The sequence below is a fragment of the Camelus dromedarius genome, chromosome 14 (genome assembly GCF_036321535.1).
Source record: "Camelus dromedarius isolate mCamDro1 chromosome 14, mCamDro1.pat, whole genome shotgun sequence".
Lineage (NCBI taxonomy): Eukaryota > Metazoa > Chordata > Mammalia > Artiodactyla > Camelidae > Camelus > Camelus dromedarius.
The window spans coordinates 57,032,644-57,161,935 of NC_087449.1; the positions used below are offsets into that span (position 1 = coordinate 57,032,644).

The 129,292-nt window shown below is 50.9% G+C and overlaps 5 protein-coding genes and 1 long non-coding RNA gene across 12 annotated transcripts; 4 read left to right on the forward strand and 2 right to left on the reverse strand.

The window, feature by feature from the left end:
* Positions 1-307: 307 nt before the first annotated feature.
* Positions 308-12,720, forward strand: SH2D5 (SH2 domain containing 5). The gene is made up of 10 exons (XM_031464254.2): positions 308-363; positions 4,064-4,195; positions 4,535-4,615; positions 5,100-5,174; positions 6,215-6,361; positions 8,125-8,373; positions 8,536-8,710; positions 9,111-9,219; positions 9,662-9,821; positions 10,481-12,720. The coding sequence occupies exons 2-10, from the start codon at positions 4,109-4,111 to the stop codon at positions 10,682-10,684; spliced, it is 1,287 nt and encodes a 428-aa protein (XP_031320114.1). The 5' UTR covers positions 308-363; positions 4,064-4,108; the 3' UTR covers positions 10,685-12,720.
* A 1,497-nt stretch (positions 12,721-14,217) lies between these two features.
* KIF17 (kinesin family member 17) lies at positions 14,218-54,780 on the forward strand. 7 transcript variants are annotated; one of them, XM_031464253.2, is made up of 16 exons: positions 14,218-14,494; positions 19,852-19,998; positions 20,913-21,014; positions 26,293-26,482; positions 29,312-29,764; positions 31,845-31,954; positions 36,040-36,187; positions 37,748-38,295; positions 39,267-39,347; positions 39,785-39,883; positions 40,196-40,407; positions 42,570-42,801; positions 49,654-49,912; positions 50,994-51,064; positions 52,823-52,943; positions 54,102-54,780. In XM_031464253.2, exons 1-16 carry the CDS (start codon positions 14,264-14,266, stop codon positions 54,278-54,280), a joined length of 3,183 nt encoding a protein of 1,060 aa, XP_031320113.2. In that variant the 5' UTR covers positions 14,218-14,263; the 3' UTR covers positions 54,281-54,780. The 7 variants fall into 7 exon arrangements, with proteins under 7 accessions (XP_031320113.2, XP_031320107.2, XP_031320108.2 ...); XM_031464247.2 differs by lacking the exon at positions 19,852-19,998 and having other exon boundaries at positions 14,248-14,494; XM_031464248.2 differs by lacking the exon at positions 19,852-19,998 and having other exon boundaries at positions 14,248-14,494; positions 50,997-51,064.
* A 2,170-nt stretch (positions 54,781-56,950) lies between these two features.
* On the forward strand, positions 56,951-66,148 carry DDOST (dolichyl-diphosphooligosaccharide--protein glycosyltransferase non-catalytic subunit). The gene is made up of 11 exons (XM_010979804.3): positions 56,951-57,251; positions 57,462-57,572; positions 61,902-61,988; positions 62,852-62,955; positions 63,090-63,184; positions 63,464-63,557; positions 63,836-63,984; positions 64,388-64,535; positions 65,284-65,404; positions 65,523-65,629; positions 65,710-66,148. The coding sequence occupies exons 1-11, from the start codon at positions 57,008-57,010 to the stop codon at positions 65,857-65,859; spliced, it is 1,410 nt and encodes a 469-aa protein (XP_010978106.1). The 5' UTR covers positions 56,951-57,007; the 3' UTR covers positions 65,860-66,148.
* A 208-nt stretch (positions 66,149-66,356) lies between these two features.
* PINK1 (PTEN induced kinase 1) lies at positions 66,357-83,213 on the reverse strand. The gene is made up of 8 exons (XM_031464246.2): positions 82,754-83,213; positions 75,595-75,882; positions 74,142-74,242; positions 71,217-71,399; positions 70,535-70,698; positions 69,504-69,631; positions 68,921-69,157; positions 66,357-68,097 (listed from the first exon to the last, which is right to left on the reverse strand). The coding sequence occupies exons 1-8, from the start codon at positions 83,147-83,149 to the stop codon at positions 67,840-67,842; spliced, it is 1,755 nt and encodes a 584-aa protein (XP_031320106.2). The 5' UTR covers positions 83,150-83,213; the 3' UTR covers positions 66,357-67,839.
* A 7,067-nt stretch (positions 83,214-90,280) lies between these two features.
* On the reverse strand, positions 90,281-110,998 carry CDA (cytidine deaminase). Its single transcript, XM_010979802.3, has 4 exons — positions 110,798-110,998; positions 99,422-99,533; positions 94,453-94,510; positions 90,281-90,794 (listed from the first exon to the last, which is right to left on the reverse strand). The coding sequence occupies exons 1-4, from the start codon at positions 110,949-110,951 to the stop codon at positions 90,678-90,680; spliced, it is 441 nt and encodes a 146-aa protein (XP_010978104.1). The 5' UTR covers positions 110,952-110,998; the 3' UTR covers positions 90,281-90,677.
* On the forward strand, positions 99,532-102,579 carry LOC116156778 (uncharacterized). Its single transcript, XR_004140611.2, has 3 exons — positions 99,532-100,341; positions 101,981-102,096; positions 102,368-102,579. It is a non-coding gene; the product is annotated as an uncharacterized LOC116156778 (long non-coding RNA).
* Positions 110,999-129,292: the final 18,294 nt, after the last annotated feature.

The window sequence follows — 129,292 nt, forward strand, 5'->3', positions numbered from 1 at the left end:
CCCCGGCCCCGAGACAGTCAGTTCACCCAAGCCGGGAAGAGGCGTCCTCGGCGACCAGGAGCAGCCCCTTTAAGGAGGAGCCGGCGGGGGCGGCACCAGGACCCTTCGCCGGCGCGGATTGGACGTCGCGGCCGAGGGGAGCCGCTCCGCGGGCGCCGATTGGTGGGCGAGGGTCGAGCGCCACCGCCTGGTGATGGGGGCGCGGGTTCCCGCGGCCACGTGGGGGGCGAACGGGGAGGGGGACGAGGGGAGCGGGGCGGTGGGGGCGGGGCCGGCACCGCGGCGGGCGGTGGAGGCGCGTGGGGCAGCTCAAGGGTAGCGGCACCGAGCCGCAGCGGCGGGACTCGAGAGGCGGCGGCTTTGGTGAGTGAGCGCCTGGGAACCAGGCGGGTACTGGGACCGGCGGATCTGGGGGAGCGGGGCTCGGTCCTTAGGCACAAAGATGGGGGAGGGTCTCGGATGGGGAAAAGCACCTCTGTCCCTCCCCTCATCACCGTCATCATCCGTCACCTCCACCATCATTACCTACACCGCCCCTCCGTCGGTCTGGGGAGTTTATCTGCCCCGGGGCCGGCTAGGGACTGTCAGGCAGCGCTCCCCAGGAAATCACAGTAATAGCAGGAATGATTTATTACCCCCGCTGTGGAGCTCTCTGGACCGCCTGGGCGATATCCCAGTACGTGACTTCGGCCCCCACTTAACCCTGAAAACGGCACTTTCCGCTTATGTCGTCTGTGTGGAGAGACCACCCTGTATTTGATAGCACCCCCCTCACCACTACCACACGCACATCTCATATCCTCTTCACCTTGCTGTATTTTACTTCAAGTCACTTAAGCCCCCTGAAATGTTAATTTCCAGTACTGTCCCCTCAACCCAGCTTGGGTGCTCCGTGAGGGCTGGGACTTGGTTTTGTTCACCTGGCACATGGCGCTTGGAAATATTCTCAGAAGGAACAGATAGATGAACAGGTCCAGGAGGCAGCTGCTATTTTAGCCTGACTTTATGGCTGAGGAAATGGAGGCTGGTAGGCTGTGACTTGTTGGTTACATCAGCCAACCTTGCGGGACCCCCACCATCTGGGATCTTGACCCCAGGCTGTGTGGTGCAGTCTCTCCCACCCTGTAGCCTAGGGCAGGTAGTGGGGGCACCAGGGGTTGTAATGGAGTGATGTGGGGTGGAGGGGCTTCTCTGTGCTGCTGAGCCAAAGGCAGTGGGGGTGAGGCAGGTGACTGGAGTGGCTCAGGCAGTCCCAGACCGCCTGGCCTGGGAGGCAGTCAGGGAAAGCAGCTGTTTTGCCAATCAGATCCGCCCCTGGCACTTGAGGTGTCCAGACTGCTGCCGCTGCTTCCTCGCCTCGCCGGCCTCTGGATAGGCTGGGACCCACGAAACTGCAAAGGTGGACACTCTGCTTACTTGGGGGAGGGCACCGCCATGGCCTGGGAGAAGGGCCCCAGAGACCCGAGTTTGCTTCCCAGCTCCCCCCCTATGTGTGTGTGACCTTGGGCAAGTGACTTCACCCCCTGAGCCTCCATTTGCTAACGCCCAGAATCTGCAGGCTGAGTGGTCTCCCACGATGCTGGAAGGTGCAGTGCAGCAGAGGGCTTCTGTCCCTGACCCTTGAGGTAGTCAACCCATCCAGTTCCCTGTCTCTAAGCAGGGCCACCTAGAAAACCTCAGAGGAGCAAGAGCAGAGCCCCAGCCTCATTCTAAATGTGTCCCCTTAGGAAAGTTCTGGCCCAGGCAGGGTCCTGTGCAAAAGCTCAGAAAAACAGGTCTGCACCAAAGGGGTAAGTGGGTTTTTGTGCGTGGAACAAGCAAGCAGGTCTGTTTCCAGGGATAGGGTGAGCCTGTCCCCTCCCTGGTTCCCTAGGTTGCCCCCAACTTGAGGCCTGGGGCTGAAATACACTGTGCCCCTCAAGCTTGCAGGGAGAAACTTCCAGTTTCCAGGGGAGAGGGGAAGGATCAGGTGATGGAGAGTGAGGTGGGACCCATAAGAGGGCCAGTAGCCTGGGCTCCCCACCTGCATCCCCACAGCCTGGACCCTGGGGTGTCCCCAAGAAAGCTGGGCTCTGAATCTGGAAGGAGGTGGCTTTCTCAGCCTCAGACACAGCTGTCCCAGCCTGTGTGAGTGTGTGATAATCCATGTGGCTCCTTTCCATCTTACACTCTTAGCATCTGTGGGGCTATGTCAGCAGCGCAGGCAGGATGTGAAATGTGTTCCCTACCTCTCCCTCCCCCACCTCTCCTGTATCTCTTCTTCTGCTGTCTTTCTTCCCACTCTTCTGTTTCCACTTCCGTTGGCTGCCTTTTCATCCTCTATTCCTTCCCTCTCTCCCATTTGCCTCGTTTATTGTTTTGGTTTTTTTGCCTCCTCTGTCCCCACCGCCTGTGGGTACAGGGCATCCCAGCTCATGATGTGATTATAAAGTCAAAAAGTGAGTTCCCTGGAAGCTCGATCTCCATACCTGGAACTGGGGCCATGTAGCTTTTGTGCCAGTTACACACCTAACTTTGCTGTATTTAAACATCAAACGAATAATAGGCAATGGACACGATGTGAAAAATAATTAGGATCGAAAAGTGGAGAGGTGGGAGGACCCAGAAAAGCAGGAGGGTGGAGCCAGGAAGGCTTCAGGGGGACCATGCGATCTTTATTTGCTGGCTCCGCCCTTATCCGGCCCTCACGGGGAGTGGTAGAGCTGCCGGTGCCCCCGCGTGGCCTGAGCCTGGGGCTGAAGGTCATGGGTAAGCTGAGGTAGGGGCCGGCCGTTCCTGGGCTCTTGGCGCTGAGTCAGTTCCAAAGCACCCTCCTTTTCCAGGACTCCTACAGGTGCGAGAGCACACCCAGGACTCACCCATTTCCTGCCCAGCGCCCTGTCGGGTCCCTGCTTTCTCGCGGCAGGAATCACGGCTCCCAGGCAGGCCTCCCCTCCTGCCCTGCCCTCCTGGACTGGGTGGTCCCCTCTCAGGTGTGGCCTGGCACAAGGAAGGTGCTGAAAGTGGTCAGACCTCGCTGTCCTTTCAAGCTCCCTCCTGAACAGTGGGTTTTGGGGCCCCATCCCCTGTGAGACAGGACTTGAGCATCATCTCCAAGTCTGGCCGGCATCATGCTGGGTTCTGCACCTCCATTCAGTTCTCATTGACTCCTCATGTTATCCCAGGTTTGGGGAGGAGGAAGTGGAGGCTCAGTGAGGTGAGACAGCTTGCCCAAAGTCACACAGCATTTGGACCCAGGTCTCTCTGAGGGGCCACAGGAAAGACCACAGCTTGGGCTGGGGGCAGGATTCCTCACCCCTCCTCCCTGGGGCAATTGTCTATCCTCCCTACCTCCCGACTCAGCATCTGTGCTTGGTCTAGTTGGGGTTGGGGGCTTCAGGCAGTGGGTGGCATCAGGCTGGGCCCAGGGAGCCAGGGTCCTGTGATGCAGCCTTGGTCATACAGTTCATGGGCCGCCCCCGCCCCCAGTAGACTCAAGAGCTCCTGCCCTAGAACCTGCTGTGGCTCCCCACTGCTCATGGGGCAGAGCCTCCATTCCTCAGTGTGACATTCACAGCTGATTCCAACCTGGCTGCTGCTCTGGTAAGTTCCACCTTAGGACCCCAGTTGCCCCAGCTCCTCTGTGCCTTTACAGACTCTCTTCCCGCCGCTGTCACACCCCTTTTGGGTGGTGCCTTCCCAGGCTGTCCCCTCTCCCTGGCACTTTGCACAAGATGGTTATGTGTCCATTCCCCCTTCCTCCAGCTCTTTCCCGAACCTCACTGCTCAGTGAGGCCTTCCCGACTATAGTCAACCCCCAGCCTGCACCTCGCAGCCTCTTCTCTGCTTTATCACCGCCTAGCATATTCCATATCTTACTTAGTGTTTAATTTAATGTCTTTCTCCCCCATGAGAATGTCAGCTCTATGAGGGCAGGCAGGGAGTTTGTCATTTTGTTCAGGGCTGTGTGTCCCCTCTGTCCCCCGTGCCCGGGACACTGCCTGGCATACAGTGAGTGCTCTGTCAGGGTTTGTCGGATGCAAGAGCTCAGCGGCCTAACAGATCCTCCCCCTGCTTTTTGCAGCCTTCTGCCCCGTGGAGCAGCGTGAAGCCGCGCACCCTGGGGGCCATGCAGAAGGTGGGGGCGGGGGGCCGGAGGGCCTCCGACTGCGGCCCTGCCCCTCACCGGCCCAGGTGCATCACCAAGTTTGCCCAGGTGGGTGGGGCCGCCCCTGTGGGGTGGGCGCTGGTGGGCGCTGGTGGACCTGGACAGGGCGGCAGGCTCTGGGGGTGGGGCCGTGGGTCGAGAATCTGTTTTGAACCCAGGCTGCGGAGGGTGTGTGCACAGACAAGGCAATAGGGCCTCGACAGGGCTGAGTGGCTTTACAGGAGATAATAGCCAAGCCTGGACTGCGAGTACAGTGCTCTGTCACAGTGCACAGCTCCCTCGACAGGGCAGAGTGTGTGTTTGGAGGGTAGTTTGGAGGACAGGGATCAGGAGCCCTGGGCCTGACTCCCTGGACACCCTCTCACTGCCCACCCTGCCCCCAAGCAGTACGTGGGCTCCTTTCCCGTGGACGACCTGGACACCCAGGAGAGCGTGTGGCTGGTGCAGCAACAGCTGTGGGCACTGAAGGTAGGGCGGCTGGGGGCTGGGGAGGGCACTGTCCTGGCAGGGATCATAGCCTTGGAATGGCCGGCTGGAAATGGCCCCAGAGACCATCTGATTTGCCCCATCCCCCATTCAGAGAGAGGGAGTAAGTGAGGCCCAGGGAGGGGCAGGACCAAAGGTGCAGTGAGAGGTGGGCCCAGGCAGGACCACACCCCGGCTCCTGGAGCCACGTCCCTTATGCCCAGGGACCCCCTTCCCTTGGGCGGTCGTGACCTGTGCCCCACAGCTGGGAGATGTAGGGGCTGGTCATAACGTGGCCCAGGGGCCAGTCTGCCAGGAGCGGTTCACACTTCCCTGGCTCCTGGGGGTCCACTGTCCAGGACTCAGTCCCTGTGCAGGTGGGGTGGAGTTGGCTGTTACGGAGAGGTCCTGAGGCTGGGCTGGGCTGGGCTGGGCAGGGGATGGCCTGGGAGGTAATGTCACCCTCCACCAACTCTCTCCCACCCAGGACTGTCCCCGACGCCGGGCTGTCGTTCTGAAATTCAGCCTTCAGGGCCTCAAGATCTACAGCGGGGAGGGTGAGGTAGGAGCCTGTGTGGGTGTAGGTGAGGACTGGACGGGATGCACTCGCCCCCTCCCGGGCCCCGTGCCGCCCCTTGAGCCTCCCCAGCTTCCCAGCCTGCTCTGGGCCTGTGGACATCCTCTCTCCAAGGGCCCTCCCACCAAGGCAACCTTGGGCAAAAGTTTTTCCTCCATCTCAGCCCTCACCCCCAGCCCTCCAAAATCTCTGGGGGCCACCTCCTGGCCTGAGCATCAGGACCAGCCCCATGAGGTTCTTGCAGGTCCCAGTGGGCTGTGTCCAGCCTCTCATGACTGTGGAACGGGGCCAGGTAGGCAGGAGGCCAGTTGGGCACCCTTGCCCGTCCTCCTCCTGGTGCAAGCCAACATCTGATGACCACTGACTGCGTGCCAGACTGCGCACCCCGTGACTCTGGGCACCACTCACCTGACTGGTGCAGACGGCGTCCAGAGCTGTGCTTTGCCAGGGCCCTGGGGTCAGGGCCTGTGCCACTTGCCTGAGGTCTCACTGACCCCAACTAACAGCCCCATTAGAAGGGACTATCCTTCCTTAACACTTGTCACAACAAGGACTCAGAGGGCTGTACTCACCTGCCCAAGTCACCCAGAGAGTGAGTGGCAGAGCCAGGATTTGAACCCTTGGTCATCTGACTCGAGAGACCAGGTGTGCACGCCCAGGGCCAGCCACCACTGCCTTTCTCTGTGACCCCGCAGGCCGTGGATGCTCTGCCCTTCAGTCCTGTAACTTGGGCTCGACCATCGCAACCAGCAGGTCGGCAGCAGGTCGACATCAGGGAGCAAGGGATCCAAGCTCATGGCCCATGTGAAGGATGAGGGTTCTGATGTGAAGCATGGTTTGGGACAGCCTGGAAAGAGGGCAGAGTTCTTCACCCCAGGAGTTGGGTGGGGCCTAAGCTGGGAGAGCAGGCTGGGGCCTGGGAGGCCTGCCAGCGGGAGTGTGAGGCCTGGGGGGCTGGCACACGCCTGGCTGGCAGCTGCAGGCCACGTGGTGGGTCTGATGGAGAGCGGCTGCTGCCTCTCCAGGTGCTCCTGATGGCTCACGCCCTGCGGCGCATCCTCTACTCCACTTGGTGCCCAGCTGACTGCCAGTTTGCCTTCATGGCCCGAAACCCCCGGAGCCCGGCCAGCAAGCTCTTCTGCCACCTCTTTGTGGGCAGCCAGCCTGGAGAGGTACCAGGGGCCCAGGGCAGAGAACTCAGCACTGAGGCTGGGGTCAGGGGAGAAGGGGATGTGCTGTGTATCAGCGTGGGTTCCAGGGACAGAGACCTTAGATGGCTTAGCCAAGCTGGCCTGAGCCCCCTCCGAGCATGGATCCCTTGTCACTGAACCAAACTCGGGTCCGCTCGCCCATGCACAGTAAAGCCAGTCCACTGACACTGGGTCGTGGGGAGGAAGATGCACTGTTTATTGTAGGCGCTGTACAAGAGCGGGCGGCTTGTGCTCAAAAACCCCAAACTGTCCGAAGGGCTTCAGCCAAGCATTTTTAAAAGCAAGGTGGGGGAGAGGCGTCCCAGGGCATGTGATCAACTCGGGCACAGCCCTCTGGCTGATGATGAGGTAACAGGGTGGCATCACAGGGGTTAATAGTATCAATCCTCAGGCTCCATTAGGTCTGGGGGCTACGGGGCGGGGCGGGGCGGGCGCACGATTAGCAAGTGGTTAGTTTCTTCTGTTTGATGGTGGTTTTAGCATCTGTAAAACAAGTCAGGACATGTGCCCCAGGTACTGCTATCTCGGTACTTTAGAGAGGAGCTACAGCAGAGGATATGGGGCAGGGGTCTGTCCTGCTCAGTTATACCCTCACCACCCTGGCTCCTTCTAGACTCCCCCAGAGCAAGTCAGTGGCCTCAGTATTCCCTGGATTCGAAGGTGAGGACTAGGCTGTGCCCTTAGAGATCAGAGAGTCACACTGCCAGGCCTTTGCCCCTGTTATTCTTTCTGCTGAATCTCCTTCCCCTTCTCATCCTGGCAAATTCCAACCTGCCCTTCAAGGCTCAGCCCACGCGTCTGTGAAGCCCACCTTGAATCCTCTGGACTGCCCCTCTCTTCAGCAGTCCTGTGACATGAACTGCCCATCGGTCTGTCCCTAACTACAATCACTGAAATTCTTTGAGAGCAGAGGCTATGGCTGGGTCTTGAACTCTTCTGGTTCTTGGCCCGGGGATAGTGGGTAGGCAGGTAGATCCCGACAGTTAAAGCCAGTGTGACCACGGGGAACAACAGATCCTTGGCAGCCAATCTTTTGGCAACTGGAGGCTGGGTTTGGTTCCATGCAGCAAGCATTTTGTCATCAATCCTGTATGTTGAGCCCTGTGCCAGCTACTGCAATGACAGGTGGCTGAGACATGGCCCTTGATCTGAAGCTCATGGTTCTAATGTGCTGGGCTGGATGATGAGTGTGATGGGTAGAATGTGCTGGCCCCAGAGTGCAGGGCCTCTCCTGGGGGTTTTCTGTAGTCCATTTCATTTAAGGGGCACAGGGAAGTGGGGATGAGGAGACTGTGGCACAGAGATGCCATGCTCTGCCCAGGGTCACACAGCAGCTCCTAAGCGGCAGAGCCAGGATTGGATCCCAGGTTCTGTGACTTCAGGGCCTGGGCCTTTAGCCACTCCTCTAAAAGGGGACTCACAATGCACAGGGTGGGGGTAGTCAGTCCAGGGGTAGGAGTGCATTTAGCCCATGTATTGCCAGCTTCAAGCATGATGCCTAGAACAAAGTAAATGCTTGCTGTTGGTTAAATGAATAAAGGAAGCTAACATAGAAGGCTTCATGGTGGTGAGGTTTTGAGGGATCAGTAGGAGTTTTCTCAGGAAGACTAGGGAACAGCATCCCCAGCCAAGAGGCTGCATGCCCCACTGGTGAGTGGGTTGATGCCTAAGGAATCCCCCAGGAAGCCTTCCCCAGCTGAGCCTGCCTCCCTCTCCCTCCCTAGGTCCAGATCCTGCACCTGCTGCTCTGCCGCTCCTTCCAGCTTGCTTACCTCTTGCAGCACCCAGAGGAGCAGGCGCAGCCTGAGTCCTGCCCGGGTCCTGCGGAGGACGTGCCCCTGAAGCCCCTGTCCGGCCCTGGGGGCCCCCCTGGCCTAGTACGGGAACCCTTTGGCCGTGATCAGCTGTCACAGAACGTTAATGCGCTGGTCTCTCTACGGCGGCTGCCAGCAGAGGGGCCCGGGGGCAGTGGGGTATGCAGCACCCCAGCCGGGGAGTGGGCAGTGGACACGGAAACTGGGCGGGGGCTTGAGGGTCAAGGGGGGATCCTGGACTTCCATGGGAGGGGCTTTGCCTGACCAGACACAACCGGGCCTGAGTCTGGCTGCCCCTGCGGGCCCCTCTTGGTGCCCTAGAAGGAGCTGCCGGAACCGGAAGGCCGTGGGGGTGCGCGCCATGCCCGCCTGGGGAACCCCTACTGCTCGCCCACACTGGTGCGCAAGAAGGCCATTCGCAGCAAGGTGATCCGCTCGGGGGCCTACCGCGCCTGCACCTACGAGACGCAGCTGCAGCTGTCGGCCCGGGAGGCCTGTGAGTTGCAGGGACTAGTGCGCGTCTGTGTGTCAGCCAGGGTGGGCCTGAGCGTCAGTTTCTGCGAGGCTGTGACTGCAGGTGCCTGTCCCTGTGCGCCTTGAGGCCCCGTGTCCCCTGGGGGGTGTGCCTCCCGGGCTGCATGCCCAGGTGCTTGCAGAGGTGATCCGGTGATCTCCATGCTGTAGATATGGTCTAACTGGTGAGTGGGTGTGAGTGTGTGTGGGGGTGTCCGGGTGTGGCTGTGTTTTTCCTGGAGCTGGATGTGTGCCTGTTGGGCCTGGAGAGAGAGGCTTGGTGAAGACACAGGCGTGGGGGTGATGGGGCCTGTGAGGGTGGGGTGGACTGGGCATCGGTGGGGACAGCCTCTCTCCTTCTGACCCCTGGGTGGTCTCCACAGTTCCTGATGCGTGGGAGGCCTGGCCCCGGGGCCCTGGGGGCCCCTCTTGCCTGGTGGAGAGCGAGGGCAGCCTGACGGAGAACATCTGGGCCTTCGTTGGCATCTCCAGGTAGGAGGGGGTGGACGGAGAAGTAGGCTGTGGCTCCCCCACGTCCCTGTTATGTGCGCATTCCTGCGCATGGGCAGAGGGCTCCTGACCACGGGGCCTCAGGCCAGGGACGGCATCACCTTGGGCCTCAGTTTGCTGAAATGTAAGGACCTTCATCACAGGGCTGTGGAGAGGATCAGATGTCATTATTCTGCAAAGCCTTCAGCGCCCGGCCTGTCACTGGGACAGTTCCCTAAATGCCAGCTTTTTCAAAGTCTCTCCTGATTAGGTTTGAAGTTGTCAACAAGTACGGTCCTCTTGGAAACCTTTTAGATAGTCTGAAAGCTTTCGTCTGCTGAGCACCTGCTCTGGAGCAGGCACTATGTTTCCGATGCTGTGCGGCGAGCTGAGCCTGGGTCCAGATTAGGGGCCTGCCTTCAGCCTCTCCCCTCTGCCCTCCCAGGCCCAGTGCCGTCGCCCTGCTGCGGAGAGACGTGCTTGGGGCTTTCCTGCTGTGGCCTGAGCCTGGAGCCAGTGGCCTGTGGTGCCTGTCGGTGAGGACACAATGCGGTGTGGTGCCCCACCAAGTCTTCCGGAACCACCTGGGCCGCTACTGTGTGGAGGTAAGAATGTCCCTGACCCCATCCCTCGCTCTCAAGCCCCGTCCTTTTGTACCACTGAGGTTCTGAGCCCACCTCACCCTCATTCTGGTTCCCCATGGCTCTCTCTGGCCCCACCCCTCATTTAATTCTCCACCCAGCTCCTTAGTCACTGGCCCTTGGGGCCCCACCCCTACTAGCTTATTGGCCCCACCTCTACTCTGTGGGAGGAGGGTATCTCTAGTAGACTCTTGGACCAGAGTCATGCCTCACATTCTATAGGAATACTGCCTTTAAAAGTCTTGCTTTCCCACACCCTAACTCATCTTTAAGCAGAGGAGGAAATTGAATATGAGAGGGTAGAGGCTTGCATAAGCTCACACGGCCTCAGGGTCTCCAGGTCTGGAGTCTTGATCTGATCACAGGTTTCCAGGGACTGGGGTGGACAGTGAGGCTTTTTAAATGTGCAGCCTTACTTCCATGCTGAGTGCCTCAGTCCTGTCCAAGCTGGGAGGAGAGAAAGAGAGGGAATGGGGTCTGGTTCTGCTGTAAGCAGGACAGTGTCCTCTCTGGCTTGAAATGCCTCCTCTAAAGTGGGGCAGGATCCTGGGTGAGGGGATAGATGACGCCTGCGGGAGCCATGGGGAAAGGGCAGCTGGAGCTGAAGCCCTTCCCTCCCTCAGCACCTGCCCGCCGAGTTCCCCAGCCTGGAGGCCCTGGTGGAGCATCATGCTGGGACTGAGCGCAGCCTCTTCTGCTCCCTCGACATGGGCCGCCTGAACCCTGGCTACGAGGAGCAGGACTGCGGGCCTGAGGGCAGGCCTCCCCGGACGCTCTGGCCCCTAGGCCACGCCAAGTCCGAGGCAGAACTGCAGGGCCTGGGCTAGGAGGCCAGGCCTCACGCCAGCAGGCCCTGCCCCGCTCTGGCTTCTGGGTCTCAGCAGGCCGCTCTGCCCTTCTTCCACCCCGCTGGGCACCAGTTCCATCCAGTCACTCTGCCCCTTGGACCAGTCTTCCATCACTTCCCTGCTTGTGGGGGGAGCCCTGAGAGCGGGGACTGCCCGTGGCTTCTCACAGGACGGGGCCCTGTTGGGACTGCAGGAGGGGCAGGCGGAGCTCCAGGCATCCATGAACCTGTGGGGTGACTGTGCAGGCTTGTCTTCCCTGCGCTTAACCTCACTCCGAGGAGGGGGAGCTTTCCAAGGTGGGCAGGAAGGGTTGTTCACGATGAAGGTGTAGCCCTCTCCTACGGAGGCCAGGCCCGGTCTTGGGGCCCTGACTGCGACAGCGAGACACATGAGGGAGAGGTGTTCAGGGAGGCAGGAGTGAGTTCTCGCTTAGGGCAAAGGCGAGAGGACAAGCCACCTTTCCCATGAGAGAAACAGGGATGACGCGCCGGAGCTCGTGGGCTGCATCCGGGCTGACAGAGTGTGCGGCCTGTTTTCCACATCCGTTGAGGTTAAAGGAGTCTTCCCTTGAGTTCTGAGGAGTGAGGGTTAGGAGGGTGCAGAACAGGTGGATGGACCCATACGCAGGTGGACACCCGTGTGCAGAAAGGGACGTGAACGGGCCAACAGGGCAGACTCTCAAAGAACCTTCAGATTAGGAAGGCTGGCTTGTCTCCACTCAGAACTGCAGGGTTGTGATTCCTGCTTTACTCGGAAGGGATGGCCTAGTCTCTTCCCCTCCCCCACAACCCCCTCAGGACCACCAAGACACACATACACACATCCCCAGGCTCATTTCCTTTGGTCATCTGACTGGGAGGGGCCAACAGCGAGCCGCAGGCTTAGAGAGTGAACAGGGCCCTGCTCCACTTACCTTGCAGGCCAGACTGGGTTTGGTGGCTGCCTGGGAAGCCTCCCAGTGGTGGTATTTTCCTTAACGTGGCATTGACCATGGCTGTCAGGGGCCACTTCACTAGGCCAGCCCCACTGGGGATGAGGGTCAAAGAGGAACCACCTAAAGGTGGAAGTGATGTGGGCCCTGCCAGAGGTGACTTGGCCTCAGCGGGCAGTGGGGGTCCATCCAGGGAAATGATTCTAGTCTAAGGCAATGGCCCTGCGATGAGGGACAGATCTGGGTGTCCCCCTTTATAAGTAAACTTGACAGACAGATGTGAATCTACCAGATTAAGTTAGGGAGCAGGTTCACTTTGGATGAACTTCTCTTCCTCAGGCAGCGGCCTACTCAGGAGTCTGGGGGCTGCCCTCTACCCCATCTGGGAATGGGGTACGACTGCTCTGTGCCTTGAAAGTAGCAGACTTATGACTCCTGGAAGAGGGCAGTGCCAATGGAATAAAAAGGAGGAGCCTCAGAAGTTGAGGCCTGATGTTCCCAGCTTCCAACGTCTAGCTGGGGAGATGGTCTTGGCTGGGGCCTTGTCACTCTGTCACACCGGATAGGAGGAAGCTGTCCTTTGAGGGCTCTTTTCACTGGAACCACAGCACTGATTTTTTACTGAATGTGAGTGGGAACCTGGGACTTATTTTATAGCCATTCCTACCAGAACCCATCTCCTCCCTGAGCAAAGCCCTGGTCCCTCGTGGGAGGCAACGGCCTCACATTTCTCTGGCAAGGAAAGGGGTTTGGTGATAGGGTGCCCAGGATTACAGCACCGGAGTCGCACCCATTTAAGAAGACCTGATAACTGGTCTTACCCCTACAAAGGATGGGTTTTGTTGCACAAGTTATCTGTGTGGACAGTGTATCAGGAGTGTTCCCAAAGTACTTTAACATTCCTTCACACAGCATTTATTGATCACTTGGTACAAATAGGGCAAGGTTTTTGACCCAAGTGTGCAGACGCCTCAGTGTCTTAATTGCAGACCACAGTTTTCTCTTTGTTCCAACCAGTGCCACCTGGGTAGCCCAGCTTTCCTTACTGTGTGGACTTGAAACAAATAAAATGCATTTCTTTGGATTGTCTAGTACAGACTTTTCCTTTGAAGAGTGAGGTCTTTGTCCAGTTTGCCTGCTTTGCTTTTGTTTGCCAACCATGCTTCCAGCTGGTGCTAAATGATGAACCAAAGATCCTGTCCTCAGGGGCTCAAGATGTCATGAAGGAATTGGGTAGGAAGAATTAAATAATGGCTCTCCTGCTAAAAACCTTCAGTGGGTATTTCTTGGGAAAAAGACTCAAGCCCTTATGTTCTAGCCATTCGGGTATTCCTTCTCCTGTAATATGCCACAGGGCCTTTGCACAGCCTGGACCGGCCCCCTTGTCCTCCTCTCCTCCCTTTACCTGGTTAACTCCTCAACCTTGCCATTTCAGCTCCTCTCACTCAGGAAGCCTGCCCTGACCGCTCCCCACCCGCACCCCCTCCCCAGGCTGGGTGAGCTTTCCTGGCTAGATAGTGAATAGAACTGATCCTTTAGTTTGTAATTATTCTCTTATTTATGAGATTTTTGTTTGTGGGAAATTTATTTCCAATGTCAGCCTCCCCGCCTAGACTATGGGCACCAAGAGGGCAGGGATTGGACTGTCTCTCAGTGCCTATCACCACGCCTGGTACGTAGATGACAGTTTCTGTGCAAAGGGGACGGTAGAGGGAGTGTGAGGGCCACCATTCTGGCTGGAGGGACTTGTGCCGAGCAGAGGGAGATAGGCCAGGCAGCCTCCCCAGCCAAAAGACTCTCAAAGTGTTTTGTTTCCTAAGCTCGAGACTTAATGAAAACGAGGGGCAGCATTAGAACGAAGCTTTGCTCTGTCCCAGGAGTGGGGCAACCTCCCCTGAGGCAATACAGGGATGTGGAAAAAGGGCCGCAAGGTTCCTGTTGCCTTTCTCAGTAGGTCTCTAATCCCTGCGTCAGGCCCCTCCTCTAATATCTCTCTCCGAGGTGGATTCAAGGCTGGCCTCCCTGTCCTAGCTAGGCCTCCTCGAGCAAACTGCTTAACCTCTCTGAACTGGGGCGGTGAGAACTGCTGTGCAGCGCCTGGCACGCAGCAGGCAGACGCTCGGGCAAAGCCACTGCGGGTCCTCCTCGACGGCTGCCCCGGCGCACTGGCCTCCAGTCGGGGGACGCTCCCCCGGGCCCAGCCCGGCAGGGAGAACGCGCGGAACCGCCAGCTGTGACGCCGCGGGCGTCGCCGAGCAACCGAGAACGCCGCGGCGGCGTGCGTGCGAGCTAGCGGGCGGCTGGGGCGGCTCGGGGGGCTCGGGCCCTGCGGCGGCGCCTGCAGCGCGGATCCCCTGCTGCCCCCGCCCGGGCCGGGCCTCGGGGACGGGCGAGCCCGGGCGCGGGAGGAGGCGGCGAGCCCGGCTCGGGTCCTGCGACTCCCCCGTCGCCCCCTTCCTCCTCTCGGGGAGCCCCCCAAAGAGTCCTGTCCCCGCGCCACGGCCCTGCCCCCGCCGCGAGGCCCCGCTCCCTGGCCCCGGGGGCCTGGATTCCCCCGCCCCGCGGTCGTGTGTCCCGGCTGCGGCGTCCACGTCCGTCCGCAAGCCGGGGACCCCCGGCGCGGCGCCATGGCCTCGGAGTCGGTGAAGGTGGTGGTGCGTTGCCGCCCCATGAACCAGCGGGAGCGGGAGCTCAACTGCCAGCAGGTGGTGACGGTGGACTCCGCGCGCGGCCAGTGCTTCATCCAGAACCCGGCCGCCGTCGACCAGCCCCCCAAGCAATTCACCTTCGACGGCGCATACTACATGGACCACTTTACTGAGCAGATCTACAACGAGATCGCCTACCCGCTGGTAGAGGTGAGGGCGCCCGCGAAGCCATCTCCGAGGACTTGCTGGGCAGAACTTGGGGCCACTCGGAGGGGTCCAGAGGGACAGCCCTCCCCCTAAGCCGGGCGGGAAGCGCTCTTCTGCACGTGGACAGCAATAGGTTAGGCTGAAGACTTGTCCAGGCAAGAGACAGCTGGAACAAGCCCACAATCTGTCCCGGTCTACACTGGCCGACATTCTTACAGCCCCTTTCCTACAGGAACTCCTGCCTCCTAGACTGCTTGCCCTCCACCCTCACCTGAGAGCTTCAGGACTTCTCTAAAAGCTCTAGCCACTTCCCCCAGCCTCCCCCTCTTCTCCAGAGAGCCCTAGGTCTCCTCCTCCCCACATTCCCAGGCCATGGCCTCTACTTTCTCCCCTCAGCATCCAGAATCCTCTCCCTCATCCTCCCTCCAGCTTCCCAAGAGGCCTGGCAGGTACAAGCCTATGTAGGGGTGGGGGGGAATCTCACTGGTTCCCTGCTTCTGCAGAGAGAAGGCTGCTGACCTGGCCTTGGTCTTGGAGGAATGGAAACCCTTTACCTTTGGTCATCTTCCTCCCTGGCAGTTGAAGAAGAGGGAGGCACCAAAAGTTTCTGGCCCTTTATATGGCTTTCACTCTTCTCTGCACTCTCACACTAGGTGGCTGGTTGGACTTTTCATGACGGGGAGGCTCACATTTCACAGATGGGGAGACTGAGGTTTCTGGCAGAGGCAGGGCTGATATCTCCTGGCCAAGGGTTCTTTCCATTCTGCCAAAATCTCCCTAGCTGTCCAGCAAGTCACCGGTTAAGTGAGATAGCACAGGTTGTTCCAGGAAAAAAGGAGAAGTTCACGAAGTACCCTCTCTCACCTGTGAAGCTGTACATTAGGAGACTCTGGGAAATCTTGCAGCAAAGAAACTTTGACTTAATTTAACCTGGTGTTTCCAAAATGTGTTTGCCCAGGGAACCTTTTTTTGTGTTGGCTGGCAAGTCAGTTGACACCCCCCCAGAACACCTCCTTTGGCCACCTCATGTCTTCTCCCAAGACTTAATCAAAACCCTTGTGAAAGTGGAGGTGTCCTCGGGCCCAAAGCTCCCCAGTGGCCAGGGCGTGACTGGAAGTGATGCAACCCTCCCCAGGAGGTGGTCCCAGGCTCTGGGAAAGGCCAGGCTATCCTACCATCCTAGACTTCTAGGCTGGAAGGGACCAGAATGGGTCATCTGGTCCAGCCTCCCTCCCCCATGGGATCCTTGAATGTCCACCCAGTGATGAGAGCTCACTCTTTCCAGGGCAGCCCATTCCACCTTTGCTTCTCAGCTCCTAGATGACCGTTCTGCACAGTGAGAGTCAGCCTCCTTGATGCTCTCAACTGCCTGCCCTGGCTCTGTCCCTGGGGACCCACTGAATACCTCTGCTTCTTCATCTAGGGGTGGTCCCTCAGAGATCTGAGGATTCCAAGATTCAGTTCTCCTTGGCCTTGCCTTCTCCAGGGCCGAGATTTGCTCATGGGTCACCTCCTCATCCTGGGAATAATTCCCCTGAGCAGGCCTCCCTTGTCAGGGTCCCCAGGAAGCCCCAGCCCAGAGGGGGAGACACTAAGGAGGCAGTGGCCACATCAGATCTCTCCTTCAGCTCTCACTTCTGTCCCGTGTTCACTGCTCTATGGGATCCTCTGTCAGACCCCTGCCTCTGGACATCCCACAGAGCCTCAGACTCCAGTGACATTCATTCATTTTCATTCATTCAGGTAACAAATAGTATCTCCATAACAGATGCTGTCCTAGGCATGGAGAGCGTTGCTTTCAAAGAGGCGTGGCCTCTGCCCTCAGTGAGCTCGTGGTCAGGTGGAGGAGCAGCTAAGCTAGTAGCTACAATCCAGGGTGATGAGTGGGAGGAGAAGGCTGGGTGACTTTGGCAGCAGAGAAAATGCTAGCAAACCTGGGCTTGGAGGGGATGGGAAGGCAGGGAGGACTTCCTGGAAGGATGAGGCCAGAAGGCTGAGAGGAGATGGCCAGGCAAGAAGGTAGAGGAAAGGGCCTTCCAGATGGAGACCAGCTTATAGCATTTGCTCTTCACCAGACTCCGTGGATGTATGTAGAGCTGGAGCCATCATTCCTGATGAGGAAACTGAGGCCTGGAGTGTCACAGAATAAGTTAGGGGCGGCTTTGATTCCTAGCACAGTGCCAGGTCCCCATGTTCCATCCTACCACCTCCCATTAAGTGAGCAGCATGCAAACCATTTTCAAAGCACAGCTCAGTGACTTGGAGCCAGGAGTAGCTGCACCCTTAGGCCAGGTGGCTGTGTGTCTGTCCTGCTGGGCTCTGACCCCGTCCAGGAGGCCTCCTGCCCAGGCCCTGGTGCAGGAAGCCCCCAGCACTTAGACTGCCCCTTCCTGCTTGCCTCCCTCCCCCCCCACCCCTCTCCCCTTCCCTTCTTCTCCACCCCTTAAATCCAGGCTCTGTTTCTGATCTTCTCTGTTACTGGGTGACCTCTTCAACTCTCCTGTGTTGTTTCAGCCAACTTTACATGAGCTCCTCACCTCCACACCTGGCCCGCTGCCTGGTCTATGGGCTCTTTCCCAGACAGTGGCTTTGCCATCTCCATCCTTTCCCTTCACACCCGTGGCTTTAGAGTCACCTCTGATGACCCACCGCCCAACCCACCCACCCAGGAGCCAGATACCCTGGTTTCTACCACGACCAGACCAAGGACAGTGGGCCTGGTTTCCAGAGACATTGATGTGGTACAAGCCATAGAATTAGGACCCTGGGTGGGACAAAGAGCTGCTCTTTTGGGAGAGGGCAGAAAGGGGACATACATTAGGCAATTTAGCATGGATACAGTTTATTTCAGCTTCAATGGCTATGCATTTATTTAATGTGAAGTAGAAAAGATGTCGAGCACATCTAACCTGCAATGCAGTTTCGGGGGAATTATTGCTGTGAAATGACACCAGTTAAAAAGAGAGTCAATGAACAGTTTGACTTCATGCAAATCATTTAGTAAATAATAGTAAAGGGGACGTGGCAGAACCTGGGGTGAACAGTGTCTGACGTCCAGGACCAGCTCCAAGTGTGCACGTCCCTGGGTCTGGAGGTATCAATTGATGGGTGAAGCATTTTTGGAATCTTATGTTTTGCCTTAAAATGCACGTAAAGTTGTCTTCTGCTTCACTGCACGGCAGCGCTGTTCTGCAGAACTTTCTACAGTGGTGGAAATGTTCTGTAGCTGGGCTGTCCAATTAGGTACCACTAGCCACATGTGGCAGGTGAGCCCCTGAAAAGAGGCTAGTGCTATTGAGGAGCTGACTTTTAGTTGTATTTAATTTTAAGTTAAATTTAAGTAACCCCGTGTGGCTAGTGGCTACCACGTGGAATGTCACAGCCTAAGAGCAGTGTTTTCCAATACGGATGTCACATGAGCCACATACCTACTTGAAACTTTTCTAGTAGCCATTTTTTAAAAAGTGAAAGGAGACAGGTGAAATTAATTTTAATAACACATTTTATTTAACCCTATAATATCAAAAATATTATCATTCCAATAAAACATGATAATAGATACTATTATGGCTTAATGACTATTAGTGAAATATTTTACATCCCTTCGTCATACTAAGTCTTTGAAATCTGGTGTGTTTTACGCTTATAGCACATCTCAATTCAGGTGTCAAAAGTTCAAATGAAACACGAAAAACAAAGTTGCGTTTAATGAGAAAATATGTTACACTGCTCCAGGTTTTAAATGTAAATCACTTAAAATAAATTCAGTTCCTCAGGCGCACCAAGCACACTGGTAGTGTGGCTGGTGGCTACCTTACTGGACAGGGCATATAAAATATTTGTTTTTATATCGAATCCCTTCTCCATGTTGGGGTGACAGTGATACTCCAGGCACTGCCCGTGTTGTCCCTGGGGCTTCGGGTGACCCCAGCTCTGAGGCTCCTGGTTGGTGACTGGTCTGCCACCACCTCTCCCCCACCTCAGGGGCTCATCCCTGTGTGCAGCTCCGGCCCTTGGGGGAGCTGCACCGCATGGCTGTCAGTGTTTCCTCATCAAGGGAGGGGGTGCTTGTCCAGTTCTGCCCGTAAAAGTGAGGCCTGTCTCTCAAAGGAGTGACTTCGGGTCTTCCTTCCCCAGCAGTCCCTGGGAATAACAAGCCCCATGTTGATCTCCAGAATGGGCCTTTTTTTTGGGGGGGGGGTTAATTTTTTTTTTGAAGTGTAGCTGATTTACAATGTTAGTTTCAGATATACAACAGTGATTCAGTTATCCTTATACATACATACATATTTTCTTTTCAGATTCTTTTCCCTTATATGTTATTACAAGAAATTGAGTATAGTTCCCTGTGCTGTACAGTAGGTCCTTCCAGGATGGGTCTTTGCCGTGGAACCAGGTGCAGATGCTGGGCCCTCGGGGGCCTGGGAGCAGCTCTCTGGGCCCACGTTCTGACACAGGATCCCCCCTCCCCCATGCTAAGGTCTGGAATCTGTGACCTCAGAAGCTGCATGAGGGCAGGGACTGGGGTGTCTGCCTGGTTCATGGCTCTGTCCCCAGCCAGAGCACAATGCCCGGCACAGAGAAGGCAGCCAGTACCTGTGGAATGAATAATCGCATCAGTGAATGGAGAACGCCTTGGGGATGCCACCCGGTTTGCCTCTGACTTCTGCCCTGCTTCATCTCCATCCTCCTTGCCCCAGCTCTCAGCCTCTCACCTCTCTGCGTCTGTCTCCTCAGCCTGGAATGCCTTCCTCTCCCAGCCACCCTTTGAGCTCCCCTGTCTTCCCCTGACCTGCCCGGGAGCTTTGCCTGGCTCTTCCCGCACCTTCTGTTCCCCTTCTTTGCTCTCTCTCTCTACTTGCCTGCCTGAGCTTCTGTCTCACATACACCCTCACCTCGTAGGAGAATCCCATGTATACATCCATCTCCCCCATGTTCCAGGCAGGCAGTTAGGGAGCACCCACCTCTGTGTGCCAGCATTTCACATGCCGGTGCGTGTACACCTCGCAGCAGGTTCAGAGGAGGTGCTGTTCTTGCCCTTTGTTTCAGGTGAGGAACCCGAGGCTCGATGTGCCCAGGTAAACACAGGCCAAGGGCACACGGTCGGTAAAGGACGGTGGCCAGGCTCTGAACCATACACAGGACAGTCTCCTACCCCACCAGGCAGTGACCTCCTGGAGGACAGGGCTGTGCCTTATTCATCTTGACACGGCCCCCACACCCACCCTAGCCCAGTGCCATCGCGGTCGGAGCCCCAGGGAGGGGCCCTGAGTCTGTGAGTTAGGAGGCAGCCCTGGCCTGGCCCTGAGCCCAGCCTCTCTGGGCCAGCTGAGCAGCGGGGTTGTGGTCCATCCATGCAGGGCGTCACCGAGGGCTACAATGGCACCATCTTTGCCTACGGCCAGACCGGTAGTGGAAAGTCCTTTACCATGCAGGGCCTGCCGGACCCGCCCTGCCAGAGAGGCATCATCCCCAGGGCCTTCGAGCACATTTTTGAAAGCGTCCAGGTATGGGCCTTGTGGACGGAAGGGCCAGGGCGGGTGCGTAGGGCTGGTGGACTTCCCAGAGCGTTACCATGAGTGGTCCCAGAGCAGTTCTGGCCTGGACATCCATTGTGGGATGTAGTCACCAGACAGGTGAGCAGAGGCAGGCTCTGGTTTCTGAAAATGTGATGGGAAAAGAACTTAAAATTGAGAAAATTCTACCTTCTGGTTCCATGTTTTTCTCCTGCCATTTTTGGATTGTAACATTTCATTTAACATTTCACATGGAAATGATGACCCAGAGCGCTGGCCTGAGAAATGATTGTACCAAGCATAGCTTCCCTTTTAAGTGGGCAGTTGCTACAGACCAAACCTTGTGCAAAAGGCCTTTGCAAAATCACCTCACTACCACCTTGGCCCAGGAGGTAGCTATAATCCTCATTTTCAAGCCAAGACTTGGAGTCCTTATGGGCTGGGCCTGGACCAGTTATCCAAGTGTCTAGGCTGCAGGTGAGACTTGCCCTGGTGACCATTCATGACAACACGTAGAAATTGCTGCATCTGGGAAATGGCAAAGCAGGGACTGGTCAGCTGCAGCCCATGGTACTGAGCCTGGGACTCACTGTGATGACCCATAGTCAGTGCTTGGTCCAGGCCTCGGTTTCTCTATCTGAACAATGGGGAGGCCTCTCCCATTTCCGGTCCCATGAGGCTTGTAGAGAGAGTGTGAGTCCATAGTAATATGAAAATGACGCCACTCTAAGAAGCTTGAGGGCCCAGCGAGCCGGAGAGGAGGGGAGAGCCTGCCACGCAGGCCGGGCCAGGTATGGTTAGAGATTTCTCTCCCCGTGACGGCCCACCTCCTGCTATGATGTCCTCCCATGATGTCCAGGCAGCAGGTGCTCAGGTGTCTTTGCTTTCCCCGTCCACCCCTGCAGTGTGCAGAGAATACCAAGTTCCTGGTCCGGGCCTCCTACCTGGAGATTTACAATGAAGATGTCCGGGACCTGCTGGGGGCTGACACCAAGCAGAAGCTGGAGGTAGGTGCAGACCTGACACGGGCAGGTGGGGGCTGGCGGAGGGGAGGTTGGCACCAGGTGGTGCTCCCTGAGAAATGTGGGGACGGTATCCTGAGGGCACAGGCCCTGGTTCGGACTAGAGCAAGAAGTTTTGAACTTGAATTTTGGGGTGTTCCCAGAGTCCGTGATGCTGCGGAGGGGTTAATGGGCCTACCCCCAATGCACAAAGGGAGGTGGGCCTTCCCTGGAGTAATGCCACCTCTATCTGTTGAAACAGTTGGAGTTTGGTGATAGATTTCATTTTCATTCCACTTCTAAAACACCATTTTGAAAAAGTCCAAGGGTCTTTCAAAGCTGAAAAGGTATTAGTGATGATCATTTATTGAGCACTTACTGTTTACAGACGGCTTTAGACGCATTATCCCGTTTAATACTCCCAGTCACCTTTTAGGTAGATACAGGTTTCCCTCACTTTCGGAAGGTAGAGTGAACCTTTTGTAAGCAAAATGGTGTAAAGGGAAGGGTATCCCCTGCTTTCCGAAATCCTGTTTCCGCTTTGCTTTCAGAAAGACTGACATTAGTACAGTAATGGCTTTTTTTGTAAAAGTGAAAAATCCACTTTGATTTCTTTCTAACTTGAACTTTCGGAAAGTAAAGGACACCTGTATTATTATCGCCAGTTTACCGATGTGGGAAGGGAGGCTCACATGGGTTAATTAACTTGCCCAGGCTTCACACGGCAGTAAGTTGGCCGAACCTTCTATTGAACCCAGGTCTTTCCGACATCAAGGTCCTGCATCGCAAACATCCCATTTTCCTGCTGCAGATGGGCTCAGATTCTGGGACCTGGTCCCCCTCTGAAAGGGCTCTGGTGTGGGGGTGCCCACAGACCGATGATGTGACCTCGTGAGGTTGTTGTGAGGACTGAGAAGAGTAACGTGTGAGCAGCTTAGCAGAGTGCCAGTGCACGGTAGGTGCTCGAGGAGCTGTTTCATAGGTGCGCTATTTCATGCCATTGGGATTCTGAGACAGGATGGTGAATATGACCAGGGGGTTGCAAAGTGAATAGATGGATAGCTCATGACAGAAAAAACTAGGGCCGGCCCAGCTGATGACTGAGCATCGCACACGTTTCGTAAATTGTCCTCAGTCTCCTGAAAGTCTGGAATCAGAATGAAAGAGCATCATTTCCCAGCTGGGAGAAGCAGAATTAGATGCTTTGAGGGTTCTATCAAGTTAGGCAGAACTTGGTGGGGGAGGGTCTAGCTCATTGGTAGAGCATATGCTTAGCATGCACAAGATGCTGAGTTCAATCCCCAGTACCTCCTCTAAAAATAAATAAATAAACCTAATTACCTCCTCCCCCCAAAGAATTAAAAAAAAAAAAGATAAGCGGAACTTGGCTGACCCTTTGGGAAGCCCAGTGAGGTCAAGTGACCTTCCAGGACTGGACTACCAGCTGGTGGCAAGGCTGGACCAGGTCTGGGACCCTTAGGCCTTTACCTTAGTGTAAGGTTTGGCTACATCTCCTATCTGAGACTCTTTAAATGCTAGGTGGACCAGGTCAAGTCCAAAGAGGAGCCCAGTGAGGGGAGGATCACCCAGATCTGTGGCCAGAAGGCTGGTGGCTGCCCCCAAACTCTGGTGCTTCTTATCTGACCAAGCAACCAGTGGACCCCCCAAGGGGCCGACAACCAGCGGTGGAGGTCAACCTACCTCCTTCAGAGTCAGAATGCGTGAGCTGGGGGAATATCAATCATCAGTGAGCATCCCCAGAGGTTGCTATGGAGACTCCTATGAGGAAAGAAGGCTGGGGAAGAGGAGGTACTTACCTGAGGCCACTGGGTTAGGAAGCCACAGAGTCAGTGTTGGACATTTTCCGTGGCCCAAACTGCCTAAACCTCCCCAGGGCACAGGCCTTGACAGCCATGGGGAGTGGGGCAAAACCAGATAAAGGGACTGCTGTTGAAGCCTCCCAGTCCTCTGGAATCTCACTGACCTCTGGATTGGACCGGATGTTGGGATCGCCTGGTTCTTACCCCACCCTGATCCATGTAGGGCAGTGCTGTTTCCCTGCTCAGCTCCAGAGCCCTTCACTTGCCCCCAGGCCCCTCACTTGTTCTGGTTTCATGTGGAGGGGCTGTGAGTTCCTCTCTGACCAACAACCATTGTAAGGCCCAACTGAATAAATCAGACCCCATGCAGCAGCTGTTTTGAAAAAGCTTGTTCGGTTTGGTCATATGGTGGAAAAAAGTACTTAAAATTTTGAGCCAGAAAGACCCTTAGAGGGCTTCTAAGTCCAGTCCTTTTGTGGTACAGAAACCGAGTCTCAGGGAAGGGAAGGGACTTGGCCAAAGTCACACAGTGAATTACCAGTAATGGTGTTGGTACCAGAAAGTTTGGGATCTGAGTGGTCAGAACTTTTCTGGGTGGGCAATACAGGAAACTTGGGGGGCAGTGAGAAGCCAGTAATGGGGTTCCATTCGAGGGAGGGACATCCAAGAATTGATTCATCCATTCAACAGAGACTTACTGGGAAGACCTTGGGGTGCCAGGTTGTTGCAGGCCCACATGTTGTGGACTCCTTCCCAGTCCCCATCTGGACCAGGACCGGCCCCCAGCCCCCTCCTCAGCTGCTCACAAACACAGCGGGACTTTGCCCTTTCTGCGCAGGAGCCTCCAGCCGCCCACCTGGAGTCTTTCCACTGTTTTCTCTATCCTGGAGCTGGAGCAGCTGAGTCATAGCTCAGCCCCCAGACAGGGAAGTGGGGAGAGGAGGCAGGCACATGGAGCTGCTCCCACATGTCAGCCCTGAAAGGCCAGCCTGCAGCATCAGGGGCCCTGCCAGCGGGCACGGGGGCAGCAGGGGCCCTCCTCCACTTCCTCCTCTAGAATGGGCTCTGTTACCCAGACCCTGAGGCCAAGGGCTGGCAGCTGCAAGCACTTGTCCCAGCTGAGCCTCAGGCTCGGTGAGCCAGGCTGCCTGGGGTTGGGGACACTCCCCATGGATGCTCGGGGCTGTCTTGGAGGAGGTGCTACTGGGTTCTCATTAAACCTCACAACAGCCTTAGGAGGCACTGCGGTTCTTATCCTTCATTCTGGAGGAAACTGAGGCTCAAAGTGCCTAGGTAAGATCCAGCCCGAGGGCAGTCAGTAAAGGGCAGAGATGGGATTTGCATCCAGGTGGCCAGGCTCCGCAGCACAACACAGGGCCTGGTAATGCTGGTAATTAGAGGTGGTTAGGTCAGCCAGGGCCAGCAAGGGATTTAGGAAGCAGATTACACCTTCTCCCCCCATCCACCTCGAACCACTATCATAGAACCCAGGTCAGTACTGGGCAGTGGTGGTGGGGCCCTCAGGGGCCTCTCCAGTTGGTTCCTGCAGCAGCTGTGTGGGGCCAAGATGCAGAGCCCCCTCCTCCATGGGGCCGTTTTCTGTCTCTGGACCAGCCAGCCGCGGTCATGTCCTGCACATGCGCCAGCTGCATCCCAGCTGGTTGCCATGGCGACTGTGCATGGCCTTTCATCCGGGAGGAGCAGTTACGAAGGAAAGCTGCGGGGCACAGCTGGCTGCTGTCAATCTGAGTGTGGGTGGGGGCGGGAACAGCCAGGGAGGGGCGGAGGAATCTAGCAGATCGTGAGGTGAGGGGAGCAAGCCCTCCTGGGCTTAAAAATAGGGTGGGTGGGAGACCCCTACCTGAGGGGTTGCCTCCCTGCTCTGCTTTCCTGCTGGAAACATATATCCTTCTCCTCTTGGTATCTGTGCTCACTGAACCTCCTCCCCTCCAAGTACCCACAGAACTTCTTTTAGATCCATTCTCTTAATCTTTACAATGATCTTGTGGGAATAGGATCTATTATCTTCATTTTAGAATGAGGAAACCGAGGCCGAAGGAGGCAAAATGACTTCCCCAACTCAGAAGTCACAGAACCAGGTTTCTAACCCTGGTCCTGTCTGACATATAGTGATATTCCTCTATAAGGAAGCTGCATTCTCCCTGAAGCCATGAGCAACCGTCCACTCACCTTCATGTGCCAGGCAGGCTTCTAGGTTCTGGGAGTGAAGCAGTGACCAAAACAGTCCACTCTCCAGGCTTACAGCACCCCAAGCTGCCTTCAAGCCCTGCTGAGTTTGCAGGGTCTCCTGCTTCTGTCCTTTGTGCTCCGTCCTCACAGCCACCTCTGAGGTCAAGGTCGGCCCTTTGTCGTATCAAACTTCAACTACTCCAGGAGGCTGCAGCCTCTCTCCAAGCCCTGCCTCTGGAGTCTTCCACTGCCTGTGACCACTGTGCTGCCCTGCCGCGAATAGCTGTGTGACTTTCAGTGGGTTCCTTAACCTTTCTGTGCCTCAGTTGCTTATCTGTTCCATGAAACCCAAACCTCAGTCTGAGTCTGGCTCCTTCTCCAGACTTGGGCAGATAGGGCAAACCTGAGCTTGCCACCCCTGCCCCCCAACCCTCCCTACTCTGCAGCAGGGCCCCGACCCCACCTAGGACCCTGAAGCTGCCCGGGGCAAAGCATCTGAGCCTTCTGTGGCTCTGACCAGCAGACAGGTGACTTTTGTCCTAATTCATTCTGCTTTTGCCAGAGTGGCTTTATTTCCTCTCACACTTGAAAAATATTGCATTTCACAGCTCTGTGTCAGCAGTAAAACAGCTTGGCTGCCTGGAGAGCAAGCAAGGAGCAGTCAGAGAAATTAATTTGCTTGCTGCCATCACGCTGAGGGCTGGACAGTGGGAGTTATGGGCAGCAAATGACCCTTCACCCGCTGTGATCCAGGGATCTGGGAATGGGCCCGTTGCCTTGGAGCCGCAGCAGAGAGGGGAGCAGAAGCCACATTGACAGGGCAGGGGAGATGCACTCAGAGCCCTTAGGTGAATGACTACAGGGCCAGTCCCTGGGGCACTGAAGTGCCCAGACTGGAAACCATCTTCACAGCCACAGCACAGCAACACTGAGGACAGGGGCTGGTACTTGTGCAGCACCTACAACATACCAGCCACCGCGCCGAGCACTGTATGGGCTCCGGCATCCTCGCCACCTCCCTAGGAGATAGGTATCTCATACCCATTTTACAGATGTGGAAACTGAGGCTCAGAGAGGTTAAGTTACTGGCCCAAGGCCCCACAGCAAGGAAGAGACCGGGGTGGGTTTGAGGCTGGTTCTCCCTAGAACAAACTCCAGGCCTGTCACAGGGAATTTGAGGTGCCAATCCACCCGGCAGGGGGGCCGAGTTGGTCAGAATTGGGCCCTTCCCTCAGGTTCCTTGGGGATCCCTGACCCGCCCCTCATGCCCGCAGATGAAGGAGCACCCGGAGAAGGGGGTGTACGTGAAGGGGCTCTCCATGCACACGGTGCACAGCGTGGCCCAGTGTGAGCACATCATGGAGACAGGCTGGAAGAACCGCTCGGTTGGCTACACCCTCATGAACAAGGACTCCTCCCGCTCCCACTCCATCTTCACCATCAGCATCGAGATCTACGCGGTGGGTAAGTGGGGCCAGGCGGGGGGCAGAGAGGGCCGGACCACCTGCACCAAGCTGGGTGCCCACTCCTGGTAGCCTAGACCCTTTACCTCTCAGAACCTCAGGGGCCCCGTCTGAAACTGGGAAGAAATGCTGGGATTGCCGAGAAGAAACACAAGAAGATCCTCCCTGCGCCAGGACCCATGTTTCCGGGATTAACAGCATTAACAACAACAGTGATAACACTGGTGGCTGCCATGAGTACTTACCATGTGCCATGAAGTTTATATGCGTTAGCCCACGTGCTCCTTCCAACAACCCCATGAGATGGACACTAACATCATCCTCATTTCACAGATGAGGAAATTGAGGGCGCACAACTAGAAAGTCTCCGGGTGGGACCTCTATCACAGGGGTCTGTCTGCAGAGTGTGTGCCACCCAGAACCCTTGGATTCTCCTCTTCCTCTGTAAAGCACTCTACTCCTGAGTCCTGAGTCCTGAGAAAGGAAATCATTTATAGATGCTGTGCAAGGACTTCTAAGTGCTTCATTCCGCTTAAACCCCACAAAGGTCCTAGATGCAGGCATTATAATTCCTACTAACAGATGAGGAAACGGAGGCTCTGAGAGGTCAAGTGACCTGCTTGTTCAAGGTCGCACTTAACAAGTGCTTCAGGGTACCGCTTGGCAGTTAGAGCTGGGATTTGAACCCAGGTTTCTCTGACATCTGGGGGGTTTTTTGCCAACACTGCAGCTGCCTCCAAGTTGGTGGTTCACCATGAACAGAACCAAGAGCAGTGGAGCAGGAAGCAGCCTCAGCCCAACAATGAATATAATTCTGGAGAGATCCCAGCCCAAGGTCAAGGCCTGGGTTGATGGGACCTCCAGCAGCACACTTACCCACCTGTGTGGTGACCTGGCGCCAGGCCAACCCCCTGGTGCTGGCTGGGTCAGGGTCTCGCCCAGGGGTGCTGATGTGGGGTGGTCACTTCCTCATACAATGACGCTGTGGGACGGGGGCAGGGACTGGGGCAGGTGAGGACAGATGAGGAGGGAGGAGGAGAGAGTGGCCCTGTGCAGTGCCTCTTGGTCTCTGCAGAAGGGTTTGAAGGCTGAGGCAGGCTGCCTGGAAACAGACTTTTAAACAATTTTAAAGATGTTTATTATTTTTATTATAAAATAAGTTCAACAAAGACATTTAGGAATTAGAGAAAGGTAGGGGAAATTACTCATAAACACAACTAACTGTTAACATTTAAGCATATGTTCTTTTGGTCCTTTATTTCCCTGTGAAAATTTTAGACACAACTGAAGTCTTATGCTCTATATAGTTTCTTCCCCAAGTTTCATTTCTCATGCTACCTCTAAGCATTTCCCCACATCATTCCTGCCTTGTCTTCCTGATTGTGGGAGGTGACTGAAGGCCGGTGTATCACTCATGGCACCCCTCCAGCCAGCCCTCTACAAGGTCTTAACACTGTTTCCGGTTTCCTCAGTGTTGTAAATAATGCCACGATGAACATCTTTGTGCACCAAGTCTTTTTCTGCTTTTAGAGTCATCTCTTCAGATTAGATTCCCTGGAGCAGGCCTTCTGGAACAAGGGTACAAACCTGTTTAAGGCTCCTGGTACATTCTGGAAAGAGCTTTCCAAAAGGGCCTTTCCAAGTCCCTTCTGCCTGCTGCTGCTTTAAAAAAAAAGCCCAAAGAATTAAGCCCCTTACGTGTCCAAACCTCTGCTGGGTGCCAGCCAGACTTTTAATTTCTTTACTTCAGGTAGCGGTGCTCATGGGTAAAACTAGGGCCGATTCCGGTTTCAACCACTGAGGAAGCCCCGCCCCGCCCCCCACCTCATTTGGAACTGTTTACCGTGTTGTCTAGTGACAGTAAGAATTACTAATAGTACTGAGTGCAGCAAGCTATCATTTGAGGCGCACTTGCTGTGTGCCAGGCAGACCCCTGAGCTCCGTGATATCCTCACAACAGCCCTTCAGGGTGGGTCTTAGATTCCCACGTTACTGCGAGACCAAGGCTCAGAGTCAAGGGAAATTAGTCCCCTGAGTTTCACAGCTGCTGAGGGATAGAATCAGGATTGCCCCCCCTCCCAGGTCTGGACCTTCAGAACCTGTGCTCTGAGCCCCCAAGTCCCTGCCGGTGCCGGGCTCCCATCACCCGCAACACCTGGTGCCTGGCCAGCACGGCCTCGGTCACCACAGAGCTAGGCTCATCCTCGGGGGAGATGACACCTGCTGTGTGCTGGGCCCTCTGTGGACTCTGTTAAGACATGCTGTCCGTCTGTTTACTCCTTCCAACAACTAACCCTAGTGGGAAGCTGTCATTGGTCTCACTTTTTGAGGTGAGAATTGAGGGTCAGAGAGGTGCATGGTTCTGCCAAGGTCACACAGCAAGTAGGAGGTAGGACTTGGGTGGGAACCAAGCCCAAGGGTCTTCAAAGCCAGTGTGTTTTGCATTGAAGGCTAGAGCTCTTTGGTGACCCAATCACGTCCCCTCACCCCTGCCACCTTCACCTTTGGTCTCATGAAACTGTGGTGGCAGCCATAGGAAATCCTGCTGCGCTCAGAGAACAGTCTGCACCTGCCGGCCCCTGGAGTCAGGTAGCCTTGGGTTCTGATCTTGGATCCGCCACTTAGCAGCTGTGTGACCTTGGGCAAGTTAAGTACCCTCTCTGAGCTTTCTCATCTCTGACGTGGGCACAATCACAGCACCTCATTCATGGAACTCCTCTGCAGCTGAAATGAGACCCTCGGTGGGTGGTGAGCACCCAGAGCCTGGTGGCTAACTGCCCTCCATACCACAGGGGCCTCACCCTCACCCCTCTGCCTGGTCTGTCTGCAGATGAGCGGGGCAAGGACCACCTCCGGGCGGGCAAGCTGAACCTGGTGGACCTGGCGGGCAGCGAGCGGCAGTCCAAGACGGGCGCCACAGGGGAGCGGCTCAAGGAGGCCACGAAGATCAACCTGTCGCTGTCGGCGCTGGGCAACGTCATCTCGGCCCTGGTGGATGGACGCTGCAAACACATCCCTTACCGGGACTCGAAACTGACGCGGCTGCTGCAGGACTCGCTGGGCGGCAACACCAAGACGCTGATGGTGGCCTGCCTGTCGCCCGCCAACAACAACTACGATGAGACGCTCAGCACCCTGCGGTACGCCAACCGAGCCAAGAACATCAAGAACAAGCCGCGCATCAACGAGGACCCCAAGGATGCCCTCCTGCGCGAGTACCAGGAGGAGATCAAGAGGCTCAAGGCGATTCTGGCCCAGCAGCTGAGCCCCAGCAACCTGTCAGGTGGGCAGCTGCGGGGGGCGCCGGCAGAGAGGGCCAGGACCAACAGACGAGAAAGCCTCTCTCCCTTTGTTTTCTTGCTTCCGGTTTCCCATCTGAGAGGCATGGAAGCAGTGTCCCACCTCCTCTCAACTTCACATGAGCGTAGCTTTTGAACAGTCAGGGAAGCCCTGGTGGGTGATGGCCCAGGTGCTGGCTGATGCCCCAGGAGGAGGCCTGTCTGCCTGGCCTGGCCCATCAGCTGGAGGCTCTGTCATCGGTTCCCTGCCTCCGGGCTGCACATCCGCCATCCCACCTGTCTGCCTGTTGTCTCAGTGGCAGGGTCGTGATGCTGTGCTGCTGAGCAGTTGGGTGACTCACCCCCCATGTCCTGTCCCCACTCCCAGTTAGGCACCATGAGATGGCAGCACTCACACCCAGGCGTTTGGCTGTCATCTGGCAGGTGGAAACCTGTACCTGGGGACAGGCCTGCAGGTCCTGCAACTGAGGGGTTCCAGGGTTTTCTTGATCTGAGAATCCCTTGGGGAAGGGAGCCTGAGTCCATCTGTCTATTCATCCACCTCCCCACCCACTTCCCTCTCTATCCATCCATTCTGCTCACCCATTGATCTACTCCTCCACCCATCCGTCCACCATCCATCCACCTGTCTATCCATCCATCCATCCATCCATCCATCCATCCATCCATCCATCCACCTACCCTTCCATCTACCCAGCCACCCTGCCATCCATTCCATTATTTGTCCATCTACTCACCCATCCATCCATTTAATCCACTCTCCCATTCAACCATTCTGCCCACCCACCCCATCCATCCTGCCCTCCACATGCTCACCTGTTCATTCACTCCATCCTGTCATCCATCCCTTTAGCTGTCCTTCCGCTCACCCACCCATCCATTCACCCAGAGTTCACTGAGCACCCTCTCTGTGTGTGGACCCTGGGGAGGCAGAGATGAATCAGATCCAGGCTCTGCCTTATGGTGCCCTAGTCTCCTGGGGAAGAAGGACCCTCCAGCAGAACATCGTGTACCTCTGGGGCAGAGAGCTGTACAGGGCACTGCAGGGAGAAAGGGAACGAGTGGCCAAGTCTATCTGCGGGTAGGGTGTGGTTGGTCGGGGAAAGCTTCACAGAGGAAAAGGGGTGAGGGAGTAGAGTCTTGGGGTATGAGAAGTCTCCCTGTTAGACAGGGTGGAAGTGGTCAGTTTGCGCAAAGATGCACAGAACTATAAGGGGACCTACAAGTAGTTCTGCCGGCTACCCGGGGAGTCGGGTGGTGGGAGGTGGCCAGATAGGGGTTGGCAAGGGCTGGAATGGAGGGAGCCTTGAACACCATGATGAGGGATTCCACTCAGACAATCTGCTTTCCCCCTCTTTCCCTCCTTCCCCCTCTTTCCCTCCTTCCCCCCTCTTTCCCTCCTTCCCCACCCCTGACCCTGCTCACCTCCAAGATCAGTGAGGTGCCTGGGACTTTTCCTCTCTGACCTCCTCTTTGCTCTTGCTCTCCCTTGCTCACTCTGCTCCAGCCTCGTGGCCTCCCAGCTGTTCCTGGAACAGTCACAGCCCCCTTCCTGCCACAGGACCTTTGCACACACTGCTCCCTTCTGTCATCCACAGGATCTCTGCCTGCCCCTCTTCCTCACTTCCTTTGGATCACCGCTTTCCTCATACCTTGTCCAAGAGGTCTCCCCTGTCCACTCATTTAAATTGCCACCTTTCTCCCTGAATCTTAACTTCTGAGCATCCTCCTTGCTTTCTTTCTCTTTTTAGAAAGTATCACCTTGTAACATGTTATGCATTTTGCTTGCTTTTCTTCCCCAGTTGAAAACAATTCTGAGTGTGGAGTCTTGGCTGTTTTGTTCAATGCCAAATCCCACCCCCCAGGGCCTGGAACATGTAGGTGCTCAAGAAGTATTCGTTGGATGAGTGTATTAGAATTTTATACAGAGACATGCTTGACGTAAGTTCAGTGCCTTGAAGTTTGTTTGAATGAGGACATAGTTGTCTTTTTATGGATTTCTGCTCAGTTCCTGCAAACCACATGCACCTTGGTCACAGCCCCTCGTTTCTGTTTTTCTCCCAGCCCTGCTGAACAATCAGGCACCCCTAAACCCTGTCCAGATTGAGGAGAAGCCTCTGTCCCCACCTGTGATCCAGCATGACACAGAGGCGGAGAAGCAGCTGATCCGGGAGGTGAGACCCTGAGCATGTGGGAGAATAGGCAAGCAGCCAGGGCCCAGGCGGTGACCACCTCCAGGACGATGTCATTTCCCCTCCGCCATCACCTTGGGGTTGGTACTCCAGTCTCCCTTTTGGAGCGCAGCCAGCTGGGGCTCAGAGAGGTGCTGTGATTTGCCCAAGGTCACACAGCTAAAGAGAATCTGACCTGGGATTCAAATTTGGTTTTTTGACTCCAGAGTGCAGTCCATCCCACACCAGTGCCTGTGTGTGTAGTGGGGGGAACAAAGAGGGGTGTGGGGTGTCTGCAGGAGCGTGGTCTCTCCTCAGTACTGCTGCAATGAGTGGCTGTGGATTGATGGCAGTGGCGAGGGCATCCCTGGCTGGGCGCATGGCCTGTACCTTGGTGAGGAGGTCAGAGTGCAGCGGTTGGGGCTGGGAGCAGGGCAGCCTGGGTAGGCTGTGGGGAGTCCCCAGGCACCCATTTGACCAGTGGATAAGTGGGGTGTTAGCTCCCCAGAAAAAGCTGTCACCTCGGGGGACCTGGGTCCTCCCACATATGTGCCTCCTAGCATCACTGGGAACCAGCAGGGCAGGTAACACCGCAGTTTACTGATGTGGAGCTGATTCCAGAAGTACTTACACCGCCAGACACGCAGAGCCTCCTAACTCCTGGCTTAGGCTCTGTCCCAACTCCAGGCTCTGTTGGTTTCTGGGGGTTTCTGCCATGTGGGAGCTGCATTCTGAGACCTGAGCACGTGGTGGGGTTTGACATTTGATGGTCCCTTTAGGGCACTGGCTTTTTCCTAGTGGAAAACCTAATGCCAAGTGGGGACAGCTCTGCAGGGCCTGGAGCCTGGACGTGTCTGCAGCTGGGCCTCTGCCACTCAACTATGACCTCAGGCGGGATCAGCCCTGGGGCCCCCAGAAGCCCTGGTCAGGCTGGGAGGGCCTGGGGCCCAGCCTCTGGGAGGCAGGCCGGGTAAGGCCTGGGGGAGTCTCAGTCCTGTGGGCTGGAGGGCTGGGAGGAATGGATCAAAAGTTCTGAGTGCTGCTCATGACAGGTGGAGGCTTTTATGGTTTGGGGAGAGGCTCAGTTGTGGCCCCCAGATGGACCCCCTGGGAGGCCCCAGTGAAAGTTCTGGGAGATCAGCCGCTCTCTCTGCCTTTCCCCTGCTGCTCTGGGAGCCCCTGAGGCCAGGTGGGGTGTCAGGCCTGTCTCTGGAGCCCAGGGCCCACCTCCTGAGGGGGTATTGGGAGAAGGGGCCTTTAGGGGTGGCTGAGCACAAGCCCACAGGATAATAGAAATCATGGTTTGAGAGTTCAGGGTGGGTTTTGGAATCACACAGGGACAGGTGGACGGATGTTGCTCACAAAACTAGCAGGAAGGTTGGCCTGGGGCTGGGCTGGGAGCTTCCTCCCTGAGATTGGGTGGGCAGGTAGCCTAGGTATTTAGAAAGCAGGGCGCTGCCGCCCCCTAGTGGTCATCCTGGAGAAGAGACGCTGCTCTGGGCTGGCGGCTATGGGGATGGGGGTCACCTGCCTCCTCCTCAGGGCGCTGCCCCCCGAGACCACCACCACCAAGTGTGTTTTCTGGCTCTGGACTTTCTTCTGTGAGCCACACTTGGAGGAAGAGCTGAGGTGGGGGGAGATCTGTCCTTCTTCCCTCCCTCCTGTTCTTTCACTTATGATTCTTATTTATTATGCACCTACTGTGTGCCTGGACTGTGGTTTCCTCCCCACTCCGGAGCCAGTACGGATGCTCAGGATGAGGGAGTGGCCCCGTGTGTGGTAGAGAGGGCGCCGGGCCAGGAGTCGGCTCAGCCACGGGCTGGAGGTGCGAGTCCACGGGCTTCTGTCTCCTGCCTGTACCCCGAGGAATTCGGACTAGAAGATTCCTTGGGTCCACCCAGCTTTTTCATTCTGCGAGTCCAGTCCTTACAGGCTCTGTGCCCGGGCAGGTTGTTTAAGCTCTCCAAGCCTGTTTCCTTATCTCTAGGGTGTGCATGGAGCAGCTCTGCTACTGCTGGACGAGGGTGAAATGAAGGCATCTTCTCCCCGCTGGGCTGTGTAGCAAGCACCAGGCGGGGCTCGGGGGTCTGGATTTGCACTCTATCCCCCCGTGCAGTCATCAACAAGCGTTTTCTGAGCACCTACTAGGCGCAGGGCGTGCTAGGTGCACGTGGAGCCGAGGAAGAGTGTTACTGTTTTTAATATTAGAAGTGACAGCCCGTTTTGTAGACTGTGGGGGGTGATCTGGTATAGGGGGAGAAGTCTGTGGTATAGGAGGGTGGGGGGATTGAAAGAGCAGGGTCCTCCAGTGGGGTGGTTTGGCTCCTGGTGGTTCGTCCTCTCTCTACAGGTGGACGGGAAGCTGTGGGACTGGTGGGGAGGGGTTCATCACTGACCTCTTCAGTGCTCTCTGTGGAGGACGAGACAGGGAATGGGGGAGCAGAGGGCTGCGGAGAGACGGAGGGCGGAAGGACCGGAAAGGGGTGCTCCTCACTTAGAGGTCTTCCTGAGGTTTGGGGGTCACACATTTGCAGGTGAGAACAGAAGCCGGTGCTGCGTGCATGGGGGCTGCTGTGTGTTTACACACGTGTGTGTATCTCCAGGCAGGTCTTTCTGGGGTGTAGGTGCCACTGGGCTTTGGCCTGGGTTTCACTGAGGTCAGGGGTGTGCTGGGAGGGGGTAGTGGGGGGCGCTGGGGTGAGGGATGGGTATGGTGCTGGCCCTGGGACCCCAGCTGGGTAAGGAAGGTGGAGCCGGGGCGGAGGCAGGAGAAAGGGTGGACTGGAGGTCTCCATGAGGCCGTCGGAGAGCTTGTGGTCCTGGCAAGTCTGGAGCCTCTCCGGGCCTCAGTAACTTTGCATGTATTGCCCTGAGGCTGAAATGCATCTCAAAAGTGTCACAGAAACCGTTACATTTTAATGATTCTCTGTCTCCTTTGCTCCGGCCAGACAGCCAGATCATGCCGTCCGTGCCGTTGTAGGATTCTGTGCTGGCTCTGTACTTCCTGAGGATCTGGAGAGGTGGGCGTGTGCAGGGCTTCTCCCACCCCAACCCTGTCCCGCCCCTCCGGCTTACTGCCTCTGCGGGCCCCTCTGTCAGGAGTGGCTCCAAAAGACAGCAGGTCAGAGACAAACATTAGTTCACAAATGCCCGGCCCTCCCCATGGGAGACGCCCCTCTAGTCTGGGTTCCCCTTCAGCCTAGCAGTTCTGTTTCATCTCTTGCTGATTCAGTGGCTGTCCTCTGATTCCCTTGCACTGAGGCTGCGAGACGGGATGGTGCTTGCTCTCTGGCAGGGAAGCTGGATGATAAACCCATAATCAAATAAATGTAGAGAATGATGGAACTTAGAATCCGTGCTAAGAAGCAGTATGCAATGTGACAGAGTGGTGAGCGGGCGTCTTCTGAGAGGGTGATCAGGGAGGGTGGGGTTACTAAGCTGAGGCCTGAAGGGAAGAGCTGGTGAGGGAGCAAGAGCGAAGGCCCTGAGGTTGGGGGAGGGAGTGGGTGTGTCTCAGAGTGGAAAGCGGCTGGCGTGGCAAACATGGGGTGGACAGGCCAGATCACTGGGGATTTGAGGTCAAGTTGAAGAGGTTAGATTTTATCCTTGAATCTGGGACGCCATTGAAACATGATCCAATGGATACGCATCTGCTGTGTGGAGAAGGGTTTGGAGTGAGAGTGGAGGTTGGGGACCAGGTCTGGACCAGAGCTAGTGGTGATGGCCAAGATGGAGAGAGAGGCAGGTGCATAAAAATATATTTCATCTTTGATGGATTGAGGGCCATTTGGTTAAAAGGCATTAGTTGATGTGGAAAGACGTTCGTGGTCTATTGCTTTCTGAAAAAAGCAGATTACAAATATGTATATATATGCATATTATAAGCCCATGATAAATGCATAGAAATAAGTTCAGAGGGGTCTTCACCAGCCAGTAATTACCCCAGGTAGTGGAGGTAGTTTGAATTTTGTTCTTTTGGCTTATTTGTATTTTCTGAATTGTTTGAATGACAAAAAAGGAATACTGAGAGCTGGGTTTTGCAGTGGTGATAAAATGCTGCCCCTTGCGTGTCCCCCCACCACTCCCAGGAGTACGAAGAGCGCCTGGCCCGGCTGCGGGCCGACTATGAGGCAGAGCAGGAGTCCAGGGCCCGGCTGGAGGAGGACATCACTGCCATGCGCAACTCGTATGATGTGAGGCTGTCCACGCTGGAGGAGAACCTGCGAAAGGAGACAGGTGGGCGCCCCCCTCGCCCCGCAGCTCTCAGGAGGGAGGCCAGCCTGCTCTCCTCCTCACCCGAATAACTGTTAGAGTGCATTCCACGCACCAGGCTCAGCTCTATTTACTCCTCACAGCAGCCCAGCAAGGCAGGCACTACAGTTACTCTCATTTTATAGATGAGGAAGCTGAGCACAGAGAGGGTAAGTAACTTGCCAATGGTCACACAGCTAGTAAAGTGGAGCCAGGATTTGAACCCAGGCAGTCTGACCCCAGAGCCAGCATTCTTACCCACAGCACTGTACCTGAGGCCTTGGCCACTGGCTGGGCCCCCGCCCAAGGCTGCCTTAGAGTTAGGATGTATCACTCATGTAAGTCCCTTCTCCCAGTTTCTGCATTTTCTACCGTCTCCTTTCACTTTTGAGCCCATTTGTTACCAAAGCAACCACACCCCAAAGTAAGCATTCAGTCATTAGCAAAAACTTTTACCTTCCTGAAAATCTTTGTCTTCTGTTTGACATTCTAGAATGTTCCACCTCGTCACTATTTTTTAAACCCCTGTGCTGCCAGGCAGCCCAGACTTCCTAGTACTCACTCAAATATTATAAAATCCATCGTGTAATGAGGACCATGTTGGTCCCCTCACTGGTACCGTTTATTGGGCATTGCTGTTCGCCAGGGACTGGCTGGGGGCTTCCCCCGAACTCCCTGAGTGACTCAGGATTCACTGCACTCTCACGTTGCAGGTGTGCAGACTGAGGGCAGAGAAATTCAGGCCGCGAGCTAGGGAGTGGTTGTCCTCTTTCAGCAAAGGGGACTGCAGGGCTCTCTCAGGGAAGCCCAGGACACGCGACAAAGAAGGGGGTGGGATGTAAAGGAGGCGGTCGAATGACCGTGAGCTGGGAGCAGGAGGCCTGCACAGCCATCATCCCATCCCAGCTGGCAGAGAGATGCCCCTCTTGGTGTAGACCCAGAGGAAGAGGGAAGGGGAAATTCTAGCACTTTCTATCCTTCAGAACGTTCCCTGCAGCCCAGTTTGAATAGCAGGCCTCTGAGGGGTTTTATTTGATCGTGCTAAAATTCATCCACGGCATTCATTTAACTTCCAGGCTCATGCATATCCTGTGGACAAGAGCCCTGAGCTGGTCACCCCAGCGTGGGCCTCTCAGGGTCTTAGGTGTGAAATCTGATGATGGGGAGCTCTTGCCTTGGGCGCAGAAATATATTTTTATGCACCTGCCTCTCTTGTGCGAATCCAGCTGTCCTGCAGGGCAGTCAGTTTATGTATTAAGAGCAGTCCCAAGGCAGGGTGGTAAGAGCCCAACATCTAATGGGTGGGAGGTCAGAGAATGGAGAAATCATGGAGCTGATCAGGGAAGACTTCCTGGGAGAGGTGGAAGGAGGCAGGGCTTGAGTTCTGATGGGCAGAGGGGCAGAGATGGGAAGCCAGTACTGGGGGGCTTGGGAGACTCTGTTCTTAGGCTAGTCTCTTGGAGATGGTGGGCTTGGGGCCAGCTTGCAGGGAAGGGTCCCCCCATTCTAACCTGTGAAAAGCTAAAGGCAGGTCTCCATTGACAGAGGCTGTCCTGAAGGCAGAAGTCCTCTACAAGGCCGAGGTCATGTCCAGGGCTGAGTTTGCCAGCAGCTCTGAGTACTCACCTGCTTTCCAGTATGAGACAGCTGTGAAACCCGAGATCTACTCCATGCCTGACACTCTGCCCAGTGAGGATGTCTTCAAGGTGGAGGTTTCTCCCAGGTTTGAGGAACTGCCCAAGGTGGAGACCCAAGTTTCTTTTGGGTCTGAAGAGTCTTCCATGCTCAATGAAACCTCCATCTCTGTGGCCTTCCCTGGGCCCGGGGAGCCCTCCAGCCTGGGGTTCTCCGTGGCCGAGGTGGAGGCCCAGAGCGGATACTTCCTGGATGAGGATGTCAGCCAGGAGGCCACGGAGCCCCTGTTGGAAGAGGAGCCCTTCCTCCAGGAAGAGGAGCCCCAGCTGCTGGCCCTGGAGCTGTTACCAGGCCTGCACGACCCGTTTGCTGAAGTGGAAGCCAAGCTGGCCAGGCTCTCCTCCACGGTGGCTGGGGTGGATGTGCCCCACGCGGACGTACCCAAGGTCAGCACGCAGGTAGCTGATGTCGTGCAGGATCCATGCAGGAATTCAGGGGGCAGAGCTCGGCTGGGGCACAGAGGTCACTGGGCATGCGCAGACACCTAACCTCTGCTGCTCCGGCGTTGCCGGCACCATCTCTGCGGTGGCTCTGGCGTGGTGGTGGCTCAGGTATTCAGGGGTCTGGGGAAGAGAAGCTCTGTCTAATGCTCTGTAAATCAGTAGGAAGGTTAGGATCGAGATCCCAGGTGATGCCAGGTGGGCACCTGTTTTGCTGAGGGAGGAACATCTGCTCGGGAAGTTTGCTGGTTGCCATGGTTACACTGCACCCCAGGCCTGAAAGAGCCAGAGGCAGCCTTGGTCAACCCTCCTGCTCTCAAAGGGGGGGTCTGTGCGAATCCAGCTACCTCTCGGGGACCACCCAGGGGTCCTGAGATGCTGCTCTTCCTCCATCCAGGCCCTTTGCCCAATGCCTTCTCTCTTTTCACCTCTTCTTTTATGTTTAAAATTCTTTTTTCTCTTTTCTCCCTTTTGTTCCTTTCCTTTCCTGTGTGTGAGGTTGTGTGGGTATAAAGATCACAGGCCTTTGAATCAGACAGACCTGGGCTCAGATCCCAGCTGTCCCACTCACTCGGTGGTGTGACCTTGGCCAGTCACCTTTATTGGCCTCCGTCTCCTTGTCTATAAAATGGGGATGCTGATGCGGGTTACACATGAACTCACGCGGGTAACACCTCTGGGGAACATAGCAGGTGCTCAGAACGTGTGGGTCTCTCCTCTCTCCCCCATTTCCTCTCTCTTCTGTCCAACCCCCCCTTATCTCCTCTCCCCTTCTTCCAGCCCCTCTCTCCCCAGTGACTGGCAGGGGGAGGAGGTGGGGTGGGTGAGCAGTGTGGGGAGTTGAAGGAGAGGGCGGGGCGGGGCAGCAGATGATGATTCTGGCTCAATCATCCCTCTTCCCCACTTCCTGCTTCCTGTTCTCCTGCCAGCGCCCCTCTCTGACAGATCTGCTGGAGCCCCATGACCTCAGGCCTGAAGCTGAGGCAGCTGACGACCCTCTGCCCAGGACTGTGAGTCCACTCCCCCACCCTCCGCTGGGCCCTCCATGTGGTGGGGATAGTTCCAGGGGTGTGGTTCTTCCTGTGACACTCCCACTAGCCTCCTCCCTCTATGGCCTCAGTTTTCTCCCCCAGAAAACAAGGACAATGACCCCAGTTCTCCCCCTGGCTTATCAGAGACTGCAAAGCAGCGTCCAAATCAAAGGAGCTGTCACACTTCTTTTTATTGATGTGTTAATGAGAGGCCACTGTTCTACAGTGATTTTCAAGCTTGCCTCTGCCACGGAACCCTTGTCCAAAGCAGAGTCCTGGAGTGTGTGGTGGACAAGGGCTGTGGGGCAGGGGCTGGGGGCCCCTGAGGCACTGTCAGGGAACTCTCGCCACAGTGGGGGACCCATTTTGGGCCCTGCTGCTCTCAGACCCCGCCTTTTTCTTCTCTTCTGTTTCAGAAAGTACAACCAGTCAAGGGGAGTGGAAGGAAACCTTTAAATCTACCCACGTTCATGGAGAGAGAAAGCGATCTGCCGGCCTCTGTACCTGATTACTGGGTAGGAGCCGGCAGGCACTGAAGGTTCTCAGGAGATGGTAGATGGAGAGGTCTGGGGCACCCTGGCTAGCAGGGGGCATGGAGCTGGGTCCCAAGCAGGAAGGAAGGGACCATTTGGGGGGGGTTGCTGGTGGAAATGGTGGCAGCAGGAGCTTGATTGGGCACATTTTTGTGGAAATGGTGTCCCCGAGCCAGAAGTGAGCTGTCCCAGACAGCCAGGGGCCAGGATGCCCCGTCTAGGATTGAGGCTGCTGTGAGCTCCCGTCCAGGACTTGGCCTCCTGCCTCCACCTTGGTTTCTCTTTGTGCTCAAGGAGGTTGACCTGGGCCCGGAAGTGACCGAGGAGGTGGTGTTGGCAGCAGAGCCTGGTGCAGGGGCCGAGGCTGAGGCTCAGGTGGCCTTGGAGGCTCAGCCTCAGTCCCTGCTGGCCATGACAAGTGCAAGAAGGGACAGTGTGGGCGTGGAGGTGGCAGTGCTGACAGATGACCTCCTGCCCATCGTGGACCAGCAGCAGGTGCTTGCCCGGTAAGCTCCTGAGCCTGGGGCCAGTGGGTGTTGGGACCCAGTGTTGGGGCTGGAGGGAGCTATGCCCTGGGCTCAGGGGTGGAGGTGTCCATAGATTCTTTCTGAGCCCTACCCAGATCTCCTGATGTGGCTGAGGTGGCCCTGATCCTCTCCAGAGGTGGGGATGGTGCTCAAGTCCTCCAGGCAGGCAGGGTTTTGCTCACGAAGCTGCCTGGGTGCCCCCAGATCCCATCCCCGCCTGGAGGTGCCAACTAGGGAGCAGCTGCTCCAGGAGGAAGGGAAGGGACTGTCCCCACCTGGTCTTTGTGGGGCCTGGCCTGCAGGTTTCAGGATCCCAGGGCAGGTGATGCAGGCTTTCCCTAGGTCCCAGCTGAGCCTTGGGTGCCCTCCTGATGGATGACATGTTCCCCCTAAGGCTAAGCCACCCCAAACACCGCCTGTGGCTGCCTGGGGAGCTGAGCTTTCCTCACTTGCTGTGCAGTTTTGTGCAAGTCACTTAACATCTCTGAGCCTTGGTTCTCACCTCTGTAGATGAGATTAGTGTCAGGCCCACTTCCATGACAGAGTTAGCCCCATGGCCTAGGGTTCAGCTCCTTTCTGGTCCCACAGTCCATGGTTCAGACATTAACTGAGCAAATGCTACATGCTGGACACCAGGATGCAAGCATGCATGGATGTCGCCTTGGCCTCCAAGGGGCTCTCGGTCCAGGGGGAGCCAGGTACGCGAGACCTGGGGAGGCAGGTTCTGGAGCAGTTAGACGTGAACTAGCTGTGCAGTTGACTCCCCGGATTCTCGTCCGCCTCCCCCACTTCCCAGCTCCACCACCTGGACCAAGGTTAACCTCTCTGTGCCTTAGCTTCCCAGCCAAACAGTGGGTGATAGAGTTCCAGCTCGAGAAGCTTGTTGTGAGGGTCAAATGAGACGATGCCTGCAGAGGTGGCAGCTCGGCGTCTGGCGCACAGAAAACACCCAGCACATGTGACAGTTTTCAGGGTGTGGTCTGGAGTGTGGTCAGGGAAGGCTTCTCAGAAGAGGGGACACCTAAATAAGGTTTACACCACAGATGCCTCAGGGGTGGCATTTGAGGTACAAGGCACACACAGCCAAGGTGGCCCAAAGGTGCAAAGGGCAGAAACAGTCTGGGTGTCTGGAGAAGCAGCAGCCCCGAGTTAAAGCTGGAATGAGTTAGGGGTGGTGGGGTACAGGGGGAGATTCCAGGGAAGCACTGTGTGCCCCTGGGGCTGGGGCTTCATTCTGATGGGGACCCTAGAAGGGTATTTTTGTACTGAAGTCTAGTTAATTTACAGAGTTGTATTAGTTTCTGGTGTACAGCATAGTGATTCAGTTATAACCCAGGAAGGATTTTAAGTAGAGGAGTGACTTGGACACGGCTCCCCTGTTACCTGGGTGCTGTCGAGCTCAGAGCCAAGCCTGAAGCAAGTCTAGGCTGGACTGATGGGTTTGCATGGCCCCGTCTTTCCCTCGAGCGTGATCTATCCTGTTACGAGCCCCTGTAACGCCTGTGGTTATACGCCCCTTACATCCCTCTGGGAAGAGGCAGAATCTAAAACACTTTTGTGGTGCTTTATTGGACAGTGGGGAGCTCCACGTGAGCCTTTCTTTGTCGTTATTTAAAACGTGTACCTTCAGAAGGTTCAACTCTAAACATTTGGGAGCATTTTAGGCATAAATATTTAAAAAACACACTGTGCATGTCCCTGACTGAGCATTATGCACTGACTGTACTGAGCATGCTCCACAACCCAGGGTTACTCTGATCCCTCAGGCTGTCCGGAACACAGCTGCGAGCCTGCTCCGCTTCGCAGCCATCAGCACGGGGAGGCGGGTGGACCAGGAGCCGGTGGACCGGGAGGCGGGTGGCGAGTCGCAGGTGGCTCAGCTCTTGGTCCAGAGGGAGACTCCCGCCCTCCCCTTCCTGGGGGCAGAACCACCGGGGCAGCTGGGTGTACAGGCCTGGGGTCAGGTAGATCTGGTAGGAACCCTGGGTCTGACCCGGAGCCGGTGGCTTCGCCTGTCTGGGCCTCAGTTTACGTCTCTGTGAAGTGTGGTTGTTGGAAGGAGTGGGTGACATTAGGCTGGACAGCCTGTGCTCAGTGATCGGCAGGCTTTGTTACGTTTGCTTTCTCCTCCGTTTCCGCAGCTTGCAGCTGTTGGAGCAGCAGGTGGTCGGGGGGGAGCAGGCCAAGAACAAGGACCTGAAGGAGAAGCACAGGCGGCGGAAGCGGTATGCGGACGAGCGCAAGAAGCAGCTGGTGGCAGCCCTGCAGAACTCCGACGAGGATAGCGGGGACTGGATGCTGCTCAACGTCTATGACTCCATCCAGGAGGAAGTGAGGGCCAAGAGCAAGCTGCTGGAGAAGATGCAGAGGAAGGTGAGGCCCCGGACTTAGGCCCCGCCCCGCCGGCCCCGCCCCTCCGGCCCCGCCCCGCCGGCCCCGCTCCGGCACGCAGGCAGCGCTGGGCAGGGATTCATCCCTGATCTAGACACCTTGTGTATTTAGCGCCTACTGTGGGCCCTGACCTGTGCTGGAAGCAGTCCCGGTGACAGGTGCTTCTCTGCTGTCGTGGAGCTCACGGTCCAGGGGGAGTGTGCGTATGTCTAAGTAATAACACAGCAGTGAAACAAGCAGGAGACTGTCACGGAGGGATGGCTCAATGAAGAGAATAGGGATGGAGGCTGCTTTGTTTCCATTTTTTCACTTTTACTGAAGTACAAATGCACAGATCACAAATGCACAACTGAATTTATTTTCACAAAGTGAGTGCCTTGTGCCGCCAGCACCCAGATGTGCCTGGGCCACCTTAGATAGGGGGACAGGGCCATTCTCGTGGAGGCGGTTACTTCTCAGGCGGGACCTGAAGGTTAAGAAAGAGCAGGCGTGTGATGACCTGAGGGAGGAGCGTTCTCGGCTGAGAGACCGGCCAATGCCTGGAACGCGGTTCATAGTTCCAGGAACAGAAAGGCGACTATGTGGCTGAGCATGGAGAGTGAGGACAAGAGGAATGAGGTTCTGCCACCTGTGACAGTCACTTAGATGTCCTTCGGAACGTCCTCTAGGTGATCTGGGCCTCATAATGTCTCCCTTGACCACCTGCAGGGTTCCCCCCTCCTCATCCCCACCCAACACTGGTTACCAAGGGATCTTGTGAAAGCATAAAGCGGATACTTTTTCCTCTTTAAACCTCTTTAGTTTTAATTTTTTGGGGGCTATTTTCATGCCTTCCCTTAATACCGTTTGTTATATTTTTAATTGAATTAATTCTTTTTTGGATTTCTTGTAATTTGGTCTACGTACCTGTTAAAAAAATTCCTTCCTGATTTTCTGCTAATGTTCCATTTCTCGTCTTCATTTTTGCCCATTTCCATTTTGAGATTTTTAGATTTCTGATTTGAAATTTTCATATCAGTGAATACTTGTTTAAGGAAATTTTATTCATGGTGGGGTGTTGGTTACATTTTAAATCTAGTTCTGTGTGCTTGTGTTTTACGGGGAATTTTCTTCTGCTGAAATGCTTTGGTTTTCATTTTATGTTTCTTAGAGTAGCTTTGATCAGATACATCTGCTTTCTTCTGTTTATTTCATAATCTCCTGTTTTTTCTGCACTCTCAGTAACAATTGAATGCAGAGATTATTGAAGATGGAGGGAACAAAAAGTGCCCACCAAACTCAGGTAGCTTGAGACTAAAAAACGGGTCAGGCATCTCCATGTAACCAATGGATCAGTTTATTACAGGGTAACCTACTCACAGGGTAGGATCGGGCAGACAGGAATCCCTGAGCATTAGCAGCTGCACTCTGCAGCACTGAGGGGCCATTGGGACAGTTCTGTGGTTAACCTAGGGGTCGGAGTACATGCTTGGAAACAAGAAGTACATTCCTAAGTCAAGATTTATGAAAGAGTAACTAGTCTTGTGGGTCCTGGGACTACGTCAGCAAAGGTCTTTGTCATTGTTTGGAGACTAATGTAGCATAGAGGCCACCTGGACCTAACGATCATTAAACAGTGTTCATTAACTACAGAGCCCTTGACGACAGAGTAGAGATTTGCTACACAGTACAGCCCTAGGTAGGGTCAGTGGAAGGACAGGAGGAACTGAATGGGCCCAAGATGGCGTCAGTTATGCTAACAGCCAGACAGAGGTAAAGGTTTGGGGTGGCTTACTAGATTTTTTACTCAATAGCACACTCTTCTGACCATACAGCTTTAAATAGAGCTCTTCATACATTTCTTATCACAGCTATAGCAAATTACCACACATTTAGTTGCTTAAAACAGCACCAGTTACACAGTTCTGTAGGTCAAATTCTAGGTATAGTGAGGCTGGTTCCTCTGCTTAGGATTCCACGAGACTGAAATGAAGGTGTTGGCAGGGCTGCATTTCTTTCTGGAGGTCCTAGGGGAGAATCCATTACCAGGTTGTTGATAGAATTTAATCCTCTGTGGTTGTAGGACTGACATTCCTATGTTCCTACTGGCCGGTAGGCTGGGCTGAGGATGGTTTTATTTTTTCTCCTTGTCGTTCTATGTGACTTTCTGAGGATCTCTCTGGAGAGATTCAGATTTAGGTAGCTACCATTATCTTCAGGTACCCAGAACTCTGTGTGTATTTTTAAATATAAGTTAATGTGTGGGTGTGTGTACACATCCCCCTCACCTACACATACATATCCTCCCCCTTCTTGGATAAATGTAGTTACTATACAAACTTTCCTCCACATAGCTTTTTTTCACATAACGATATATCCCGAGAATCACTCCATAGCAGTATCTGAAAATAGTTCTAATTCCTTTTTACTGCTACATGGTCCTCACTGTTTATTCAGTCAGTCCTCTCCTGATGGACATTTGGGTTGTTTCCAATCTTCTGCTACAATAGAGATCTCTAGTGAATAGTCTGTATACTACTTTTTATTTTGGTAGGTTTCTTTGGAATCAGTTCCTCCAACTGGGATTGCTGGGACAAAGAGTAAATACATATGTGATTTTGCTGGATATTGCCAACTTCCCTGCATGGGGACTGTATCTCTGCATTTCTGCTAGCATGCATGTGTGTTTTCTCACAGCCTCACCAACAGAGTAGACTGAAAAATTGGGTTTTTTTGCTATTCTGATAGATGAGAAGTAGTATCCCAGTGTAGTTTAAAAAATTTTTTTTTAAATTGAGATATAATTGATGTATAGCATGATGTTGATTTCAGTATACAATGTAATGATTCGGTATTTATACTTATTGCCAAATGATCGCCACAGTGAGTCTAGTTAACATGCATCACCTCGCGTAGTTAATGGTTTTTTCCTTGTGATGAGAACTTTTAAGATCTACTCTCTTAGCAGTTTTCAAATATACAACACAGTGTTATTAACTATAGTCCCCATGCTGTATATTACATTCCCAGAACTTATTTATTATATAGTTCAGTGTAGTTTCAATTTATGTGTTTCATATTGTGGGCAAGATTGAGTATTTTTTCTTATGTTTTAGGGACATTTGCAGGTTTTATTCTCTAAACTGTGTTCACATATTTTGTCCACTTTTTGATGAGGGTGGTAGTTCTTTTTCTTCTCTGCTTATAGTTCATTATAGGAGAAGTATTATAATTTATATTAGAAATATTAACTCTTGGTCTGTGATATAAGTTGGAAATTTTTTTTTCTAGTTTGTCTTTTTTATGATGCTTTATGGCATCTTTCCCATACAAAAATCCAAAAAAATTATTTTGTCCAACTGATCAACTTTATTATTGCATATAGATCTTGAATCGTAGTTGGACATGTTCACTTGTGTTTTCTTCTAGAATGTGTGTGGGTTTGTTTCTACATTTAAATCTCTGATCCACTTGGAATTTATCCTGGTGCATGTGTGAGGAGCTGATTCAGTGTTATCTTTTGTACCATTTTTTGAAAAGTCCATTTATACTGACTTCAGTGTTGCTTTTATTGTATGCTAAATTTCTGTATGCACTTAGATATAACTCTGGATTTTCTATTCATTTCTCTTACTCTGTCTATTCAAGTACGAGTGCCAGCCACTTTGTTTAAAATTCAGAGGATTTATAACTTGTTTTATAATCTCAAAGGGGTAATCCTCTCTCTGTGATTTTCTTTTTCAGGTTTTTCCTAGATATTCTTTCTTGTTTGTTTTTTTTCCAAATTAACTTGATAGACAATTGGACAAGCTCAAAAGAAAAAGAAAAAAATGGATGGAATTTGGGGGGGAACTATATTATATTTATAAGTTAGCTCGGGAGTACTGATTATCTTTACGAAGTTGAATTATCTGGTCCAGGAACATCCATTGTATATCTTTATATTAGCTCAAATTAATTTTTGTGTCACTTAGAGGAGTATTTTATAAATTTCCTTATAGAGGTTTTGGACATATCTTAATTAATTTAAAAATATTTTAAAATACTTTTTAAAAAATAGGTAAAAAATTTTTAAAAAAATCATTATGAAGTAGAAGAGAATACTTCTCAACTCTTTCTATGGGGCAGTAACACCTGATACCAAAATCAGATAAAGACGTAAGAAAACTATAGACCAATATTAATTATGAATATAGACACAAAATGCTCTACAAAATACCAGCAAACCAAATCTAACAATATATAAAAAAGATTATACAGCATGCTGAAGTGGGATTTATCCCAGGAATGCAAGGTTGGTATAGCATCCCAAAATATCAATTAGTGTATTACATAATATAAAGGACAAAACCCACATGATCATCTTAATTGATGCAAAAAAAGCATCCGATGAAGTTCAAAACCTGTCATGATAAAAACACTCAACAAACTAAATGGAAGGGAACTTCTTCAGTCTGATAAAGGGCATGAAAAACTCACAGCTAACGTCATACTTAATAGTGAAAGACTGAATGCTTTTCCCTTAAGATCAGAAACAATAAAAGGATGTTTACTCTCACCACTTCTAGTCAACATTGGACTGGTGGTTGTAGCAAGAGCGGTTAGGCAAAAAAATGAAATAAAAGGCATCTAGATTGGCAAAGAATAGGTAAAACTGTCTCTAGTTGCAGGTGACATGATCTTTATATATGGAAAGTCCTAAGGAATCCACTAAAAAAACCCCTACTGGAATCAATGAACAAGTTCAGCAGTGTTGCAGGGTATGAGATCAACAAGCAAACAGTAATTGTATTTCTATACACTTGCAATGAACAATCTGCAAATAAAATTAAGAAAACAATTTATAACACATCAAAAAGAATAAAATATTTAGGGATAAATTTAACAAAAGGAATATAAAACTTATATTCAAAATGAAGAATACCTAAGTAAATGGAAAGACATCCTATATTCATGGATTGGAAGACTTAATATTGGTAAGATGGCAGTACTCCTCAAATTGATCTACAGATTTCAAGGTAATCACTATCAAAGTCCCAGCTGGTGTCTTTGAAGAACTTGACAAGCTGATCCTAAAGTTCACATGGAAATTCAAGGGACTCAAAATAGCCAAAATAATCTTGAAAAGAACATAATTGGAGGACTCATAGTTCCTGATTTCAGAATTTACTACAAAGTCACAGTAATCAAGACTGTGGTTCTGGTGTAAAGACAGACATGTAGATCAACGGGATGGGACTGGGGATCCAGAAATAAACCCTCACATTTACAGTCAGTTGATTTTCAACAAGGTGCCAAGATGATTCAATGGAGACAGGACAGTCTTGTCTTTTTTTCTTTTTTTCTTTTTTTTCTTAGGACAGTCTTTTCAACAAATGGTGCTGGGACAACTCTAGATACCCACATGCCAAAAAATGATGTTGCACTACAACCTCACGTTGTATACAAAAATTAACTCAAAGTGGGTCAAAATCCTAAATTAAGAGCTAAAACTATAAAACTTTTAGAGGAAAACACAAGTTTAAATATTTATTACCTTGAACTAGGCGATGCTTTCTTAGGCATGACACCAAAAACATAAACAACAAAGAAATAAAAGAAATTGGATTTAATCAAAATTAAAACTTTCGTGCTTCAAATACTATAAAAAATTAAAAGACAAGGTGGGGCAGATATAGCTCAAGTGATAGAATGCATGCCTAGCATGCATGAGACCCTGGGTTCAATCCATAGTGCCTCCATCAAAAAAATAATTAAATATATAAATCTAATTACCTCCACCCCCCAAAAAACAAAAACAAAACCAAAATGAAACGATAGCCCACAGAATGAGAGAAAATATTTTCAAATCATATAAAATGATAAGGTGCTTATATCTAGAAAATATAAAGAAAACTTACAACTCAAGAATAAAGACAATCCAGTTTTAAAATGGGTAAAGGATCTGAGCAGCCATTTCTCCAAAGAAGATATATACAAATCACCAGTAAACTCATGAAAAGAAGCTCAACATCACTAGCCCTTAGGGAAATGCAAATCAAAACCACAGTGAGGTATCATCTCCCACCCACCGGGACAGCTGTAATAGGAGAGACAGAGAATAACAAATGTTGGTGAGGCTGTGGAGAAATTGGAGCCCTCATATACTGCTTGTGGGTCTGTAAAATGGTGTGGTAGCTTTGGAAAATAGTCCAGTTAAACATAGTATGACTCAGCAGTTACACTGAAGAGAAATGAAAACATGCACACACAAAAACTGTACACTGATGGTCATAGTAGCGTTATTCATTATAGCCACAAGTGGAAACAATCATGAATGAAAAAACGATATACTGATATATCCACATAATGGGATATTATTTGGCAAGAAAAGGAAAGAAGTGCTGATACGTTCTGCAACATGAATGGACCTTGAAAACTCCATGTTAAGTGAAAGAAGCCAGACACAAAAGACCACATATTGTATGATTACATTTATATGAAATGTCCAGAGTAAGCAAATCTGTAAGAACAGAAAGTAGATTGGTGATTCACAACTCTGAATATGCGAAAAGCCACTGGACTGTAGACTTTAAGTGGAAGAATTAGATGACGTGAATTATATCCCACTAAAGCTGTTACAAAGATCATTGTGAATGATTACAAGTGTACAGAGCTATATAGCTTGTTACCATGACTGTGTCTACTCTCCAGCTCCACACATGGAGCAGAATTAACTTAGGTGAAGCTCCTGTGTACCCTCTCCTCCCTGATGGCTACCTGCCCACCTGTGTCCTGCCAAGTATCCTCTTTTCTCAGTTGGTTACACATGATTATCATTCCCACGAATTTAAAATATCCTTCTTTTGTTTTCAGCTTCGGGCAGCAGAAGTGGAGATCAAAGATCTGCAGTCGGAGTTTGAGCTAGAGAAGATCGATTACTTGGCCACCATCCGTCGGCAGGAACGTGACTTTATGCTCTTGCAGCAGCTCTTGGAGCAGGTGCAGCCCCTGATTCGCCGGGACTGTAACTATAGCAACCTGGAGAAGATAAGGCGCGAGTCCTGCTGGGATGAGGATAATGGCTTCTGGAAGATCCCCGAGCCCATCGTCATCAAAACCAGCCTCCCAGTAGGTCAGGAGCTTTGGTGTCCCCTTGGCTGTCCCTGCCCTTCTCCACAGTGTGCCCTCCTGCTTTCTGATGGAGCCATGGGCCTCTCCCAGCTGGCTGTGGGTGCAGCAGACATGTGACCTTGGGTACCCAAACTGTTGGGGACCTAAGGGTCAAACAGATGTGGGTTGGAATTCTGGCTGCACCATTCCCTGTGCGAGCTCTTTGCGACTCAGTGTCCTCATCTGTGAAATGGAGATTAATAACAGCACCTTCCTTAAAAATTGCTGGGTGGCTTACATGTAAAACCCTTAGAGCCATGCCTGGCACATTTTAAGTGCCAGGCACATTTTATTTCAAGATCACCATTGTCATTATTTCATCCTACAATAAGCCAGTGAAGGAAAAAGATTAGTGCACCCATTTTACATATGAGGACTCTCAGAGAGTGTAAGTGACTTATCTAAAGTCACAGTCATAGCAGTGTGTTGTGGGCCAGGGTAGAAATGAGCTGTTATTTCAGGCCTTCTGCTTTTGCCACTGACCTCCTGTATGACTTTATGATGGTCACTGTCCCTCTCTGGGCTTTGGTCCCCTGATCCTCATGAAGAAGGGGTTGGATAAGATGATCTTGAAGGCCCTCCACCTGCACTGAGCCTCAGAATAGGTCAGACTCGCAGTGGGTCTTCACCAGCCACACGCTGGCTCTGCCCATTCAGGGAGAAGCAGGCGCCCACATCCCACAGTGGCCCCCACCAGCCCTCCCCCTGGCCAGAGACTCCCTGAGCACCTACATCTCTGACGACTGTGGATGGCACTGGCACCATCCCTGCTGAAACTCCAGCCGCTCCAGTTCCTGCAAAGTGCAGGCAGCAGCCTTTCTGCCGACGGGAAGCAGGGAAATGGCTTCTTTCGTCTGAGTGCTTCTGCTGTTTGTTTCCCAAAGCCATCGCTTTGCTTGGGTTGGGAGGTGTTCTCCCCTGGCTCTGAGTCTGAGCCTGGCCTGACCCCCTGCTCTGGGGGGGAGCACCCCCCCACACCCCCGGCCCTGTCCCTCTGGCCCTCGTTCCTGGCAGCAGTGACCTTAGCTTCTGTTTTCTCATAGCAGTTTCAACAGGGCCACAGAACAGACCAGCCTGCAAAACCTCTGCAGTGAACACGGGTGAACCAGGCATGGTAAGGTTTCTGGGCGAGCGGGCAGAGAGTGGGGAGCCATGGTGGGGTGGGCTTGGCCCCCAAGTGCAGTGGGTCAGCGCTGTTGTAGGGGCTGGACTCTACCTCCATCCACCCAAGGATTAAAGCCGAGGGCGGAGCCTGGATCCTTTCTGTGTAACTCCGTTAGCACCCAGACCCTCCACCGACTCTGCCCCTCATTCAGAGGCACTTACAGTCGGTCATAGGGACCAGAGGGAAAGCAGAGTTTCCATAAACAGGCATTGGGATTCTAAAGTCACTTTATTTCATATTTCCTTTATTTTGTATTACAACAAATATATACCCTTAAAGCAGAGGTCAGCAAACTTTTCTCTAAAGGACCAAACGGTAAATATTTTAGGGTTTGGGGGCCCTCTGGTTTCTGACACAACTTCTCAACTCTGCCATCATAGCACAGACCAGCCAGACACAATACGTAAATGAATGAGCACAGCTGTGTTCCGATAAAACTTTATAAGAACAGTCTGTGGGCTGGATTTGGCCCGTAGGCTGTAATTTGCTGATCCCTGCCTTAAACCATTATAGATATTTTGGAAAACCTACATAGAACATACCTTGCAGTCATGATAAGGCCACTCACAGGTTCATGAATTCCAGCCAAGCATTTCTGCCTGAGCAACTCAGGCTGGTCTTAAGCTGACTGGCTGCTTTTGATAGCGTTATTTAAAAAAAAAAAAAAAGAAAGTTGTTCCTAAAAAAAAGACACTTTTAACCTGGAACCACAAATGGGTTATATTAGAATGCTTTTAGCTCTAAATGATGGATACTTACCCATAAGCAAAATAGGGAATTCACTGGTTCATGTTAAGTGCAACAGTTTCATGCATGACTGGATCTAGGGGGTCAAACAGTCAGGGTTCTGTGTGTTTTTTCACTTCTTGGTTCTGCTTCCCTTGGAATCCTAGCTTTGGAGTCAAGCAGGTTTTCGCCATGTGGCAGGAAAGATGGCTGCTAGCAATTGGAGATCCAATAGGAAGAGAGACCTGGTCTCTTAGAGCATCCTTAAACCAACGCTTGTAGAAAGATTCTGATTGGCTCTGCCTGGATCATGGGCCTACTCTTGGACCAATGACTATATCCAAAAGATGTAGTTTTGTGACTGATCCAGTCTGGGTCACATGTCCAGCTGTGTAGCAAGGAGACGGGCTGGTGGGAGTGGTGGTATTAGGGCGCTATGAGTGATCACCCCCACCAGGAGCATGTCAAGCAGGAAAAGGGTAGTTTCCTGAAAGAAGAGATTCAGGTTGAAGAAGACAGTCCACTAAAGCAGTGAAAAATAATAGTCCTTGGTGATAAAAAGGTTGGAACTCCAGTTCTAATGATCATAAATGGGCCCGTGAGCCACGTACTGTATTATTACCTAATCCTATGAATATACTGTGATGGGTTTGGGGTGTTTAGTATTGTCCCTGCCTCTGATGGAGCTGGCAGGATACCTTGTTTTGAGCTTTTCAGGAGGAACAAGGCACTTCCCATCCCAAGGAAGGTGGAGGTAGGGGTCAGGGGGAGTGTGTGTAGGCTTGGCTGGAGACTGACTCTCCTACCCTGAACTGCCTGGATCCCACCCAGGAGTCTGGGCTCTAAAGTCAGGTACACCAATGTGGGCAGTGAGGCTCAGGGCAGCCCCATCACTCAGGCCTGCAGAGGCTGCTGAGCCCTGCGTAAGGCCCAGAAACTGCACAAACAAGGGGTGTGACCCATGAGGATTTGGAATCCCAGCAGGAAGAAGACCGTTACAAGCTGATGCTCAGTCGGAGTGACAGTGAAAATATTGCCAGTAACTACTTCCGGTCCAAGCGGGCCAGTCAGATCCTCAGCACGGATCCCATGAAGAGCCTCAGTGAGTGCCCCGCCCACCTCCTGTCCTCTAGCCCTCTGGCAACTGGGATGGATTTGGAGTCACACAGGCCTGGGTCAGAAACCCCTTTTCCTCTCTGAGCCTCAGTTTCCTCAGCTGTAAACTGAGGGGTATAGACCTCCGTCTCAGGACCAGGTGAGATGAGCTGGAGAAATGGCCCAGCCCAGGGCCTGGCGCACAGGACGCTGTGGAGCAGGTGCTCAGTACACAGCCTCCCCTTTCCTCTACCCCTCTGTCTCCTGGGGGAGAGGTGCTGAGTCGGATTCCTCTGTCTCCCCTGACACACAGTAGGCCCTCAGCACACAGCTCAGGCCCCGGCACGGGGTACTCACCAGCTTCCTCAGATGCCAGTATTATAACGTTCTCCCACTGAGCCAAGGGTGGGCTGGGGTGGAGGGCAAAAAGGACAACAAAAGCAAAACATGCTTTTACAAGCGAGAATCAAAAAAAATCACTTTGGTGGAGGGAGGGTATAGCTCAGTGGTAGATGTGTGCCTAGCAGGTCCTGGGTTCAATCTGAAGTATCTCCATTTAAATAAACAAACAAACAAACAAACAAACCTAATCACCACCCCTGCAAAAAAAAATCACTTTGTTATTCTGCTTTTAAAACTAAAATCAAAGACCACAGAGTTTTCAATAAAATATCAATAAAAAGCAAATCTCAGTTCTCTATTGATGTTATTTGAGAGACAGAGTGGGTGGAGTTGAGGAATAAGGAGCGAAAAGCTGGGCAGGAAAGAAACTAACATCAGCTGAGTACTTGGTGTTGTGCCCAGTGTTGCAGATGAGGAAACCGAGGCTCAGAGATGAGGAGCAGCTCCCCAGGGTTACACTTCCAGGAAGTGGCGGAGCTGGACTTTGAACCCAGGCTTGTCTGGTTTGAGATCCCAGACTGCCTCAGCCTGAGACTCTCAAACTCCATGCTCCCAGCCCAGACCCTTTGGACACAGATGGAGCGCTGGGTCTGAGGCCTCAACCAGAGCGGCTTCTCAGAGCGTGGGGTCCCCGCTGCAGGACCAGGGCCCCTGGCTGGGTGAGGGGTGGGCCAGACTCTCCACCCCTCCACCCCTCATGGAGTCTCTTCTCTCCATCACCTGCACTCCTGGCTCACCGGCGCTCCGCTCCTCTTCTCCACAGCACATCACAGCTCGCCGCCAGGCCTCAGCTCCCCGCTCAGCAACCACTCTGCCATCCCGCCCACCCAGGCCCCTGAAATGCCCCAGCCTCGGCCCTTCCGCCTCGAGTCTCTTGACATCCCCTTCACCAAGGCCAAGCGTAAGAAAAGCAAAAGCAGCTTTGGCAGCGAGCCTCTGTGAACACACTGCCTGCTGCCACCCTGCCTTCAGGCTTCCGTGAGATGGCCAGGCCCTCGCAGCCCCAGCCAGGCCTCCTCCCACCTGCCCCCTATGGTGATCAGTGTGCCCCCAAGGGTTCCCTTCCCTGCTTCCCAGAAAGCCTACTCTGCCTGGTGCTTGAGCCCCCTTGGAGGCTGGACCATCCTTGGAGAGACCTGCTCAGGCTCTCCGCCCACATCAGTGTCTCCGTCTGCTCACCTGCTACAGAGCCGTATGTGCCCACCAGTGTTGTTTTGTGCCCCGCCGGGCTCAGAAACCTTAGCTCTGCCTCAGGGCCTCCACCAGCAGCCCGACAGCTTGGGCAGCAACTTCCACATGGATCAAGCTCAACGTCTTGGCGATTGAAAATCGTGCCTCCGTCCAGTTGGCCCCACTTGGTGGGGAAGCGCGGTGGGACAGGCACAGGAGGAATCCTAGAGCAGTTGGTCTGCGGCCCAGAGGAGGCCACTCCACATTAAGCTGCCCCAATAAACTGCCTTTTACTAATGAAGTACTCTGGTCCTCTGACTGCGTCACTGGGGCCCCTCACTGCCATGGCCGAGCCTTCATGTGGAAGCTCTTTCCGGAGCAGGGGTTCTTACCTGCGTGCAGGCTCCCGGGTTCCTGCAACTCCCTGCAATTGTGAGTACAAGTGCATTTTTTTCTGGAGAGAGCACGTGAACTGTCGCTGGATTCTTGAAGGATCTGTGACCCAGGAAAGCAGAGTCCTTATTTTGGAAAAGAGAGGCCACATCTTGCTGAGGTCCAGAGAAGACCCAGGTCTTGACAGTCCACAGGGGCTGTCCCGGAACCGGGTGTCCTAACATGGCCAGAAATTAATCCGGGCCTCCCCAGCTGCCTAAGACACACTCATCCCTTTGTCCATTGTACCCCAAGCCTGCCCTGTGGAGGGAACCATGATCTGAGGGAAAAGACTTGGCCTTTGGTGCTGTCCTGAGCCTTTCACTCTGAGCCTCATCTGTGAAATGGGAATGACACCAACACAGGGCTATTGTGAAGGATAAATGAGATAGTGTGTCAAGTGCCTGGTGCATAGCAGGTTGGTCCCCCTCAGTAATTTTGTATTAATTACTGTGGTACCTGCCACAAGCCACGTACCTGGGCCAAGGAACTCACGGTCTGTAGAAGCTGAGGTGGAGGGTGCTTAGGTAACTTCAGGGATCATCTAAGGGAGGCAGGCTGTAGTGCATACTTTTGAGTGAGAGGACACAAGATCAGGTCTTTGTGAGGAACAAAGTACCCCTGTGAAGGGAGTGGCATCAGATGGGGCTACCATAAAGGATGAAGATCCTAGGGGCTTAAGATGGGAGTGTGGGCAGAGGGAGGATTCCTGGTGGAGGGAGCTGTGTGAACAAAGGCTCAGGGTATGTTAAAGGTAGGAGACTGTTCCATGGAAACTCTGAGCAGGGACTAAGAGGAGGATGAGGCTGTCAAGATGAATTTAGGTGGCGACCTGAGTGAAAAGCCTTTGCGTGCCTCTGAGCTGTGGCAGACTGCTAAGCTACTGGTTGGCAGCATTAGGTCTGAGCTAGAGGTGGACTGATGTGGTATTGTATGCAGGAGGGCAAGAGGCTGGGCTTCCGGTTGGGAGTTAGGGGTGAGAGATGTGCAGCCAGTGGGGATGGAGATAGAATCAGTTAAGGAGATGCATAGAAGGAGGTTCTGACTTTTGCCCCCACGTTCTTGGCTTGGTAGGCAAGTATAAAAGGTCAGAAGAGAACGGCCACCTTCTCTCTCCAGTTACCCCCACCATTTGCCCCAGGATTGTGGTTGGGACCAGAGAAGAGTTAAAGTCTTGGAGGGTAGCTTTTACTTAGACCCGTGGTGTGACTGAGGCAGGTCTGAGGTGAGCTGGTGGCCCCTGTGTCAGTTTAGAAGGGGTGGGGCCAGCAGTAGAGTGGAGGCTCAGCCTGGCTCTGCACTATGCGCTTCAAAACCCGCCCTAGTCTTCCCAAGAGCCCAGGCTGTTCCAAAGGCACACAGGTAAGTAGGAAAGCTGGGCTTAGCTATTTTTATTGCCAGCCTAGGAGAATGGCCTGGAGACAAGTGAAATGCCAAGGTAACAGGGCTAATGGGAGACGGACCTTGGAAATGAACCCAGCTAGAGTTTCTGACTGGTAGGTCAGTCCGCCACCCATCCACACTGCTTCCAGAGTGGGCCACCAGGCTGCGCAGGACAAGTCCGTGCCAAGACCCTGGGCAGGACAAAGTGCCCGCTCGTCTCTGAACTTTTTCCAACCACTTCTTCCCTGGAGATCGTTGAGGTGGGGCCTGGTTTCTAGTCCCGACTCTGTCCTGGGTCAGTAAAGACCGAGAAGCTGCCCCCGGGTGGCTCCACCGCCGCCCCAGACCCTGTGCTGAGCACGACGGCCCACAACAGGACCAACTGGATGAAGAGCCGGGATCTCGCTCAAGCTCCGGCGGGAAGCAGGCTTCGGCTCCGGGCGGGAGCCCGGGATGGGCGGAGCCAAAAGGCGCTCGACCCTGTTGATTGGCCGCGGCAGCAGAGCTGTCTCTCTAGGATTGAGCCTTTTCATTTCGGGAGGCGGAGCCGCACGCCCCTTCCGCCAATAGCGTTCAGAGAATCCGCCTCCTACCAGGACACTTCCGGTGGTGCTCCTGGATCCTCACCGTTGGAGAAGCGGCTACGGACTGCCAGCCCTGGCTTACTGGAATCACTTCCGGGTGATGCTCCACGACCGCGAGCTGCGATTGGGCGACCATAGAAGAGGCACTTCCGGTGTCCAGGAGCTTGGGTTCTTTGGCAGGAGCAGGAAGATGGAGCTCGGCGCCGCGGCCCGTGCTTGGTCCCTCTTGTGGCTGCTGCTGCCTTTACTTGGCCTGGTCGGCGCTAGCGGTCCCCGCACCTTAGTGCTGCTGGACAACCTCAACTTGCGGGAGACGCATTCGCTTTTCTTCCGGAGCCTGAAGGGTGAGACTGGGGTGCGAGGGGGCGGCGGGTGAAAGTCTGGGGTTGGAAGCCCGAGAACATCGGCCACCCTCTCTCCAACTCGTTTTCCACGAGGTCTGGCCTGCTGCTAGTGAGGCGGGAGGATTTCGGGGGAGAACAGTCATGATCTCTGCATTGGTGATTTCCCTTTGCGTCCCGTCTGCCTCAGCTCCCTGTTTTCTTCTCGTCCAGATCGGGGCTTTGAACTCACATTCAAGACCGCAGATGACCCCAGCCTGTCCCTTATTAAGTACGGGGAGTTCCTCTATGACAATCTCATCATCTTCTCCCCTTCGGTAGAAGGTAAGGACTGTGAGTCGCTCCTAGAACTGGGATTTGAGGCCCAGGACTGATTTATCACTTCCTTCAGGATCTTGGGCATGCTCTGGGTTATGGTATGGGTCGCCAGCCCTGGGCATTGCTGCTACCAGAGAAAAGGAAACTGTTAACTTCTAACCTGGGCTTAGGTAGGGACGTCGTCTTTGCAAAAGACACAGCTGAGGATTGTGGGATCAAGTGTTGTTGCAGACTGTAGCGGTCCCACCCGCTGTTCTGTGAAGGGAGTTTTCTCTGGAGAGGACCTGATAGGAAAGATGGACAGCCCTCTGGTTGGGTTTGCCTCTGTGGAAAGAGGATATGCATGCTGTTAATACGGTTTGCTGTAAAGGGGCATTGGTGGTAGTTGGTTCTAAGAATTCAGAGGGAGTCAGTTAGGCTGAAAAGAACCTTTAGTGATTATTTAATCCAACTCCCTATTTGAGGCTGGATGGATATGCCCAGGGCTTAGCAGAGGGCTAGTTATTGAACAGAATGAATATCTTTGCTAGATTTTTCCAGTTGACGTTCCTATGACAGAGAGCTTATTGTCTTATGAGGCAACCCACTCTGCCACTAGACAACTCTGTTAAGAAGTTCTTATATTAAACTTGGAGGAGGGTATAGCTCAGTGGTAGAGCATATGCTTAGCATGCACAAGGTTATGGGTTCAATCCCCAGTACCTCTGTTAAAAAAATAAAATATTTAAAAATTTAAAAAAAATTCTTATATTAAACTGATCTTTGTCTCCTACTTCCTGCTTTGTTTATTTAGGGAAGGGGAGGGAAATGGTTTCTTATACTCCCCAGGGCCTTAGAGAATAGGTCTAATGCTTATTTTGTTTATAGACATAGCCTTCACATAAGCATGGCTTATTCAGTTGTTTCTTCTCCAAACTAAATATCCCCAGTTCCTTTGGTGTTTCTCTTCTGCTGTGCTGTTTTGGTGAGCACCCTGGCCATTCTCTTCTTCAGTGGCTTGTTTATCTTTTTCTTCAGAGGACACCAGTTGTTCCTGTTTGGAGTAAGACAGGACTGCTCTCTCTTCCTTCAATTGATGAAACTTAGGAAGTCTTTCATGTCATTGGCATCTACTTTATTCTCTGTAGTTCATGTGGGATTTGGTTCTACCAAATCCCCTGGAGTATTTTTCCCAGATTCCCACTACTTATCAAGGTACCTCCAGCTCCTCTGCATAGTGTGCCTTTGGAATTGGTTTTTTGGAGAGAAGTGTAGTTGGAAGGATGTGACCCCAGATTGTACCAGTTCAAATCTTCCAGTCACTAGGCAGGTGAATGGAGCTCTTAGCTGGTTAATTGGCATTTGTCAAGTTGCTGCTGTGTTGCAACTCCGAAATAGGTGCTGAATAGTGACAGAGAGCCTGTCCTTGAGGAGTCTTTCAGTCTGTCTTTGAGGAAATAAAAATAAGGGCTTGAGATAAGTTACCAAACCATGTGTTGGGATGTACAAGATGGAGTGGAGGGACTGTCCATGTGCTCAGGAGGAGGATGGGGCGTGTCACTGGGAGGGAGGGCAGTGGTGGGAGGTGGACCAGGAGGAGGCTGAAATAGGCTGTTGGTGGTGGGAGAAATAGCAGCGAGCCTAAAACAGTGTTTCACAAATCTTAGTCATTTCCCTACCTCCTTCATGATTTTTATCATATTCCCTATTGTTTGTGCCAATAATTAATATTTTTCTTCCAATTGACCTGCTTTAAAAAAAAAAAACCTAAAATAACAGTTTAAAAGAAAATGGTAATGAACCCATTATCACTGACAATGGAAAGCCAGTACCGTCGCTTGCTTTCAGCAGGTGGTAACTGTGAACAGGATGAATGCAGGGCTGTCAAGTTCTAGCCGATTCCTTGCCTGCTGAAGGCCTTGGGCCCGGGGCTTCCTCTTAAGAGAGGAGACGAGTGAGTTTAGAGAAGCATTAAGATGAGTACGGAGCTGTGACCATACTCTGTGATGGGGAAAGCTGGACAAATGGGAGTAACTCGCTCTCTCTGAGAGTCAGTGTTACTTGAAACCCTGCCCCACATCACTGCTGCCACCTTTTCTGCCCCCAGCGGGGTGAGAAAGCCTCTCAGGCACCCCAGGGGAGAAGGTGGTATGTGCTGGGGGAGTTCAGGGTAAGGGTTTAGCCCCTGCTCTGAGGACCCTTCTGTGTTACTGTGACCACTGTCGCCCTCCTAGGTGTGAGGACCCTGGACTGGCTGCCTTCTCCACGCGTCAGTGGGTTCCTTGCTCTCTCTGGGGCACTGAAAGCTCCCAAGTCACATGCAGCAATGGCCACAGGAGGAGGATTCTTAGCACATCCTCTGTCCCCGGGAAAACTGGGTCCTTGTTTGATAGACGGGGTGATGGGCTCAGAGAGGTGAAGGGATTGCCTGGATTTAAGCCTGGGGATCTCAGTTTCATAGCCTGTGTCACTGTCCAGGAGTTCCAACAACAGCACTCTTTACGCTTCGGGCTGGATAATTCTGGGCAGGGGGGCTGTCCTGGGCAGGGTAGGATGTTTAGCAGCATCCTGAGCTTCTGCCCACTAGATACCCCTCGTCACCTCCCACCTGAGACAGCGAGAAACGTCTCCAGACATTGTTACGAGTGGCAGAATCGCCTCAGTTGGGAACCACTGTACCGTAGCAGGAAGCTGTCTTTGAATTGTCTGCCTGGCCTCTCTGTAGGAAGGTGGGTAGATGGTGAAGGGTTGGTGGTGTGAGAGGTTGAGTCCCCACGTACAGGATGTTCTGTCTGTGCCTGAAGTTCAGGTCAGGTGCTTTTATTTGTTTCCTGAAAATGACTCCTCAGAAAAGAGGGCTGTTCTCATGTTCAGATCTTTACAAAGTCATATTATGGACTCATTTCTCACTGCCCTGTGGATGTGGTGGACAGACTTCTGTGTCCGTTCTCAGTCAGTGGCACATCTGTCCTTCTGGTGGCTCGGGACAGCTCTTGGGGCTGTCCTCAGTGCCCCCTCAGACACCCCACATCTGGTTGGTCAGCAGGCCTTGCAGGCTCTGCTGTCAGGTGAGGTGGGCCCACCTCTCCTCCCCTCCTCCTCCTGCTTCCGCGGTCTGGTCACCACCCCTCACTCCTGGATGGTCGCTGTGGCTCTCTAACCTGTCACTTTGCTGCCACCCACAGTCCCGGTATCCCGTTCTCCACCTCGCCACTGGAGTCATCCTTTAAAAATAAAGATAGATCATGTTGGCCTCCTGCTCAAAACCCTCCAGTGGCCTGTCCCCCCGGCCATGGTCATCACAGGGCCAGTGGAGCCCTGCAGGATCTGCCCTCCTCGCCCCCACACTCTCTCCAGCTGTGCCACACTGAGCTCCTTGCTGGTGACGTGCCCACCGCCTCGGGGACCTTGCAGCTGTCCTCTCAACACCTGGAATGCTCTTCCCCATCTGCCCGGCTCACTCTCACACCTTCCCAAATGCCACTTGCCTGGGGGCTTCCCTGACCAGCATATATAACAGCCCTCTCTCCCCACTTTAGTTTTCTCCTCATCACACAGGAAGTAATCTTCCTGTCACGAATACATGAATTACCGAGCCCTCCCTCCATTACTTTAGGGCACAGTTTTGGGAAGACCCCAGTCAGTGCTAGATCTGAAAGCTTGTGGCCGTCACCTGATCCAGCTGATAGCCCAAAAAAGGGTATGACCTCAGAGTTACAGATGTTGGAAATTAATGCGCCTTTTTGGTGATCACTTGAAAACAGTGTATGAAGTGAGTGTGTTAGGGCTCTCCCGGGTGGAAGTCTGCAGGGTTCATAGGGGAAGAGCCTCTCACGTCCGGCAGGTGAGTACTGGTGTCAAGTGACACCTTCCTCAGATCAAAAGTGCTCTTTCTCAGGCAGCTTGGACAGAAGGGAAGCTGGTGGGCTCTGGGAGACTGGTAGGTGACCCCAGAAGTGGCTCAAGTGGTGACAAAGATACTGATGTGAAAGGTGCAGTTGAAAAGTTTGAAGTTGTTTCATGAAATTAGTTGAAAAATATACCATTTCTAGATAAAAATTGTATGTGTGACTTCAAATACGTATGACTGACTTGGCAATTATCATTGATAGGTGTCTGAGAATTTCATTTGTACCTCTAAAAATTTATACATTTGCCCATTATTTTTGGATCGCCACACGAGGAAAAATGGGAGACTTGCCCTGTGTCACAGCATGTACTGTAAAGGTCCCTCTCGTCTTGGGCCTCCAGAAGGCGCTATTCTGTGATGGCTTGTGGCTGGTCCCCTTCCCCACCCAAATGTCAGGGCAGCAGGGAGAGGAACCTTCTGGGTTGTGAGCCTGGTGCTTCTTTCAGATTTTGGTGGAAATATCAACGTGGAGACCATCAGTACTTTCATTGACGGCGGAGGCAGTGTCCTGGTGGCTGCCAGCTCAGACATTGGTGAGTCTGACCTGGGAACGTCTGGGGTTTTCCCCCATTTCTCTGGGGAGCTTACTGAGCTTTACAAATGGAAGCTGCTGAACTGGCATCCGTTGCAGGGGCCTTAGCCGGCAAGAGAGGGAGGGAACCCCAGAGCTGGTCCGCCCCTCCTGTGCTTTCACTGTGACCAGAGCCAGTGAGATGAGAAGCAGGCCTTTTAAAGGGCTGGGATCCCTGTTAGTTTTTCCTTTTTCTGTTTTTTTTTTTTTCCTTTGTTTGCTTTGTTTTGTTTTTTGGTGGCTCTTCTCTTCCAAAAAGAAGGCAAGAGAGGAGGTTTGACAGATTTTTTTGTTTCCTGTTTTGGACATTTTCACAGATACTTAGAAACAGGGAGAGGAGTCTCCTGGACCCCACCTACTTACCGCCCGGCTGCCCCAGTTAGTACCACGTGGCCAGTCTTGTTTCATTGTTTTCAGTGTTGACGGTTTTAAAACCACATTGGGTGGGATTCTTGGTGAGGTGATGATAGGGAAGAGAGAAGCCTTCTAAGCCCAGGCTCATCCAGGTCAAGTTTGCCTGAGATCATTACTTTGTTCAAGGGAGGTTTTTGTGCAGAACCAAGGTCACTGTATTCGTGGAGGGAGAGGGACAGGTGGTGGTGTTCTGTCAGTTCAGACTGCTAATCCCGCAGGCACAACACCTTGCTGAGGTCTGGGGTGCATCTGGGGCTGAGCCCGGCCTGGTAAAGCTGCAGGGCCCTTGGAACGACTGGTAGAGAGGATGTTCCTGGTAGAGAGCGGGTCATGGGGATGCTAGGATGGGGACACTGCTTGGCCCAGGGCCCACCTTAGAGGCTCAGACAGGCATCTCTTGGGGCCGTGCAGGTGACCCTCTTCGAGAACTGGGCAGTGAGTGTGGGATCGAGTTTGACGAGGAGAAAACGGCTGTCATTGACCATCACAACTATGACATCTCAGACCTTGGCCAGGTAATCAGGACTGTCACCTCCCAGGTTTCATGCCCTAACAGCAGAGCTCAGCCTAGAAACCGGGGGGGGAGTTGGACAGACTCCCCGGCTTGGGGCACCTTTTCCTGACCACCGTCTTCCCTCTGCTCCTGCAGCACACGCTCATTGTGGCTGACACCGAGAACCTGCTGAAGGCCCCAACCATCGTTGGGAAATCGGCTCTGAATCCCATCCTGTTTCGAGGTGTTGGGTGAGTGAGCAGGGAGAGGCCAGCAGAAACCTGGAGGGGGAGGAAGGGGTTGCTTTGTCAGGAAACTATCCCAAACTTGTGGTTATTTGGGTGTATTCTTCCCCCAGAGGACGTGGATGAGATTAATATGTGACATTGAGTCAGAATTCATTGTTAGAGCAAGGAGAGAGCTAGGTGTCTGGCTGTTAGAAAGCAGGATTAATTCCTGTGAAGAAATGGCCCCAGTCCTTTGCGCTGTTCTTGGGGTTAGAGTTGGGCGGGTCTCTTTTCCTGCTGCAGGATGGTGGCTGACCCTGACAATCCTTTGGTACTGGACATCCTAACGGGCTCTTCCACCTCCTACTCCTTCTTCCCGGATAAACCCATCACCCAGGTGAGTGGCCTTTGCAGACTCGAGGCCTCCAGCTTGTCGACCTGGTAGCAGAGCACTCTATTTGAAAACGAGAAGTCAGCAGGCGAGCACACTTCACCGAGGCAGTGAAATGAGCAGCTGGTGGGAGGGGGTGGGGGTGGAGGCCAGGGGGTCTGAGGTTCTGCCCTCACGTGGGGCCTAGGTGGTTCAGGTCCAGCCTGCTGGCCTACTGCCCCAGTGGCCCAGCTGCTGGTCCTTTACCCTGGCTCTCCTGGATGATGGCCTCGTGTCGCCCCCAGTATCCCCACGCGGTAGGGAAGAACACCCTCCTCATCGCTGGGCTGCAGGCCAGGAACAACGCCCGGGTCATCTTCAGTGGTTCCCTCGACTTTTTCAGCGACGCCTTCTTCAACTCAGCGGTGCAAAAGGCCGCGCCTGGCTCCCAGAGGTAGTTGCCAGGGCCTGGGGGTGGGGTCTGGGCGTGGGTCTGTGCAGGTGGGGAGGAAGGAGCCTTTTAGCTGAAAGCATCAGAGGCTAATTAAGTACCTTCAGGTGCTTTAAAATTATTTGAGGACTTGACTGTATTGCTGTATTGTTGGCGTTAGCAATCCAGGCTTTTCAGGGGGTAGTAATGGCTTATCTGCAGACGTTTTGATAATTGGGTATTTATTGTGTAGGTGACACCCAAAGCAACACCTTTTATTTTTCATTTTTTTTGTGTGTTCCCATTAACCAGGAGACCTAGACATGTGGGGCCTCTAGGCAGAGGCTCGCTGAGTGTGGTTTGCCTTGGCGGGTAGTGGTAGGTCTTGTTTACCAGGCACAAAAGAAGCCCGTTTCCACTCCTGCAGGTATTCCCAGACGGGCAACTACGAGCTAGCCGTGGCCCTCTCCCGCTGGGTGTTCAAGGAGGAGGGCGTCCTCCGTGTGGGGCCTGTGTCCCATCATCGGGTGGGCGAGAAAGCCCCGCCCAACGCCTACACTGTCACTGACCTAGTGGTAAGAGCTTCTTGGAGCTGGAGGGCCCCAGGGTTTTGGCCAGGTTGATTCTGCTCTCAACACTTGTGTTGGGCTTGAAAGGCCTAAACAAAGCTAAGTTCATCTTCACCCTAAGAAAGTCAGCTGAGGTGCAGAGAGCCTGTCTGTAAACCCATATCCTAACTACCAGGAGTCCTATTTTTCGGTAGGGGAGGTAATTAGGTTTATTTAATGAAGACAGTGGGGATTGCACCCAGGACCTCATGCATACTAAGCACACGCACACGCTTAACCACTGAGCTCTACCCTCCCCACCCCCAGGGGGCCTTCTTTGGAGGAGGGTGGCTTTGCTGTGGGAATGCTGTGGGAGGGGCTGTGCTGATTCATTCTGCTGGGAGTGGAGTTCACAAGAGATAACACATTTAATTCGGGTCTTGGGGATGAATCTGTCAGGAAGTGGGGAAAGGCCAGAACGGCGTGTATGGACGCAGGGGGGCCCGAGAGTGCCCGGTGCGTTCGGGGAGTGGAGCGTGGTTCGGATGCAGACTTCCACAAGCTCGTAAAGGGGCGTAGCTGCGAGTCAGAGGGGTCAGCCTGCTGGGTGGTGTCCTCTTCGATCACTGTCCAGGGTGGGCGGGTGAGGCTTGCCCGGGTTTTCGGAACTCCTGGGGGTTCCCGCCCGACTCAGGAGCGGGCACTAAGCGCAGCTCTGGTGGCGGCGTCCCTCCAGGCACTGGCCATACCCTGGCTAACCCGCCTCTTGTCTCAGGAGTACAGCATCGTGATTGAGCAGCTCTCAAATGGCAGATGGGTCCCCTTTGATGGTGACGACATTCAGCTGGAGTTTGTCCGCATCGATCCTTTTGTGAGGACCTTCTTGAAGAGGAAAGGTAAATGCAGTTCTTGCGAGAAAGCCCTGGGAGGTTGGTCCTCAACTCTGGCTCGCTCCCGTGCGGCTGACAGATGCCGTGGGAAGCCGCCCTGGTTATGCGTCTTGGCTCTTCTCAGGTGGCAAATACAGCGTCCAGTTCAAGTTGCCCGACGTGTACGGCGTGTTCCAGTTCAAGGTGGATTACAACCGGCTGGGCTACACGCACCTGTACTCCTCCACTCAGGTAAGTGGGCCGCGGCCCCCCACCCTCATCCGGCCTGCACCCCTCTGAGCGCCGGGGCTGCCACCTCTGTTGTGTCGTAGGTGTCAGTGAGGCCGCTGCAGCACACGCAGTACGAGCGATTCATCCCGTCGGCCTACCCCTACTACGCCAGCGCCTTCTCCATGATGGTGGGGCTCTTCATCTTCAGCGTCGTCTTCTTACACATGAAGGAGAAGGAGAAGTCTGACTGAGGGGCCGGGGCCCTGGGACTCCTTACAACGGAGATGGAGGGTTTTTAGAGGATTGTTTTTTTCCCCTTTATGGTGGGTTTGTTTTGGTTTTTGTTTTGTGTTGTTTTTTTTTTTTTGAAGCCGTGGACAATGGCACAGCTTACCTCAGTGGCAGATGCAACATTGAACACCAAGGAGGGCAGATTAGAGAATAATTTCTATGTAAGTTTTTCCACCTTGAATGCTAAGTGGTATTTTTCATATGTGAAGTCAACTTATTTCTAAAATAAAGAGAAACATTACCGTGAAACTTCCTGTGGCTCCTGTTCTGCTCTGCTGATGCTGCTGAGAAATGACTAGATTCAAAATAGTAAAAATTCAAAATTTTAAAAATTTTGCTGAAGACTGGACTGTATTTCCTTTAACTATGAAATGGTAGTGCTTCCAAACTTCAAGGGATAAAACCAGGTCAGTGGTACAACACTAAGGCAGTGGAGAAACGACTGAAATGGGAAATCTAGGGTAACAGTGCTGGATTTAATAGAATCACACAACTGCTTCATTGAAAACAACCTTAAATATATGTTCACCTTGTTCTAGGCAGTAGCTGTGTTCCTAAAAAGCACGTTTATAATTATACATGAAATCTCTTCCCCAGTGATCTTTGGCCACAAAATTTTCTTGTCTTTATAATGTAAGAAATACTCTTAAAGCCAAATATTCGGTTCAAGGTACATACGTATTGTGCAGTTGTAAATATGCATTTCATTCTTCACAATTCCTGTAAGAAATACTAGTCAAAAGGGTAAAATCAGCAAATTTAAAACACTGCACTGCTAATTCCCATCCCAGCAGTCACTTTTGCTCTGCTAAACTCAAAGCAGTAACTGGAGGAGCTCTGTGGAAACACTTCCTCAAAAACACCCCCAGAGCTGTTCCAGAATGCACGGCTGAAGCGCAGAGGCTCCCCACTTCCCAGGCCTCACTTAAGTGTTTTTCATTCTGAAACCTGAATACATTGACCTGTGGGAACACTGGCCTCAGCTCAGGTAACATGCAGACTGACGTCATGGCTGCCTCTGGCAGACGAGCCCCAGTCCATTCCTGGAGCTGGAGATGAACGTCAGGGTCACAGTCTGCCATGAAGCCAGTGCCCTGGCCTGGATCCTCTCTAATGTGGAACACAGGTCCGACCCTCTTCAGCTCAACCTCACCTAACAGACCAGCTTGGCCACTAGCTTCTCAGACGTCTGTGAAGACAGGACACGAGCTATAGGTGGCACGTTTTGGTCAGTAGTATCTTCTCCCCTGGCACAGAGAACTCATTCCTTTGGATCTGTAGGTGGAGAGCTGATCACAGTTTCCGCACTGATACACCAGGGGGCCTAGTGATTAGGGAGCATTTCTTGTTAGAGTGAGGCCCTCTCCATTTAGATGAGGGGCTGGCAAACTCCGGCCTGTGGGCTAGTCTTGCAGTCCCTGCAAAGACAGGGAGGGGGCCAGCTAAATACGTTTTAAATGGAAAAAGTAAAAGAATATTTAGTGACACATGAAATCCAAATTTCAGTGTCCATAAGTAAAACTTTATTGGAAAGCCGCCATACTGATTCATTTATATATTTAAGGCTGTTTTTGTGCTATGATGACTCAGTTCAGGAGCTGTGACCGCCTGGGTACTTCTTTGGCCCTCTATAGAAAAAAAGTTTGTCAACTGCTACCAAGGCCAGCTCCATCATTTTATAGGTAAGAGAACTTCAGTCTGCACAGATTATATGATGCATCGAAATCATACAGCTAGAGCTAGTAGCTACTGACCGTGAACTCAGGCTGTTCCTTCCATTTGCCAAACCTGAGACCTTCTCTTCAGCTGACTAGCCCTCCCTGCGCCATCTTTTCTCCTGACTCCCACCCCTTACCTAGGAGCCCCTCCTTCAGCATTCACAGACCATCACAACACAGATACTGTAAGTTCTTTTAGTAATTCACCAGCTACATCAACCGTCAGGGGGCTGCCCTCCAGGAGCAGAGGAGGAGGGCTGCCTGGCTCAGTGCTTCATACTCCAGGTTGGCCAGAAATAACATCTTCATTTTCGTTTCCACACAGTTCTTCTCTGTAAGCCTATTGGCCAGCAAGGTGGCAGCCGATTGTTGGAGGAGCCAGCCAATCATCTTGTCTAGTTTCAGGTTCTTCAGGGCTAGAGTATGTTCACCCCAGAGGCTTAAATGAAGCACGTTAGCAGCCACCCGGGCAGATGGTCTCTGTAACAGGAAGGGGAGCTGATGCTTGCACGTCTGTGAGAAAGTATTCACCCGCAACCCGCCTGGTTAATGCACCCTCATTTCAGGGTCTTTCCTTGTCTGGCCCCAAGCAAATTCTTCTCCACCCTTCTCTCCCCTACAGTACCCTGCACTCACCTAACATACTGGCTGACCTCTACCCATGCTCCAGGCCTTTCCATGGGTATGCACTTGCCAGGGGACAGTTTGCTAGGACAGCCTCCCCATCCTGGAAGGTGCAGGAAGCTGCCGCCCGTGTTTGAGCACTGTCTGCGGTGAGGGGACTTGTCTCATGACTTAGTGACGGGCAGCAGCGAGCAGCTCCTGTGATGACGACAGCCTGCTGCGCTCGGTTGAGATGTGCGGCCAATAGTAGTACAACCCTGCTCTGTTGTGCTCTTTCCACTAAATATGCCCCTTGAACTGGACCTGCCACTGCCATTACGGTTTCAAACATGTTAGCCTTTGGAGTAATTTCAAAATGTCCTCACACCTGTCTGATCAGATCCCAGCTATTTCTTTAAGCTGTATCTTCATTAAACATTTCTTAAAAATGCATCTTTTTCCTCTGAGTGACTTTCAGCAACTAAAGCCAAGAAGAGTTGAACTGTTGGAATCCTGACTATCCTGGTGGCCAGCTCTCCTCCTCCCATTTATGTTCAAGTCTATGTTGTGTTCTCTTGAACCTGGCTTTACCTTTGTAAGACAGGCGCTGTCTAGTGCTTGCCCAAACCTGACCTTTACTCTGGAACATGAACTGAGGTTTCCATCCACATAATCCCTGCAAAACGTGGGGATGCCTCACCTTGCTGGCCTCTCGCTGGAGCAGTGACCTCACCAGCTGTCTCACATCCAGAGGCACCGACTCGGGCAGCGCTGGCAGCTGAGCTTCTTGGTAGCTGCGGCTTTCAAGGTGGGCCCTGCCCTGGCCGTAGAAAGGGTTGGGGAGCCCGAAGATTTCATAGGTGATTGCTCCCACTGCCCAGGCATCAGCCTTGCTGTAGTCAATCACTGCCCTGGGGCCAGGGCAGGCCGTGCACACCTGCTCGGAAAGCAATGGGCGAGCAGTCACGCTGCTGTGTTTCTAACCTATTCGTACTCCAGCGCAGACAGCACCTGATTCGCACACTAATCTGAATTCTGTCCCAAGGAACCCAGAACTTGAGTGAGCTGGAGGTCAGATCCAGGAGAATCTGCTTAGGCTGCCTACTTTGGCCTGACAAAACCCACAACTCCCGGGAACATCTGATAGACCAGATTATAGCAAAGAGGCAGGGAAGGGACTTCTGCCAAATTCTGGGTCAGAAAAGATGGAAGTGTTGAGTAAATGATGAGAAGCTGTGGAAGAGGTTCTGCTGATGGTGCCTGACATGCTCAGCAGGACTCACCTCAGGAGCCATCAGGCAGCCGTTTCCACCTCGGTCCACATACCAGCTGGTGAAAGGCAACTGCAGGCCGATGTGCTCGTCAGCCAGGCAGCAGCCGAAATCCGTGATCACCAGCCAGGGGCAGCCGTCTGTGGTGTGACAGGCAGAGGTAAGTGCCTGAGCCTCCCTGCCACCCTCCAAGAGGCCCTCCTATGTCTCCACTAAAGATCAAGCTATGTTGACCAAGAAGCGCAGGCCAGCACGGCCTGGACAGCTGCTCGCTCTCCAGGGAGCTGAGCAGGGCCAGCCACACGAATATGGCCGTGCCTCTAGGAAATCAAAGTCCCCAAGCGAAGAACTGGATACAATTTGGCTCGATCTAAACAGTCTATTAATTGGAGTTCTCCCAAGACCGAAGGAGCTACTTTTGATTTACTCATCAGATGGTGCCTGGCTCAAATGACCTCCAAGGGTCTTTGATTTGAACTTGAAGTTTCAAAAGAAACAGGTACATTATAGAATAGTTATTTGTAAAAGGGTTCATTCAGACTTCCTTTAAAAAGCTAGGTCCTCTAGAATTTAATTGCATATTTAGTTATTTTAAACCTTCTAGTTCAAACCTGACTAGATGTATGACTCTCCTTTACAGGACCCCAGGCAAGTGGCCATCCAGCTTTGCTTGAGTGCTTCCTGTGATGGGGAACGACTTGCCAGACACAGCTCTTACTGTTGGAGAATCCTTTCTTGTATTAAGCTAAAGTCTACCTCTCTTTCACTTTAAGGAGACTTCCATCACTGTGGTTTTTGTTCTGCAAGTGAAACGGGCAACTGAAAGGACCTTGGGAACCACTAACCATCGCTCCACAAATCCCACAGAGACAACAACCTCCATCTTGAAGGAGAGAGTACTCAGCTCTGGTGTACAGAACTACATTAAGACACAGCAACTCAGAACAGAAGCTATAAGCCAAAAAAGACCCGAAGGCTCTTAAGTGTCCAAGACCTAAAATCAACCGCACCCTGGACAGCCTGGAGGTGTGGTGGGCACCTACCTGCATCCAAATCCACAAGAATGTTGTCAGACTTCAGGTCTCTATGTGCGATGCCCTGTTGAACCAGGTGATCAACCCCTTCCAAGAGCTGCAGCGTCATGACAGTGGCGAGGCGGGGGCTCGGGGTGTTCTCGCAAAGGTACTGGCGCAGCGTACAGGGGTAGCTGGTGGAGAGAGGGCGACAGGGCCTCTGGCTACTGCGCATCAAGGAGCTCTCCTTGTTCACTCTTAGGCTGACGGCCTTTCCTCTTCTTCCTGGAACTGACTTCTTTTTTCCCCAAAGTATCCTTTCTGTTCCTACCCACCATCGTGAAATTAGGAAGAGGGGGACCTCACATGCTCAAAGTAACAGTACGGATGCTCTTTCCTTCAAGCCCCCACACGGCAATGCAGAGACAGGAGAAGGAGAACTGCTTATGGTAAGAAGGCAAACGGAAAATGGGCAACGGTCAAAGGTACTAAGAGCACTAGGTGAAAAGCCTGTTCTGATGAAGATGAGATTCTGTTTTCATGAAAAGTTGTCTTAAAGGAAAACTGCTCTTTAGGGCAGACAGATGCCCTCGGCATGGCCTCGTCTCCCAGAGGGTGAGGCGCCTCTTCCCTGCAACCCCAGGCTCCTGGTGCGCAGAGCCAGGGACCAGCTCCCACACGCTCCAGGTCCTGCCACACCCCTGCCACTTACTTCTTCATAACGAGGAAGAGTGTCCGCCCATGGCCCAGGCCTCCGGGGTGAAGACGCGGGGGCAGCACGTCAGGGTAGTCGATCAGGGCCCCCGGCAGCAGCGGCACAGACGAGGTGAAGGCTCGGAAGACCCGGATGATGTTGGGGTGAGGGGCCAGCTGCTTGGGACCGCCCTTGGATTTTCTATTTCAGCCAAGTGGGACACATGTGAGGCCAGTAGCTGATACGACACTTGGAAAGATAATAATCTAAGGCCACAATTAATACTGACATTCATTTATCCACCCATTTATATCAAATATTTACTGTAGGTCTGCTATGTGCTGGGTGCAGAGCCTGGTGCTGGAGGGAAAAAACCCGCAATGACAACTCATCACATCTGAGTCCCACGTGGCAGAGCCCAGGGTCAGACCGGGAGTCTGACTGCCCACAACTAAATTCTAGATTCTAAGTCCTTGGCCAGGTTACTGCTCTGGGCTCAGTCTCAAGTGCAGAAGGGCAATAAGGTAGGAACATGCCTCATAAGGTCGCTAGTACTTGTAAAGGAACTGGAATCGTCCTAATTCCAAGTTCTGGCATTAACACTTGGCACGGAGTACAATCTCACTAAACCTGGGCTGAGGGAGTGAATGGATACAGATGCAGTTCACAGCGGAGATGTCCTCTGCTGGCCTGCCCACACCTCCTCCTCCTCCAGGAGCCCCACACCCATGCCCGCTTGGGCACAGTGGCCATGCTTGGGACTGAGTGACCGCTTGTTGTGTACCTGGACCAGAGCAGGTGGGGCTCAGGGTGGGCATCTGACCCGAGGGCAATGAGCCTGCAGTCACGCCTGAGACCCCAGCAGTGGCAGGAAAAGGGGAGGGGCTCCTGTTAGTCTCTCCGAGGAGACTGTGAGTGTAGAAGAGTGGTGGCACCTGGGCCGTCAGCAATGGGGCTGAAGGTGAAAGGACGTCCTGAGGCCTGCCTGGGGCTGCAGGAAGCCAGGGTAGAGCCGTGGGTAGGAAGTAAGGACGCTGGGAGGCAGAGAGAGGAGGACAGAGCAGAAGCCCAGAGACATCGAGACAACAGAGAGCTCAATGCCCGCCCTGTCCTTGGAGCTGCCTCAGTTCCAAGCTCTGTAAGCCAGTCCCCGTGTGGCTTTCTATAGCTCCTTGATCCGCCCAGTGCGCCCCTGTTCTGTGTGACCCAAAGAGTCAAAGCATCGTTCCCAGCCTGAGGCACCAGGGCCAGTGGGAGAATCAGGACTGCAGCACAAGGCTGTCCGTGGCACAGGGAGGAGGCAACGCCCGGCCGTCAGGGAGCCTGGAGGAAGCACGTGGCTGTGCTGGGGACACGTGTGTGGGTCTGAACAGAGACCTAGAACAGGACAGGAGGCTGGGGCATGGGGACAGCCCGAGTGTAACTAACTGCAGGGACAGAAGAGAGTCCTGGAGGAGCCTGGTGCCTCTGGGGAGGGTATATGAACACAGCAAGGGGGAGCGAGGGAGTCATCAGGGCAAGGTCAGGAGTCAGATGGGAGAAGCAGCCGCAGGAGCAGATCGCAAAGGGCCAAGCCTGAGGTCCCGAGATGAGCGGCGGGCAGGAAGCAGTACACCCAGGGTGCTCTTGGGGAGAGCCCCTCTCCTGAGACAGGGCTGAGGTAACAGAGGCCCTGCCGTGCTCAGCTAACCATTCGGCAGACCTGCACTGAGCTGTGGGCATGCACAGGGGACAGACAGGGCTTACAGAGCAGCCAGAGAGATGATGAATGAACACACAAAGATACCTATGATTTAAGGACAGATGGAGATACACGCTATGGAAAAACTAAAGCAAGGTGAAGGACTGGAGCGGGGCAGGGACTACAGACGGGACAGCGGGGAAATCACAGTGCTGGCTCCCGGCTGCACAGCAGAGCGACGTCAGCTGCTGACGCTCCCACACAAAAGGAGGCCGCAGAGATAACTTCAGCCCCTACAGAGCAGCTGACACCCACCCTTCCCTAAAAAGGGGTCAGGAGAAGAGGAGGACACTGCTAAGCCCACCGCGCAGCTGCCTCGCAGGCCTGCACTGACCTCAGTCATACTGGGGCCCCCTGAGCCCTGGAAGGGTTTCCACGTCTATTTCCTTAAGTCCCCATTTTTACCTTCCTACTTCTCATGGAAAGTGACCTACAAACCAACCCTCTAATAAGTCACTAAAAACGCAGCAGGCCACCTCTTCCTGGTGGCCTACAAATACTAAAGTGAGCACAGCGCCTCCTCCGCCACCAGCTCAAGCTTAACCTTCAGCGCCCTGCGCGCAGGCTGCTGTCCCCACCACCTGCCTTCCCGCTGCAGGGAGAGCCTCCTGTCCTACCTCTTTGCTGGGCTAATGCCTGTGCATCTTTCAAAAGGCAGAACAAGCTGCCCCTTCAAGAGGCCTTTCTGAATGCCCCCTGCAACACGCACACCGCCCCTGCCTCTGCACTCCCTCAGCCCCGAGCAAGTGCTATTCTAGCACCTTCCGCACGGGACTCTGCTCCCGACTTCTCTGCCACATGGAGGACTCTTGGGGATCAGGCCCCCCCTTTAAAATCTCTTGGCATCATGAGGTCACTGCAGCTATTAGTGAAGTGAGTGCTACCTCTGCTGGGGACGGAGTTCAGTTTGCACAGAAAGGTGGCGTTCTACCTGGGTATTACTTAGGAATCAGAAATCAGAATCAATAGTTTTGAACTGGGTGTTTTTAGACAGCCTTCTCTCCCTGCTCCAGCGTGAACCAGCCACCTGCATCTTCAGTTGTAACCAGACCATCTACAATCTTTTCCAATTATCTACTAACTGAAAATCCATCACAGACTGCATCAGTCAGTAAGTGTTTACCACCTACTGCACATCATGTCAGACCCCGTGCTGAGTGCCGATTTTGCTCTGTGTGGAGGGCAGGCAGGTGGGCGCTTACCTGTGAATGACAGCTCCATACTCCCCGGCCAAGGCCACTCGACTGGCTGGGACGAGTTCCTGGCTCATTGTGCTAAAGATGGCTTCGCTGGACGAGCCCGCCTGGAACACATCCGTAACAGATCCATGGTTACACGGGCCTACACAAGCCCAGGCCCTCCTTGTAATGTGGACCAGGACAGCTACTGCTTAAAATTGCCTTTGACCTTCAAGACAAGGTAAGGTCTCCGAAGTGGCAAGCCAACAGTAGTTTCTCCCAGGAGAGAGGGGGCAGAGGCGCCATCCATGCCAGCTCAGAGGATGCTTCCCACACCTCAAATTCCCACCAGCTCAGGTGCCCAGGGCAGGAAGAGATGTCAGGATGATCATGGAATGGGACCCTCTTCCTGCCATGGATGCCTCGGTCACCACCAGGCTCGAAACTGACCATTAAAGATTCACCCTGAGGCTCCCTCAAGCAGAGAGGCCGAGCCTGACAAGCCCACCAAACCTGTGCTGGATCACAGAACAGCCTTCCCCATCACCAAGTGAAAAACAGAAAACGAAAAGCACCTTATTTTCCTCGTTGAATTATGAATGGCAGTTAGGACTTATGAAACCTGCTAAGAATCTGGCAAGAATCCTCTAAGAACAAGTCTTTCATGAATGCACTTACTGCCACGCCCCAACCAGCGGAAGCTTTGATGCTAAGACTGGATGTTTCCCAGGGAAAGGAGTTGGCTACTTGCTAGCTATTAACCCAGCTGGGAAGTGCAACAGTTTAATAGCCTTCATTCCCACAATGAAGACCATGGAAAACCACTCTTCCATGTCCAGCATGAGCTGCACGGCTGTGTCCCACCTTAGCCTTGGACAGATGATCTGGGCAGGAGAAGACACCACCAGGTCTTGATGAATTTCCTAACTACCCCATCCCCACCCCAATCTAATGGCAAGGTAAAGAAATTACTGTATGTGGACAGAAATCTTTGTTTTCAGGAAGAAAAAATATTCAATTTTCCAAAGTACTGAGCTCTGCAAGAGCTGAGCAGGGAGGTGACAAGCCGGCCTTTGGCCTGGAGGTGAGGTGGAAGGTGAATTCAGAGGAAGGAGTGTGACTGGCACTACCCTGTGAGACAGGTCAGGGAGAGAGGACGGTGCTAACTGCAGACCCGAAATAACTGGTCAGCCCGGACACTCCAGGCACTGGTGACTGGGCGCCGCCTGGGGCTTGTTAGAAAGCTGGCATCTCAGGCTCCACCCCACACCTGCTGGTCAGAATCTGCCTCTTAACCTTATCCCCAGGTGATTGGTGGACACGTTACAATTTGAGACATGCTGCTTCAGACTCTTGAGTGAGAAGGTGAGGCACCTGTACTGTGGAGAATCTGTGTCGTTTCCTATTTACCTCCTGGGAGGAAGTGCCGTCAGGCCCCCCAGATCGGCATTTTGAGAAATGCCAGCTTCATCCTTACCGAGATGTTCCACATCATCTTGATGGCCAAGGGGAAGGTGGGGGCCCGTGGTGCCTGCTCCTCCTCTTCTCCTCGTGGAATGATCTCTGGGCTGCTCCCTGGAAGAAGCCTGATACTCTTCACCACCTCCAGGTTCTGGGGCAACACAGGCATGGTGGCTTCATAGACGGCAGCGCTGCAGCCCTTGCCAATGGACTGGCCTATCAGATACTCCTCCAGCCGGAAACCCTGCCAGCGTCTAGTGTCCAGTGGGTCAGGGAGCAGCTTGTTTTTCTGGGTGAAAATTGCCTGTGAAGAAGAAAGCAGGCACTGTGAACTGGGAGCCCAGCAAGGCTTCAGTGAAGGGAAACGGGAGATGGGGAGGTACAGCGAGGCAAGGCTTCACCTCGACAGGCGGCTCCTGGATGGCTACCAGGAGCACGTGGTCAGCAGCCACCCCTCCACTTGTGAATGATATCAGGCTGCTTCTGCAAGCAAGGGGGTGAGATCAGGAGGCTCCCTGGAGCTAAGTCATCAAGTCCTGTTGTTGGGCTGCACCCCGCAGGCCTGCAAGCCTTGTAGTTACCCAGCCTTGAGACTGAGGAAAGAGCCTGGACAGGGACAGAGACATCAACGGTGTGCTGGGTAGGGGATCTGACAAGTCTGCAGCAGAAGGTCCTGGAGAGACGCCCCACCGTGTACGGCAGACAGGACATGGCAGCAATCTGCTACCCAGCGGAGGAGGCTACCATTTATAGGGGGAAAACTGACGTCATGTGGGCTCACTCAGTCACCAGGGAAACCAGCGGCTGGAGCACATCCCCCACAGCCCCTCAGGTTAACCACCATCATGAGGGCAGATGTTTCCCTTGAATAAACTAGCAGGTGGAGCCCTCTGGCCTAAGGATTAGAATAATCTCTAGCTGGGGCAGGGGGCAAACACGTTCATGTGAGTAGGATGTAGCTGAAGCAGGGGCTGGCAAGCAGGAGAGGTACGAAGAGTGAGAACGGCCACCTTGAGGCCTGACCATATCCACTCCTACGTACCCTGCATGACTCTGCCAATCTGGGTCCACCCCTCTTCTGTGATACCCCTGGGGTCAGGTAGGTAGAGGTGCACTGCAGCCAAAAAATACCACAAATGCAATGCAGACAAGAGCAGCTAAAGAGATCCAGAGTCCCAGAGGTGAGCAAACTTTGGAGCCAGGTGTTTATCAGGTCAGTTGTTCATGGAAGTCCAGAGGAGGACAACAGCATCTCACTGTGGACCCAGAACTCAAGACTCATTTCACAGTGAGGCCACTGTTGTCACCCAGTCCCCAGATTCCCTCCGCTGAGGCCAGGGATGAAATGTAAGACGTTTAACAGGCGCAACAAAGGGAAGATCATGACCATTAAGCAAAATACAAGCAGCAACAGCATTCTGAGACCCCCCCCCCCACCTGTGGTCTTTGTCCCGGCCTGCAGTACCGTACCCCTGTGCAGCCTCAGTCCCCACAGCGGGTGCCGAATACTGGAGAAGCAGGTATGAGACCACAGGACAGGTACAGTGGTGCCTTTCTCCAGTAGGAAGCCCGGATTGATTACCTGAGTACTCTCAGGTGGGGCCGAGTAGAAGACAGGTGAAATCTGTACATCCCTTTCTACTCCCGTTCCCCACGGCGCGGCAAACCCAGACGGCGGGGGACTTACCTGCCAGTTTACAGTGTGTTCCCTGGGGGTGGGTCCTGTGGCAAGGGCAAAAGTGAGTTACTGTCCTGAATGACAGTTGGCGACGTTCCTTCAGTGGTCAACAGTTGAACCTATTTGGTGTTGACTGGTTGCCTCTGGGCTAACCTGGGGTATGGGCCTGGGATGACTGCTCCTGGGCTGTTCAGTTATAATTCAAAGGGCTTGAGTTGGTCTCCTCATCCACGTTGAGAGAGCGGGTTTCCCATCCCAACTGCTGTCTAAGCAGTCCACTCGTCCTCTCCGTTAGCCCGGCAGCACTGGGGCTGTAAGGCAGGTGGAAATGCTGGTGTATGTCATTCTCTTTGGTCTGTTCCTGAACTTCATGGCTGGTAGAGTGATTTTGCTACGTTGCCTGACAACTCGGGTGGACCTTTTGTAATGCCTCCCACCTGCTGTAACACACTGTAGATGGCAGACAGCTGCCATTCCGCCACACTGCATCACTGCTCTGCCCACTTTCAGAGCTGGGACCAGAAGCCCGAGGGTACGCTTTTATTATTTTGCCATTGCCACAGGCCCAGCCAAGCTTTTCTGGGTAACTGGACACGTCCAATTAATAAGCCTTCCCTGAGTTAATAACCCTAAAGCCTGTGTCTGTAATTGTTTAGAGGTGGTGGGTCGATGATAGGCTTTTGTAGATAATCCAGGTCCTTGCATTTTGTCTGTATTCATCAGCCAACCCCCAGCCATCAGATGAACCATGAGCACAAGGCTGCTATTTTTAAGCTGGAAAGAGACTCCGAGGTTAACAGGATATCATCAGTAGAATGGAAGAGAAAGACATCTCTCATGTAGACAGCTGCAGCAGGGCCCACATGCTGGTGGACGGCCGCCTCAGGATCACCCCAACTTTCTGTTTCCCGTCCTGTTTCCCAACATCTCGGCACTCACAGGAGTTTCCTCGGCCTCCTGGCTGGCTCACCAATTGTTGGGCTGCACCCCACAGGCCTGCAAGCCTTGTAGTTACCCAGCCTTGAGACTGAGGAAAGAGCCTGGACAGTGACAGAGACATCAACGGTGTGCTGGGTAGGGGATCTGACAAGTCTGCAGCAGAAGGTCCTGGAGAGACGCCCCACCGTGTACGGCAGACAGGACATGGCAGCAATCTGCTACCCAGCGGAGGAGGCTACCATTTATAGGGGGAAAACTGACGTCATGTGGGCTCACTCAGTCACCAGGGAAACCAGCGGCTGGAGCACATCCCCCACAGCCCCTCAGGTTAACCACCATCATGAGGGCAGATGTTTCCCTTGAATAAACTAGCAGGTGGAGCCCTCTGGCCTAAGGATTAGAATAATCTCTAGCTGGGGCAGGGGGCAAACACGTTCATGTGAGTAGGATGTAGCTGAAGCAGGGGCTGGTGGAGCAGGAGCGGTAGAGAGAGCAAGAGAATGGCCATCTTGAGGCCTGACCATACACCTGTCTTCCTGTCTCTACCACTTATGAATCTGGTGGGCCGTTCTGTTTTCAGAAATGAAACAAGAAGAGTTCTGATGGAAATGCAGGTGTTGTGGGGATGCACTGGGAAAGAGGCCATTTCCCCAAAACTGGCCTACTTCAGGCAGATGACATCATTTCTCCAGTCGCCCAAATTCCGCCTTCCTCCTCAAATCCACTCTCATGTGCGGGTCCCTCCCTTTCCACAGTTGGTCGCTGACCTCTAGACTTTCCCACTCTCACGCCATCCCTTCACCAGCTTCTGAGCCCAATGAAACCACATTGCTTTCACGTGTCACGCTTCTGTTCAAGAATCTGACTGAAAGGTTACTCAGCACCTTGTCCTGCTACTTCCTACACCTGAAAATTGTTCTGTGGGCTGGTCTGCGCCCTGCCGGTACTTGTCTCTCACATGCCCCTCCCTGAACCTTTGCTCACACTGTTTCCCCCACCCCCTTCTGTTGTCTTTGCTCTGCCTACTCATCCCTACTCATCCAGCAAGCCCCAACTCAAGCTCCTGCTTCAGCTATAACCAGCCCTGACAGCCCAGCCCATAGCAAGCTTTCCTTCTGGAGGATTCCTAAAGCACTTACAATCTATAGGCTAATACACCTTGCGTGACAACTTTTAAAAGAACGAAAGCCTGTTCTGCCTTGCCGACTAGCTTCTAAAAATTCCATGGAGTGGAAGCAATATCTTAGGGTAATCCTTTATCAACCATAGTTTTGAGAATGAGAGAATTCTTTTAAACTTATTATTTTGAAATAAATATAGACTCACATGAAGCTGCCAAAAAAAAAAAAGTACAAAGTGTCCTGTGTATCCTTCACCCAGTTTCCTGTGATGTGACATCTTATGAAGCACTAGTACAATATCAAGCCCAGGAAAGTGACAATGTACACTGCTGTTAACTAGACTACAGATCTTAATCAGTTTTCACCATCTTTTTAAACTTGCATTCATTCGTGTGTGTGTGTGTTAGCCATATGTGATTTTATCCCATGTACAGATTTCGTGCAATCCCCACCACAATCAGGATATAAACTTTCCCGTCACCACAAAGGAAGTCCTCTGTGTCACCTGTCTGTATCTGCACCACCCTCGCCCTGTCCCTGGCAACCACTGCCCTGTTCTCCATCTCCAGGGTTTGGTCATTTCAAGAATGTTACATACATAGAACCACACAGGATGTACCCTTTTGGATCTGACTTTTTCCACTAAGCGTAACGCCCTCGAGGTTCATTCAGGTCGCCACCTGGATCAGTGGGTGACTCCTTGCTATTGCTTAGCATCCCACTGTGTGGCTGTACGGAGTCTGTGCAACGATTCAGCCTGCAGAGGGATGTTGGGTTTCTAATATTTTGTGATTATGAGTGATGCTGCTATGACTGCTCATGTACAGGGCTTAAAAATTATTTTTAAGAATTGCAGTAAAATATATACAACAAAATTGGCCATTTTAACCGTACAGCTCTCTGGCATTTAAGTACATTCACATTGTTGTGTAACCACCACCACCACCCATCCCTAGAACGTTTTTCATCTTGTAAAACTGAAATTCTCTACCAATAAACAGTAACCCCTCATCCCTTCCCCCCAGCCCCTGGTAGCTCCCATTCACTTTCTGTCTCCATGAATCTAAACACCTCAAACCGGTGGAATCATACAGTATTTGTCTTTTTGTGACTGGCTTATTTCACTTTGCATAATATCCTCAAGTTTCCTCCATGTTGTAACATGTGTCAGAATTTCTTTTTAAGGCTGAATAAGATTCCATGGTATGTATACAGCACATTTTGCTTATTTTTTTCACCCACTGATGGACACTTGGGTTGCTTCCACCTTTTGACTATGGTGAATAATGCTGCTATGAACATAGAGTACAAATATCTGTTCAAGTCCCTGCTCTCAATTCTTTTGGATATATACCCAGAAGTGGAATTGCTGGATCATATAATAATTCTATTTTTAATTTTGGGAGGAAGTGCCATGTTGTTTTCCACTTGTGTACATGTTTCTGTGTGAACATTTTATTTCCCTGGGTAAATGCCAAAAGACTGCAGTGGCTGGGTCATACGATAAATGCATGTTTATTTTTGTAAGAAACTGCCAACTATTTTCCAGAGTGGCTGTACCATTTTATGTTCTCATCATTGGTCCAGTTTCTCTGCATCCTCACAAGCATTTGGTATTATATTTCTTTTTAAAATTTTAGCTGTTCAAATAAGAATGCAGAGATAACACATTGTATTTGTAACTTGCATTTCTCTAATGGCTAGTGATGTTAAACATCGTTTTATATGCTTCTTTGGCACCTGTACCTCCTCTGGGTGAAATATATATTCATGTCTTTTACGTATTAAAGGGTTTTTTTCCCCCAAATGCTTTCCAAATGCATCCAAAGGGAGTGGTCACTGTTCTACTCCAGGATGACGCCATATGGAATTTTAGTACTAGAGCTGCCATACCTGGTGATTTTCTTTCAAAAGAAGTCAAATGCCTGAATTTTTAAAATTAATTGGCAACTAATTAAAAACTTGGTGGGGAGCTCAGTGGTAGAGCGCCTGCTTAGCATGCAAGAAGTCCTGGGTTCAAACCCCAGACCTCCATTAAAAAATTATTTTTAACTGTTAAGACACAGGAGGGTGAAGTGTGAGAAAAGGACATGTAGATGGTAAGCTTAGGAGGGTCAACCTCCTCAGTGTTAAAAAAAAAAAAGCTCCATAATTTTAAGTAGGATTTGTTAAGTTTGCCACCCTCGGCTTCTGCCAGTTGAGCCATAGCAAAAGACAAGGACAGAGGCTGGGGACTAGGCCAGATGTCACCTGTCCCCTCGAACGGGCCAGAGCACAAACATGAGACACTCTTGTGATGCGTGACAAGAACTGGGCTGAAAACCAGGAAACATAGGAGAGACACTGCTTGGTCTTCAACCAGCTGTGTCCTTGCGCAAGTCACCCCACCTTCCATCACCCCAGCACTAAGCTGTAAAATGCACGGGCTGCATTAACCCAGTTGAGTGGTTCCAAACCCCAAGAAGAATGATCTCCCTGGAAGAGGAGGGAATTCTGCCAGCAGATGGCCTCCAGACTTGAACTCAACAATGGTTCTTCCCTGGGTCTCCAGCCTGCCTGCCCACCCTGCAGATTTTGGACTTGCCAGCCTCCAGAGATGCAGAGCCAATTCCTCCAAATAAATCTCTCTCTTTACAAACATATCCTCTTGGTTCTGTTTCTTCGGAGAAGTCTGGCTAATACCGATTTTGGCTGAATAGAAACCAAAGCTATTCCAAGCATTTAAAAAGCCTAAGAACCTCCATGTACCTAGTCACCCCTGGTAACTCTATACAAGTTAACTAAAAACCATTAGGTAGGTTTGCTGTTTTCTCTCGCTACTCTTGGTTTTTACTGCAGCTTCGGCTATGTCACTAACTAAACTGTGGAGGCAGCCTGGCTGGCCCAGTGGTTAAGAGCAGGGCTTGGCTTTGGAAAGTCAGACTTGGAGCACTGCCCTTTATTAGCTGTGTGACTTATAGCAAGTTAAAGTTATCTCACCTTTCACCTCTTTGAGTATGTTTCGTCACCCACAAACTGGGGATGACAACGACCTCAGGGATAGAAGTGTTATGATTTAGCTGACATTAAATTTTAGGAAATTTACAGAAAGTCAGTGGCCATTGTTCAACAGGGGCTATAATCAGCATATCTTCCAAAACAAGGTGTTCGAGAGAGGGGAAATAGTTAAGACAAAAGTAAGGTGCTGGCCCCACATCAGGAGATCAGTAATATCGAAAATGAGCCTTAATTGGTTATTTCCAAGGAATTTCCAGCTCTGACAGAGATAAATCTTGACCCCGGGCCCCAAATCAGTAAATGCCTCCCAACCCCGCCCTCGCCACGCCCACACCATAACCCCGCCCCCACCCAACTCAGGACCCCGCCCCCGAAGGAGCCCCGCCCCCAGCCTGATCTGTCCGGCCCCGCTCCGACCCCGGCCCGCGGCCAGCGCTCACCTGGATCTCCTGACAGGCCGAGGCCGCCCGCCTGCCCTCCGCTTGCTTCTCCTCGACAAGGCCCAGCCCCAGCCCGAAGGCCAGAAAGACAGCCCGGCCGCAAGGGCCCGCGCTGCCCCGGGCCCGCACCACGAACTGCCGCTGGAGCCGCGCGGCCAGCCCGGCCACTGACTGGCGGAAGAAGCGGTAGCGGCCGGGGAGCCCGAGCCCGAGCCTGCGCGGCTCCGTGCCGGGTCCCGCGGCCTGGCCCGGGCGCTCTCCGCGGCCCCAGCCCGCCGCGGGGCCCGGCCGCTCGGGCCGCCCCCAGCCGTAGGTCGGGCCAGGCTTGGCGGTGAAGCGAAGCAGCAGCGCTCGGCCCAGCTGCAGACCCCGGCCCAGCGCCTGTCGCACAGCCATGGTGGCGCCGCGGCCGGGTCTCCCCGGAGCCGCAGGCGGCCGGTAAGCCGGTCGCAGCAAAAACAAACTTCGGGGTCGGCGCCTCTGCGCAGGCGCGGGCGCCAGTGGGCGGGGCCGCCGCCCTGGCGGTTTCCTGGCCTGGCGTGCGAGGGCGCTGGGCGCACTCCTGCGTGGCGGGTAGATTTTGGTTCTTTTGCACCCAGGGTTTAGGGGTTTCCTGTCAGGGAGCTCTTGAATCTGAACATCGCTGGTTCTGGGCAGAATCGAGAAACAGAAAGGAAGCTAATATTTACTGAGTATCACCCACCGTGCCAGACTCTTTACATTTGCTAATTGATTTTCCCACCAATGAGATAGGAGTGTCATTTTTATGGATGAGAAAATTGAGACATAGAAAGGACAGTGACATCCGAGGTCAAATGCAGTGTCAGAGATGAGGTTAAAGCTCACGTTGTCCTGATTTGTTGCATCCTTGCTTTCCAATGCCCTTACGCTCCTCTCAACAAGCCCACATTCCCTGCGTACTTCTTAGAAACCCAAGAGAAATCTCACACAAGGGCCACATTTTTCAGATTAGTGAACAACTGAGTTCCTGGGACGTGGAGCGACTTGCCCAAAGTCACACAGCTTGTTAGTGGCAGAGCCCTGTTACCCAAAGCTGCTGTTAGGAATGGCAGGACACCAGGAGAGAGCAAGTAAAAGGCTTCACATCCCTTCCTTCCTGCTAATATGAAATTAAGGGACATGTAAATAATAGCTGTTCCTGGAGGGATCTTCAGTCATCTGAAGAGTTCTGGCCCCAGGCTTGCTTGGCCATGGAGCGGACCCCTGTCTAGGGACAGGTGGCCAACTGTTTCAGCAGTGTGTGTGTTCTGGTCTTTCCTATGGGGAGATAGCAAGGTCTTTGTCATATCCAATCATTTATTTGGGAGAGACATAAAATAGATGAATTTCTTTCCCATTTATTTATAGAGGCACCTGGAAATCAGATATTATCTTTAATTTTTTAATTGATCTCAGAGAACTTTAAATTTCAATTATGAAATGCTCCACTGACATTGTCCTTTGGAAAAAGAGAAGGACAAGAGGTTGGAGAAACTTCACACTCCAGTGACCACAGTGTGATCCATGGAAACTTGATCAGTTGGGGCAAAGGTCTCATTTAAAGTTTAAATCTACTCATCTGCTGTGTGTCATTAGCATGGCAGCTCCTCTCTTTAATGTTTACTGCGAAGGAACAAAAGGTTCTCTGAGATACTTAATATTTTAACTAAAAGAGTTTTCTTTACTCTCCTAGGAATGTAACCTTTTACCATGAGGTTTTTAATGACTACGCAGCTTGTAAGATGTATTCACTAAAGGGACATTGAATTGGTGTTTTTGAGTTAAAGAGTGCATTTGTTATCAGCTTTTGGATTTGTTCCCCTAAGCTGCAAATAAACTTGCTGGACCTTTGATGCTTAACCTACCCACCTGCAGAAATGAAATGTCCAGACTGATGTTAGTTACCCTTCCATTGTAGACTGTGCAGTTTCTTGTTCAACAGGGAGCCCTGAACTGGTTCCTTTCTCTTTCTGCAGAAAAGTCTAAATTGCTCGTGACAGGTCGGAATCCAGCACAGCATGAAGCTTGATTCTTTATCAGACTTCCGTATGGAAAGGGCAAGCAGGTGGATTTCTACACAGAGAAGCTTCCAGCAGGAATCAAAAGGTTCCATGTTCTCCCTTCTCAGGGCAGAGATCCAGCCTTACTGTGTGTGGCACAGGGGCTGCCTTTCAGAGGGTTCACAGCTTCGATTCCATCATACCTTATCTCTTCTCCTGATGGTGTCATGTCTCAGGTCTCAGGGGAATCATCCCCAGGTTCTCCAATAGCATCTTCTGTCTATTGATATCCTATGCCAGTGAATTGGAGATTTAGCATATGGTTTTCTGCCAAGATACCTGTTGATACTTCAGATTTAATATTCGGTCTGAGAGTCTCATTCATTCAGAGAACATTTATTAAACATCAACCACATACCAAGCAGGCTTTGATATGCTCATAGGCTCAGCCATAAGAACTAGAGGAGAATGGAGGGGGTTGCTGGGAAGCCACAGGATTCTTCTCTGGTATACACACTGCTCTGTGGGCATGTTGTGTCTTTATTGTACCTTTTTCCCTCCAGGTAGCAAGACTGCACAGTTTTGATAAAGTGCATAATATTCCCAAGAAGCATCATTTAACCTTCCCCCAAAGGACACAGGCAGGGGGAAGCTGATGCTAATGGAAAAATGGAAAAAGACACGACTTTAAAAAAAGACATATTGAGGACTGTTTGACCTTCCCTCGTGGACGATGTACTTTGGCACCATTTCAGTGCTCTCTGTCTCCTCCTGGCAGGAGACAGACACATTTCCCCAGGGCAGCAACATCCTTTATCCACAGACCATTTCAGAAATGCTATCTCTAAATTGCCAGCAGAGGTGGAAGGAGTTTTTGCTAAAACTGTTGACAGAGCAAAGCTGCTGCCAGATCAAAAGCCAGCAACTTGGAACTCCTGGGCTGTAGTTTTTGGAGGTGAGAATCAGACAGCGGTAGGCAGAGTGTGAGGTTTCATTGGGAAGAAGTGTCTCTGTTTTGCTTGGGCAAGATGGAAGAAAATGTGGTAGTGATGGATTGTAGAGATGTTGTGTTGTCGAGAAATTCAGTCCATGTTTTATGCAGCCCAATAAATTTGCTGCCTTGCAGTGATGATTCAAGTTACAAATATGGCTATGTCACCTGCTGCTTAAAGTCCTTCACAGGTGCTTTGCCCATGCTCATTGCTCCTGGGATGGAGCCTAAGCTCTTTAGCCTGGCAGAGAAGGTCCTTCACTCTTTGGCTCTAGCATCTTTCTTGCTATCCCCCTTCCCTGCCCTTTGTGGTCCAGCAGTACCAAATTACCTGCAGTTATCTCAAGCACCATGCAGATCCCTCTGTCTTAATTTACCTCTTTGAAAGAATCCCCATCCATACTTGAGGTCATCACCTCCAGGAAGCCTTCTTTGACCTTTCCTAGACTGGGCTAGATGCCCCTTCTCTATCTCCCCCTCTAAACTGTGAATTCTGTAAAGATGGGGATTGTGATTTTTAAACCTTAGATCCCCTAGCATGGGGCTTGATGGATCTTCAGCCTTTGAGAGCCACCTGGGAACACAAGCTGTGAGTGGGTAGGCTCACTCCCAAATGGGAGGAGAGAGGAAGAAGCTGGGCTATCCTTTCAAACTCCCAATCACATGACTCACTCCTTCTCCCCCGGGGGTGAGTCAGAGGAGAGCCAGAAGGAAATAACAGGAATGTCAAATAGCTCACCCTCAACCCCCAACAGAATCAACTACTACATTTGCTCTCTAGAATTTATACTACATTATTCCTAAATGAATTTCCTTTCTACATCTTCTTTCTTTTTATTCTTTCTGATTTTTTTCAATTAAAAAGTCCTTAAATAAAAGTAATACATATACATAATTTAAGAAACACTAACAGAAAAAAAAAACAATAAAATGGAAAATTATACTTAAAAAAAAAGAAACACGAGCAGAATATAGAGATAGTCTCATCATGAAGAGTGATTGTCTCCTGTTTCAACTCCCTCTAAGCCCAGAGGCATGATCTTTTACTTTTTCAGCTATTTTGTCTATGATTTCCTTCAGTTCTCTAATATCTCCTGATTAAGCAGACTGAGCTATTGAAGGCACAAAGCTGTCCATGTCACTCACCTACCCCCCAGTCTAAAACTGATGGTGGCCCTTTGGAATAAGGTCAACTCCTTAACAGAGCAAACCAGTCCTTTTCTTCTGGCCCTCTTGCCACCCTTACCTACTTTTCTGTTTTCTTTTCTTTTCCTTGTCCATGTGCATTTTCAATTTTTACATCTTTAGAGTGATCGCCTCCTGGCATCCATGCCTTGGCAGAATCCCCTCCCCTTGACTGTTGGTTGGACTTCATTGACTTGCTTCTAAGGAATAGAATTTGGCAAAAGTGATGGGATATCACGTTCATGGTTAGGTTACCAAAAAACTCGGGCTTCTGTCTTGCTCCTCTTCTTGCTCTCTTGCTTCTGAAGGAAGTCAGCTGCTACGTTGTAAACTGACCTGTAGAGAAGTCCACCTAACAAGGAACTGAAGAGTAACAGCAACAGCTCATAGGAATCCTGCCAGCAGCCACACACGTGAGCTTTGAGGTAGATCCTTCTCAGATGATCCTGCAGCCCCAGTAGATGCCTTAACTGCAGCCTTATATCAGACCTTGAGATGAGCCAGATCAGCCCAGATTGCTGACCTGCAGGAACTGTGTGATAATAAATTTTTGTTGTCCCAACCTGCTAAATTTTGGCATAATTTCTTATACACCAGTAGGTAACTAATGCAATTATTATGGCATATTATTTTTCTGCTCAGTTGTAGGGTTTTTAATTTCTCCTCCCCTAACTTCCCCTTCCTATACCCCTCAAAAATTATGAACAGACTGGGTGTTCCTTCCATGCCTGTTTCTGTGCTCACATAATCATATAAAAATTTTTATGTGTGCGTGAGACTTATTAGGCCATTTCATTTTTTCTTCTTGAACAGCATTTTCTAGCTTCATTTGTGACATGGGCACCCAAAGTACCCCTAGCATCCGTCAATCATAGTTGGGCTCTCCTCTGCTCAAAGGAAATTCCAAAAGAATCTTGTTGATTCCATAAGCAATTAGCAGCAGCTGGCAAGAGCAGCAGAAATATACATGCTTCTGTTTACATCCATGGGAATCTGGGACTCAGCTTCAGGGTCCTTAAAAACACGGACAGCCCTGAACAATAGAGCATGTGCTGCTCTGAAATCACAGCCCTCAGAACAGCAGGACTGCAAAATGAAAGTGCTTTTATTTTAAACAAGCAGCCCAGCCTCTCGGCAGCCAAATGAATGTCATTCTTCCACAGGGACATCGTTCAGACAATTCCTGGAATCTTTCTTCGCAAATGGCCTTCCCCAGTCTGCATCCATGAAGGATAAGAACACTGGGCTTAGTCCTCCAGACAGTCCTCATTTTTTGCTCCTCTCCAAACCCTACTCCTTAACTGGCTGGCTCTTCTGGTGCCCTGGCTGAAATCTCCCCTCCTCAAGGCTGCCCTGCCCACTCCTCCTGCCACTTGCCCCCAGAGCACTTTCTTCCCCTTGAGTGACCCTTGTCATGAAGTATAGAATCATTAAAAAAAAAAAAATACAGAGAATCATGTAGATGTCATTTCCCACAGGTAGACAGAACCCTGTGAGGGGAGGGATTTTATCTGTTTACTGTCACATTCTCAAGGTCTGGTCCCTGCCCTAGAACATGGTAGGCACTTCATAAATAATTGTTAAATGAATGTAGAAGCCTGTTTGCAAAAAACAAATCCATCCTCGGAGGACCCAAATTTGTTACACTTAATGAAAGTAACAGCTGACATGTATCGAGATCTTCCTGAAGACCCAGCGCTGGGCTCTTAGTAGTGTCTGATTTCCTTCAATCCACCCAGTAACGTGCTGGGAACTATCATCCCTGTTTTACAGATGAGGAAACTGAGACTCAGCTATGTAATAACTTGCCCAAAGCCACACAGTTTGGAGGCTGTTCATCTCCAAAGTTCAACCGTTTAACCATTATGCTATACCATTTTTTCTTATTAAATTTTAAAAGATGTTTTGGAAATTTAAAAATACAGATATGGACAAAGGGAAAAAGTCACTAATCCGCATTCCCAATGAGCAGAATTGTAACAGATGTTGTTGGCCTATTTTCTTCCAGCTTCCTTCTTTTTTTTTCTCCACTCTTCTTTGTTGAGAACATTCAGAAGAGTGTGCTGAAGGTCCCAACAGCCATTTCTAAAGAAAGGCAGGGTGGAGTTTTGCATCATGCAGCAATGATGGAAATACTTTCCTGTCTCTCAAGACGGCAGCCGGTAGGTCTGGATGTGTTACGGGAAAGCCAGTCTTACCAGACAGCAACCCCTGCAGGTGCTCTGATCTCAGTGGAAAGGACTCCCAGGGAAGGGATGAATTACCTGTCCACTCCCTGTGCCCCCAGCGACTTGCTTGCCTAGGAAAGAGGAAACCTACACTCTATTCCTACCCCAGGCACTAAGGCTGCTCCCAAGGCCAACTCCTCCAGGGAGGACACCCAGAACTGTCAGCCCCTTTTGGATGGCCAGCCTGGCTCCTTCCCTTATTTAGTCTTCACCTTCCTAATTGCGCCATGAAAGGCAGTCCTCTCCCTGACCCTCCTCACTTCCCAGAAGGCGTCTTCTCCACCCCACCCCACCCCCGCCACCTCAACCATGCCCACCTTGCATTTGGTACCCGCCTGGATCCCAGTGTGGGTTTCTGTGCATTAGTCCCGTTGACACCTCTCTCTCCCTGCCAGACTGCAAGTTCCTCCAGGGCAGAGGCTGTTTCTTACACATCTTTTCCTCTGCAGTATTTGGTGTATAAAAGAGACTCAATAAATAAAGGCAGTCAGACTTCAGCTGTGGAAGAAGGAAAAAAACAGGGGGAGCCAGACAGACCTGGTTCAAATTCCAGCTCCTCACATCCCAGCACATGGCAAAGAGCAGGCTCCTTTTCTAGACTATGGTGGAAGTTACAGGACCTAGATTCTGGTTTGAAATTTGCTGTAGTCCTAAAGCAAGTTACTCAGCCTCTCTGAAGCCCAGGGAGAAGGGGGAGATACTCTTGGCCGAGTTGTTGAATACTTTAAATACAAAATAATCCACACAAAAGTGCTTGACACAGTGGATCCTCATGGAAACACTTGCTACGCTGTCTAGACAAATTCACACCTCCTCCTTTATACTTTGGAATCTCTCAGCCACAACTGACGTGGTGACGGCATCTGGTCCCCAGGTCTAACTGAGCCCAAAATAGAATCCAGAAATGGCTTTTGGCAGTTCGACCCAGCCCAGCGGCCTACCATCTGGAGAAGGCAGGGCTAAGATGCCTAAAAGTCAGCTTTCCACACCAGCTACAGTTCCAAGGTGCCCATTTCCTCTCCCGGCAGAAAGAGTCCAGGTCTTTCTATAAGGACAAATCACCCTGTCCCTCCTAAGAGCTGTAAAGCAAGGCTTGAGACAGAGCGAAACATGCTCTCCTGAATCAGGATGTTCTGTTATAATTAGAAAAGTCGCTCAGAGTGGGATAGAACTTTGGGAAGGCTGACAGGGAAGCAGCACAGTCTTGGCTGGAATTTTAAAGAGGGCCCACAGGAGGGAAAGACAGGGACAGGGTGCTCTGCGTCCCGGGGAGGACAAAGCAAATTACAAGGAGGGGCTCTGGTCCAGGCTGGAGTGAAACCCTTTCTCACTCCAGTAGAAACCCCAGTGCTTGTGTGGAATTTGGGAAAATCATCTCTGCCCAGTGCCTGCGGGGTTGGGGCCCATTTGGCAGATGTCCTTGGGTCTGTGAAAATGTCTTTGTGAAGTTCTCTGGGTGGCTGTCCCTTTAGGCACGTGTGGGAACCCAGGGTCTCCCAGGCGGTGGTGCTCTCCATTCTTCACTGGATTTTCTGCAGGTCCTCGGGCCCAAAGGAGGAAGGCAGCAGCTCCTGGACTGTCCTGACAACATAAGTGCCATCTGGCTTGGTCATGTAGACAGCCCAGTTGGTGCCAAACTGGAAAAGAGGCAAAGCCGGTGTTAGGGAGGGAGGCAGTGTGGCCAAGGGGTTAGGGCGGACCTCCTACTGTCTAACGTTCCTCTCTGTGCCTTGGTTTCCTTACCTATAAAATGGGAATGACAATAATCGTACCTGGTTTGTAGAGCTTGAGGGAGGAGCCAATGACAGATGGCACGTTAAACAGTTAGCACGGTGCCTGGCACATTGTTAATGGGTAGTAAATGCTCCATTCTGTGATCAAGGACCCACTCAGGGCTTTATAAGAATGAAATCTGTCCACTGACAGATGTCTGTATGAAGAAGTCGTGGTGTATATATATAAATACACACAATGTAATACTACTCAGCCATAAGAAAGAATAAAATAATGCCATTTGCAGCAACATGGATGGACCTGGAGATCATCATTCTAAGTGAAGTAAGCCAGAAAGAAAGAAAAATACCATATGATATCACTTATATGTGGAATCTTAAAAAAAGGACACAAATGATCTTATTTACAAAACAGAAACAGACTCACAGACATAGAGAACAGACTTATGGTTACCAGAGATTAAAGGTGGTGGGAAGGGATAAATTGGGAGTTTGAAAATTACACCTCTTGGGAGTGATGGAAATGTTAGCTATCTTGATTGTGGTGGTGGTTTCATTGGTATATACACATATAAAAAGTCATCAAATTGTACGGTTGAAATATATGTAGTTTACTGTACAGGGACCATAACACAATAAAGGTTAAAAAAAAGAGAACAAAATCTAACCCCTGGGACCAGACTCCTTCTGCTGTGACAAAGAACGAGGAACGTCAGCTTCCCTTATAGCCTCCCGTTTACTCCCCACGGCCAGGAGAAGTCGCGGGCCTGTCTCTTCACAGACCAGACTTTGAACATGCAGGATTTCACTATCTACAATTTGAGGTAGGTGGATGTTATCCCCATTTTACTGATGAGGAAACTGAGGCTTAGCAGGATAATGCCCACAAAGCAGAATTTTAGCCCAAATCTGTGTCTCCATCTTTCTCTTACAGATCAGGACTTGCTTACTCTTACAGAGCAACCACTTGGTTGCTGTGTGATGTTGGGCAAATGATTAAGCTCTTTGCGGGGGAGGGAAATAGCTCAGTGGTAGAGTGTGTGCTTAGCATGCACGAGGTCCTGGGTTCAATCCCCAGTAATTCCATCAAAAAAGAAAATTTCAAACAAAACAAAACAAAACAAAAACTCTATGAGACTCAGCAGCCTTGATCTGTGAAGGAGACAAAGAAATGTTTTAGGCAGGAAGAGAGTGTCCTCGGTGGAGAGTTAAATCAGCTGTGGCTAATGGAGAGTTCTGGGGTTGGAGTCAACAGACTGAGGCTCTACCTGGCCAGGTGTTGTGAGAATTAGAGGGGATGGGTATAAATTCCAGGCATGCAGTGCCTGCAACACAGTAAATACTTCATTAACGGAAGCCACTGCTTTTGACGACTAGTGGTTACTAGTCACCGCTCAGGTTTGCATCCTGTCTTCCTGACGCTTAGGTCTGAATCACCACATTATTACCAGGCACAACCCATCTCCTTGCTTTTTAAAATTAAGGTTTTTAAGGAAGGAAGTCTGCTTGGCAGGCTCTGCCTGAGGGTATGGGTGAAAGCTGAATGGAGAAGAGTTTAAGTGCCAGGTCCCTGGCCCCCGAGCTTCAGCTCTGTTTATTTGCATTTTGGTTTCCGTTTTGCCTCTCTTTCAGCTTTTCCAGTTGCCTTCTCTGGTTTGCCAGCATCTAATCTATTTAGAGAAAACAGCAATGAGCAATTAGGGCCTCAGGAGTCAGGGAGCTGGCGTCCTGATGCGGTTTCCTCATGTGGCCTTGGACATACCACGGTGCCGGGCAGCCATTCCTGCCCCTCTAAGGGGAGAGGAATTCCCTGTTGTGAATTCAGTGCCTTCGCGGTGGCATTTTTCATCTGGGTTTGGGAAATGAGTTCTGTTAACTGTGTCTGCAGTCCTGGCAAGAAGCAAGAGGCGGATGGAGGTGTCTGCATGTTCAACAGATACTTTAAACCCCGAGGTACAAAAGCATAACTTCAACAGCCCCCACTCCCCCACAATTCAAACAACTCCCAAAGCAGAAGGCCTCATGGAATAAGCAATGCCTATTCTGCAAAGCACCATTACATCTCCTCTGTGGCCGGAAATAATTGGAACCACAAAGGCAGGGAGGCAGCTGTGCGCTTTGCAGTTCAGCCCGAACCGACCGTGAACATCAGCTCACCACCGACCGGCTGTGGGACTCCCACCAGGTGATTTCACTTCCCTGGGATTTTGGGGATAATGACCCACACTCCCCTCATAGGCTGGATGTGGAGGTTAAATGAGATGCTGCATTTAGAGGGGTTGATGAAGTCACAGCAGAGCTCCAGGGCCTGGGGAGTCTTTAAACTGTTGGCTTTAGCCTTGGGAGATTCTGGGGGACTCAGCCCCTCTGTGAGTCCACCAAAGCTACTGACATCTCCCTTCCCTGAATGTCCATATACACATCAAACACTGCACTGAGCCTGGATTCAGAGCCCACGACCAAATCCTCCCCTTTGCTTTTAGAGTTGAAGAAACCGGGGCCTTCTGCCAAGAAGACCTTTCTAGAAAGTGCATCAGCCTGTTCTTAAAAACATCCAGCGAGTTCCCTTTATTCCTTTCTTCCCCCAACTTTTGTTTTAATATCGTAACCTATACATAAGATTTACCATTTTAACCATTTTTAAGTCTATAATTCACTTCCCTTTATTCTTGGAATAAAATATACCCTCCATCCATGGCCTCCTAGGCCCTGTGTAATCTGGCCCCTGCCTGCCCCTCTGACTTCACATCCTAACACTTCCTCCTCCTCACTCACCGTGTTGTAGTTTCTCTGGCCTTCACGTGACTTCTCTAACTCCAACCCAAGTGTATGGGCATTAAGCTTGCTGGTTCCGGCTGGAAACCTCTAGACCTCTGTTTGCCTCATCTTTTCTCATTGTTTATATCTCTGCTCAAATGTCATCTTCAGAGAGGCTCTTCCTGGCCATCTAAAGGAGGGGTTGGCAAACTTGTCTTCCATAGAGGGGCAGAGAGTAAATATTCTAGGCCTTGTGGGCCATGAGGTCCACGTTGTAACTACTTATCTCCTCCGTTGTAGGGTCAGAGCAGCCAGAGACAATATGTGAATGAATGGGCGTGGCTGTGTGCCAATAAAACTTTATTGACAACAAGCTGCAGTCTGGATTTGCCCGTGGGCTGCTATTTGCTGACCTCTGACCCTGATCTACAGTCAGCTGTTCCTTCTGTCACTCTTGACTCCTTTTTTCCTGCATTTTTCTCTCTGTAGCCCTCATCACTCTCTGAAACTCTACTGTTTATTTCTTTTGCTCCTTGTTTATTGTCTGTCTCCCGCACTAGACGTTCACTGCTGTCTCCCCAGAGCAAGGTCAATGTCTAGCACGGAGCAGACGCTCACTCAGTAAGTATTTGTTGAATGAAAGAATAATTTCCAGTGACTCATGCAAGCCTGGGGAGGCCTTAGCAGTCAGCCAACCCAGCAAACAGGACAGTCGCTGTGTCTCCCCGCCGGCAGCTTGGCTTGGCTCCCATAGCCTGGGAAAGCGGGGAGGCGTCTGTTCCAGGAAGAAAGAGAAGCTGCTTACCTCTCTCATGACTTGCCTGCAGGCCCCACATGGTGAGATAAAATCATCTTGCAGGTCACTGGGGAAGGAGAGAATCAGACATGGATCAGTCTCTTCTGAGGCATGAGGGCAGTTGTTAAAATTCAGGCCCTGCGTCCTGCCGTGCTCCAGATTAAGTCAAATCCTGCCAGGCAGTTCCTAGTTCACAGATGTGCTGTGTCTTGGAGGCTGAGAAGACGCGCACAGAGCTCTCCACACTTGCAAGAGGCAAGGCTGTGGGCAGGACCATTATTTTCATCAGTGTGTTCAATACACATTTAGTGAGCACTGGCTGTCACTTCTACCCCAGGGACACAAAGGTTAAGGAGAATTTGTCTCTGGCCTTCGAGAGATTGCTCAGCCCAGTGGGTGACACAGAAAACTAGATGAGTTATTATTTTAAACAAAATACAGTAAGAATGCATGGTTAGAGGGGGACAACCCCTTCTTAGGGAAGGAGAGAGAATATTTAATGGAGCAGGTGTAGAGTTCCTAAGTCACCATGACTGAGCCCCTGCTATTGTACCAGACACTCTATATACATTATTTCATTTAATTCTAAGTATAACCCGAGTATCAGAATGATCATTTTACCTCCAAGGACACAGGTTCAGTGAGATAAAGTAACAGAGGTGCTATTCTTTCTTTTTTTTCCAAAAAAAGTTTTTTGTGGGAAGTAATTAGGTTTATTTATTTTTTAAAAGGGGATATTGGGGATTGAGCCCAGGGCCTCATGCATGCTAAGCACACGATCTACCACTGAGCTATAATCTCTCCCCCAGAGGTTCTATCCTGAAGCTCTGAGTTTTTCTGTGTTGCAGGCAAAGGAAACAGTATGTGCAAAGGCCCAGAGGCATGAAAAAATAAGACAAGTGTCAGTAAATGAGAAAACTGAGCTCCTTGCACCTGGGAAAGTCAGAGCAGAGAAGCTTACAGCCTAGGATTCGTCTCTGAGAATGAGGGCACCTGCAGGCAACCCTCCAGCTCTGAGCAGGACAAAGGATGGTGCTTAAAGAAAGAGTAAACTGCAAGAAACTCCAAGCCCGATGAGGCACCAGAGGTTAGGCCAGTGGCCACCATCATCTTTGCTCTTCTAAGACCCACACCTCGGTGATATCTCTGGAAGATGATAGGATTTAAAACTGGGTTCTTGAACGGCTCCTCCTTTTGTTAGGTAGTTAGATTAGTGGGGGCAGCAGGCAGACAGGTGGAGGAGAGGAAGGATGGTCTGGAAGATGATGTTGTGCCCTCCTCCAGCATAAAAGCACTTTACTTCTAAATGAGCGCCAGCAAGAAACCAGTTAGAACCCAACAGCCACGACTGCGTGGTAGCAGAAAGGACTTAACCCGACACGACCCAATGTTCATTGTGTTATAATTAACATTGTGGTTTAGGGCCCCCCATGGGTTTTTCTGTGTACACCATGGTGAGGACACGCCCAAAGGGGCCAAACATGACTAAGCATTCCAGGGACAAGAACTGTCACTCAATCAAGAGACGACATCTAAGCGAGGGTATGAGGAGGGGGAGACAAAACCCGCCGCTCTTCCTCCCTTGGATCAGCCCGCCCCCCGTTCTTGAAGGTGTGCTTTTCCTTTTCTAAATAAACCTTTAAAAGTCTTTCAATACACGATGCACTGTCTCCCAACAGTAAACTTATCTTTTGGGTAAGACAAGAACTGGGGTCTTTACTTTTTGGGGTAACACTTTTACTAACTATGTGTGACTCTGACCAAGTCATTTTTAACCATGCAAGGCTCATTTCTTTGCCTACAAAATGTGAGGAGTAATAAATGTTGTCCACTTTGTAGGAATGCAGGAATCTAAAATGAGCTGGGCGTGCGAAGGGCTTTGTAAACCTCAGCGTGCTCTGCATCTATTGTTGTTGCCTCTACTAATTACTAGGCACTATTCCTTTACGTATAGAAGCTCTGTCATAATTTTAGTACCTTATCGTATACAGTATTATGATATATTAGGTGATAACAAGAGATGTGTGAGTCGATGAGAAAACCGGGCTCCTTGCATCTGAGAAAGAACTTGCTGTCTGGAAGGGAGATAAAAATCTGAATGTAAATGCCATAACTCAGGCAGACTGTGGTTAGGACCATGCGAGGGGTGCTTTGAGTGAAATTCAGCCTCCCTTCAGTGGCCTGGATGGCTCTGTGTGATCTGGCCCCTACCAAGCTCACTACTTCCTTTCTGAATCTTGTGACACGTGTGGGTAACTGCTCAAGGGACAGCTCCTTCGACAGGGTGAGCTGCATTAGGGTTTTCAAGGTAGGATGTGAACATGCATTCCACTGGGATGTTGGATTTGGCCTCAAGTTCAACCACCAAGTCACAAGATGGTGGTGCATCCTGGTAGCGTGGCTCTGAGAACTGGGAGTCAGCCCGATAGTAAGAATGGTTCACATTTAACATTGCCCTTGTGTGTGCCAGGCACTGTGCTAAGGACCATACGTGATGTAACCTATCTAATCCTCCAAAATCCTCTAAGATAGGGGCAATATAAGTACTCTTATTGTCTACGTGTCATCAGTCATGAAAGGTGAAGCGGTCTGCCCAAGGTCACAGAGCTGGTAACCATGACTGGACCCAGGGTCTGTGTGCTCTGACGTGGATAGTTCTGCAGCCTGCAGAGTAATAATGATAATGTTCAAATGATAGTTTTAATTTATTGCATCCTCAGAGTCTTCCCAACAGCCCAGTGGGTAGGTGTTACCCTCCTTCGCTTTATGAAGAAAAGCCGGGTTCTGATTGCTGAAGCAATGTGCCTGAGGTCAACAGCGGAGCAGGATTTGAAACCAGGTCTCACCGATCCTGGAGCCTGGGCTCTTTAGCATTACTCAACGTTCCAGCCAAGAGTAAGAATTAAAAGCTTGGGAGAAAGAAGCATCCCAGAATGCGCTGGGTGCAGAGGGACCCTCCCTCCTCACGCCCCACCTCTTCTCCCTCTTCTCTGCCCTTTATCTCTCCTGTTTTGTGCTGGGACGTGAGAGTTCCCTGTGGTTCGTGCTGACCTTGATCCACACGCCGAGGCCAGCTTATCAGACTTGACAGGCTGGAAACCTCTTGACTTGGAAGATGACAGCTGAGACCCCAGCGGGGGCAAGCTTATCTCCCCATTAGCAAAATCCCGCCTGAGCTGCACGCTCTCCATCTGACAGATCTCGAAGGGGGTCTCTTAGACTCCTCACACCCATCAATGTTAACAAGGGGGCTGCTGCTTCCCACTCATCCTTTCAATGCACACTCTCAATTTAAAAATCATTAGTGCAGTAATGACTGTGTTTCTGGCTCAGGGATGCCGGCACCGGCTGAGTACCCGGAGAGGAGCAGTTGGGTGTTGGGAAAATGCAGTTTTTGTATAAACAAGGACATTTGCTAATCATCACTAGCATTACCCAGTCATGTTTCAAAGTAGATAATGACCAAGAGAAAAAGTCTTTCATCCAGAACATTCTAAACAGAGCAAGGCCACCTCGCCATTATCCTTTCATTGACTTTGGCCTCCTTTCCCCCAGAATATCATTATTTTCTTGGATCAGCTTTGAAACTGAGTTATTCCCCACCCCACCCCCTTTTTATAAAGTGTAATTCACATCCTGATCTCGGCTCATCTGCACAAAATGTTCCCAGCGCGGCCTCATTTATTCCTTCTAAAAGCCGGAGAGAAGCCAGAACAGAACTCGGTCACAGGGAGAGCTCTCGGAAGCCGGAGGCCCTCCTCCAGAAGGGCATCCTCAGCTCCAGGTACTCAGGGAAAAAACCTTCAATGATGTGGACCATCAGGCCAAATTTAGAATCTGATAAAAGAAATGGGGGCTGGTTTCTGTCACTCGACCCCTATTGGCCTTGCTCTGGGCCCCTATATTTCTGCCAGAAAGACCCTGCCCCTCTACCACAATGAAGAGCTCATTCACTCCTAGTCCATCACCCGTGCGCCCAGATATCCCTTAAGACCAACCCTTTGTCAGCCATTCAGTCTCTTTCTGGGTGGATTCAACATTTCCCGTGTTTTATTTTCTTGCAGCATCACTTGCTCAGAGAACTCTCTCTCGTAGACAGTGCAACGGTACACACAAGAGCAATCCATCATTAAATCGGAAGTGTAATGGGGTCCAAATGAACCAAAGAGCCCGTTCACATGCCTTGAATACTGGATCCACTAAGTCTGGGTCCAGGGCCAGCAAGAATTCTCTTTGAGGGTACACATGTGGGAACTTGGATATTTATGTTCGGGCATGCAGAGAGAGTTGATAAGAGCTCTTGTTCAGCCAGAACTCAGGCTGAAATCTGGTTAGTTCAGCCCCTAACCTGGGTTTACCTGGCTGTCACCCCACCAGCTTGTCCTCGTATCCTTGGTTCTTGCCAAGTGAAGGAACAGGCTTGCACAGTGAAGGAAAGATCCCAGTACCAGCTCAAGGAGGGCAGGGAAGAGAGCTTCCTTTCCTGGCCCAGCAGGGCACAGTGGAATCAGCCCTGGTGAGATTCCAGACATTTGTCCTGGCTTTGCCACTAATTCCCAGGAAAGTTGCTCAACTTCTCTGGGCCTCAGTTCCTTCAGCTGTAAAATGGGTATAATGGCCAAGGAGTCAGTCTATACCAGGTGATCTTTAGGTCCCTCTAGCTTTAGGTTTCTATGCTGCCTTTCTGTCGTATCTTGTAGGGATTCTGCTGTACTTTGTGCTATTATTAGAACCACAGCACACCTACCCTTGTCTTAGAGTTGTCTTGGTTGTTTACCTGCTCTTCAAGCTCACCAAGGGCAGTGTCCACTTCTTATTTATCTTCTACCCTCAGCACTCAGCCCAGCCCTGCAGTGCCTGGCACATAGGAGGCACAGAATAAACACGCTAGATGAATGAATGGATTAATAACAGGTGTGTGATGGATGTTGGCTGAACAGATGAATGGATATTGCTACGACCTGCCTTTTGCACTCACCTGGCGATAGCAATTGCCCTGAACTCTTTGTACCCTTCTGAGATGGCCTTCTGGATGGCGGTTCGTTCGGCACAGACGCCCAGCGGGTAACAGGCATTTTCTATGTTGCACCCTGAGAAGAGAGGAGAGCCCAGCGGTATTTCCAGCAGAACCACTTCCTGTTGCATGTGTTGAGTAAAAGGCTTGTCCCATTCCAGGGCAGGGAGGGACTCGCTACTCTGAACAAGGTGGTAAGAAGGAGAGGGTAATTTGACCGGAAACATTGGGAGGCTCTGTGACCCCACTGGTGTGGTGGCCCTTCCCAAGAACCTCCCACTCTCATCACTTACCCAGTGCCTGCATCTCAAAGCATAGCCTGGGAGCAGGGGGAGCATAAGAGGGCACATGAACCCAGCCTCATCTCCCCAGCAGAGGTCAAGGCCAAGGGAGATGCTGAGGCTTAAGATGGTGAGCAGAGCCCCCTGGATCTCAGAGATAGAAGTCACAGGGTAGGGCGTGGTGGTGATTCAGATTCAAAGATTGGGCCTGGGTAAAATTTTTGGTGTAGATACCAGCTGTCAGAGTTTAACCTGGGTTGTATTGCAAAACAAACTGTCAAAACCAACAAACTAACAAACAAAAAGTCCCCAAGCTTTGCAAAAGGTGTCCATGATTGCATAAGCCTCAAGGCAATCAATCTCCAGGCCTCCGGAGGGAGGTGGGCTACTGCGGCTGCACAGCCTACAGTAAGCGGGTCCTCACCAGTGTCCCTGTCCGGAGTGTCCCTGGGGATAGTGGGCAAGAGCTGCTTCCAGGAGACGAAATGTTGGCATAACCAGATTGGCTGACTAACAGACTCTCCATTTTTAGGGAGGTGAGACCATGAAGAAATGGTCACAGGAGCTGGACTTTCTCCCCCGACCATCAGGGTGTGATACATGGTATGTCACTCTCCGTAGCATGCCCTGCTCCCTGAGGCAGGATATTCATTGTTCCCCAGTGTTCATTTTCTCCTTCTTCCTTTAAGCAATGCCAGTGATGCCCTTTCCGACATGGCTGATCACATGGCCACTCAGAGACTACATTTCCCAGCCTCCCTTGCAGCACAGTACGGCCATGTGACTAAGTTTACTTAATGGGAGGTGGGCCAAAGGGAGGTGGGAAACTTTTAGATCACATCTTTTGTAAAGAGATTGCTTGCCCTTCCTTTTTTTTCCTCCTCGCCACAGGCTGGGATGGGGTAAGACCGCTTTGACCATGTGCTTTATGGTCATCGGGATGGAAAGGCAACAAAACAAAAGGAACCTGGGAGACCCTGGTTAACGCATAGAGCAGAGTGGAGTTGCCTATTTGCCCCGGACCAGCTGCCTATGCCAAATCATTATGTGAGAGAAAAAGAGAATTCTGTCATGTTTGAGTCATTGTATTTTGGGATCTTTGTGTTAGAGTAACTGAACCTATATCTAACTAATACTGAGATTTGTGCTGAAAATAAGATGTAGCTCTAACAACAACAACAAAAGATTGAAAGTAAGTAGCCTTGGCTTAGCGGTTGGGCAACGTGAAAGGAAATACAGACAAGGCAAGACAGAAAGCTAGTAGCCCTCGCTGCTCTGTGGCAGACCCTTTGGTACAGCCCTGCCCTGTGATAACCTGGAAGGCAGACCATGTTTCCTACCACCGGATTTCTCTTCCTGGCAATGTGAGTCAGCCCTGTGGCAGAGATCTGATTAAGGCTGTCATCTCCGCCCAGCCATTGTTCTGGGTCCGTCAAGGTAGCCACCACTAAAATTAGGCAGTAGGGTTGGGCTGGGCAGGAAAGCCAGTTATTGCAAAAGGGGAGTTGGCACATTTAAGAACTATCCCCAGAAAGGATTCTTTGGGTGTGGTACTCCTGTATAAAAGTGATTGGAAGCAAACAGACCAGAGGTTTCTAAGGTTTTGATAGTATTGGAGAGCCAAAGAAGCTAAAAGTCTGGCCCACAAAAGCCTGTGATTGTTCAATCCCTAAAAACATCCCTGGGCCCTCAAAACTCTACCATCAGAAGTAAGTTGAGAGGGATGGGGAGGGTATAGCTCAGTGGTAGAATGTGTGCTTAGCATGCACTGGGTCCTGGATTCAATCCCTAGTACCTCCACTAAGAAAATAGATAAATAAACCTAATTATCACCCCCACTCTCAGCCAAAAAATCAATCAATCAATCAATAAGTTGGGAGAGCTGTGTGCCCCCAAGGAGGGCATCCTCTTTGACACTCACTTCAGGTATTTGGCCGAGGATGATAATGGTCAACCAAGAAGCTCCCAGAGGGCAAAGCCAGGGGCCCCAGCAGACAGAGGACAAGAGGGTTACCCCCAGGGCAGAAAGGGAAGGCAAGGTGTACCCCAGGGCAACGAGTCTTCACACTTCTTGCCCGGCAGGTTTGATAACTGCCTGGTCTGGTTCACCAGCTGTTCTGTCCTTTCCTTTTCCTATTGGGAGATTTGATGACTGTTAGCCTTTCCTACTCCGCGTTGAATATAGCAGGATTAGGTGTGAAGTGAAGGGAAGGTGATCATTTTTTAATTTTCCGGCCATTAGATTAGCAGGGCCACATCTGGACCCAAGAAATGGGGCTGTGCACCACCTCAGGATCCCGCTCTTAGACCTCGATGTAGTGACTGGATAGATCTTGGACTGCCATCCTCAGGAAAGCGGTAAGTGGGTAAAGAGATATACACAGATGCTTAAAGGCCACAGAGGGTTTTGTGGTAAAGACTAATTGTTCCCAGTGGTCACTCTCCCAATAGATGCTTAGCTGGGCACATGGCTACCTGCTGAAGACTACATTTCCCAGCCTTCCCGGAAGCTTCCGGTAGTCCTACAGGTTGAGCCAGTGGGATGTGAGCAGAAGTGCTGGGTGCAATTTCTAACTGGCATTTTCGTAAGAACATCGCTTGCCCTTCACTTCGTCTCACCCTTTAACAGAGGCTGAAACATGGATCTAATGACGTGTGCCAGTTTTGAACATGAGATGCAGACACTCCTCTAGAAGACGGCAGTACATCAAGACGGAAGGAAGCTAATCTTGAACACCCCTGCGAGCAGAGCAGAACAGTCCATGCATCCTGTACTCCAGCCCACCCCTGGTCCGTTAGACGAGAGAAAAGCAAGCAGCCATCTTGTGCGAATCACTGTATTTGGATCTGTTTCTTCAACTTAGCCCATTTCTTGCCTATTACACTTCCTTTTTCTCTGAGTCTTCATTGTGATTATGCAGTATTTTGTTCCTCCTGTATTCATCAAGTTTGGAACTTGTTTGGCCACTATCTCCTCCTATATTTTCCTCATGTATTTTTCTGTCCCTTCATTATTTATATTGGTGTGTTAGGAGGCGAAGATTTAACCCATTAACCATTGTCACGGTTCTCAGGCTCACAGGCTTTCATATCCAGAACTCGTGGAGAGGAACGGGTGTCACTAGATGGCCTGCTTCCTGGGCCCTGCTCTGGCCGCAGGTCATCTGTTGGGAGGAGACTAAGTGCGTTCTCTGTCCAGCATGAAATGGCTGCGTGGTATTAGGTGGGAACACGTTTGACATTCTGCTTTGCGGAAAAAGGGTGTGTGCACAGGTCACCAAAGGGTAGACCATAGTGAGCATTTAAGTTTTGGAAACGTAGTACCTCTTCCTCCTTTTTTTTTTTCTTTCCTGGAGAATAAGCCCCATCTAATTTCTCAGCGTGTAGTTGAAATGGGAGCTGCCATCTTTCCTCACACGCCTTTGTTATTGGCCTAAGGATGAGTATCTGACCCACACTGGGCCAATCAGAGTTGAGCACCTAACCACACTGGGCCAATCAGAACTGAGCACCTGACCACACTGAGCGAATCAGAGATGAACACTTGACCCACACGGGGCCAATCAGAATTCTTCCCCATGAGGGAACTTCAGTTCCTCTCCAATACTAGGAGCTGGGCCTGGTGGCCTGGTTTCCTTCTTCATGGAGGAGACCAATAGGAGACAATGAAATGGACACTCAGATGAAAGATGGCCAGAAAAGAGTCTGGTCTGGTGCCAGCTGCCCCTGAAGCTCAGAGACACTCCAGCTCTTCCACAGTTTAGTTCTAGGAACCAATACACCCTCCTTTTTGTCTGAAATAGTTTATAGGTACTTCTATCATTTGCAACCCAACAGGAATCATTTAAAACAGTTGGGATACAGGGAGCGGTCGGGGAGTTGCACCCCTGAAGGAGTGGCTGGCACTGATTGACTGCCTGCTTTAGCCAAGTGTTTGTTCATGTTCACACGTGAGTTACTGTAGCCTGAACAACTGACCCCTTATTGCTCCACCTCTCTGCTGGGTCAGCGAAAGTTAAGCAAGTCAGTGAATGAGTCTCTCTTGTTCCCTACCTCGTCTAGCCCTGACTAGGTTCCTGACGCCTGCCTGAAATGACTTCCTTTAAACATACCCTGGCCTGTTCATACCTGCCTGCCCATCCCACCTTTGCTGATCTTTGACCTCGCTGCACTTGACTTCTGCCTCTCCCAGATTCAGATCCCTGCCTGCCTGGCTCCCCACTCCACTCCACTCCACTGGCCACCCTCCCAGCCCTGCCTTGTCCCTGACTCAGGGACACAATTCCCATTAGACATGATTCACATAAAGCTTGGGTTTTGCTGATGCGCTGTGAAAGCAAATTGCCAGATTGCAGAAGACCCAGTCTCTCAGGATGATTGCCTGTGTCTGCTTTTGAAGTTCAGAATGGCCTCATATAAAGAAACCTTCCTTTACTGTGTGTTAAAATTTAAAGGAAAGTGAATATACAAAAAAAATTTCAGTGGACCAGTTTAGGAGAGAAAGAGGTTATTTTGGATGGGTGTGCGTCCACACAACCCTCTGTTCAAACAGAATTTTGTGGAAAGAGCCCGTAGCTTCCCTTCTGCCCTCCTGGCTCTGAGAATTTGGGCGAGGGACTGAACCTCCCTGCGGCTCAGTGTCCTCATTTGTAAAATGAAAATTACAGCGTCTTCCTCGCAGGCCTCCAGTGAGAATGAGTTGAGATCATGCATGTAAAGCAATTAGCACAAAGCCTGGCACAGAGTGAGTGTTCAGCGGCTGCTAACTGCTGCTATTAATTGCATGAAAGTCAAGGCTCTGGTGGTGGTCGGCCTGTATGACTGAGCTTCTGCTAGATGAGATGTGACAGTGGCCCTGACTCTGTCCTTCAGGCAACTTTGAAATCCTTTCCATGGCTACAAGGCCTTTGTAACCTGGTGTTAACCTGCCTACCTCTCGGACCTCATCTTCAGCTCTCCAGGCCCACTGGCTTTCCAGTTTTTCCCCTAAGATGCCAAGTACACTCCTGCTACAGGGCCTTTGCACTGGCTGTTGTAACTGCCTGGAACTCTCTTCCCATTATAGGCACATGGTTCATTCCACCCAGGTCTCTGCTCAAATGTCACCTCCTCAGAGAAGCCTTCCCTGATCACTCTTATGTAAAATTGCTTCCTCCCCCCACTGCCTGCAACCTTCTCAGTCTGTTTATCCTGCTTTAGTACTTTTCACAGCATTTAACCCTTTCCTGAAATAAATGTCTTTGTTAGCTAATTCCTCCATTATCTCCCAAGTATAAACTTCCAGAGGGCAGGGACTGTCTCTGTTGTGCATTGATTGCAGTGTGACCAGGGCCTTGAAAGGTGAGGTCTGTGAGGCTCTCAGTTACTTATTATCGAATGAGTGGAATTTCCCACTTCAGGGCTAGATCTCTGAGATGCAAAGGAATAACCTCAGGGCCTATAGCAAGTTCAAGTGTAATTCCCCAGTCTTGCTTTAAAAAAAAGAAAAAAAAATGAGGAAGAAAGGAACAAGGAAGCCCTTGGCCATGAACTGTGATCCTGAAAGGCAAATTTTGTTTTGTTTGCCTAAGCCCAGAAAACAAAACGTCATTTATCCGGGCAAACCAACTCCGTTCCTGGTGTGGCTGTCACTTACTCTGAAACACACAGGAGAGATGGGCTGGACTGGAACCAAGATAGGAATCCATAATTATAAGATTGGACCAAAAATAACACTATGATGGTAGTGCCATTATTACTAATTGCTTTCTCTTAATCTTTTATTGCTTTCCTTCTATCTGCCAGGCACTCCGCGGAACACTTTGTTGGCATTATGTTGGTAATCTTTTTAACAGCTCTGTAAGGCAGATACTATTATAACCCCATTTTACTGAAGGTAAAAGCTGAGGTGAAGGCCGGGAGCCAGGACTCACATCTCGGTCTGTCAGCAGATACAAAGGACTGTCCTTTTTCTCTGTGGCATTTCATTGAGGCTGGGTTTTGAGGTGGTTTGGTGCTTAAGGCAGGGTTGGGGTTGGATGTCATCAAGACATCAGCAAGGAAAGAAGTTCACAAGGAAGAACTTCACAAGGAGGTGATTCACAGCCAGTCCCCATCTCTGCGTCCTCTCTGTCTTCTGAGGGCTCTTAAGATTCGAGCAGTGGTTCTTATACTCAGGTAAGTAAGTGGGCATAAGCTCCTTCTGGAGGGCTTCTTAGAGCAGACTTCTAAACCCCAGCCCCGGAGCTTCTGCTTCTGTTGTTCTGGGCAGGAGCCCAAGAATTCACATTTCTAACAAGTTCCCGGGAGGCGCTGAGGCTATGAGTCTGGGGCCACATGTGAGAATCACTGGACTAGAGAATGTCACATCCATGTGCTGGAAGAAATACTCCACTCTCTCCCCGTTCCTGCCTCCCTGCCCACTGCAAATACAACGCACAGGTTCCTGGATGAATTCTATTCTAACTCAACTATAGAGTGGAGGGGTTTTAGAGGCGGCTCATCGCTGTACTGAGCCACTTTTGAGTGACAGTGGAGGGGATGGTGGGACTCGGGGCATGGTGGGTGGGCGGGCAGGGCGGTGAAGAGAGGAATCTGGTTAGGGAGGCCTGCTTTGACTCACCTGGAGGTGCGGTGGGTGGGGCGGGGGGGCCTGCAGCGGGTCAACCGCCATGGAGCAGGGCCATAGAAAGCACCAAAGAATGGTCACGGAGGAGGAAGGAAGCCCAAGGGAGGGAATATGGAGGGCAGGGGTTGGTCTAGGGGAAGACGGATGAAGGATCAGGTTTGAAGGTTAAGCCAAGACAAGCTAGATACAGTGATTAACCAGGATGTCCTGTAGTGGGTTGTTTTTTTTTTTTAAGTTTTTTTTTTCCCCTCCAAAATTAATTAGAGTTGATTCAGTAAAGTGCCCTTTCCCATAAGTGGCAATGAAACATAGAGAGTGCTGAAGTGCCCCTAGAGAGAAGAGGAAAGGGAGAGACAGACCACTGTCCCAGGGCATGAGCTGAAGAAGAGAAACTCCCCCACCCCTTGGGTGGGCAGAGAGTGATCCCCCATGATTCTCCCCCACGCCTCTCCCACCTGGCATTGCACAGATGCTGGCTGGGCACTGTCACGTGGGAGGCACTGTCACGTGGGAGGCCCTGGGCTGACTCCAGTTCCCCTGCCCAGTCCCCCTTCTGTCCCATTTTAACGCTTCTCTCTGTGTCCTCACCTCCCCTTCCCCAGCAGCTCTTTCTTCCCTGTTAGCTTCTCCTCTCTCCGCAGCTCCCCTGACAGCAACCACAGAAGGCAGGTGTTGTATATATCACCATCCTGGTGGCCCACTGGCGAGGGGCACAAGGCTGGCCGGGGTCAGGGGTGACAGAGGGAATATGATCATTATTACAAGATTGTGACAGCAAGGCTGTCAGACTTGCTTTTGAATTGCCTGTAAGGTGGAATCTCCAAGGAGGCTGGTCTTTTGTGCAGCTGGAGAAAGTCACTGAGCTGGGCACACCTGTCCCACTATAAACTCACAGTGTCTTAAGTTCAGTTGTGCCCTCTCTGCCTCCTAATAGTCTTTAATTCACCTCCTGGTGCACTATCAGGTTTCCTCTGGTTGTTGACGCTCCCCTGCTCTTCAAGCCCTGCCTTACTGCCATCTACCCTCCTTTTCCTTCTAAGTAAGGAGATCCAGGGATTCTGGTCAATGCCCTCCATTTGTTCCCCCTCCTCAGCACAAATCTCTCTGCCCACGTCTGCATATCCACCCTGTAGCGAGGGGCAGCAAAAAGAGCATTTAGATTCAGACAAAACTGATCCTCAGTTATCTTTTTTAGATAATATGCCTTTGGCTCTTGGCTTGGTCTGCTTGGCACACCCACACTCCTTCTTCTGGTAACAGACCCATCCACCCTGCACTGAGGAGTATGTGTGTGAATCAGCTGGCCCAATCCAGCTACCCCATCATGACAACAGTGATTGGCCCAGGGATGGGCACGTGATTGGAGATGGACCAGTTAGAGCCCTTCCCTGTTATTTTTCCATCTTGAGCTAGTGGGAAAGAGTTTTTTCCTCTGTGCTTTTGAGGCTGTAAGAATATAAACTAAGGGCTGCCTATGTGCATGTTCCCTGATGCCTGGAGAAAGCCCACATTTAAGATAAGAGAAAGAAATCAGCACCCAGAAGGATAAAGAAAGGGATGATAGTATTTGAGTTCCTGGATCCAGCTGTCCCTGAGGCAAGATCTACCTTTGCCCATTGTAGTTCTGGTTGGTTTCTGGCGTTTGCAGTTGAAAGTGCTCCAATGCATGTAACACTCACTGTCTCCGCTCATGTGGTGGCTGTGAGATTACAGAAGATCTTCCATATCCAGTGCTTGGGGAATGCTCAATCCATTGTTGCTGTTAATATTGCTGTTGGTCTCTGTCCACCATGTCCTCGGTCAGTGCCTCATCATTCTCCTGTTCTCCCTGGCTGGAAATCTCGGAACCATAATCCTTTTCTTCATTCTAATGTTGTCCAGCCCAGGCTCAGTCCATTTGTCCTGTACAATCTCAGATGCTTCCTTCTTCATCCTACCTGCCCCTGCCCTAGCCCATACCACTCATTCATGCATTCAGCAAACCTTAACTGAGGATGTGCCATACGCCAGGCAATGTGCTGTCAGTGAGCAAGACAGACATCGTCCCCTGACACTCTTTCCTCTGCCCTAGCCTTCCTTGAGTACCTGTCAGACTCACTGTCCTCAAACCCTACTTCGTGTTACTCTTCCTGGCTTCCTGTTTCCTACCTCATCAAATCTCAGTGTTTCTACTTGGCCTTCAGAAGTCCTCTACCACCTGCCTCCAAATCACCACCACCACCATCATCATCATCACCATCATCACCATCACCACCACCCTGTGAAGAGCAGTAGTAGAAGCAGCCGCCGTTTGTGATACTCTTATTGTGGGCCAGAAGCTGTGCTAATCACTTCAGCTCCTTAAAGGCAGTAGCTCATTTAACGTCTCACAACCAGGGGTGAAATTCAACATATTTAGTGACTGATGCAGCACAGGTGCCAACAACCAGGGAGGACCGCCGGGCCAGGCGCACCAGCTCTGTTCACGGCCATCCTGAGAGGCGGACGCTGTGATCCTGTTTACCAATGCGTAAGCTGAGACTCAGAAGGGGGAAGGGTCTTACCCAGGGTCACACAGCTGAGAAACAGCAGCGCCAGGCTGCAAACCCTGCAGGAGGCCCTAACTCCCCCAGGGCCTGTACCCCAACCCAGAAGGCCTCCGTAAATGCCCACTGCATGGCCCTTTCTCTGATGACATCAGGTCCTTCCCTGCAGTTTAAACAGGCCTCACTCCAGCTCACCTCATCCATTCGCTCCTACAGTCATTGACTGGGACTCACACTTTGAGCCATGGCCTGTGCAAGAGGAGGGGCCCTCCGTGGGGGCAGGACTGTCATTTCTGCTCACAGTGCTATTTTCAGCACTTGGTACGTTACCTAGCACATAATTGGTGCTTGGCAAATATTTGTTGAATGAAGACATCAATGCCAGGATGAACACCATCTGGAGGGGATATCGAGGTGCTGGAAACAATCGAAGGCCCTGGAGCCATGGGGCAGTATGGGCTGCGATGTTGTTTGTGGTGTTGGTTAATGTTTAAAGCTCATCTAAGCCACTGGGCCAGGCCTGAATTTCCACATGACACTCAGAGATTCTTTATTCCCCACAGGAAAGCAAACTTGGGAGTCCAGGGAACTCTGGGTTCAAATCTCAGTTTGTGACCTTGAGCATTTAACCCTTCTGAGCCTCAGTTTCCTTCTCTGCAGAGGAGCAATATAAGAACGGCCTTGCAGGGTTATAAGGGTTAGATGGATAACATTATATACTAGCAGTCACTCAAGGTTACCTCTCCTGCGCAAAGATGTTTAAGACCCAGGTAGATTTATGAAACCAGAGGGAACCTCAAAAGACAAGAGACAACATGAAACATCAAAGGACAGTCCAGAAGGGGCCCTGTGGAGGGGGAGGTGCGGGCCCCAAGGCAGACTCCCAGCTGAGCAGGGGTGGGGTGAGTGGCTGCCACCTGGCCCCGGGGCTGCTGATGTGCACATGTGAGCCTCTGGTCCTTTAAATAGCGGCTGCCAAGCGCAAGGGGGATTCTAGACAGCGGGACTGGGCTTTCCCATCCATCTCTCTGTGCCAGTTCTCATCTGGCCTCGGGGTGATGGTGGGAATGGGAGGGGTGGGGAGAAGCATGGCTTCCGTGCCACCTCCACGCCACGTTCCCCACGGTCCTAAAAGAGGATGTCCCTAAGCTTAGCAGAAACAAGTTTGAATTTTTGTTCCAGTGAGCTCTTCTATAAAACTAGCAAACCAAAGAAGAGGAGCTTAGCAACAGATTAGTGCCGACTCAGATTCCAGTCCCCAGGCTCCCCAGGCCGGCACTTGTAGCTGGTTCCCAAACCCTGCCTGGCTTTTCTCCTCCAAGACCCTCTGCAAGGCCCACACCCCACTTAGGAGTCACCCCTGGATTCCTCATTGAACCCCCCAACCATCCCCCAAGACACTGGGTGGCAGGAAGAAAGCAGGGTTTGGGGGATCCTAGCCCTGTTCACAGCAACCTGTGTGACCTTGAGCAAGTTGCGTCACATCTGGACCTCAGTTTCTTCATTGAAAAATGGGCATGACACCTCGGTGGGTAGGTGGGAGGTGGGGACTTGCTGCTGTAACTATGGGAGCCCTAGCAGGGTGCCAGACAGAAGGGGGCTCAGCCAGTGTTAACCCTCTCCCTCCCGGCTCCCAGGACTGCTGATGCTCTGCATTCACGGCCTCACCGCCCTACTTCCCCTTCCAACTTCCTTCTCTATCTCTCCTCCTCTTCCCAGTCCTCCAAGAATTGAAAGCCACTGGATTTGAGCAGCAAACTCATCCCCACAGTCTGGGACAGCAGGCAGGGCAGGGGCGAGGGGCAGCGTTACAGGGGCAGCCCAGGGAAGCGGGAACAGAGTCCACTCCTCCTGCCCACCCTCCTCGCCCTCCCCTGACCTCCCGCCCAGGCTGCCACGGATCGGGACCCCGGGGCACCGCCCTTACCAGAGAAGATCCTGCCGTCCCTGGTGAGGAGGGCGGCCCCTACGGGGAAGCGACTGTAGGGGCAGTAGGCGGACTTCTTGGCCTCCCGGCAGGAAAGCAGCAGCCGCTGGAGGTGCTCGAGCTCCAGGGCGGGGGTGCAACGCTCCTGGGCCATGTCGGTCCCCTGGGGCCAGCAGAGGAGCGGAAGGGGACCAGCCAGTGTGGGCTGGGCCCCACCGCGACAACAGCTCCTCCCCCGGGGTGTGTCCCGGCCGGCCGACAGGCTCCCAGGTGGGAGCCTCTGGGGATGCTGGGAGGGGCCAGGGCAGGGAGAGGAGCCCCCCTTGATTTGGGGTCAAAGGATATAGTGTGTGTCCCAGTGTGGGAGGATGCCACTGTGTCCATGTGTGCTTCACACTTTCCCTTGGGGACCACTCTTAACTGCTGACACACTGATGGGTGAGAGGGGATGGGTGGCACTGTGTAGTAGGTGACTGTGGCCATACATGCTGCAGGGAAGAGGCTGCTGGGTGGTCAGAGTGAGGTTTAGGAAGTCCAGCTGCAAGGGTTGAAAACCCTCAGTTTGTTAAATGACTCTCTCCTTCACTGAGGGATGGGATGAAGCTGAAAGGGCAGGGCTGGGGCAGCCACACTAGCTTCCTGAGTCATGGAGTAGGAGGTGCAGCAGTAAGTCCAAGTTACTTCTTTATTTTCACTCATTCTCCTTCCAACTCCTCTCTCTCTCAGCCAAGGGTTAAAAAGTATCTCAGCTGGAGGGAACCTCTGAGATCATCTACTCAAGCCTCCTCATTATTTTTTGTTGTTGTTGTTGGCAAAATAGACATTGGGTTGCTGGTAAAAGAAAAGAGTTTACCTCCTGGTTGCACCATTTCTCACGTGTATAACTGTTGGCAGGTTGCTTGACCTCTCTCAGCCAGGTTCCTCACCTGTACAATGGGGACAGTGATCATCTCTATTCTGCATTCTGGGATCATAGAAGAGCTGGAGCTTTGGAGTTTAGTAGACCCTAGTTTGAATTCCAGTTCTGCCATTTATTAGTTTTATGACCTTGGGAAGTTAATACCACCCCTTGAAAGCCTCAGTTTCCTCATCTGTAAAATGGGTGCACTAACAGTATCTTGCTGAGTTGTAGTGAGGATTGAACGAGATATAATGTGTATACAGTGAGCGTGGTTGGGGGATCCTGTGATGTCGTGATGCCAGCACACTTTGTGACTCTGCATTTTGGATTATTGTCATTAAGTGGCTTGGTGAAGATTACAATGGAAGGGCAGAGTGCCAGTTAGGGTGTCCAGAGGCATCCAAATGTTCCCAGACCCCCGGTAAGCAGGAGTGAATCAGTGGCTTCCCTGAGGGCTTAGATGGGAGATGGGGAAAAGGAAGAGGGGAAGGTTGAAGGGGGTGGGGGCTGAGGCAGCATCTTCATATCCTGGGCCCGGAGCTCTCAGCCACATAGAAACACAGGCAAACACCCAGCTGGGCTACTGTAGAGTTGGGCAAAGTTTGCCTCATTTCCTCTTCTCCTCCCCTCCCTTCCCTCCTTCAGCTCCCCCACCCACTTCTTACACATCCAGCCCTCCGAGAAGCAGCTGGTTCCCTCCCCTGACTGTTGCTCTCTCCTCTTGGATCTATACGTTTGGCACCTAGAGCAGTTTCCTGCATCTGAGGCAGGGCTGGTGGAGAAGCCAGCGAGAGTGCTCCCCTGCCTTCTCTATCCCTGTACAGCTCAGGCACCCAAAGGCCCTTCCCCCAAGGCTCCAGACAAGAAAGCAAAGGGTGTCCTGGGACCACGTGTGCCCACTCACTCAATGTGGGAATAACTAAAGCTTTTGGCAGCCAAGTACAATCACAATAGGGCAAAGGGTTATGGTGCCCTGCTGGCCTGCCAGGCCTATCAGAGACTTCAGTAAGCAGTCCTGTTCCTGTCCCCTGCCCTGTCTTGACTCACACCAGCTCAGCTCAGCCCAGCCTAGCAGGTGCCAGGAGAACATGGATAACCTCCAGGCTGATTATGGTCCTTGGCACCTTCAGAGTTCTTCACCTATCCATGGCCGTAAATGGGGACATTGCCTTTTGCAAACCCAGCTGTATGGAGCTCGAGAATCAGCAGTAGCTCTAGAATTCCTTATAGAAGGGACTCGAGGTGGTTGTCTGGATAGAAGGGGAGAGAAGGGTCTGGGAATTTGCTTAGAGCTCAGTTATAGATCAACAATATCAACAGCTTTTGCTGAATATGCTTTAATCTCCGCTTTACATAAAATTAAGAAAAGCTAATTGCCCAGCTCAAAGAATAGGAATATCCAAGGAAAATGTTTTGAGTGGTGGTAGAGATGATCAAGGGTCCAAAGCCCTCTCCAACCATCCCCCCACCCCCCGGCCTTTGCTCTGTAAAGAGAACCACCGAGAAGCTCCGTGTTGGAGCGCAGATACTACTCACTCACGTATTCATTCAATGAACAGTTAGTCATGATAATAGCTAACGCTGATTTAGTTCTTTCCATGCATACGCCAGGGCCTGTGCTGAATGCATGATTTGGATTATTTCACAAAATTTATAAAACAAGGTAGATACTGGCAATATTATTGCTCATATTTTACTGATGAGGACGCTTGAGCTCCTGGAGATCAGAAGTGGATCTCAAATCTGAATTTGTTGGGCTCTCTTCCATCCCAGAACTCATGGGGAGCTGGTACAATGGACATGCAGGGGGTGCAGGCCTTGGCATCAGATCAATCAGCTTAAATTCTCCTTCTGCCTCTTATGACCAGCGGTCTACTTAGGCAAGTTAGCTCATCACTCTGTGCCCTCTTCCCTCCTTTACACAATGAGACAACACTGGTATCTAGGGTGGAGTGTGGTGACCAGAGTCATATTCAGCTCAGGAAGATTTCCCATTTCTTTTGTTTTGATTCTTTTGCAGGGAGAGACCTCCTGGTGAGCTACCAATTACTGTGCTCCCTCTCCCTGGGAGATCTAGGCACTTGAAACAGGAGATGAAAAAACTGGGAGAAAACTATCTTTGTAATGTCTAGACGATAGCAAATGAATAACATAGTGACTGTGTAAGGAACTCATAGGAAATCAACAAGAAAAAAGATGGGAAGTTCTATAGAAAGATGGACGCTGGTTATGAATAGGCAGTTTACAAAAGGGAAGTGCAAATGGCCAGAAAGTATTTGCTCAACCTTTTTATAGCCACAGAAATAAAGTTAAGACAATGTAATGTCACTTTAGATCCATTAAAGTGGTAAAAAGGAAAAAAAGGGTAAGATGAGGCTATGTGTTGGCAAAGATGAAGGGAGACTGGAACCCTCAGATACTCCTGCTGGGATTTCAAAGTAGTTTTCTGGAGAGCAGTCTACAGGACCTGATGAAATTATGTATATGTTTACCTTGAGATTGATTCACTGATCCTAGCCCTAGGTAAACAGAGAAACTCTCACATGTATCCATTAAGGGATTTGTATGACGATGTTTTCTGAAAAGTTTTACTTTTAAGTCTTTCATCTGGAATTAATATTTTTTGTAGCTTTTCTTTTTCTTTTTTTAAGTCTTTTTTCTTGTTTTTCTTTAGTGGAGGTACGGGGAATTGAACACAAGACCTCATGCATCCTAAGCAGGCACTCTACCACTGAGCTATATCCCTCCGCCACTGGAATTAATTTTTATTAATTCTGGTGTTAGGTCGAGGTCCAATTTATTTTTTTCCCTATATGGATATCCAGTGATGCCTGCATCATTGATTGGATACTCCTTCCTTTCCCCAAAGATCCACAGTGCCAGCTATGTTAAATTTCAGTTCTGTAGGTGAGTGGGGATGGTTTTGGACTGCCTATTGTGTTCCATTGGTGAATTTTTTCACTCCTATACTCATACCATACCTGCCTGTATTATAACTTTATAATAAGTAATGATTTCTGGAAGCCAAATATCCTCATCTTCGCCCCACCCCGACCTTTGGGCTTTTGCCCTTCTGTATATATTTTACAGTCAATTTTTCAATATCCACTGAAAACTCTTATCTAGCCTCTGAAGGAATTTGTAAAAGGTTGGAATAATCTATTATTTGATGTTTTGGAAGAATTTTACAGTAGAACCATCTTTTTTTTTAAGAAAAAAGTTGAACTATCAATTCAAGTTCTTTAAATATTGTAGAGCTATTTGGATTTCCTATTGCTTCTTGCTTCAGTTTTGGTGAACCAGTTGTGTGTGTGTGTGTGTGTGTGCTTAAAACTTTTGTCAATTTCATCCAAATTTTCAGAATTGCTGGCATAAAGTTGTATATGTTATTCCATTATTATCTTTGAAATTTCTGATATTACCAATATTGCCTGTGACTTAGCACATGGTTGATCTTCGTGAATGTCCCATAGGTACAGGAAAGTTTGTGTATTTTAGGTTTGTTGGGCAGAAAGTTCTACAAGATGTTTGGGACTTATTAATCATGCTCTTCAAAAAACTATACCTTTATTATTCGTGTCTAATTGATTTATCAGTTTTGGAGAGAGGTTTGTTAAAATCTCTAACTACAATTATTCAATATGTATATTCATTATGTATATTTCTGTGTATTCCTATCAGTTGTTGCTTTTTAATTTTTAAAGCTATATTGTTAAGTGCAAATGTATTTGTGATTATATCCTTTTTATTTATTGTTTATTTATATATAATGTCTCTTTTGTTTCTCATGATTTAAAAAACCCTATATCTTTTTTTCCTTATATTAATGTTAACATTCTAGGAATCCCCTTTACTTTAGGAGTTTATTTTAGGAGTCTATGGTGCCATAGACCCCTTTGACAGCCTGGTGAGGACTATAAACCTCTTTTCAAAATAGTATGTTAAATGCTTAGAATTACAAAGCAAACTAGTTGTATTGAAATACAGTTACCAGAATGGTTAAAATATTTGTGTACTTTTAAATTAATGCATTAAATAACAAGCTCTAACAGTAAGCCTAATAACTACTGTGATTTGAATGTCACGATAGGAGTAAAAGGTATTTTGGGATACTGCAATAAAGTGATGTGGAAATATTTATGATTGGTATTGGTGACAAAGTCACAGGTACTGCTAATATTTCTGTGATTTTTTGGTCTACCTTTATAAATGATTGTTTTTTTAATTAGAGGTTAATTTTGGCTAGAGGTTAGTGAAAATAAAGGCATATTTTTTCCTTCCAAGTTCATGGACTCCCTGAATCCTATCCAAAGACTCAGTTGGAGGTCCATGGGCCCCAAGATAAGAACACTTGCCCTGTTTTTTAATCTTTCGGTTCTTTGTTGTAAGTAAGTGTGTTATAGATAACGTATTATTGGCTTGAAAAAAACTCTTCTAAAGAGACTTCAGTACTTCAATCCATTTATACTTACTGTAATTATTGTTAGATTTTCCCCTGCCATCTTATTTACTATATTGATGTCAGTTAGAATGAAGTTTGACTTAAAGACAACTCCAAATAATAGTGGCTTAATTAAGATATAATTTTATCTCTCTTTTAGTTTAGGACTCCATAGTCATCAGGAATCCAGTTTCTACCTTCTGAGTTGTAGCTTACATCTTCAGGTTCATCTTATGATTCAAGATTGCTGCTGGAGCTTTAGCCCTCACAAACGCATTCCAGGCAGCAGGAAGGAAGAACAGTGGAAGAATAAAAAGGTGCACCTCCACTTACCTTTCTATAGCCAGAACTTAGTTATGTAGTCTCCTCTAGCAGCAAAAGAAACTGGAAAATGCTTTCTTTTGGCTGGGTATATTGATGAGCTGAATAACATCAGAGTTATTTTACTAAGGGAGAAGAGGATGGTGGGCATTTAGTGACTATTAGCAGTCTCTACTTTTGTGTCCCCACCACACTGAGTGGCTGTCAACAGCCATGGCTCTGAACCTTCAATATGGTACCTGACCTGGAGAGGACCGGCCTGCCATCTGGTGGCAGGTTGGTTACACTGGATTCCTTTAACTACGCAAGTAGCATAGATTTGCCCTCACTGGAATAGACATTTATTCTGGCTATAGTTTTACATTCTCTGCTGGCCATGCTTCTGCCAGCAACATCATTAGTGGATTTATTGAATGTCTTATTCATAATCATGAAAGCAATAGCATTGCTTCTGATCAGAGACCTCATTTTTCAGCAAAAGAAGTCAAGGAATTGGCACTGGTGTTGTCACATATTCTTTATTATTATTATTTCTTTTTGGTGGGGCAGGTAATTAGGTGTACTTATTTATTTTTAGAAGAGGTACTGGGGATTGAACCCAGGACCTTGTATATGACAAGCATGTGCTCTACCACTGGAGCTATATACCCTCCCCCGCCACATACTCTTCTCACCAGAATCATCTGGCTTTGTGCGTTGGTGACCTGGCCTGCTGGGACTTGGTTAATATCAGCTATGGAAGACCACCTTGTACAAATCTGAGGTGCTGTCCCAAGTTGGCATATGCTTTGAATCAGCACCCAACACATGTTGATGCTTCTCTCTTTTCCAGAATCCATGGATTAGGGAATCTTGGGCTGGATAACTTACACATTTTTTGCTCTTCTTCCCTAAGGTCTGCTAGTTTAGAGGTCTTGGTATGCAAAGGAAGAATGTTTCCACCAGGGCACCATGGAGGTCCCAGTGATTTGGACGTTGAAACTGACATCCGGCCAGTTCAGACTTCTCATGCCCTGGATGAACAGGGGAAAAAACGTGAATGGGAGGGGTGGTTCTCTGTTGGCTGGAGTGATTGATTCTGGTTATCAAAGGGGGAAATACATTTGCTGTTGCATGATGGGAACAGGGAGAAGTGTGTCTCTGGATCCTGTGAAATCTTCTAGGGTGCCTTCTAATTCCACAGCTGATGGTAAAAATTCATGGAAGATGCCAGCAACCCAGTATGAGCAGGTCACCCATGGGCTCAGCTGCCTCCTGAATGAAGCTTGGGTGATCCCACCAGGTAAAAACCTTTGACCTCACAAGGTCCTTGCTGAAGGCAAAGGACAAATGGAATGGAGAGTAGAGGAAAGGTGTTATAAATGTCTCATGAACCGTGACAGGAATGAGCATTTACCTCTATAGTCTTCCTTCCTTGCTATGCCATGCATATATTTATTAATGGTTCTAGTTGTCCCTTTCTTCCTCTACTATTTTGTGTAAGGTGATTTGTTGGTGGCAGACTTTACAATCTAGTGCAAAAATTACAGAATATCAAGATGGGATTGTGGCTAGAGAGTAACTGAACACACCCAGGCTCCCTGGAGTGAGAGCTGGGTGCAGTTACTGCTGGGGCTTTGGAATTTTTTTCTTAAGGAAAGGAGGAGGCAGCTGACCTTGTTAGTTTGTGATTATCATCAGAAACCAGAGGTACATCATTTCTAACACATATCTTTAACTCTTTAAAAAAACTTAATGAAGAACAACTTATCCCCCAATTTTTCACAGATGAATGTTAATGCATTGGAGAGCGCCAATATTTATTTAGTGGGGGCCACAATTAACTTGTTTTTCTATAGATCTTGGAATCACATTTCTACTACCTTCCCTGTGTATACAATAATTCAACACATATTTATTGAGTAGCTACTATGTGCCAAGCTCTGTTCTATAGTCTTGAAATGCATCAGTGACCAGCATACAAGAATCCCTGCTCTCGTGGAGCTTACCTTCCAGCAGGGGAGAAAGGTAATAAAAATGACCATAATACATGCATGTACCATATAGTATGTGAGAAGGTGATACGGCCTATAGAAAAAAGAATAAGCAGAATGGGGTCAGGGGAACAGGCAATACCCGAGAAAGAAGAGGCAGGTCTTGGTATTAAATCTGACCATCAGGGTAAACCTCAGTGAGAAGTAGACACTTGAAGCAGGTGAAGGAGTGAGCCAGTAGCTCACAAATATCTAGGGAAGGGAATTCCCAGCAAAAGGATTGGCCACAGGGAGGGCCCTAAAGCCTGGAGCAAGCCTGGGACATTTCACTTCTTTATGCACCTTTCTTCCCCCTTGAATTTCTCACATTTCTGCTTCTGTAAAATTATACAAACGAGTACATACTATTTAACCATGACCTACCATACTTAATTAAATACCAGGCAAGTCTTGGCCATTACATCTTGAAGCCGGAAGCCTGTACCCAGCAGCACAGTGGGCCGAATACTGCTCATTGGCACTTGATGTCCATTCTGACTCCTCCTGTGGTCTGCCTTCTATTGCAGAGGCTAAACGACTGAAAACGAATTTTTCTGCCTTTGCAGCTAGGGTCTGGATGGGATATAGTTTCTGCCAGTGAGATTCACCCATATGAGAGATCGAACCCTCCCTCACATGGGACTGAGCTCTCTCCCTGTTGACACCATAGCTGGTGAGTTCTGACCAGCGCAACTATGTAGCTGGACTCTATGTTCCGGAATCCACTCACCAGCTTCGTTGGTGTGGGACAGCTGGGCAGTGGCGGCGGAGGTGTGGTGACCTTGGCAGCTATTGGGGTATGATCTGGAAACCAAGGGGACCCCTGACTTCCACCACTCCAGCCTTCCTGATGATTTTGTAAGCATCAGTTCCCTCTATTAAATTCCTTTCTGCTTGAAATACCTAGATAGGTTTCTATTTTCTAAATCCTGGGTAATAGAGTTTTGCAGCATCTGGTGACCTTTTGTCTAATGTGCCTTTTTGGAGTACCCCGGACCCTCGTTTCTACTAGGACTGTGAATGGCTTTTAGATACTTGATTCATCTTTAAAACACAATGTGCCTATGACAAGTCCTTTACACTTCTGAGTCAGATAAATTAGAGTATTCTGATATTGCAGGACAGCTGTCCACAAACTTACTTTTTTCACTTCTTATCTATATGAATGAGGATTTTCTTTTTTTTTTTTTTAAGTTTTTTTTGGGGGGAGCAGGTAATTAGGTCTATTTGTTTATTTTTTTAATGGAGGTACTGGGGATTGAACCTAGGACCTCATGCGTGCTGAGCATGCACTCTACCTCTTGAGCTATGTCCTCCCCCCAGGATTGATATGGATACTGATACTGCTCATTCATATAAAACAGAGAAATCAGATGGATGTTGTAAGACTGAAATACCAGCCATGACCTCCAACTCCAGATTTCAAAAAAATTACAACAGCCTCATTGTTCTCAATGATTGACTTTAGAATAAATAAATTTAAAAGTTTGAACCAAAAAGGACACAAGCACTAATAAAGTACAGTTAGCCCTCTGTATCTGCAGTTCCCTCATTCGGGGATTCAGCCAACTGTGGATTGAATGAAAATATAAAAAAAAAGAAAATTTCCAGAAAGTTCCAAAAAGCAAAACTTGAATTGGCCACTTGCCAGCATCTATTTTAACAATGTAGCATTTACATTGCATTTACAACTATTTACATAAACATTTACATTGTGTTAGGTATTATATTGCACATAATCTATAGATGTGTGTAAGTTACATGCAAACACTATGCCATTTTATATGAGGGACTTGAGCATCCATGATTTTGGTATCTTGGTGAGGGGAGTGAGGGGGTTGGGGGTAGGAGGTGAGGGTAGGGGAGGTGGTCCTGGAACCAATGCTCTGCAGATCCCAAGGGACAAGGATACTGCTTTCTTGTGTTTTATGTGTAGACATACACTTTAAGTTTTAAAATAGTGTTCACTGCTAAAACACATGGGAACCAGTCGACCAGCTGTGTGACCTTCACCATTCCTCAACCTCTCTGAGCCTCATTTTCCTCATCTGTAAAATGGGGGTGACAATAGCACCTCCCCCACAGGATTGTTGTGAGGATTACATGAGATAATGCAGGTGAGGCCCTTAGGACAAGGCTAATGTACAGTGAACATTCAGTAAGTGTCAACTGCTATTATGATTGTTGTTGTTAATGATGATGATTTTTTACTTATTATAAACCTTGGGACTCTGAGACCTACTTGGCTGAGATCTTCCTCTCCCACCTGCTCCTTCTGTGAGTCGCTATCCTTCCTAGCCTGACGCCCAGGGACAATAGCCCCCATGCTCCAAACATTCCAGGGGAGCTCCCAGGCCAGTCCTTTCCCTACTCAGAGCCCGGGGACAGAGGAGTGAGGGCAGAGCTGGTGGGGGAGGTACAACTTCTTCTGGAACTCTCTGCAGAGTGGCCTACTCCGGGTAGCACCAGCCACTTGCAGATTAATTTTTAACATGGCCCAGGGTAGTCCAAAGGGCTGAGTTCCCACCTCTGAGATCATGAGGTCCCGTTCCCTTTCAGGGGTCCCTGGGTGGGGGAGGCAGCAGAGGCTCCCCCCGTGGTGACCCTCCGGGCAGCTCTGACCAAGGTCAGCCAGGATGTGAGTCTGCAGTGCTTCCCTCCCCTCGCAGGTCCTGGCTGCAAGGACACAGGGGAGGAGGAGGAGGAGTCTGCCTGTGTGGGGCAGGGGCAGCAGGAAAAGCCCCAGAGAGGAAGCGACACTGCAGTTGCATCTTGAAGGATAAGTAGTTCCCCAATGAGCTGAGTGGGGAAGGGCATTCCAAGAAGAGGGAACAGCTTGAACAGTGGCTCAGAGATGCTATCCGCTTCGGTTTCTCTATAATGATTAATGGTAAAATCTTTATGTGGGCCTGTTCTGGGGACTGCAGAGGAGGATGCTGGGGAGGATATTCTCAGACATGGCCAGGCCCAGATAAAACACATCCCGGATGATTGACTGGATAGGGCAGCGGTGAAAAGGGGGACATCAGAGTTTGACGAGTGCTGGTCAAGTTTGAGGCCCTGAGCTGAGCACTGTGACACATCTGCCATCCTCACAGCCCCCCTGCAAGGGAGGAGGGCTGCCCATTGTACAGATGAGGAAGTCGAGGCTCTGAGCAGTGGAATCTGTTGCACAGGGTCCTTCAGCAAGCAGGAGAGTGGTAGAACAAAGATTTGATTCAAGATTTTTAAGGCTCTAAATGCCATTCAGGGAGAAGACAGGAGGTTAAACAGAACAGACAAAAATGGGCAGCTGCGTTTTCCTCCTGCGTCTGCACAGCTCAGTGGAGGCTGGGCCGTTCATTCCCACAGCAAGCCCGGGTTCTTCAAAGAAAAGGGCCTCCTGCTGTCCCTGGGGTGGGGCTCTGGGGGTGAGTTAGGAGGCGTGCAGAGAGCTCCTTTGATACACCAGCTACAGGCCGGGCACTCAAAGGGCCCAGGACACACCATGCCCGCCTGCCCTCAGCCCCCACGCTCGGGGAGACCACATTCTCCTGGTTTTCCTCCTACTTCTCTGCCATCTCCATCCTTAGCTTTCTCTCCGCTCAGACACCAAGCACGGTGGGGTCTCTGCCTTGGTCTACATTCATTCCTCCCCTCTCCCAGGGGAGTCCATCCAGAATCATGACTAGAAATGCCATCTAGGATCATCCCTTCCAGACTTACACGCCTCGCTTTTGGAACTAGTCTCTCATCTCCAGCTGCCCACTTGGACTCTTGGCTTGGATGTTCATTAGCATCTTAATTTGAGGAGATCTAAAACAAAATGTCTGTCCTCACCCAACCCCCAACCTGTCCCTGCTCCCACCCTGGTCTGTCTATGCCTCAGTTAAAGGTATGATCAGTCACCCAGTTACTCAGGCCACAAACCTAGAAGTGCCCCTTTTTTGTTGTTGTTGTTGCTTTTGTTTGTATTTTTGCAGGGGAGTTGGTAATTAGGTTTATTTATTTTTTAAATGGAGGCACTGGGGATTGAACCCAGAACCTCTACCACTGAGCTATACCCTCCCCCGTAGAAGTGCCCCCTTGATGCCTCTCTTTCTTGTGTCCCCCATTCACTCTCACCAGGCTCTGGCTCTGCCTTCAAAATAAGTTTTGAATCCAGTCACTCCTCCCCATCTTCACCACCACAGTCCTAGTCTAAGGCACCAGCAGTTCACAGCTAGACCTCTCATTGGTTCTCCCGCTTCCTCTCTTATTCCCTCTCCCAATTCCATCTTGTAAAAAGTGGCCTGCATGAGCTTTTAATGATACAAACATCCCAGAAGTTTCCACAACTTGGAATAGAACCCAAAGCCTTCACTATGGCTCACGCAGCCCCTCCCAGCTCTCTGGCCTCCAGCCCTGCCAGTCTCCGTCACCCGCCAGCCACATCCAACACACCAAGGGCGTTCTCATCACAGGATCTTTGCACAGGTTGTTCTCGCTCCTGGATGTCCCTTCCTGGGGGCCTTCAAATGGCATCTGCTTTAAGAAACTTTCCTGCTGCATTGCCCCTGTCACTCTGTCCTGTCACCTTACTTAACTTTCCTTCTGAGTGCTTCTTGCTGTCTGATGACATTAGTTACGGGTTGACTGTGTCTGTGCAGAACGATAGATGTCTATGTTATCTCCTGGGTACCTAGACCATGCCTGACACACAGCAGAGGTTCAAAAGAAAACATATGTGGAAGGAAAAGAGGAAGCCCCAAAGTACAGTTCAGGGCAGATGCTGGGACCCCAGGAAAGACCCAAGAGTCCATAACAGAGTTGCCACAGTCATGGTTACTTAACCTTAAGTAACTGCCACAGTCATGGTTACTTAACCTTAAGTAACTGTCAGCTGGTCTCTGTCTGAAATTCCTTTCTTTCCCCATTCAAGCGCGGTCAGGCTAAAGTCCATCCAAGGCAGCCCTTAACCTCCCAGTCTGCAGCCAGCACAGGCAGATTTAAGGTAACCTCACAGAATTCTCCAGTGTCAATTCACTTCACACTTGGATAACTGAGAAGCCAACAGGGAGAATTCGTGAAACAAAGAAACTTGGCTTCATAGTATAATAATAATAAGGACTACATTTTATTGAGCTATTATTTCATGCCAAACAAGATTTTAAATGCTTTCCATGCATTTTCTCATTCAGTGCTCAGAGACATGCCTTGAGGCAGTTGTATTAGCTACCCACAGCTGTGTAACAAACCATCTTAACACGGAGTGGTTTAAAGGAACAACCATTTTGTTTGCTCACAATTCTGTGGGCCAGGACTTTAGGCTGGACTCAGCTGGGCAGTTCTTCTGCTGATCTTGCCTGGGGTCACTCAGGTGCAATCATCCAAGACAACAACTGGGGCCAAATGGTTTAAGATGGCCTCACTCACATGTCTGGAGGTGGATGCTGACTGTCACTGGGCCAAGTGTCTCCAGCGGTCTGACTTGGCCTTATTCCAAGGGATGGCAGAGTTCCAGGACAGCAAGCCCCAACGTGCAGCTTTTTTAAAGCCTTTGCTTGAGTCACGTTTGCTGATGTCCCACGACCAGAGGAAATCACGTGGCTTCCCAGAGTCAATGTGAGAGGGACTACACAAGGGAGAGATTATTCATCAGAGGACATTATTGAATGATCTACCACCGAAGTTAGTTCTTTATTATCCATGCTTTACAGGTGAGGGCATGGAAGGTCAGAAAGGGCAAGAAACATACTCCAAGCCATATGGCTACTAAGAGGCAAGTGGAATATAAATCCTTGACTCACAAACCTCAGGACCTCCACTGCCTTGCAAAGACAGCTCAGTCCCCACCATGTAGAACCAAGTCCCCACTGAGGGAAATAACAAGATGTCAAGTTCATCTTCACCAGGCTCCCAGGTACACTTCTTTTATTACAGTCTGTCAAAATCACATCGGCTTAAGTCATTGAACCTCTGCTCCTCAGGCTGCTCACCTGTGAAATGGGTCTAGTAACAGAGCTCTCTTTTCTTATCATTTTGTTTGATGTCTGTTCTTGCTCTACTGGAATGGAAGCCCTGTGAAGGCTGGGATTTTTGTCTGCTTTATTCACTGCTCTATCCCCAAAGCCTAGAACTATGCCTGGAATATAGTAGGTGGTCAATACTCTTTATTGAGTGAATAAATGGATGGATGGGTGAATGAAGGATTAGGAGTAGGATGGGTGGGAGAAGATGAGGGAAGAATAGAGCCATGGCTTTGAGAAATTGTGAAAAAAAAAATCGAAAAGCCACTGGCTTCTCTTCTCTGCCTGAAATGGTTTGCAAGCCACCTCCTTGGTCTTTAAGCCCCATGGTGAAACTCCTCATCCCGGATGCGCAGTCTAATCAGGTGGGGCAAGGGGGTGGCCTCTCACTGGGGATGCCCGATTTTCAGGGGCCCGGACCCCTTCCATCTTGTGGCTCTGCCCTCCTTAGTCCTCGGTGTCCTCTCCACTCAGCCGGCAAGTGGGGAAAGCGAAAACAAGGCTCACTTGGGGCAGGGCTTGTGGGCCAGGCCTGAAAGAGGCTCCCATTCCACTGGCTAGAAGGTCGTCATGTGGCCGCACCGAGCAGCCAGGGAGGCCGGGAAACATGCAGCCATGCCCCTGGAGGAAGAGGGTGCGGCTTTGGTGAGCCTCTAGCCAGTCTGCCACGGCTATTTCTAGCCCAGAGATTTCATAACCTTGGAATTTTCCATCTTGTGTGGCGCCAGGGGAGGGCAAGGCACCCACTTTCCTTACCTCACTCTACTTTTCCTTTTTTCTTTACCATTCAGAACTTATTCACTTATTATGTTTCTTATTTATTGTTGGCCTCCTCTCACTAGGATGTGGGTGCTACAAGGGCCAAGATCTTTGCGTGTTTTGTTCACTGTTATCTCCTCAGGGCCCAGGACAGGACCTGGCATGCAGAAGGCACTCAATATTTATCAAAAGAAAGTCAAAGGGATGTGGGGTATGGTCCCCTGGCCTGCAGCCCGATCCTGAGAACACAGCAAGCCCTGGATAGATGGTCAGTCTCTCCTCCACCTCTGGGAAACCCACTGTGGGGCAGCTGGGTCTCCCCAGGGCCATACTTGGTAAACCCCCTGCTGCAGGCCAGCAGTCCTCTTCCCTGTCACAGTCCCATGTCCAGGATGCCTGATCCCCTTCTGGCAGGGACCCCTGACTCCATTCCAGCCAAGAGGCTTTCTTCTTCGGAGAAGAGGCCATCGTGGCCAAGCCACTTGGACCCTGTCCTATCCTCATGCCCAGGGCCGCCTGTATCAGTCCATTTTCCCACTCAGAACCTGATTTTTTTTTCATGTAACATACAGGAGGGAGACTAGTTCCTCTTTTCCAATTTTAGGGGACAAACATGCTGGTTACGTGGCAACTTCAGAGTGTCCAAGCTATACAGCCATCCAGCATCTGTAGCTTTCCTGGGCCTTATTTTCAAGAGGAGGAGATAAAGTCCAGAGAGGTAAAAGATTTGGCCAAGGTTGCCCAGTGTTCTGGTGAATGAGAACTCCCGGGCAGCGCCCCACATCACACTCCTAGAGGACAAGGTATCTAGGTCCCCTGCCTGGCTCATCCTCTTCCCTGGGCAAGGCACCAGGAATGCCTGTGGGCAGGAGAATGGGCAGCCAGGGCACAGGGAGACAAGAAGAGGTGGCTTGGGGCAGGGAGGGGAGGGGAGATGAGGAGAGATGACTCTGAGCGCCAGCTGGAAGCGCACAGTGGGCTTGGGGACCAAGCGGAGAGGAAGGCGGAGGCAGCAGAGAGGGGCCCGAGGGCTCAGAGAGGGGCTCTGGTCCTGACTTGAAGGTGAAGAAAGGACATCATCCAGACTTGTCACCTTTTAATCCTTACAGTAGCCCTGCCCCCTCCCAACCTCTGTGGTCGCCAGCAGCCAGAACTCTCTCCAGGAGCCGGGGCCACCAACCTCTGCAGTCCAGACACCTCTTGGTGCATAGGAAGCGTCACTGGACTAGCAGTCAGGAGACTTGGGCTCTTGCAATTCAAATCATTACTAAGCTCCTACTATGTGCCAGGCACTGTCCTCCGCCAGCAAGGTGTCTGCCTCATGGGACTTCTGTCCTAATAGGGGAGACTGCTGATGCACAGGCAAACATGCACATGATGGAGATCGTGTCAGATGATGACAAGCACTGGGAAGACAGCAAGCAGGATAATGGGATAGATGCTGGCTGGATGGGTCAATATAAGTTTAAGCTGTGGGGGAGGGTGGAAACCAGGAGGACCCCTCTGAAGAAGAGGTGACATTTGAGCTGAGATCCATGTGTGAGAAGGTGGCAGCCATGGAAAAATCTGAGGGAGGTGCGGTTCCTCCATGGAAAGTGGCAAGTGCAAAGGCCCTGAGGCAGAAATGAGCTTGTGTTTGGACAAATCTAACTGGTGAGAGGGGCAAGAGGATAAGTATTAAAAAAGACCCTTTCTCTTTGTCATCCCTGTGGGATTTAAGTACATTTTATCTTCTTTTTTGACTCCTAAATTTTGGACATCTGTAAGTTTAAGCAAATCTTTCTTGGCCCTATTTCCAATTTTTAACAGCTTTTTAAAAAATATTATTTAATTATTTTATTTTGGTGGGGGGTGGGGGGGGGTTATTAGGCTTATTTTTAGAGGCGGTCCTGGGGATTGAACTCAGGACCTCAGGCATACTAGGTATGCACTCTACCACTTGAGCTATACCCTCCCCCTTAATGGTTTTTGTACAGAGGACACGATATTAGTCTGGGAGTCAGAAGACCTAAATTATGATCCTAAATTTTCCAGTAGCAAGCGGTGTGAACTTGGATAAATCTTTTTCATCCTGAAACCCAGAGATTGGGCTACAAACTCTAAGGGCCCTTCCGGCTGAGATATCCCATCCCTGGGAATTCATGTTAACTCTTCTTGATCCAGTTTGTTTCCAGCCCACACGTGGATCCGCTCAGCAAACATCTGCTCACTTCTTCCGGGAAGCATAGTCTGGAGATCAGCACACAGCAGACATTTATTTGATGCTTTTAAAAACCCAAGACAAGCTGAACATACATTAGCAGGGATGGCCAAATCCACTGTGCAGCTATTAATAGAAGCTTGAGTTAGACTGAAACCCACGGGGCCGGAGGGAAGCGCATGATGTAGGTGATAAAGCTGGCTGCAGGATGTGTTAGAGAATGACTCCATTTTTGTGAAAACCAAACGACAGAATCTCAGCGTGTGTGTGTGTGGGTTTGTTTATGCTCACAAGTCAGGAGAAAGGTGGGAGAGAATAAACTGCAGTCTGTAACATTTGTTATCTAGGTGTGTGGGCGCGCGTGTGCAGGGGCGTGCGCTTCCCCTAAAGCCAGCGGCACTTTCCAGGACCCATCCCGCCATCTGGGCCTGTTCATCAATAAGATTTTGGCAGAGGTGTGATTTGATGCCAATCTCCAAGTTTGTGTCCTTTGCAGACTGAGGGAGGTGGAGAGGGACAGAAGTGGGCAGTGTCCACTCTGATCATCTTGAATGTCCCTCTCCCCTCCTGGCAATGGCACCTCTATTTCAAAGGTTGCTGAGTGATCACAGTCTGAGGCTGGCTCCTGTGGCAGGAGACACACCGGAGCTGTCCGGGGCCCGTGAGTTCCAAGATCACAGGCGTGGTTATAACACGGCCCGTCCCTGTTCTTGTACTAGGGCTTCAGAGGCATCTTGCGCTGCGAGGGTCCTCCGGGGCCTCCCTGGCCATACCTCTGACAGCAGATGGGATGCAGCCAGCCATCCCTCAAGGCTACTCTGCAGGGCGGTTTATGTGTGTGGGGAGCTTATTATTTGAGCTCCAGAAGTTGCTTCCTAGTCATGGTGCGCTCCTCTCCAGGGAATCCCTGCAGCTGTCTATTTTAAGCCTCCCTGCTGCCGTCTGGACTCATTTCTTTGCAGTGGGCTCCTTCCCCCAAGCAGGAGCCCTTCAGCCTGGATGTTGTGGAGTTGTCTCACTCCAGCTTTCCTGTCTGTGAGTCAGTAAGGAAGCACCCTGCTCTTTGTATGGTTCTTGATGCTTTTCAAAGCCCTCTCACGTTCCATCCCATTTGAATGGCCCCTTATAGTAATCCCCCGAAGCAGAAATGGCTGGGAGTTTTGCCTCTTTATTACAGAGAAAAAGGAGACTCAGAGCCATTAGGTGACTTGTCCATGTCCCAGAATGAATAACAGGCAGTTTCAGGCCTTTGACTCCAAGCCCAGCCTGCTCAGCCCACACTCCATCATCAGAATTGCCCCCTCCCCATTGAAGGTTTCCTGAGAGATTGGCTTAGGTGGCCAGATTGACATCTGATGAGCCGACTCCCTCATGGCATGTGAGTGGTCCAGGATGGGTTTGTGATCTGGGGTGACCACCTAGAACCTGGGCTGCACTCATCAGCCTTGTACCCTAGCACTTGAACGAAGGCCGGGGACTGGTTAGTCTGAGGCATATGGACTCTGGGTCAGAAGCAGGTGCTGATTGGAAGACATGGAGGGACAGACCCTGTGAGCCAGGAAGGAGGCAGGTCCACAGAGGGAAGACTGGGAAGGTAGGTGAGGGGCTGCATGAATGGAAGACCAGGTGACCCCAGAAAGGGCCTGGGGACTTTGGGATCCCGTGAGCCAGCTGGCTGGCCCACAATGGGGCGCAGTACAAACCCTGAAGCCTTTCAATGATCCCCCTTTTCTAGAGCTGGGGACCTGATGAAAACAGAGATGGCAGGGCCAGGGCTCTCTTGGATGCAAGCAACAGAAGGCCCACCTCTCACAGGCCTAAGCAAAAAGTGCAACTTACTGGTTCAGGGCACTGAAAACTCAAGGGGGGTGGAC

Excerpts from the sequence above, each read along its gene's own strand:
- SH2D5 (XM_031464254.2), top strand. The coding sequence starts at position 4,109 with ATGCAGAAGGTGGGGGCGGGGGGCCGGAGGGCCTCCGACTGCGGCCCT. Across the intron at positions 4,196-4,534 it reads GCATCACCAAGTTTGCCCAG|TACGTGGGCTCCTTTCCCGT; the intron begins GTGGGTGGGGCC and ends GCCCCCAAGCAG. Across the intron at positions 4,616-5,099 it reads AACAGCTGTGGGCACTGAAG|GACTGTCCCCGACGCCGGGC; the intron begins GTAGGGCGGCTG and ends TCTCCCACCCAG.
- KIF17 (XM_031464253.2), top strand. The coding sequence starts at position 14,264 with ATGGCCTCGGAGTCGGTGAAGGTGGTGGTGCGTTGCCGCCCCATGAAC. Across the intron at positions 26,483-29,311 it reads CATCGAGATCTACGCGGTGG|ATGAGCGGGGCAAGGACCAC; the intron begins GTAAGTGGGGCC and ends GTCTGTCTGCAG. Across the intron at positions 52,944-54,101 it reads GGATCCCATGAAGAGCCTCA|CACATCACAGCTCGCCGCCA; the intron begins GTGAGTGCCCCG and ends TCTTCTCCACAG.
- DDOST (XM_010979804.3), top strand. The coding sequence starts at position 57,008 with ATGCTCCACGACCGCGAGCTGCGATTGGGCGACCATAGAAGAGGCACT. Across the intron at positions 61,989-62,851 it reads GGCTGCCAGCTCAGACATTG|GTGACCCTCTTCGAGAACTG; the intron begins GTGAGTCTGACC and ends GGGGCCGTGCAG. Across the intron at positions 64,536-65,283 it reads ACACTGTCACTGACCTAGTG|GAGTACAGCATCGTGATTGA; the intron begins GTAAGAGCTTCT and ends CTCTTGTCTCAG.
- PINK1 (XM_031464246.2), bottom strand. The coding sequence starts at position 83,149 with ATGGCTGTGCGACAGGCGCTGGGCCGGGGTCTGCAGCTGGGCCGAGCG. Across the intron at positions 75,883-82,753 it reads CGGCCTGTCAGGAGATCCAG|GCAATTTTCACCCAGAAAAA; the intron begins GTGAGCGCTGGC and ends TCTTCTTCACAG. Across the intron at positions 74,243-75,594 it reads AGATGATGTGGAACATCTCG|GCGGGCTCGTCCAGCGAAGC; the intron begins GTAAGGATGAAG and ends GATGTGTTCCAG.
- CDA (XM_010979802.3), bottom strand. The coding sequence starts at position 110,951 with ATGGCCCAGGAGCGTTGCACCCCCGCCCTGGAGCTCGAGCACCTCCAG. Across the intron at positions 94,511-99,421 it reads AGGGCAATTGCTATCGCCAG|TGACCTGCAAGATGATTTTA; the intron begins GTGAGTGCAAAA and ends CTCCTTCCCCAG. Across the intron at positions 90,795-94,452 it reads GCAGGCAAGTCATGAGAGAG|TTTGGCACCAACTGGGCTGT; the intron begins GTAAGCAGCTTC and ends CCTCTTTTCCAG.